The 144,179-nt window shown below is 47.0% G+C and overlaps 5 protein-coding genes and 5 pseudogenes across 7 annotated transcripts; 8 read left to right on the top strand and 2 right to left on the bottom strand.

Moving 5' to 3' along the window:
• Nucleotides 1-13,439: 13,439 nt before the first annotated feature.
• On the bottom strand, nucleotides 13,440-15,430 carry LOC125532250 (uncharacterized). 2 transcript variants are annotated; one of them, XM_087529392.1, is made up of 2 exons: nucleotides 15,160-15,430; nucleotides 13,440-14,426 (listed from the first exon to the last, which is right to left on the bottom strand). In XM_087529392.1, exon 2 carries the CDS (start codon nucleotides 14,415-14,417, stop codon nucleotides 13,632-13,634), a length of 786 nt encoding a protein of 261 aa, XP_087385518.1. In that variant the 5' UTR covers nucleotides 14,418-14,426; nucleotides 15,160-15,430; the 3' UTR covers nucleotides 13,440-13,631. The 2 variants fall into 2 exon arrangements, with proteins under 2 accessions (XP_087385518.1, XP_048552342.2); XM_048696385.2 differs by having other exon boundaries at nucleotides 13,440-14,460; nucleotides 15,160-15,292.
• A 3,391-nt stretch (nucleotides 15,431-18,821) lies between these two features.
• LOC125527279 (receptor-like protein EIX1) lies at nucleotides 18,822-23,022 on the top strand. Of its 2 annotated transcripts, none has more exons than XM_048696386.2 (2): nucleotides 18,822-19,232; nucleotides 22,318-23,022. In XM_048696386.2, exons 1-2 carry the CDS (start codon nucleotides 19,193-19,195, stop codon nucleotides 22,854-22,856), a joined length of 579 nt encoding a protein of 192 aa, XP_048552343.1. In that variant the 5' UTR covers nucleotides 18,822-19,192; the 3' UTR covers nucleotides 22,857-23,022. The 2 variants fall into 2 exon arrangements, with proteins under 2 accessions (XP_048552343.1, XP_087385520.1); XM_087529394.1 differs by having other exon boundaries at nucleotides 19,096-19,232; nucleotides 19,675-23,022.
• A 10,698-nt stretch (nucleotides 23,023-33,720) lies between these two features.
• On the bottom strand, nucleotides 33,721-35,304 carry LOC147963536 (uncharacterized; annotated as a pseudogene).
• A 3,678-nt stretch (nucleotides 35,305-38,982) lies between these two features.
• LOC125516437 (receptor-like protein EIX1) lies at nucleotides 38,983-116,594 on the top strand (annotated as a pseudogene).
• On the top strand, nucleotides 106,564-107,743 carry LOC147963537 (uncharacterized; annotated as a pseudogene).
• A 2,041-nt stretch (nucleotides 116,595-118,635) lies between the features above and the next one.
• Nucleotides 118,636-121,820, top strand: LOC125527280 (receptor-like protein EIX2). Its single transcript, XM_087529393.1, is given in 3 exon segments — nucleotides 118,636-119,231; nucleotides 119,233-119,557; nucleotides 119,559-121,820. Coding segments are annotated over 3 exon segments (2,922 nt in total). The 3' UTR covers nucleotides 121,560-121,820.
• Nucleotides 121,821-123,157: 1,337 nt separating this feature from the next.
• LOC147963538 (receptor-like protein EIX1) lies at nucleotides 123,158-126,387 on the top strand. The gene has a single exon (XM_087527569.1). It carries the CDS (start codon nucleotides 123,173-123,175, stop codon nucleotides 125,981-125,983), a length of 2,811 nt encoding a protein of 936 aa, XP_087383695.1. The 5' UTR covers nucleotides 123,158-123,172; the 3' UTR covers nucleotides 125,984-126,387.
• Nucleotides 126,388-128,435: 2,048 nt separating this feature from the next.
• On the top strand, nucleotides 128,436-131,620 carry LOC125516297 (receptor-like protein EIX2; annotated as a pseudogene).
• A 1,337-nt stretch (nucleotides 131,621-132,957) lies between these two features.
• LOC147963539 (receptor-like protein EIX1) lies at nucleotides 132,958-136,049 on the top strand. The gene has a single exon (XM_087527570.1). The coding sequence runs from the start codon at nucleotides 132,973-132,975 to the stop codon at nucleotides 135,781-135,783; it is 2,811 nt and encodes a 936-aa protein (XP_087383696.1). The 5' UTR covers nucleotides 132,958-132,972; the 3' UTR covers nucleotides 135,784-136,049.
• Nucleotides 136,050-138,220: 2,171 nt separating this feature from the next.
• On the top strand, nucleotides 138,221-141,304 carry LOC147963540 (receptor-like protein EIX2; annotated as a pseudogene).
• Nucleotides 141,305-144,179: the final 2,875 nt, after the last annotated feature.

Here is a 144,179-nt window from a genome sequence, read left to right on the forward strand (position 1 = left end):
TTCAGCCTAGAGGTAAATGAAGGGCGGATACATGCATTCAAATTAAATTATTTATTATTGAGAAAAAAATAAAAATCAATAATGTGTAGCATATTCATGTGCTTGATGATGTGGAGGGTTTGCATGTGGTGGAAAGTGAAAAATGGAAAGTTGAATGGTTGCATGGTGCTTGATGATGTGAAAGGTGTGTGTGTGTGTGTGTGTGTGTGTGTGTGTGTGTGTGTGTTGTGGCAAGTGGAAAGTTAAAGCTTTATTGGTTGCATACACTTGATGATGTGGATGACTTGCATGTATATTTAATGGAAGATGGTATATGTGGGACATATGTGATTAGATGTATAGGCTGCTTGTTAAGATAAACAAGATAGTGGGGATGAACTTCTCATGTATATAGGATTAGTTAGTAGTGATAGCCAACTGATGCGGTTGGGTAAGTGTTTTTCCAAGACTAGTCTCCCGGAGAAGCTCCTGGAAAGGAACCCAGAGGAAACTCGACAAGAACTTTTGCGGTTGACGGGAAGGTGGGAAAGAGTTGTTGAACTCAAATATATGCATGTGCGCATTACTGGGTTACCTTTTCTTCCTGGCCATCAAAAATAACTTCTCGGCAGAAGCAATATGAGGACCACGTTAAGGTAATTGATATTTCAGAATGCACCCAGTTAGACCATATGTTCCTCATTCTAATTATGTATTATGATTATTTATAATATGCAGAGATAAAGACACGGAATTTTTGAACAAGGAGATCTTCAACTTTGGATGGATGAACATCATTTGGGGCCCTATACCTAAGGGGAGAATTTTTGAACAAGGAGATCTTCAACTTTGCATGGCAAAGTTTTGCATCAGTGAGGGGTGGTGCGAGCTCGAAGAACATGCGCAAGAACGTTGATGACTTTATGCCGAGCAAATGAGCTTAAAACATATCCAAGTGTCCTGTTGCATTTGCGAAGGTGACGCTAGCTATAAGCAAGTGAAGGGCGACTATGATGACTTTATGACATAAAAAATGAGTCTAGAAGAAATTCAAGGGTTGTGCAAACTCTAAGAGCAGTAGGTCAGGTGAGAGTGATGCGTATGTCGACCACCCGAAGACATACACAAGTACATGAGTATTACGGCCATAGTTGCCAGAAAGGATCGTCGAGTAGCTGATGACACCAACAGTGACGGAATCGGAGGCTGGAGCCCAATCATCCAAGGCATGTGTTGCAATGGCTGGGGAATCTTGCGGAACACTTCACCGATCGGGCATTAAATGTCTGCCGAGGCTATCCCTCGTAGCCCGCCACAAGCCTATGAAGATAGGCCATCCGCCATCATGACGGAGACCAAGGCAAGCATCTTGAGCCATTTAGGGTAGTGTCTCATCGGTCAAACTGATGTGACCCGACCTTGGCTTGTACTTTGAACCAAAGGACGACGGTGCGACGCATCGCATCGTATATGATGGATGCATTTTATGGAGGGTTGGTGGAATTTTTCTCAATTGCGTCGGGTGAACCTCCGAACCATATTGGTCTGGCATTTATTTGCATGTGTTCTGATGTTGATTCAACTAGTGGTGTTGGCTGCATTATTTTGCCCTTTGGTAATTATGTACATGCTTGGGATATTGTTGTCCGGAGGGATTTCATTGTGGCGTTTGATTGAGCACGATTACAAGGGCAACTCAGAGATGGACACCTTGTACTACGGATTGGGACCCTCTGACGTACGGTGCCCTGCCGTTGGGCCACTGACATGTGGGCTGGGTCCACATGTCAGTGGGCTAACGGCACGTCAGAGGAGCTGTGTCCCTTGTACTAGCTTGTCGTGCTACAAGGTGTACTCATCTACTAAAAAAAAATCTGCTATAGGTAAATAAATGTATCACCCTAGAAGGTGTGCTCTTCTGCTATAGGTAGATAAACTCACGTAGCGATCTGACATAGATAAAATACGTCACACGTATAGATAAATGTATCACCCTAACGACGAGGATGGGCATGTGTTCTCCCCTCAGGACCGTAAAGTGTGAGGCGTGGACAAGGGGCTGAGATAGTACATGCATAGAGGGAAAGGGCTGAGGTCCCTTGCCTTGAGTGTATGAGCATTGTCCGGCGTACAGGATGATCTCGGGTAAACGAGTCTCCTCTAGCGTCAAGATCCCTAGTGTGGTGAGATAGGACTGAGGTCCATCACCTTGAGTGTATGAGCATTGTTCTGCATACGGGATGATCTCCGGTAAATGAGTCTCCTCAGGCATTGAACCCAAGCCAAACAACACGCCATGGTCTTGAGATACATGCCCTTGACTGAGCGCCCCCGAATAAGGGCACATAGTAGTAGAGACGAGTCATATTGTAGCAATGGTGTTGTCGTACTCGGATCCTACTGTTGTGTCCTATCTGGCTCATACGTGCCTCACTCAGTCTGGACGACCGAGCGGTACTCAGGCTGGATGACCGCGCTTCCGGCATATCGTATGCTCCAATGTTGTCTCGGCCACAACCCCATTTTTTAATACAATTCTTGCTCATGTCCAAAAGACACTTCAGGTGTAACTTTCCCTTTCGTAGCATGCTTTGCACCCAAGGCGACCTCCGCCACCTGCCCCATTTGGTTAAACTGATCAACCTAAATGAAATGTAGTTGTTATGACGCTGAATTTCAGCTAAAAAATAATAATAGAAATGTTTGTACCGTGTAGTCACGAAGGTAAGTTGTTGACCGGTCAATCTTTCCATGTAAGTGTCAACCTCGGAGCTAGAGAACAGGTTAGCAGAATATGCGTGTTGTTGCGGTATCACTGCTTGTACACATCAGTTCTAGTGTCATCGTGTGGTCTGCATAAGGAAATAAATTCATCAGCAGATTTGTGTACATAAAACAACAGAAATACAAAATTAACTAGGTTGATATACTATATTTATTGCGCTTCACTGTTCGACATGTATATCCATTGACTGTTGTGTGCATTCCGGTCGAAACCACCCGAACCTTTATTTTCCAGCCTGAAATCCATGTACCAAAGTGTGAAGTTTTAGTTAAAAAGATCCTAATAATTAGAAAACACTAGAGAAATTATTTAGGGTGGTCAGAGCTTACTTATGAATTTCATCGTCGACATATTTCGTTAAGGGTGGTGTGATATCCCGATAGAGATCGAACTACTTCATGATATGCTCTGGGTTATAGAGCTCAACAAACCACATGTACAACAGGTTACAGTGAATCATCCAGAAGCCGCTATCTCTCACGCAGTCGGTGTTGATGCATTGTGAACTGAAGATCATATTAATTTCATTCTAAGTTCATGGGTCCATGTGATTAGTAACTCATTCAAAACCTCAAACCGGTGGTGGTATTCGGGGTAACAACCGTGCACCATGTAGAAAGTTTAGGGAAAACGTCGTACCCTACCGAGGGCGACGGGTTCGTGTTTATATAGCCAGCGCTTATCTCTGGTACATGCGTACAGGTTGTTCAGATTACAAACTTGGGATACAAGGGATAGAGAAGAATATATTCGGTTACAAGAGATAGAACTAACTTAAACAACCAATGTATATCTATGAGTCCAACCTGGCTAAACCTGTCGCATGTAGCATGTTTAACACCCCCCTTAATCACAACTTACATAAGTTGAGATTACGCTTGAATTCTTCAAAGCTTTTTGTAGGCAACGCCTTTGTAAATCCATCAGCAAGTTGATCTCTAGAATGGATAAACCGAATGTCCCGTTGCTTGCTAGCAACTCTTTCTCTGACAAAATGAAAGTCTATTTCAATGTGCTTCGTTCTGGCATGAAAAACTGGGTTAGCTGATAAGTATGTAGCACCAAGGTTGTCACACCATAAGCATGGAGCTGGAATCCGTTTGATGCCAAGTTCCCTTAGCAAAGACTGAACCCAGATAATTTATGTTGTAGCATTTGCAAGAGCTCTGTATTCTGCCTCTGTACTTGACCTTGATACGGTGGCTTGTTTCTTTGCACACCATGATATGAGATTAGGCCCAAAGAACACCGCAAAACCACCTGTTGATCGTCTGTCATCTACACAGCCTGCCCAGTCAGAGTCTGAGAAAGCACTGATAAGCACAGATGATGATTTGCTGAAAGTAAGACCAGTACCCAAAGTATGTTTAACATATCTGACAATGCGCTTAGCTGCAGTCCAATAAACAGTAGTGGGTGCATGAAGAAATTGACATACTTTGTTAACAGCAAAGGATATATCTGGCCTTGTAAGGGTCAAGTACTGAAGTGCACCTACCAAACTTCTGTAGTTGGCACTGTCCTCTTGATTTAAGAGGTTTCCTTCTGTCAGAGACAATTTTTCAGAGCTTGATAAGGGAGTTGATGAGGGTTTACATCCTTGCAAACCAACCCTCTTTACCAGATCTGTTGCATACTTTTCCTGAGACAAATGAAGATCATCTCCATGTTTTTGTACTTCAATACCTAGGAAGAAGTGTAAGTCTCCTAGATCTTTTAGAGCAAACTCAACACTCAAATCCCTCAACAGTCCTGCCACTGCTTCATTAGATGAACTAGTGACAATAATATCATCAACATAGATAAGCAAAAACATGGAAGTATTTGACTTGTTGTAAATGAACAATGAGGTGTCAGCCTTGGAGGGGATAAACCCAAGTGCTTGCAGTTTGTGACTGAGACGTGAGTACCATGCTCTAGGGGCCTGCTTCAAACCATATATAGCTTTGTCAAGTTTGCACACATGTGAGGGGAACTTTTTGTTTTCAAACCCAGGAGGTTGTTTCATATAGACGTCCTCTTCCAGAACACCATGAAGAAACGCATTCTTTACATCCAGTTGTCTGAGACTCCATCCCCTGGAAACAGCAATAGACAAAACTAGGCGAATGGTTGCAGCTTTTACTACTGGACTAAAGGTATCTTCATAGTCCAAACCATACCTTTGCTTAAAACCTTTTGCAACCAACCTAGCTTTATAACGATCAATAGTTCCATCAGATTTTCTTTTGATTCTGAAAACCCACTTGCAGTCAATCAAGTTTTTACCTTGCCGTGGGGGAACTAGGTGCCAAGTCTTGTTTCTTTGCAGTGCTATGTGTTCTTCCTCCATGGCCTTTCTCCACGTCACATCACCCAGTGCCTCTTGAAGCGTAGCAGGTTCACCTGTGGAGCAAGCCAAACCAAATTTGGTAATATTTTTGTAATTAACAGGTTTGAGTACCCCTTTTTGTAGCCTTGTCCGTGGTGTAGAGGGCTCCACAGAAGATCCACGAGCACCCCCTGCAGCGGCGGATCCCGAGGCTGATATGGCTGGCTCGGATCGGCGCGCTGGAGGATCTTCTGTGGCTGAACGCAGAGGCGGAGGTGACAAGGATGGCTCAGAGGATCCTGCGCCAGGCTTAGCTGACACGCCATCATGGCGCAATGATTGGGCCGGTCGGGCTGGTGAAGGCGCGTCAGACGCGGTTGGTGCAGCACGCCGGGTCGCACCAGGCCCAACGGGTACATCATCATGGCGCGATGATTGAGTCGGTCGGGCTGATGGAGGCGCATCAGGCGCAGGTTGTGCAGCGCGCCGGGAGTAGCACTGAGTCTCATCAGTGGGCCGCCGAGCCACGGGCCGCGTGGCAGTAGCGGACTCGCCCAGCCCGGAATCAGGCGCGTCGCCAGGGTGGCCCGCACGGTCGCTTTCACGGACGGGTGGCGCGGAGCCAAAAGCCGGCGCGCTGGCCCGCTCCTACGGTGCGGATCCCGTGGAAGATGCGCCGCCAGACTGCTGCTGCAGCGATCCCGAGGGAGATCTGCTCCCTGGCGGCGGGCACATAAAATATGACCCAGGCGCCACATTATTTTCTTCATTTTCTGCAGCGATTTCTTCTGTATTTTCACCTGTAGTGCCAAAAAGCTCATGCATGCTGTTATGAGAATCAGTCAATATTGGTTCACCACAACTGTTTTCCCTTGTGACAACACCGGTGAGATGTGAGGACAATAGGAGGATTTCTTGGCGAAGAAGTGCTCTGGCATTGGGATGAAGATCGGCGAAGGGGAATTTAGTTCCATCAAAAACAACATCCCTGGAGATGTAGACACGGCCGGTGGAAACATCAAGGCATTTCACACCTTTGTGTTGAGCACTATATCCAATAAATACACATTGTGTCGAGCGGAACATGAGCTTTCTATTGTTGTAAGGTCTGAGGTTTGGCCAACAGGCACATCCAAAGACACGAAGTGACTTGTACTCAGGTTTGGTGTGAAGAAGTCGCTCAGTAGGAGTTTCGTAGTTGATGACTCGGCTAGGCAATATATTGATGAGATGCACGGCGGTGAGGAAAGCTTCATCCCAAAACTTAAGTGGCATGGATGCACGTGCAAGTAGAGAAAGCCCTACTTCTACAATGTGTCTGTGCTTGCGCTCAGCTGACCCGTTTTGCTGATGAGCATGTGGGCAAGAGACGTGGTGAGATACACCAAGTTGTTGGAAGAAGGAATTCAACTTTTCGTATTCCCCTCCCCAATCAGATTGGACAGCAAGTATTTTGCTATCAAATTTCCTTTCAACTAAAGCTTGGAAATTTTGGAATACTTGAAACACATCAGATCTTTTCTTAAGAAGATAGATCCAGGAATATTTGCTATAGTCATCAATGAAACTCACATAATAACTATGTCTACCAGCAGAGGAGGGGGCAGGACCCCAAACATCAGAAAAGATGAGTTGCAAAGGTTTGGTAGAAATACTCATAGAAATTGGATATGGTAATTGATGGCTTTTAGCCTTTTGACAAGAATCACAAATTGTTTCACGATTGTGCTCTCCAACATATGGGAGCTTATTTTTCCTAAGCAATCTTTCAACTAAAGAAAATGATGCATGCCCTAAACGATCGTGCCACCGAGAGGATGAGAGCTTGGTGACACCACATGCTTGCTTATTGAGCCTCCTAAGTTCAGGAATCAACGGATACAGCCCTCGAACGCATCTACCTCGATATAGAATTTTCTTCGTGACCTGGTCCTTGATGAAAAAGAAGAAGGGGTGAAACTCAAGAAACACATGATTATCAAGGGTGATTCGATGAACAAAAAGAAGATTCATGGAGGCTTTAGGGACATGCAAGATTTTTCTAAGATGAAGTTTTCGGTGAGGGGTTTTAATAGTTGAGTGACCAATATGACAGATTTTCATACCTTCTCCATTGGCAGCATGGATTTGGTCGGGGCCGCGGTACTTCTCCCTCATGGTCACTTTCTCCAGTTCGCCCGTGATGTGGTTGGTAGCACCACTGTCCATGTACTAGTTTGTATCGACGCCGTATGATCCTTCAGCACCGCTGGCTACTTTCTCGTCTTGGGATGAGTCGTTGTCATCCTCAAAACGGTACCAGCAGTCCTTCGCGGAGTGCCCCAGCTTACCGCAGATCTGACACTTGACAGCGTCAGGGCGAGACGTAGCAGAGTTGTTGCGGCGACCCTTGGTGTTGTTGTAGAAGGGTCGGCCGCTGCCGTTGCCGCTGCTGGTGTTGTTGTTGGCGCGAGGGTTGTTGTTGTTGCCGTTTTGCCCTTTGCGCGGAGGGCCACGGTAGCGGGAGGAGCCACCGCCTCCACGGCCACGTGAAGCACTGTTGGCCGAAGACTTGAAGCCGTTGTCGTTGCCGCGGTAGAGCGCCACCCTCTGGTCGAAGTTGCTCATCGAGCATGACCGGGATGGTGCGAGCATCCAGCGCTGAGACCAGCGGCTGGTACTCCATGTTGAGCCCCGCAAGGACGTGAGAGATCAATTGATCATCCTCCAGGGGCTTTCCCGCCGCCGCCAGCTCATCCGCCAGCGAGCGCATCTGGGCAAAGTACGTCACCACAGACTGCTGCCCCTTCTGCGCATTAGCAAGTGCTATGCGTATGTTGTTGATGCGGGAGATCGAGGTCGAGGAGAACATGTGCGCGAGCGCCGTCCAGAGATCGTGCGCATGGGCGATGGCTGTAACCTGCACAAGCACTTCCTTCGACAAGTTATTCAGCAGATACCCTAATACCTGCTGATCTTCCCTGATCCAGATTGAATGCAGGGGATTTGGCGACGACTCCTCCTTTCCATCCGCCAGCTTGGTGATGACGGTCGAGGCAGGTTCCTTCGTGGATCCATCGACGTAGCCGAAGAACCCCGCGCCTCGGAGTTGCGGCGTGATCTGGGTACGCCAGAGCACGTAGTTCGTGCGCGTGAGCTTCTCGGTGATCTGGCCGGTCAGGGTGCCCTGAGGAACGCTCGAGGAGGAGGACATGGTGGTTTGGTTGTGGAGATCGAGAACTAGATGTAATGGAAGAGAATAGCTCTGATACCATGTAGAAAGTTTAGGGAAAACGTCGTACCCTACCGAGGGCGACGGGTTCGTGTTTATATAGCCAGCGCTTATCTCTGGTACATGCATACAGGTTGTTCAGATTACAAACTTGGGATACAAGGGATAGAGAAGAATATATTCGGTTACAAGAGATAGAACTAACTTAAACAACCAATGTATATCTATGAGTCCAACCTGGCTAAACCTGTCGCATGTAGCATGTTTAACACACCACATTTGTACGCTATTTGTTTTGGGACATGTGTCCACCATCTTGCCATAGTTAAAAGGGCTTTATCCCATCTTACCATAGTTGTACGAGTGTATGGGCAATAATATTTGGGACGGGAAGGTATTCCCAAGACTCTCCCCAAGACCACAACTGGAGAAACTCATAGGAAACAAAAAGTAACATAGCTTTCTTATCACCTGGTTTTCAGGTGGCATCACAAAACCCCTATAGGTATGATAGAGCATAGCAGAACCGAAGCTGTTTATGGGGTTCTCAGGTAAAGTTTTTTCTGGCAATCTTAATGAGGCCGGGGATAACTATGTCACTGTGTGATAAAGGGACCTTCATACCGAAAAGGAGCAACAAATACACAAACAGATGCCTCTTCAACATCTCATGATCTGGGTGTGCTGGTATGTTTTTTAAATGAGTCACGAAGCAAATTGAATGGGACACCCCGTGCCCCTCCAGAACAATTTGATTCAGGCATTGTTACCCCAAGATGGAGTGAGACATCGTGTCGCCAAGATGTTGAGCATGTTGGAGGGACCAACGGCAAACCACTAATTGACAGACCCGCGATCATGGACACATCTTTCAGGGTAGGTCGTAGGCACAAGCTCTCCCTAACGAAAGTGAGAGATGTGGGTCTCAGGTCTCCACCAGTCAACGAGGGCTGCCAAAAGAGACGTGTCTAACATGAATAGGTGATCATCAGATGCGAGCTTAGCAAAAGAAAGTAATCCATGAGCCTGAAGGTGTGGAATGAAGCAAGGCTTGAGATCCATTTGTTCTTTATGGTTTGAATCTTGAAGGTCCGAGGAGGATTCTTTTCATGATGGTTGAACCAAACGTGGCAACGGTGGCCGGCATCGTGCTGCCCCTGCAAAAGGTCTGGCACTTCAATCATAACCGGTACACACATAGTCACCAGAAATAAAATTTAACCTCACGAGTAGAAATAAAACTTAACATCACTTACACAGTAAAAGTTAACAGCGTGAGTTCAAATAAAATTAAACATGAGAAGTAGAAATAAACCTTAACATCACGAGTTCAAATAAAACTTAATATCTTGAGTACAAATAAACCTAAATATCACAAGTACAAATAAAAGTTAACATCATGAGTATAAATAAAATTATATCATGCGGGATTGTTGCTTCGATATGGGTATTCCCATCGTAGGTGCTCTGCCAATGCGACACCGCCTTGGTTCTTCTGACTGCAGTAGCGGAGCTAGCAAGGAATAGTTGGGCGAGCCAGTGCCAGCCAATATAGAAGAGATTACATAAAATTTGCCCTCCTGACCCAGTTTACCCTAAGGGCATCTCCAGCCGTTGGCCCCCCAGGAGGGGCAAAAAATCGCCCCCTGGGGGCGAGCCGGCGATACAATCGGCGCTGGGGGCGGTTTTGCGCCCAGTCGTCGCCCCCAGGCGCCGAAATTGGCCCACTTTGCATCCCAATTTCGGCGAAAAAGGGCCCATATGGGCGAGAATAGGCCCATATTCGGCGTGGTTTCGCCGTGTCTCGGCGTTCAATTATCAACACAATTATTTTTTATCACATATGTCATCACAGAAAAATTAAATACTTCAACAAAATAGTACAACAACAAATAGTTCAATACAAATTATATAGTTCAACAAATAAAAACTCTTATTTCATCACACGGCGTCCCCCTTGACCTCCATAGGTGCTCAATCAGATCTTTCTGCAGTTGATGATGCACCTGTGGGTCTCGGATCTCCTGACGCATACTGAGATAGGCAGTCCAAGTTGCCGGTAGATGGTGATCAACTTCGGCTAGAGGACCCTGCCTATAGTATGGTTCAGTGTCAAACACTGGGTCTTCTTGATCGCTCTCGATGATCATGTTGTGCAAGATGACACAGCAAGTCATGATCTCCCACATTTGATCTTTCGACCAGGTCTGAGCGGGGTACCGAACAACAACGAATCGAGATTGGAGCACACCAAATGCCCGCTCGACATCCTTCCGGCAAGCCTCCTGAACTTTCGCAAACCAGGCGTTCTTGCCTCCTGGCACAGGGTTTGAGATCGTCTTCACAAATGTCGACCATCTCGGATAGATGCCATCTGCTAGGTAGTACCCCTTGTTGTATTGGTGCCCATTGATCTCGAAGTTCACCGGAGGAGAATGACCCTCAACGAGCTTGGCAAAAACAGGAGAGCATTGCAGCACGTTGATGTCATTGTGAGTTCCTGGCATACCAAAGAAGGAGTGCCAAATCCAGAGGTCCTGTGTGGCTACCGCCTCAAGCACCACACTGCAACCGCCTTTGGCGCCTTTGTACATCCCCTGCCGACCAAATGGGCAATTCTTCCATTTTCAATGCATGCAGTCGATGCTTCCAAGCATCCCAGGAAATCCTCTTGCTGCATTCTAGGCTAGGATCCGAGCAGTGTCTTCCGCATTGGGTGTTCTCAAGTATTGTGGCCCAAACACTGCCACCACTGCCCGACAGAACTTGTAGAAACACTCTATGCTGGTGGACTCGGCCATGCGCCCATAGTCGTCGAGTGAATCACTAGGAGCTCCATATGCAAGCATCCGCATCGCTGTCGTGCACTTCTGGATGGAGGTGAATCCAAGAGCGCCAGTGCAATCCATCTTGCACTTGAAGTAGTTGTCGAACTCCCGAATGGAATTCACAATCCTGAGGAAGAGCTTTCGGCTCATCCGATAACGGCGCCGAAATGTTCTCTCGCCATGAAGTGGAGCATCGGCGAAGTAGTCGGAGTAGAGCATGCAGTAGCCTTGGAGACGATGCCGGTTCTTTGCTTTCATCCGCCCCGGCGCCGAGCCACCTCGCCGCGGCTTTTCATTGCTCGCCAGCAGCTGGGCGAGGGCGGCGAGCACCATGAGATGCTCTTCTTCCTGGACGTTGGCCGCGGCTTCCTCCTCCAGCAGCGCGGCGAGCTCTTCCTCCTCATCCGAGTCCATCGCTGAGGCAGGCAAAACGCCAAACACCTTGCGCTCGGTGGGCGTGTACCCGCCGTTAAACCGTGCCTCCGCGGCCGGAAACGCCCAGCTGCTGTGGGAGGGGCTGCCGCGGCGAAGCGCTGCTATTTTCCGGCGGGGAATGGCTATCTAGCGGAGTAGGGCGGCGGCCGTCGCCGGGATATAGCTAGTGGTGGCCGAGGGCGCAGGGGGTGCGAGGCGAGTCGGGGGAAGAAAACCTTGACTTTTCCCCTGTCGGTGTGGGCCAGGCGTGCTTTTCCCTAGCGCCGGAGCCCCCAACTGCTCCCCAGCGCGCCGGGTTTGGCCTGTGACCGCCGGACGGAAAAAAGGTCCGAACCGGCGATTTTCGGCGTCCTGGGGGCGCGACTGGGCCGTTTTTTCGGCACCGGCGCCGAAAAAGTGGCCTGGGGGGCCCTGTTGGGGGCGCGGCTGGAGATGCCCTAACACTACACTATTTTCTGTTTGGATTGGGTGAGCCATAGCACACTTTTGCCCCTACGTAGCTCCGCCATTGCCTTACTGACTATGGTCCATGTCGTTGCGATGATGCCAAGACGGACATCGTCCCTTGGCGATTCACATCAACGTCTGGTCCAGAACCCATTTGTTTATTCCTAGCCACGGTTCTCTATAGTGTTGGTCAATGCCCCAGGCCCAGAACTCACCGCTTTAGGTGTTGAAACAGATTGTAAGTGTTGAACTAAAGATATATGTATGGTTCGATGTTGATGTTCTGACCAGCAGCCGCCTGGAGGGCATGACTACAGGGTAGCCCAAAAGCTTGGGCTTGTTGCAAGTGCACTCACACATTGTTTGGCCAAGGATGACAGCTTGCTTTTTTGATCCTCTGCGGTGACCTTTTACAAAGTTGGCTCGCACGTTGACTTGCCACTTATTCCTAAGTGCGTCCATTTGACTACAACCATGGCTTTGAGATACTTTGAATTCTCGTCCAAATATCTTTGCATCTTTTCAGACCATGACTTGTTCATTGCAACCTATGCCTTGTCAACCTGGACTCTGTCTGCAAAGTATGTCAGAGTCCGGTTACAAGTTTCGTTGATCATCGTTTGGTAGGGAGGGCTCCCACACCTTTAAGAACTCCATTGTACACCTTTGACATGTATACCATAGCAAGCCCCAGTGTCGTGAGCCTGCACCCACTTGTACAATTGAGGGCAATTCTCAACGATCCGTCGGATTTATGGCCGTCCTACGGCCCCTCTTGTCTTCTCTCTCCGGCAAGGCCGCGTGCTCGATCTGTCCATTGATGCCTGACCAGACCGCATTCATTTTGGCTGCACATCCTCTTAAATAGCTTGAACCAAACATTGTTTTTCCTATATATTTTTGTCTTCTCTGAACTCATGTCAGCCGAGCTCCTTCGGTATTGTTTTCCTGTAGTATTCTCTGAACTCGTACCAGGAACAGTGTTTTCCTGCCAGGTAAGTATGGAATGGTTGAAAAGGAATCATTCAGACAATAGAGAAACTGTACGCCATGGTGTTCTGTTTCCCTTGTCAGGTAAATATGGAAGGGTTGTCTTGTAGATTCAGAGACATCTTGCAAGACCTAACTGGAGAAAAGTGTTCTCTCACTTCACAAGAACACTCGGTATAGGTGACTAAATTTGCCAAACATCTTGTCTTGACCGATTTATACTGCACAGTGCAATGGTTAGTATGTACATTAATGTGTTTTCCATTGAGGATCTCCAACACCAATGAAACAACTAGCTCAAGGATCTTTCAAAAGAATTCATTAAGCCAGGCAACCACAGCTTGTACATATAGTAAGGATAACTTCTAAGACCGCCATACCAGAATTGTTTTTGAACAGATTGCAGATATACTTGTATGTATATGAAAAGAAATTAATATGATAGCGCACACATAGTAAATCTGGAATCTAGCTTTATAAGTTTAGTTTGTACAAAATACATTGAAAAGCTAGTGTCGCAAGCATACATAGACTGGAATATTTAGAGATATCTACTACTCTCTCCGCCCGGAATTAATTGAAGCTCAAACTGATGTATCTAGGAAGTACAGTACTATATTGGAACAGCAATATTGATCATTAGAATTACTGGCTTCCAGGTGGTGGCCCTCGCAGAAGCATGCTTTCTCTCTTCAGTTTTTCTGCCCTGACAGTCTCTAACTTGCGCCTATCAATACTCTTTTCTCCAGGTTCTTTTGGAGGTCTGCCTCTTTTTTTAGGTTGAATATCACCTGATGTACTTCCTTGTTTTGAAAGCTCACCTGATGTACTTCTATCCTTTCGAGGCCTGCCCCTTTTCTTAGGTTGATCGCTAGGTTTCAGACATACTAGAGCATTTTCTCCTGCTGATGCTGACGCCTGAAGCAACCCTGGGAGCGGTAGGTTGTTTGACTGTTGGCCATTTACTGCTCTAACCACCACCTGATTGCTAGCAACATTAGTTCTTGCTCTAGCCACCTTACTTCTGTAGCCGGGAACAACATTCTGATGTTTGAATTTGTCCATCACAAGTGTTTTGAGCGGAATGGTGATGTCCAACGGTAGCAGGATCTCCTCCAGTTCGTGCCACTCAAGATCTTCCTGGTCTCCATCGTCGTAGACAACGGTGTACCAATTTCTTTGACTGTCATACTTGACAACTTTCCCTACATAGTATATGTCTCCAAACCGCTTTCTCACTTTCCGCCCTTCTAGCCATTCACCAAAGCGATGATCGACTCGAGGTCGCGGAGCGTCTCTTACTGCAAGTTGTGAACCAGATGCGAATTCAGGAGGCAAGTCTGGGACACCATTGATAATGATGGCAGGCTCTCTGGGTACTTTAACAACAGGTTCAGTGTCTGACTCTTGCATGTCCTTGCTCCCCTCCATGACCTGATACTGCACCAATTCCTTGGATTTAACCACAAACAGCCTGGGGGAGAAAGAAAATAGTTTCATCCATAAAATAAATAATCATAAGCAAGAAAAATCAAAGAACCGAGTAAGAAGTAACCATAAACCGAGCACTTTCACAGCTACAATGCATAATTTGATGAGTCAGGCATGTCGAAACATAAGAGATACCAACCAACACTTGGGATTTAGGAAGCACGGCACATCGCATTCGCATCAGTGCTGCTACTTGCATTCAGTAAACACCTGGGACATTAACCAGCTACAGATGCATTTCAGTTCTTGCATCTGTACTTCACCTATGTCTATGTGCCAGATTGCTGTACTGAGGCATGATACCTGTATCACTCGTGCGATGTGTTCAGTGTACTCATATCATATCAAATCATGACCACTAGTGTGTCAATCAAAAGATAAAAGTTGCATTGCGCGCTATCGACAGACAACATAGCAATGCACACTATCTCCACACATACCAATTGGCAGGTGAAATGCACACCGTGCACACATACTTCAGTTGACAAATTGGCATAGCAATGACCAATGTGTACACATGCTTCAATTGAAAAACCGACAATGTTTTAGAACAGCAGCCACTAGCATTAGCACAACCACCCGTTCAACAGAGTGCAGTAGCACAAGCAGCAGCACAACACCAGTAGCTCAAGGCTCAAGCGGCAGCAGGTAGCACACGCACGAGAGTAGAAGAGGAGCTCACCGTCCGGTGACGAGGCAGAGGCAGGTCGGCAGCGGCCGGCGTGGAAGAGGAGGCAGAGGCGGGGCGTCGTCGAGGAGGGCGGTGAAGAGGGGGGTGTCGGCGTCTCGCCTGGATGCTCCGCACGACGAGGGAGGGGGCGGCGTCCGGCGGCAGTGGGAGGGCAACAACTTCCGGCGGCGATGGGGAGGCGAGGGAGCGGCGACCGGCGGCTGCTGGTGGGATGTGGGAACCCCTAGCACGCGCAAGCAAGAGACAAAGGAGTCGGGTGGGGGGATGCCAGCGTGTGACACCCTGTCCACATGGGCCGGCCTGGCTTTAAAAGGGCCTGCCACGACACGGCCCGTGTCCGCCCTTTTATAAAAGGACCATGCCGTGCCGGCCCGAAGGCGTGGCTTTGAGGATTGGGCGCGTGACGCGCTGGCGAACATGCCAGCGCGCACCCGTCCGCTCCCGTGCGCCCCTACTAGGCCGGCCTACGAGCAGGGCTGAACGCCCCATTTTTTAATTCGTTTTTTTTACTATTTTTTCATAAAAATAATTCGTAATCTAGAAAAGTGAATTTTGTAAAAAAATATTCGTGATTTCAAAGTAATAATTTTGTTTTGAATTTTAATGAAAATTTATTTATTTTGACGAACAAATTTATATGAGCATTTTTCTAATAGTGATGAATATTTTTTATATTCGATGAACAAAATTTGAATACGATGAACATTTTTTAAACTTGATGAACAAAATTTGTATTTAAGAATATTCTTTTGAAAAATGGATGAACAAATTTTGAATTCATTGAACAAAATTTGAAATTGACGGACAATTTTTGACTTTGGTGAACAATTTTTGAAATCGATGAACATTTTTTGAATTCGGTAAACAAATTTTGAACTTTGATGAACATTTATTCAATCCGATTAACAGAAAACGTGTTTTATGAACATTTTTACACATTGATGAACATTTTTTGAATTTGATACAAAAAATGTTCACAAATTTTGTAAGCAAAGAAAAAAAGAAAACGAACAAATTTTGAAATCGACGAAATTTTTTTAAATTTTCGGAACAATTTTGAATTTGGTTAACATTTTTTCAATTCAATGAACAAATTTTGAATTTTGATGAACATTTTTTCAATCCGATGAACAAAAAAGGAATTTTATGAACATTGTTTGACTCGTTGAGCATTTTTACACATTGCGAGCATTTTTTGAATTTGATACAAAAAAATATTCACGAATTTGGAGAGAAAAAAAAGAAAGCGAAAATGGGAAACAGAAAAGAAAAAATAAAAAGAAAAAGAAAAAAGAGAGCTAAATAAAAAACGAAAAGAAAAATAAATGGGATATGGGCCGGCCCATACGAGCACCCAGCGCGCCTGGTCGCTCGGGGGCGCCCTAATGCGCCATATAGGAACCCGCTTGAGGATTGGCCACTCTGCAGGCGTTGCTTTTCAGCCTTCAGGTATGTTTCGGCCTTTTGGGCCTGTTACTCTACAACGATGTGTGGCTGCTCGGCGAGAACCACATTTTATGGGAGGAGAACGTGTGCAAGGACTATGAGCTTGAGTAGACCGCCCGCAGGGACGCCGAGATCGATGAGATGTTTGACGAGCTCGAGTCCAACGCGGAGGAGATGTCGTGGTAGGCAGTGGCAGAGCTACACAATCAATGGTGGGCGGGCCAGTACAAAGAAATCCACTATTTTTTCTTTCACGGTTCAATCTACTCTGAATCCTTCACTGCATTTGCTATTGGCTGGGCGGGCCGTGGCCTATTTTTGATACACGTAGCTCCGCCAGTGGTGGTAGGTGTACCAGTAATGACCACACGAGTCCGGTACTTCCGACGTAGGGGTGATGGACATCTCCTCCGATGAGAACTTCGATGACTACCTCTGGCATCCCTAATTTATCACACTATATTGCTAGAGCCATAGTTTTAAATAGCGGGCTATGCCGCTATAACGAGGCTATAGTCGGCTATTTCATAACTTTACGGGACAATTTAACGACACCCTACTCAAACCGCTATAGCGGGGCTATAGCCGGCTATTTAAAACTTTGGCTAGAGCTAGTGTTTAATTTATGTTTTTTAATATTTAATGTATAACATTTCACACTAGAGTTTAAATTTATGCAATGAACTATGTGTTATTTTCATGTTTCATTTGTTTAAAAAAAATTGGTCATCAGTTTTTGGTCTGATGAAAAAGAGACAATTTTCTGGAGACCAAAAACCTTCTCTCTCTCTCTCTCTTCATCCCTAAAACTAGTTTTTGGTCATCAAAATTTTTGCTCCGTTGAAGATGCCTCAGGTTGTACTTCAAGCCTTCAAGGCTTCTTACACGAAATGTATAACAACATTTGAAAAAAGAAGTCCTGATACAAGAAGCGTCTTGATACTTCTACTAGTACACATTCGTCTAAAGAGGCAAAGTGCTTTAAACTTCAGCTTCCTTTTGCTGCGGCGAACCGCTCCACAACAATGTTTCATATATATCCCAAACATCTGAGCAACACAAAACAAAGTGGCTTGATCATAAACACATCAACTAAAAAGACAGAAGGACAGAAGTTTGGAATTTTAGTGCTAGCACAGATACCTTCTGAAGAGTCTTCTTGAGCAGGTCTTGCGCTCATCCATGGAGACTCGGATGAATCCGTCGATGCGTTCCCTCACGTCTTCAAGGAAGGTAGCACCATCAGTTTTTTTCTTCCAGCAGGACGAAATGGCAGGGTTTTCAGGAACAGGTTGTTGAGAACCTTCAGGCTCTGTAGTGCTGGGATCCGTATCATCACTACTGAAACAAACCAAGGGAGCAAAGGGTGATATATATTCCAAAGAGGAGATCAGAGTAATATATGGATCTCACAACCAACTTTTACGTCGTTGTAGCTACTCTACACATTTTGTTCATAGAGTAAAGAAACATACGCTGTCTGTAGTATTTAACTGCCACTAAGAACAAAGATTGAACAGAGTGCAATATAGAAATCACGCAAGGAACAGAGACAAATATGTAGCAGAAAACTGATATATGAAACATTAATTTGGCATTATTTATTACAACTTACTGTAAGACGTTTTTTGTTTGCATAGGGAGGAGTTAAGTATTCAACGAATACCACCGCAATATCTTGCTCTATGCAAACAAACTGACTGCATCTAAGATGAACCAAATAGCAAGTAGTGCAACAATCACTGTAAACTTGGGAAAACATTTCTTTATATGTGGCAGTGGTAGTGATGCAGTTAAGAAAAAAACTACTAGATTTCCAAGAAACACATTTTTATATACCTGCAAATTATAATTTTGATAGTGGTCTTGTAGACAAAAAGTAGAGGATGTACTTTCACTAATCCATGTTAATTGACGCACACTTAAGAATTGTTTGGTTTATAACCACATTTTACCGCAGTTTGTCACACCTCGTTATCTTAGGCAAATTTAACCAAATTAGGTGGGTGTTTGGTTCTTGCCAGATCTAAGGCAAGAAATTTTTTTATGAGCAATAAGCCTCATATGACAAAGACATGAAAAATGTGGCAAGAATTTTTTAGGAAAACGAAAGTGGAGTTAGACAAGTGTGATAAAAATAATGTGGCAAAGATAATCGTAATCCAAACAGGCCCTTAGTCTAACTTTATGCATCAATTAATATGGATTAGAGGGATTATTAAAAAGTTCCTTCGGTGGGTCACTTGTAAGAGTCACTGGGTCGCCGGCTCTGCCCACTCCTACATCGCCGGCGACCGGCGCCAGCGGGTAGTGGGGGCGGAGGACCGAAGGCGGCGGTCAAGCCCGGTAGGGGCGCGGCGGAGGAGGATGGTGGCGCTGGAGCGGGTCGGCGTCGCGCGCGGGGGGAGCTCGTCCAGCGGGTCGCCGCCAGCCCGCTCGACGGCGTCTTCCGACGACATCGCCCTCGAGGTCACAAGGCCCTCTCCGTCCTCCACCGTTCCTTTGTTGGCAAGCAGGAGCCTCACTCTCTCGCCGTGTTCCCGGTGGACGCACACGCGCACGCAAGCTGCTCGAGCAAATGGCCATAAGAAAAAACAGAGGAGCAGAGCAGCACGCAGGTTAGTTCTCCAGACAGCCAACACCCACAGTTTTTTCTCTTCAGTTCACAACGGATGCAGACTTTCATTTCGGTGTGAGTTACATAAACTTTACGCCGATGGATGGGGATTCATCATTCACTCACATATATGGATGGGATTGGCTTCGCCAGACGTCCCAAGGTTGGAACTTCTTTCTGGTCAAACTTAATTTGGACCTTTGTAGTGGGATTCATCATTCGCATCCCAAATATTACAGAAGTCAAGCACTCGTAGCTGCACCCAGCTTCACATTGCTGACCAGTGGCTTTGAATTCCAAGCACCAGAGTCCTTGTTAGTGTGCCACCAGAGCTAACATAAACATCCCAAATATTAGGATTGCTAGTAACCAAAACTTTGTGCATATTTTTCTTCATTGCGAACAAACTGCTCTGATTAATTATATGCAACTTCACTCTCCAGTTGCTTTAATCAAATCCCAAGCCCGCAAGCCCTGATTGGTGTGCACTGCTACCTCAAATCCCAAAACGGACAAGAGAGAAACTCCATGAGCATGGATACAAGCCCGCAGGCCCTTATTGGTCTGCTCCCTCGATTTCACTCTCCCACTACTTTAATTAAACAGCAACCAGCGACTTTTATCTTGGCAGGCAACACCAAGAGTTTGATTACATATATGTCATGTATGTATACCATGGGGTATCCTACACCAAGAAGAACACATACTCATGGCAAAAGCAGCCATGGACACGCTTCAACTCTCCTGCATCCAGATAGCCATAGCCCTGCTCTTGCTTACTCAAGCCAAGAGCACCACAGAGGACACATCTCCCCTGCATCCAAATGATACGAGCATCAGCTGTATTGCTGACGAGAGGTCTGCCCTTCTTGCCTTCAGGGCAGGTCTATCCGACCCTGCAAACCTCCTTTCATCATGGAAGGGTAATGACTGCTGCCGATGGAAGGGCGTCTACTGCAGCAACAGAACCAGCAATGTTGTCAGGCTAGATCTCCGAGGCCCTTATTGCAAAAATGGCGATCAGACGCAGGTGCTAGCAGGCAACATAAGCTCCTCATTGCTTGGTTTAAAATATTTACGGCATCTCGACCTCAGCTGCAACAGATTCGACAAGATACAGATACCGGAGTTCATCGGTTCTCTCCATAAGTTGAGATATCTTGACCTATCAATGTCAATGTTCATCGGAAGGATACCACCGCAGCTCGGTAATCTCTCCAACTTACAATACTTAGATCTTGAGACCTACTCATACACAAGTGTTGATTCTTCTTTCCATAGTGACACATACTCCACTGATATCACCTGGTTATCACAGTTAACTTCCGTTGAGCACCTGGATATGACTGGGGTGAACCTCAGTACAATTGTTCATTGGCTTCCGGTGATGAACATGCTTCCAACTCTGAAATTTCTTTGTCTTAGAGCTTGCCAGCTCAGGGGTAGCCCTGATTCTCTTCAGTTCTCAAACCTGACTTCTCTTGAAACACTTGACATTTCGGGCAACGACTTCCAAAAGCGTTGCACGCCCAACTGGTTTTGGGATTTAACTAGCCTCAAGCATCTAGATATCAGCAACAATGGTTTCTATGGCCCTTTTCCGGACGTGATAGGTAATATGACCTCCATTGTGGAGCTTGATTTATCACGAAATAACCTTGTGGGCATGATACCTTCCAGTATGAAGAACCTTTGTAATTTGGAGAGATTACTTTCTTTCGGAAATAACATCAATGGGAATATAACAGAATTATTCCATCGATTACCCAGTTGTTCATGGAATAAATTACAAGACTTGTTTCTACCTATCAGCAATCTGACTGGAAGCCTGCCAACTACAATGGTAAAATCCTTCAGCAACCTGAGCCGGCTGTATCTCAGTCATAACAAACTCACTGGCCATGTGCCACAGTGGATAGGAGAGCTCACAAAGCTAACAACACTGGCCCTTGACTCCAACAAACTTGATGGGGTCATTGATGAAGGCCATTTATCCCGTCTAGATATGTTAAAGGAACTGACTTTGTCAGACAACTCCATAGCCATCACAGTGAGTCCAACTTGGGTTCCTCCTTTCAGCCTAAATTGGATAGGACTTCGGTCCTGTCAGCTAGGGCCTACATTCCCAACGTGGCTTCAATGGCAAACACACGTAGTGAGTCTTGATGTATCAAACACAAGCATTAATGACATGGTACCTGATTGGTTTTGGATCGCAGCTTCCTCAGTAGTTTTTCTCAATATCCGAAATAATCAGATTACAGGAGTCCTCCCATCAACAATGGAATTTATGAGAGCAGAGGCAATGGATTTCAGTTCTAACCAGCTTGGTGGTTCAATACCTAAGCTTCCCATCAATATAACCTATCTGGATCTCAGTCGGAACAATTTAGTTGGGCCACTACCATTAGACTTTGGAGCGCCAAGGCTTAGAACACTTGTTCTATATGATAACATTATCTCTGGTGCCATTCCATCTTCTTTGTGCAAGTTGGAATCATTGCGGTTGTTAGATCTATCAAGAAATAATCTCAATGGGTCAATTACTGATTGCCTAGTCAATGAGACCGGCACAAACATGACAGGTCTGAGTATCACTAATCTAAGCCTAAGAGACAACAACCTCTCGGGTGGTTTTCCTTCGCTTCTCCAGAAATGCCCGAGACTCATCGTTCTTGATCTCGGACATAATCAGTTCTCTGGGGCTTTACCAGCATGGATTGGGGAGAAACTGTCGTCTTTGTCATTCTTACGACTGAGATCCAATATGTTTCATGGTCACATTCCAGTTGAGCTTACAATGCTTGTTAAGCTTCAATATTTGGACCTTGCCTACAACAATATATCGGGAAGCATACCGAGATTTATGCTTAATTGTACATGCATGATGCAAACAAGATTCAACACTAATGGTCTTCAGAATGCATTCGGTTCTAGAGTATTGGCTGATGAAAATGAACTAGTTGACTATACTGAGAATTTAACGGTACTCACGAAAGGCCAAGAGAGATTATATACAGGAGAAGTCATATATATGGTGAATCTTGATTTATCCTGTAATAGTCTTACTGGAGCAATACCTGCAGAAATCAGTACTCTTGTCGCATTGAAGAGCCTGAACTTATCATGGAACAACTTCAAGGGAAATATACCTGAGAATATTGGAGCCTTAATTCAAGTGGAATCACTCGACCTATCACACAATGAGCTGTCCGGCGAAATCCCTTCAAGCTTGTCGGCTCTCACATCATTGAGTCGCCTGAACCTGTCCTACAACAATCTGGGAGGAAAGATACCAACTGGAAATCAACTGCAAACACTTGAAGACCAAGCATCTATTTATGTTGGCAACCCAAGTCTCTGCGGGCCTCCTCTCTCTCGGAGATGTCCACATCCCGAGCCAATTCCAGGAGAAAACGACGGAGATGCAAGCGATGACTTGGTTTCGTTTTTCCTCGCCATGGGCTCTGGATATGTGATGGGTCTCTGGGTGGTCTTCTGTACCTTCTTATTCAAGAGGAGATGGAGAGTTTTGTGGTACTTGCTCTGTGACAGCCTGTATGATTGGGTTTATGTGCATGTGGCTGTTACCTGGAGTTCCTTTAGAGGTAAAATCAATGGGTAGAAGCTGAGATGAGATGACCATCACTGGTTCTCGTTTTGCGCTCATGTAATTCAATAAATGTTTTTGACATTTATTATGAATGTATGAATGTTCAGGTATTGTACTAGAACTAATCAGGATATGTATTCAAGGTGCATACCATCGACCGAGTGGTATGCTGTTTTTCGTATTGTACTAGAACCAGCACTGGTGGTCCTTGGTTTGCTCTAGACATGTAATATGATATACTCTGGGGATTTATCATGAATGTATCAACCCATATTCCTGTATCAATCGATATTCCAATGTATTGTAGTGGAACAAGTCGCTTACATACTTGCATGTATGAATTCTAGTTCCGTCCATCGACAGACAATTGTATATAATTATATATGATGTGTTTTGTATGCGCTTTCTGTTTTTTTTTTTCAAACAAAGGGTGATTTTATTGACTCATAACAAAGCATCAAGGAGATACAAACACGATGAGTACGCACCCGACCTCTGCATAATTAGAATCCACACAGCCAACATCAACACCCGCAAAAAAACACGCCACCAAAGAGCAAAATCATACAAGAACAAAGCTATGCCTATGAGAGGAAGAAAAAAAAAACTAGGTGATCAAAACACTGATCGAGAAACTATGGTAGCGACCATATCCGCACCAATTATTTCTTGACAGTACAAGGACAACGTGAAAGAATCACGGTCATGAAGGGGACCGATGCTAAAGAATCACCGTCATCGGATCTAACCACCAAAGGTCATATTCTAGGTTTTAACCTTGAAGAATAAGTCCGAGTATATCCGAGCTATGCTTTCATCAAGGTAATGACACAAAAACGTCATCATTGCCAATTATAACCAACATGGGCAGACCTAGATTTTCACCCCGGAACTCGAGACAAGGTACTCGAGAAGCACCACCAAATCGAAGTCAATCATGTGCCGCCACCACCACTTTCCTCAATCCCAGCAGCTACAAGCACTAGGCTAGAAATCCCACTATCGTGACTACAGAACCATACCCTCTGCGTCAAGCACCGTTCATAGATTGCATCTCATCACTGAATGTAAACTGAACAGAGTGAGAGCCGTCAAAACTCACAAAAAAGCCTTACGGCTACGTCCCACATCCTCGCTAGTACGAACCACCGGCACCGGATCTACATAATGAATTTCAAAGACCCTTCAATGACCGCTGCAATCTGCAGCTTGAAGGCTGGTTGATGCCTAAACGCTCACCAACAATGGTGTGTCTCCCGAAAGCCACCGAACGCATCAGAGGTGTAGCAGCATCGACCTCCACATCACGTGTCTCTCGAAGGTTGCCGAACAGAACAGAAGTGCATCAGCCATCGAGTGCCACATGCATCACGCACACCACTGGAGCACCTCTATCGGGCATTACCTGTACACCGCACATGCAACACCAACAGCCACCGGCCGTGCATGATGACTAGCGGCACCGAGCCATCCCAGATTGGGGCAGAGGAGACCCGTCACCAGCGGAGCCTACAGCAAGGCCTAGATCAGATCGCCATGGCGATCTGGCCGAAATTCGTTTAGAGCATCTTCACCCGTCCCTCCAAGAACATTCTCAGGAATTTTTTTAGTCTGGTGATAGAAAAACACTCCATTCGCATCCTCAAAGCCTTGTTTTTTGTCGGATTTGAAGTAAAATTGGCCCCGGCGAACCCACCCCAACCCAAGCCCCCTGCAGGCAGCTGGGGAGGCCGGCGCTATTTTTTGTGTGGTGTGGCCCACATGCACCCACATATCTCCTCCCCCCACCTTCTCTCTCTCCTTCCGCTTTCTCCTCGCAGCGCTGCTTGCCGCCGCCGCGCTCTTCCACTGGCAACGGTGAAGAAGTCGCTGCCTTAGCCGTCGGGCAGGCGCAGGTGAAGATTCATCTGCCGTGCACCCGGCCTCGTCCGGACGCCGCCGTTGGGTATGTTAGAATAAATCTGAAGCATACCGTTGATCATCCGAGGTCCAAGCAATCACACGAGCACGACACCGAGATTTGTTAACGAGGTTCACCGATATGGCTACATCTCCGGGGCCTGACTACGGGCGCTCCTCCCCGTGACACCGTCACAATACCGCACCCGGTCGCCCTGGACACCGGCACATGCCGCCGGCTTCCCCTGCGTTCCGGTGCTATTATGTTGGCATAGGTTACATCGTGTGTTTACCCTCGCTATATAAAAGAGGCCTAGGATACAAGTGTCCTACCAGGACACGACTCCACATCCTATGTAAACACAATACAACTCATAGTCCAACTATAACCTACCTTGTACACTATATTCGACACAACTCTAACAAACTCCACCTTGGCGAATATTCTCCACCACCTTGAATTCGTCAATGCATCAAACTTCCATGTACATTGAACTTGAGCTTATCCCATGAGTACCGCTGCTACTCCAAAGACTCCATATGACTTCACCTGCAACTTGTAGTCCCTTCATTTCTTGACCACAGTCAACACTAGAGCAAAATTAAGTTCCTCATTACTCTAGTTTGTGCTCTCAACTTCTGGAGTATCCGTCCATGCCATCACACACCGATCACTGACCTGCGTGAAAGTGAACAACTCACATATTGGGTGTCACACATAAGAGTTACCTGAACTCAACATCACCGCTCTTCCTTGACCGTCGGTCTGAAACTTGAAGGAATTTCACCATTGCTTGTAGTCATCCCGAGTCAAATTCGCAGTTGTCTCGCCACATGTATGACCACCAGAGCCCTGGCCTGTCTCCATGCCCCGTGCATACCGCACGCCTCGCCACCATTACCGCATCGAGCCTCCGCTGTCCTGGTCGAGTCTCAAGGGTCACGAACCCACACCACTCAACCCCCACTGCAGAGTACCACCGATCATCACCAACCGATGACGAGTTTCACGCTTCCATCAGACCACAGGACTCCCGTCCGAACTGCATGTCACTCGCTTTTTTCCCACCTGCTGAATAGGCTTCGACCCCGTCGACTTATGCCGTAGCCCCTCAATCCAGCTCCACCTTCAACATGACTCCATGGTAGATGATCAGTGCACCCCTGCGCCTCATTGACTTCAAGCTCCATGTATATACCACCTTGAATCAATCCCGCGCCATAGTCTTGTCGAAGCCGCACAAGCCTCGGGCATGTGCACCACGTGTTTCCACGCCCCAGAAGTCGGTCACCATCAGCATCACGCTCCTATGTCATCGTCGCCGATCCCACCACCGTCTTCTGTACCAACCGACTTGCGTCGATCCGTCAAACTGCCTAGTCCGACCTAGCCGAACTCGTGCGACTGTATGACACGCTCGAGGCTCCCAAATCGTCTTCCGCGAATTTCCATCCATCACATAATAATTCCATCACACCTGACATGACTTCCCGCAACGCCTTCAAGAATCCATGTTGTGTCAACAAATTTCTCACCCTTGTCTGCCATAACCCAAGGTTTTCAGTTCCGTGAACTTCTCTACCTCAAACCCGGTACCCGTTGGCGTCATAGTTCTTTGTATGGTTGACCCTGCGAAAAATTATCTGAGCTTTCCACACAACGCCCCAGACACACGGACAGAACCTCTGCGTGCTACTAAAGCAAAACCAAGAGAATTAAAATCTTTGGCCTTCACGTGATGGATCGGCTCCCTTGCACAAAACTTCAAATGCTAGCTTTGCCTTGCCATGAACTTCTGCTTTCCAACGGATTATCCCTTGTGATTCTTTCTATTCGCCACTTGATTTGCCTGCCTATCTCAGTGCCATTTGGAAACTCGGTCTCCTTCCTTTTTGTCCAAAACAAATCTCGCGTCTTCATGCTCTACCCACACACCTGAACACAGCTTGCAGCTCTCCAGATTGAACCATCCAACACCTAGGCGTCCAGCCATATGGGCCACGCTCCGTGCTTTCTGAGGCCACATCTGCCACGTGCACCAGGGCTTGGACCGCTCCGCCGCTGCTCGCAACGCGTTGATCGAACGGATCTCGCCGAGACTCCAGGCTACTGCACGTATCCCGCCGCCGCCGCTTCATGTACGCGCTGATGGGCTATACGCTTGCCCGACCGATCCATTAATCGATCGCCGCACGTCTCGCCTCCTGCTGCCATGCGCACACGCGCCTTCCACAGATCTTGCTTTTCTCCAATCTTGTCGAGAGCCACGCCGCAGCCGGCTGCATCTCAAACTCGATGTTTCCTCTAGATCAACTCCTTGTCGACCTCGTCGAAACCTTGCTCATGATACCACTTGTTAGAATAAATCTGAAGCATACCGTTGATCATCCAAGGACCAAGCAATCACACGAGCACGACACCGAGATTTGTTAACGAGGTTCACCGATATGGCTACATCGCCGGGGCCTGACTACGGGCGCTCCTCCCCGTGACACCGTCACAATACCGCACCCGGTCGCCCTGGACACCGGCACATGCCGCCGGCTTCCCCTGCGTTCCAGTGCTATTATGTTGGCATAGGTTACATCGTGTGTTTACCCTCGCTATATAAAAGAGGCCTAGGATACAAGTGTCCTACTAGGACACGACTCCACATCCTATGTAAACACAATACAACTCATAGTCCAACTGTAACCTACCTTGTACACTATATTCGACACAACTCTAACAAACTCGACCTTGGCGAATATTCTCCACCACCTTGAATTCGTCAATGCATCAAACTTCCATATACATTGAACTTGAACTTATCCCATGAGTACCGCTGCTACTCCAAAGACTCCATATGACTTCACCTGCAACTTGTAGTCCCTTCATTTCTTGACCACAGTCAACACTCGAGCAAAATTAAGTTCCTCATTACTCTAGTTTGTGCTCTCAACTTCCGGAGTATCCGTCCATGCCATCACACACCGATCACTGACCTGCGTGAAAGTGAAGAACTCACATATTGGGTGTCACACATAAGAGTTACCTGAACTCAACATCACCATTCTTCCTTGACCGCCGGTCTGAAACTTGAAGGAATTTCACCATTGCTTGTAGTCATCCTGAGTCAGATTCGCAGTTGTCTCGCCACATGTATGACCACCAGAGCCCTGGCCCGTCACCATGCCCCGTGCATACCGCACGCCTCGCCGCCATTACCGCATCGAGCCTCCACTGTCCAGGTCAAGTCTCAAGGGTCACGAACCCACACCACTCAACCCCCACTTCAGAGTACCACCGATCATCACCAACCGATGACGAGTTTCACGCTTCCATCAGACCACAGGACTCCCGTCCGAACTGCATGTCACTCGCTTTTTTCCCACCTGCTGAATAGGCTTCGACCCCGTCGACTTATGCCGTAGCCCCTCAATCCAGCTCCACCTTCAACATGACTCCATGGTAGATGATCAGTCCACCCCTGCACCTCATTGACTTCAAGCTCCATGTATATACCACCTTGAATCAATCCCGCGCCATAGTCTTGTCGAAGCCGCACAAGCCTCGGGCATGTGCACCACGTGTTTCCACGCCCCAGAAGTCGGTCACCATCAGCATCACGCTCCTATGTCGTCGTCGCCGATCCCACCACCGTCTTCTATACCAACCGACTTGCGTCGATCCGTCAAACTGAGTCCGACCTAGCCGAACTCGTGTGACTGTATGACACGCTCGAGGCTCCCAAATCGTCTCCCACGAATTTCCATCCATCACATAATAATTCCATCACACCTGACATGACTTCCTGCAATGCCTTCAAGCATCCATGTTGCGTCAACAAATTTCTCACCCTTGTCTGCCGTAACCCAAGGTTTTCAGTTCCGTGAACTTCTCTACCTCCAACCTGGTACCCGTTGGCGTCATAGTTCTTTGTATGGTTGACCCTGCGAAAAATTATCCGAGCTTTCCACACAACGCCCCAGACACACGGACAGAACCTCTGCGTGCTACTAAAGCAAAACCAAGAGAATTAAAATCTTTGGCCTTCACGTGATGGATCAGCTCCCTTGCACAAAACTTCCAATGCTAGCTTTGCCTTGCCATGAACTTCTGCTTTCCAACGGATTATCCCTTGCGATTCTTTCTATTCACCACTTGATTTGCCTGCCTATCTCTTTTTTTTTCGAATACGCACGAGAGAGTGCGTATCATTCATTAGAGAAGAAAGGGTACGAAACACATGTCCACCGTTACAGCGTTATGTACAAGCGGATTTACGCCTACCTTTGACTACCAAAGCCTACTACTCGCTGACATCCCACGCAACTTGAGCTACCTCGAACCCTATATTATCCTCCTTGAAGAGACCTGCTTTCGCCCACAAATGTCCTTCCTCGTGAATCCGTTGCATGGCGTGTTGAAATGATGGCGTTGCTCCATTAAACACCACATCATTCCTATGCTTCCATAATGTCCACATGACCAGCAGACACTTTGCTCTGTGTGCTCTCCGGTTAGCCGAGACATCCTCCTGCCGCAGACACCATTGCTCAAGCGATTCCCCATATCTGGGCCGAACCTCCACCTTGTTGGCAAGTCTGCTTACCGCCAGCCAAATCTGCCTTGCAAAGCTACATTCTAATATCAGGTGCTGCATAGATTCTTGTTGCTGATCACACATGGGGCAGGCTGCTTGGTGAGGCAGGCCGTGCCGTGCAAGCCTCACCGACATCCAACATCTATCCTTTATGGCCAGCCAACTGAAGAAACGACACCTTAGCGGTGCCTTGGATTGCCAGGTGAAGTCCGCGGTTGGTGAGACCTGCCGCCCGGAGAACCTTGCCGCACAAGCCGAGCGAGTTGAAAAACACCCGTTGCTCTCCCATGCCCAGGTCACAGAGTCTTGACTATCTTCATCGAGTGTAATGGTTGAGACACAAGTCCATAGAAGGAGGTATTGATCGAGTGCCTCCGGTGACAGTTCAGTGCCAACATGTCGTGCCCAACTTCCATCTCTCAACGCATCCGCTGCCAATTCAGATTGTCGCACCCGTTTTGGAACCCGAATGTATATGCTCGGTGCTATATCTCTGACTCGTTCACCCATGTTCGATCTATCCTCCCAAAACAGAGTCGCTTTCCCATCACCAACTGTCGTCCGGGCAGCAGCATCCACCAGCTCCTGTGATTCCGATGGTATAGTAATCTGAAAGTTGATCCAAGGTCTTTCCTTATCAGCTTTCCTCAGCCAGGCCTAGCGCACCCGAAGGGCCTTGTTAAGCCAAGGCAGATTTGGTAAACCTAATCCACCCGCCCACTTGGGCGTGCAAACTTCCTCCCAAGCAACCGAGCAGCTGCCTCCATTAGCCTCCTTCTTACCGCACCAAAGGAAATTCCTGCATATCCTAACTAGCGCCGCCAGCGTCCTTGCGGGAAGATCCAAAGCCATCATTGTGTGGATAGGTATGGCACATAGGACTAATTGTATGAGCAACAAACGGCCACTCTTAGGCAGCATTGCCGCCTTCCAAAGTGGGAGGCAATCCGCCACATGGTCCACCAGTCCCTGGAGTTGAGCTGCCGTGGCCTTCCTGATCGTGAGTGGTATGCCCAAATACTTGCAGGGAAACAGCAAGGTCGAGCATCCCAGGCTGCGGGACACCCACTGTATCTCTTCCTGGGAGCAGCAAATAGGCACTGTTGAACTCTTACTCATGTTGACCACAAGGCCCGAAGCTTGTCCAAAAAGCTGAAGAATCGCTCCACACGTGATAGTTTCCACCTCGTTTGGTTTGAAGAACACAATCACATCATCCGCAAACATGGATACCCTATGCTGCAACCTGGCCTGAGACAGCGGCGCCAACAACCCATGTTCCATGGCGTGCTTGAACAGCGCAAACAAAGGCTCCATGCAGAGAATGAAAATCATGGGTGAGACGGGGTCACCTTGCCGCAAGCCTTGACAAGCAAGGATAGGTTTGCCAGGGCATCCATTGATCATGATCCGGGTGGAGGAGGTAGCTAGCAGTCCACATATCCATGCTATCCATTTTTCACCAAAGCCAAATCGCCTTAGGACCTCGACCAGGAAGGGCCAGCTGATGGAGTCGAAAGCTTTGGTAATATCCAGCTTCAGCATAACTGTCGGTGATTTGAGAGCATGTAATCTTCTGGCCATGCACTGTACGAGCATAAAATTATCATGGAGGGATCTGCCCTTGACAAAAGCACTCTGGTGCGGCCCCACAAGCTTTGGCAAGTCCTTAGCAAGTCTAATGGCCAGTATCTTGTCAAAGATTTTTACTGGACAACTAATGAGGCTAACCGGACGGAAATCTTTGATATCCACGGCCCCGTCCTTCTTCGGCAGTAGAGATACCAGGGCTTTATTAACTGCCCCCAAACCATGCATATCCTCTCTGTGAAAATGGTCAAGTGCGTTCATGAAATCTGCCCTGATGATCTGCCAGCAAGAGACAAAGAATCTACCGGTGAAGCCGTCGGGGCCCGGAGCTTTGTCAAACGGCATGCACTTGATGGCCGAAATCACTTCCTCCTCTGTGAAAGGCGCTTCCAGATGCCTCAAGTCCCGAGAAGGAAGGTCCAACATATCGAGGTTTAACCTTGCCTCTCTGGGCCGCGACGAACCAAGCAGCTCTTGGAAGTATTTGTCGGCAACCTCCGCAACCTCCTCCTGCCCAGTGTATACAATCCCGTCACGTTGCAGTTTGTTGATGATGTTCTTCCTCTGTCTGTGTCTAGCATGCCGATGGAAAAAAGCCGTGTTTGCTTCTCCCACCTTAAGCTGCAGTAGATGAGACCGCTGCCTTGCCATCGTCCGCTCCAAAGAACACAAACCTAACAATTTCCGCTTAAGAAGCTTCCGAAGTCCAAATTCTTGCTTAGACAGAACCCTCGCCCCCGATGCCTTCTCAAGACGGCATATGATTTCCATGGCAATTGCAATTTGCAGTCGCACATTACCAATCCACTGATCATTCCAGCTCTGCAGTGCCTTGGCCGTTGCGTGCAACTTGTTATCCAGCACAATAAAGGGATTACCCATCGAGGGTAGAGATTGCCAGGCCAACTTGACAGTGTCCAAGAATCCATCCGCCTTCGACCAAAAGCTTTCAAATTTAAATCGTCGTTCCACCTCAAAATCTGCATCGAAATCAACCAAGAGCGGGCAGTGATCCGAGATCGCCGAACCGAGTGACGTGAGAAGGCTCCTAGGGTATATATCTTCCCAGGAATTAGTGACGAAAACGTGATCAATCTTCTCCATAGTTGGGTCCCTTCGCTCATTGCTCCAAGTGTAGCGCCTACCGTTTAGGTAAAGCTCCTTCAACTCAAGCCGATTGAGAAGAGCACGCATACGAGCCATCATGCGCCTGTTAATAGTGGCCTTATTCTTATCCTCCGGGTTGACCAACAAGTTGAAGTCCCCAACAATCGCCCACGGGCCCACATGTAAGTCCCGCACGTCTCTTATCTCCTCCAGAAAAGCCACTTTCTCAGCGTCCCCTTGAGGACCGTACACACCTGTAAGCCACCAGAATGGTGCCCCTTCTTGCGAAATGAGCACCATGAGGGTGTTTTGTGTAATATGACTATTCGTGACTGAAACCACCAAGTGATCCCAAGAAATGAGAATTCCACCTCTCGTGCCAGTGGCCGGAACGTAAAAGAAGTTCTCAAATTTATTTCCAAGGCATTGCCGCACAACCTCAGCCGTTATCACCTCCATCTTAGTTTCTTGGATACACACAATATCCACTCTAGTTTCCACTACCGCTTGATAGATAGTAGCTCTACAAGCAGGAGAGTTAAGCCCACGCACGTTCCACACTAGTAACTTTGGTGGATGAGTCGTCATCAAGAGTAACCCACATCCACAATGACAACCTAGGGACGTTAGCGCCCCTGCACCACCACATCTTCCTCACCTTGCAAGGGCAGAATCGACGAATCCCAGCCAAAGAGCGCCAAAATAGCCTTCACATGACAGTCGAGGAGTGGCTTGTCGAACAGATTCGCATATGCTTGGAGAGCCTCATCACTAATCGCATCCCCTTCATTCGCCAGGCACAACTTTTTGATTAGTACTGATTGTTGCTTAGACGCCTTGGAGCCCTTGCCGCCTTTGGCAAGGCGAACACTCCTTCGCGGTCTGGTAGCGAGTGGCTTCTTTTGACGGGGCTTTCTTTGCTTAGCCGGCAGTTCACGAGCAGCAGGCTGCTCCAAGATGTGCGAGACGGGGGCACGCAGCTCAGAACAGAAATGTTCAACTCGAGTGTGGAGGGGTGGCGTCGCTGCAGCCAAAGAGGGCACCACCACAGGCTCGTCTTGTTGCTCAGAAAGGCTGACCAAAAACCACTCATTCTCGCGATTGCATGGCGGTGTCACATCTCCATGCAAAACCGGACCCACCACAGGTGTCGACTCCACGGTGCAGCCTGATAATAAATCCAGATCCTGGTGGCCCCGGCTGTCCACATCCAGATCTTGGTGGCCCCGGCTGCCCAAATCCTCCTCGGCTGGCGGGCGCAGCCCCTGTTGCACCAACTCGATTTCCGGAACCACCCCATCATTGGAAAGGCACAGATCCCACTCCCCAATCCTGACATGCGGGGATTCATCTGCCAGCATGGCCCGAGCAGCTCCCGAGGGCGAAGCAGCCATCCCCATCCCTGGGCCCATCCACTGAGTCTGACCTGGTTGGTTGACAGAACCCAGCTCCACATCCCGAGGCTGTCTCGGAGGCCCACCTTGTCTCGATCCGCCAGGCGAAAAAGCACATCCACTGCCAGCTACAGGGCCGACCCTACTCTCCACCGATGCCACATGCCCCCTATACGATCCCTCTAGAGCCTCGCAAGACGCCAACGGTCGGGGCGCACCATCGTCCGCACCCACGTCACCCACGATCCTAGCATCACCAGCTGTCTCCTAGGACTCCACAACCATGCTACCACCTTTATCCTATTGACCGTCAACCTGATTTTGATTTTGAAAACCAGACTGTCGCGGCGGCGACGGAGCAGATGCCGCCGACGAGCCCGCCGCCGATGGGCCCCTAGTCGATGACGGAGCGCCCTCGCCACGACCATCATGAGGGCCTCGCGACGACCCGCTATCAGCGTCACCGGGGTAGCCAACATCCGAGGGTGGGGGAGGGGGCGGCGGTGGAGGCGAAGTGCCGGCGAGCTCACCCACACGGATGGCCTCTCCAACCTGGGAGATGGACACTGGGTACCAGAGGGCATCCTCATCCCTCCCAACCGCCACCGCCCTCCGGCAACGACTGCCCTATTCCTCCACCACCAGAATCCGCCTGGACGGAATCCTTGCCGGATCGTCAGTCCTCAACCAGACCTTGAAGTCTGCCATGTCGCTGCGGGCCACCGTGGAAGCCGCCACCTTGACCACAATGCCCAATCCATGCAGGAGAACCTCCGCAGTCCTACGCGTCCAGGTGTTCGCTGGAACCCCCCGCAGCGCCAGAGGAACCAGGAATGGCATGGCAATGCTGGTGGCCCCGGCATGCCGAGACCATGGTGAGAACACAAGATCAAACTGTGAAGTCCCGGCGCGGCCCCGCCTAAGCATCCTGTTCCTCAGATCCACCGAACTACACAGCACAAGGAAATCCTCAGGAAAGAACTCCATGATCGACAAATCACCAGGTGCAAACTGCAACTCGGCCACAATGGTTGCCGCAGCCGTGGCCAAGTCCGCAGCTTGACGCGAACCCACCACAGTCACCACGACAGCCCTCATCAGCTCCTCCTCCAAGGCGCGCAGGTCTGGGCCGGCCTCCAGGAAGACGCAGTCCACCTGATCCTCGAACGCCGGCCGCCGGCTAGCCTGCGACACCACCAGCTCGAAAGGCACCAAGAAGCCAGGGCCACGCACGCTCTCCACCGATTCAGCCTGGACAACACGACTCCACGGGATCCCCAAACGGACAGCCCCCGCCGGCACGGGACCAGGAGGAGGCGGCGGCAGGGGAGGCTGATGCTCCGCCAGCGCGACAGGTGCCGGGGAGGGAGGGCGAGGACGAAGCGCCGGAGGTGGGCGGGGCAGATCCACAGGCGAATGGCTGTGGGGGCGCCGCCGCGGGTTGGCATAGTCCCTCGAGATGTGGCCATGCACACCACAGCGAACGCACACAGGCAGGTTCTTGTAGTTGACGGGGATGTGGCGGTCACTGCCGCAGTTGTAGCAGCAGCCAATCAGCTCCGGCGGGATGCGGCCCCTGGGAGGCCTGGAGGAGGGCAAGATGTTGGGCCATCTGCCCGGAGAGGAGCGCTTGGCCAGACCAGGGGGAGAGCGCGGCCTCAGGGGCACCACCCGCCGCTCCGGCCGGGCCTGCCAGCCACCGGCAGCCACGGAACCAGCACGGGGAACGGAGGGCCCGTCCCGGACGATCGGACCCCGCGCCGTCCCAACGACGTCCGGGACCAGCACCATGGATCTCAGCAGGGGCCTGGTCGGGGCCGGCGGCGGAGAAGGGGCCGCCGAGGAGTCAGACAAACCCGCGGAGAGCGAGACGCGGGAGGCCATGGTGGACGCCGGATCCGGAGTGGAGTCCGGCATGGAGAGGTGGGTGCCGGAGCCGGAGTGGCCGCCGGCGCAGGGGCGCAGGAGAGCAGGGGAGCACAGGAGAGCCGCCGAACGGTTGCCTGCCTATCTCAGTGTCATTTGGAAACTCGGTCTCCTTCCTTTTTGTCCAAAACAAATCTCGCGTCTTCATGCTCTACCCACACACCTGAACACATCTTGCAGCTCTCCAGATTGAACCATCCAACACCTAGGCGTCCAGCCATATGGGCCACGCTCCGTGCTTTCCGAGGCCACATCTGCCACGTGCACCAGGGCTTGGACCGCTCCGCCGCTGCTCGCAACGCGTTGATCGAACGGATCTCGCCGAGACTCCTGGCTACTGCATGTATCCCGCCGCCGCCGCTTCATGTACGCGCTGATGGGCTATACACTTGCCTGACCGATCCATTAATCGATCGCCGCACGTCTCGCGTTCTGCTGCCATGCGCACACGCGCCTTCCGCTGATCTTGCTTTTCTTCAATCTTGTCGAGAGCCACGCCGCAGCCGGCTGCATCTCAAACTCGATGTTTCCTCTAGATCAACTCCTTATCGACCTCGTCGAAACCTTGCTCATGATACCACTTGTTAGAATAAATCTGAAGCATACCGTTGATCATCCGAGGACCAAGCAATCACACGAGCACGACACCGAGATTTGTTAACGAGGTTCACCGATATGGCTACATCCCCGGGGCCTGACTATGGGCGCTCCTCCCCGTGACACCGTCACAATACCGCACCCGGTCGCCCTGGACACCGGCACATGCCGCCGGCTTCCCCTGCGTTCCGGTGCTATTATGTTGGCATAGGTTACATCGTGTGTTTACCCTCGCTATATAAAAGAGGCCTAGGATACAAGTGTCCTACTAGGACACGACTCCACATCCTATGTAAACACAATACAACTCATAGTCCAACTGTAACCTACCTTGTACACTATATTCGACACAACTCTAACAGGGCAGACGCGGTCCTTGGATCAAGCACCGCTTTGCCGGCAGAGCTTCTGGTGGTGATGAGACATGGGAATGAAAGGTGGGTTGTGGCCAGCCGCACCTAAGTTTCCCCGTGCCGTCGGGGAGGGCGATGCGGGCGGCACGTGAGGAACAGAGCCTTTCTCGTGCGGCTGACCTTAAAATTTGGGAGAGATTTTTACTTCCCGACCTCTGCACCAACTAGGAATGCACACAACCTTTTTAATATGATTACCAAGATAAGCACGGTCATCAAAGATTTTTTTAAATAAGTACCAAAATATTATCTTGATGAGTGGTTTTACCACACACCAAGTTTGATCCTGAATAAATGGAAAAAATTCCATGAGCATCAACTGTCAATTTTAGGAATTGAACTTAGGTCCTTAGGCAACACAAACCGCATGCCCAATCATGAGCTAAAGCTCTATTTGTTGTGATTTCTGTAGTTTTTGCTTTTCTTTTTGTAATAATTTATGGTCCTTTTCAATGTGCTTTTAACCCATGGTAAATACTGATACCTTGGGCAAAACTCAAATGGCAAAGATAAGGAGGGTGAAACCGGTGATGGCAAGGTGATGAAGCTGATTCCGATTTTGTTCTGGCCTGGAAGATGTTCGCTTCTGCACTAGCAATAGTTGACAAAAACCCATGTCCCTATGGAAAGAAAAATAAAGTCCTTTTTGCTCTGGCTGAGGTGTCTCCATGGAAGGAGGTGATCTCTGTTTTGTTTGTTACTTCTGCATATAAACGTTGGATGGTACTAAAAAAGGCTTTCGCCCCCCACTTTATATATAAAGCAATGACCACAGATAAACATCCGGGTACAACACGCCACCAACACACACCACTCACCCAAGGCAAGATACAAGGATGCCGACACACCGCCATACTGCCCAATCAACAACCAAGCACATTACAGATGAGCAAAACAAGAACCGCTTGGAGCCAACGTTGGATGGTTTTTGTGCTCATGTCCCTGTATCCGATTTGCAGATGACATAAACTGCTCGCTTCAAAGCTTCAACCATTGTTGAATTGTCAAACTGTATCCCTCTGTTGTAATGGCCGCGTCAGTTGTCTGCCTCTGCTTTTATAGTAGTAGTATAATAAAGCAGCATATTATCCTTCTGTGCGTATGTTTGCTCTGTTTTGGGAGTACATTTTGGCAAGGTAAACTGAAGATCCAAGTGTCTAGAGGTGTCATGTTTATTTTGTAATACTTGCATGGTTTCAGTTGATTTGAGTTGACCCACATCTAGCACAGGTTCCTTCACTTGCACAAGTGCACATGTTATTGCATATGTACAGGGCAAATGTGAGTACAGATAAATCTTGTATCTTGTAGATATTTGCTTTGTTAACCTCTTTAATTCCATCGTATCAATTTGATTTGATTTCATCTAATAATCTTCATACAACTTCAAATGCACTGCAGATATATTTCAGAAAAGTGCCACAAATTTCCTACCATAAACTGAATTTGTGTATTTCAACCACAAATTTCCTACCACTAACAAATTTTGTACCACACAAATTTCAGAGAAGTTTACAATCAGATCTACCACCATTTTCTACCACAAATTTAAGAAAAGTGCCACAAATTTTCACTGGATTTCAAATAAAATTAAGATACTATTAATTTTGAGATGATTGGTAATGAAGAGTCGAGAAGGAATCATTCGGAGAGAATAGAAACAGTCAGCCACTGCAGTAGATCTCCATCTCCACCAGTAGCACGCAGGTTCCTCCCCCCTTTCCTCGTCGGCGGTTCCCTCGAGCTCTGCTTGCTCCTGCATGGACCGCGACCTGCGCCACCGTGGACACCAGCGCTGAGGGGGGGGGGGGGGGGGGGTTGAGGAGGAGGCGGAGCGGGGAGCAGGAAGGAGGCGGTGGGGTGGCTGGGCCATTTGTGGGGGAACTCTTCTCCCAGTGGATCGCCGCCAGCCCGCTTGACGGCGTCTCCGCCCGTCCTCGTCACCGGCCTCCAGATCGCAAAAATCCGCAACAACACATTTGTTGCAGAAAAGAATATGCAACAAAATCTTTGTTGCAAAAATATTTCTGCAACAAGACCTCAGCTGCAAAAAAATTGCAACATGACCCGTGTTGCAGAAATTTCTTGCAACATGACCTATGTTGCGATGGTAGAACGTGACGCTGGCCGCTCAATCCGTCAGATCCTACGGTTCACGAGGCGGCGGATCGTTTTAGATGTTCCGCCGGCCGACGCGTAGCAGTGCCCTTTCTTCATTATATTGCGAACAGCTGCTTTAATTAATTACTGTATGCAGCTCCGCTCTCCAATTGCTTTACATTAAATCGCAAGACCGACAGTCCTTGTTGGTGTGTAACCTCTGATCCCAAAACAGAGAAGACAGGAGACTTCATGAGCATGACACCAAGAGTTGGGTTACACATTTCATCACGGACAGCTGCTTTAATTAGTTATTATATGGAACTTCATTCTCCACTTGATTTAATTACACCCCATGTTGGTGTGCTACCTCAAACCTTAAAGCGGACAACAGCGAAACCCCATGAGCTTGGATACAAAAGAATGGCCGGCAGAGACTTCTATCGTCTTGGTAAGGTAACACCAAGAGTTAGATTATATATCATGCATACCATGGGGTTTCCTACACCAAAAGGAACATATATTCATGGCAAAAGCACCCATGGACACGCTTCAACTCTCCTGCATCCAGCTAGCCATAGCCTTGTCCTTGTTCACTCAAGCCAAGAGCACCACAGAGGAGGCATCTGCGGTGCATCCAAATAATACGGTCACCAGCTGTATTGCCGGTGAGAGGTCTGCCCTTCTTGCCTTCAGGGCAGCTCTACCAGACCCGGCCAACCTCCTTCCATCATGGAAGGGTGATGACTGCTGCCAATGGAAGGGCGTCTACTGCAGCAACAGAACCGGCCATGTTGTCAGGCTCGATCTCCGAGGCCCATATTGCAGAAGCGGCAATGACAGCAGCCAGGTGCTAGCAGGCAACATAAGTTCCTCGTTGCTTGGTTTACAACGGCTGGAATTTAGTCTATTTTGGACAGCCCAATAACTATTTCAGAAATAGCTAATAAATTCTAGAGGCCCACTTAGCCCATTTGTGCAAGGCAAGGGATACTACTAAAGTTTAGTCCCACATTGCTAGTTCAGTGGGAGTTGGACCTCCTTATAAGGGAGGTTCTTTCCCCACTTGTACGAACATGAGAACAAGAGGGATATCCACGCGTGCTCCTCCTCCGGCGCATGCCTCGTCACGACGCGCCGCGCCGCGGGTTGCGAGAATGAGCCGAGCCGATATCTAAATTTTTTCCACGCACGACGTCTCCCTTCGTTGCTTCACCTCCTGCCGCAGCCTCTTCGCGTCCTTCTCATGTGCCTATATCCTCTCGCCACAAAGTTCTGACCACTGCGCTGCTGCTACGTTCTTCCCCATCCCGTCTTGCGGCATGCACCGCAGGTCGGGATAGTAGGCCTCCGAAACCGCACCTTTTGAGTCCTGTACGGGAGAAGGGTGATAAGGTTTTTGGGGAGCGCTCAGCGCGACTACTGACTGCTTCATCATGGACGATCCGGTCGCCGACGACTTCTTCCCCGACGTCCACGACCTCCTCGACGACATGGCAGGCGAGGACACCGACCCCAAGTCCAGCGCTTCTGCTGCTGCTGTCCCGTACGTGTTCTTGTCTTTCCTGTTAAAGGTTCTGCCGCAGTTCCTTGTTCTAGTCCTTGTCCTACACATGATAGGTTCTACTTCATATATGCTACTTGCTATACTGTCTGCTTTAGATATGATAGGCTACGGTTCATATATGCAGAAGCTATTTACCTTCTCTTTGTCAGAACACATGACTTGTTTTATCTCTACTATATTAGTCATGCTTTATCTAGTATTTCTGTTAATAAAATCATTTGGTAAATTGCTCATATTTTCAACAATCCAAAAACCTTATTATAGGCAATTTACCCCAAGTGGTTTTGCTGCTTCCATGAGACCTCCTATGTTTGAGGGTATCCACTATAAGAGGTGGCGCGTGAGAGCAGTCTTATGGTTTCAAACCATGAGTTGCTATGACGCCACTCTCGGCAAACCTGAAGGAGAGCTTGATGCTCAACAGGCACAAGCTTTTCAGAAAATGGATACTCTGTTTAAGGCTGCTCTCTTGAGTATTCTTGGTGAGAACATAGTTGATGCTTGTGCGTCAATTGATAATGGAAAAGATATGTGGGATGCACTCGAGGCCAAGTTTGGGGTCTCGGATGCTGGCACTGCGCTGTACATCATGGAACAATTCTATGATTACAGGATGACTGAAGAGCGCTCTGTGGTTGAGCAAGCTCATGAGATACAGTCATTTGCTAGAGAACTTGAGCACTTTAGTTGTATGCTACCGGACAAGTTTGTTGCCGGAGGTATCATCACTAAGCTTCCTCCTTCATGGAGGAACTTTGCTACCTTGCTGAAGCATAAGAGGCAGGAGTTTTCCGTCCCGGATCTCATTGGCACTCTTGATGTGGAATAAAAGGCGAGAGCAAAGGACACACGTGCTCGAGGTATTGAGGGAGGATCTAGTGCCAATGTGGTACAGAAGTAGAACTTCCAGCCCCACAAGTTCAAGAACAAGGGCAAGTTTGATGGAAAAGCAAAGTTTGATGGGAAGAATAAGGCTGTGCAACACACGAACTTCAAGAAGAAGAATGGCAAGAAGAAAGGTGCTTGTCATGTGTGTGGGGATCCTGATCATTGGGCTCCTAGTTGCCCTAATCGCTATGACAAGCATCATCCTGGGAAAGGCGGCAAGACTGCTAATGTTGTCATTGGAGACACTAACATGAAGGATGTTGGGTATGGTATATTTCCCACTATTCTTTCAGTATGTCATTCTCCTGACTGGTTGATTGACACGGGTGCTAATGTGCATGTATGCGGTGATATTTCCATGTTTTCGTCTTATCAGACCGCAGGGACTTCAACCGTGCTGATGGGCAACGGTTCAAGTGCTTCTGTTCGTGGTGTTGGCACGGTCAATCTGAAGTTTACTTCGGGGAAGATCGTTCGGCAGAAGAACGTGCATTATGTCCCCTCCGCCAATAAAAATCTTGTTAGCGGATCTCTTCTGTGTAGAGATGGCTACAAGCTTGTCTTTGAGTCGAATAAATTTGTAATATCCAAGTATGGAACCTTTGTTGGTAAAGGCTATGAGTCAGGAGGCTTGTTTTGGTTATCCTTATCAGACGTTTGCAATAAAGTTGTTAATCATATTTGCAACAATAGTGAATCCAATGTGTGGCATTCACGTCTTTGTCATGTTAACTTTGGTTGCATGTCACGACTAGCGAAGTTGAACTTAATCCCTAGTTTCACCACCGTCAAGGGATCTAAGTGTCAAGTGTGTGTGCAAGCTAAGTAACCTCGTAAGTCTCACACGACTGCGGAAATAAGAAATCTTGCACCACTAGAGCTCATACATTCAGATCTATGTGAAATGAATGGTGTGTTGACAAAAGGTGGAAAGAAATATTTCATGACGTTAATTGATGACTCCACTAGATACTGCCGTGTGTATCTTCTGAAATCTAAGGATGAGGCTTTGAACTTTTTCAAGATCTATAAAGCTGAAGTGGAAAACCAACTTGATTGGAAAATCAAGAGGCTTAGGTCCGACCGTGGTGGAGAGTATTTTTCCAATGAGTTTGATGATTTTTGTGCGGAACATGGTATAATCCATGAGAGGACGCCACCCTACTCACCTCAGTCGAATGGGGTGGCCGAAAGAAAGAACCGTACTCTAACTGATTTGGTTAACGCCATGTTAGACACATCGGGTCTCTCCAAGGCATGGTGGGGGGAGGCGATATTGACAGCATGTCATGTCCTGAACTGAGTCCCCACAAAGAACAAAGAGATAACTTCATTCGAGGAATGGGAGAAGAAAAGGTTAAAACTCTCTTATCTGGGAACATGGGGTTGTTTGGCGAAAGTCAATGCTCCAATTTCAAAGAAGCGGAAGCTTGGACCAAAGACTATGGATTGTGTTTTGCTGGGATATGCTTTTCATAGCATTGGCTATAGATTCTTGGTTGTAAAATCTGAGGTACCTGACATGCATGTCGGTACGATCATGGAGTCGAATGATGCGAATTTCTTTGAAGATATCTTTCCCATGAAGGATATGGCTACCTCATCTAATCAGGAGATGCCTAGTTCATCAAATCAGGAACCAGTTACAATTACCGAACCTACAATTTCGATGGAACACTTTGAAAGTCCTGTGGAGGAGAACAATGAAGTTCCTATTAGGAGCAAGAGACAGAGGACTGCAAAGTCCTTTGGTGATGATTTTCTTATGTACCTCATAGATGACACTCCCAGTTCTATTTCAGAGGCCTATGCATCTGAAGATGCTGACTACTGGAAGGAAGCGGTTCGTAGCGAGATGGATTCCATCTTGGCAAATGAAACTTGGGAGACAACTGATCGTCCTTATGGGTGCAAACTTATAGGATGCAAATGGGTATTCAAGAAGAAGCTTAGGCCTGATGGTACTATTGAAAAGTACAAGGCTCGGCTTGTGGCTAAGGGTTATACCCAAAAGGAAGGTGAAGACTTCTTTGATACTTACTCACCTGTGGCTCGACTGACCACTATTCGAGTTCTACTTTCACTAGCTGCCTCGCATGGTCTTCTCGTTCATCAAATGGATGTTAAGACTGCTTTCCTAAATGGAGAGGTGGACGAGGAAATTTATATGGAACAACCAGATGGGTTTGTACTAGATGGTCAGGAAGGGAAACTGTGCAAGTTGCTGAAGTCTTTGTACGGACTTAAGCAAGCACCCAAACAGTGGCATGAGAAGTTTGAAAGAACTTTAACAGTTGCAGGCTTTGTTGTGAACGAAGCTGACAAATGTGTGTACTATCGCCATGGTGGGGCCGAGGGAAGTTATCCTGTGCTTGTATGTTGATGACATACTGATTTTCGGAACAAATCTGAATGTTATTAAGGAGGTCAAGGATTTCCTATCTCGTTGTTTTGAGATGAAGGATTTAGGAGTGGCTGATGTCATTCTGAACATCAAGTTGTTGAGAGACGATGATGGTGGGATTACATTGCTTCAATCTCACTATGTGGGAAAGATCTTGAGTCTCTTTGGCTATAGTGACTGCAAGCCCTCTCCAACACCATATGATGCGAGTGTGTTACTTCGAAAGAATCGAAGAATTTCTAGAGATCAATTGAAATATTATCAGATTATTGGCTCGCTTATGTACTTAGCAAGTGCTACAAGACCTAACATCTCTTTTGCTATTAGCAAACTGAGTTGGTTTGTCTCAAAACCAGGAGATGTGCATTGGAAAGCTCTAGAGAGAGTTTTGCGTTATTTGAAAGGCACTGCAAATTATGGAATTCACTACACCGGGCATCCAAAGATGCTTGAAAGGTATAGTGACTCAAACTGGATCTCAGATGCTGATGAGATAAAGGCCACGAGCGGTTATGTATTCACTCATGGAGGTGGCGCTGTTTCTTGGAAGTCTTGCAAGCAGACCATCTTAACGAGGTCAGCAATGGAAGCAGAACTCACAGCACTAGATACAGCTACGGTTGAAGCAGATTGGCTTCGCTGGCTCTTGAATGACTTGCCGGTTGTTGAGAAACCTGTACCGGGTGTCCTTATGAACTGCGACAATCAAACTGTGATCACGAAAGTGAGCAGCTCAAAGGATAACATGAATTCATCAAGACACGTTCAGAGAAGGTTAAAGTGTGTCAGGAAAATGAAAAACTCCGGAGTTATTGCGTTGGACTATATCCAAACGTCTAAAAATCTGGCAGATCCTTTTACTAAGGGTCTATCACGTAATGTGATAGATAATGCATCGAGGGAGATGGTTATGAGACCCACCATATGAGTTGTTCACAGTGGTAACCTATTCTTTGTGATCGGAGATCCCGTGAATTAGATGTGGAAGACAAGCTGTTGGTCAACTGAGAGGAGAGTATCCTTACTATTCACAATACCACTCCATGAAGATGCAATACTCTCCTAATCTGCATGGCAGGTTGATCTATATCTTAATGTGTTCTAAGTGGCTTATTTAAGCAGAGATGTTATCCTGCAGAACATCTTTTGAAGAACACACCTATATGAGTCCGATTGTCAAACATCGCAATCTATGAGAGTAGGGTTCTCTCTAGTAAACTCATGAAAGGTCACGGAGTATGACGCATAAGCTCCACCCGCGGGGAAGACCCACGGTAGCCACGTATCGGTCAAGGCTTTATGTGAAGCTAGATTCGTAGAAAACTTGCAGTTCAAGGCCCAGTCCACTATTCAAGTTGCTTACTAGTGTAGCATAGAGTTCTAGGTGGAAGTTCAACTTAACAGTCTCCATTGCAGTACCGGTATATAAAATAGTGTTTTGGAACCAACGGCAAATTTCTGTGTGCCTCTGGTATCTGGTGGGGGATTGATGGAATTTAGTCTATTTTGGACAGTCCAATAACTATTACAGAAATTCCTAATAAATCCTAGAGGCCCACTTAGCCCATTTGTGCAAGGCAAGGGATACTACTAAAGTTTAGTCCCACATTGCTAGTTTAGTGGGAGTTGGACCTCCTTATAAGGGAGGTTCTTTCCCCACTTGTACGAGCATGAGAACAAGAGGGATATCCACGCGAGCTCCTCCTCCGCCGCCCGCCTCGCCACGCCACGCCTCGTCACGATGCGCCGCGGGTTGCGGGAATGAGCTGAGCCGATATCTAAATTTTTGCCACGCACGACGGGTATACGAAAGGTCACGTGGGAGTTGAAATGTTTTCTGTAGTGGACACTGAATTCGAACGGCGCGCCTCTTCGGCCGCTGCCTGTTAGCTTCGTCTCCCTTCGTTGCTTCACCTCCTGCCGCAGCCTCTTCACGTCCTTCTCCTGTGCCTATATAAGAGAGGTCGCTCCTCTCCAGAGAGACACAACAGAAGCTCCTCTTCCTCTTGCCACAAAGTTCTGACCACTGCGCTGCTGCTACGTTCTTCCCCATCCCGTCTTGCGGCATGCACCGTAGGTCGGGACAGTGGGCCTCCGAAACCGCACCTTTTGAGTCCTATACGGGAGAAGGGTGATAAGGTTTTTGGGGAGCGCTCAGCGCGACTACTGACTGCTTCATCACGGACGATCCAGTCGCCGACGACTACTTCCCTGACGACAACTTCTTCCCCGACGTCCACGACCTCCTCGACGACATGGCAGGCGAGGACACCGACCCCAAGTCCAGCGCTTCTGTTGCTGCTGTCCCGTACGTGTTCTTGTCTTTCCTGTTAAAGGTTCTGCCGCAGTTCCTTGTTCTAGTCCTTGTCCTACACATGATAGGTTCTACTTCATATATGCTACTTGCTATACTGTCTGCTTTAGATATGATAGGCTACGGTTCATATATGCAGAAGCTATTTACCTTCTCTTTGTCAGAATGCATGACTTGTTTTATCTCTACTATATTAGTCATGCTTTATCTAGTATTTCTGTTAATAAAATCATTTGGTAAATTGCTCATATTTCCAACAACAACATCTACGCTATCTCGATCTCAGCTGCAACGGATTTGACAAGATACAAATACCAGAGTTTGTCGGATCTTTCCGCAAGTTGAGATATCTCGACCTATCATGGTCAGGGTAAGGGACATTTTATTGCGCGCAAGAAAGAGAAAATGCTCTGTTATCGATGTGGTGGTAAGGGACATTTTATTGCTGAGTGTGTGGCTGAGGTGTGTGGCACTTGTGGCAAACCAGCACACGTTTCGGGGGACTGTCCGTTTCTAAGAGATCAGGCACCATCACTCATGATTTATGGAGTGTACTGTGCTGAACTTACGTTCTTTGAATCTCCAACGGAGATGGAGGTTCCTGACGAGACTTTGAGTTTGACGACTGGGTTAGTTAAGATTGCTAGAGGTGAGGTCTCGGAGGCACAGATTGTTCAGAGGCTCAAGGAGTTAGCCCCTGGGGATTTCAGGTGGGAGCTTGCTAGTGTCGAGGACAAACTGTTTCGGGTTGAGTTCCTGTCAGTTGAGGACCTTCAGAGACTACTGAGTTTCGGGATGTGCAAGGTGCCAGGTACTGATGGCATGCTTGAGTTTCACGAGTGGAAGAGGATTGAGCCTACGGGCAAGCCTCTGACTCAGGTTTGGCTGCGATTCTCTGGGGCTCCATCCAAGCCGATGCTGGATGCACGGGTAGTGGCCAGTTTGGGTATCATGGTGGGCAGACCAGAGCGCGTGGATATGGACTTTACCAGAGCCCACGGGATTGCCCGTTTACTGGTCAGTGTGTTGAACATCGAGTACGTCCCTGAGGTGGTTAAGTGGGCATATCGAGGCCACATATATAACCTTGTCATTGAGTTCGAGGATGAGAGTCTGTTTGCTGAGGCGGCCAACGGGTCTGATACTGATATGCACGAGGATGATGATAGTTCGGCACTTAAGGAGGAACCAACAGCTGATAGTGGACGTGAGCTGTCCACTCCGCAGGGTGCTGACTCTCACACGTCTGCGGATGGGACGGCTCCTCCTTCTACAATGCCTACGACTACTCTCAGATTCGGTTCTTTCGAGCCGGCATCTGCACCCCCGAGACTGTGGAGTGATCGGCTGGAGTCTGATGAGGTGTTCGAGCACTCGCTTCCGGTTCTGGAGCTTGAGGAGCCAGTGATTCCTCTTCTTGGGGAGTCGTCGATCTCGGTCAGGGCTGAGGCGGAGGAGGTCGTTCTTGCAGGAGAGGGTCTGAAGCTGGTGACTTCAGATTCCTCCCCTCCGGTCGCGATTTCGCACGTGCAGCCGATGGTGCCGGCTGCTGATGGGGGCATGGGGCAGGTGGCCTCGGTGCCCTCATCAGGGCCTGCGGTGGGTGAGCTACCGCTGGTGCAGATTGATTCTTTGGGAGGGAGGCCGAGGCTGCTAGATCCGGCACCTTCCTCCCCTTTTATCGGGCTGGCGACGCTGGTGCCGGAGTCTCTTCTCGGAGAGGACTCGGGGCAGGTGGCCTCGGGGTCCTCTTCTCTTGTGGAGCCTAGAGGGGCTTGCTCGCCGACGCCACCGGTGCCGCCAGTTGGCCCTTGGGCCGGGGTGGATGGGGAGCTCGGGCAGGAGGCCCTGGCTCCACCTTCCCCTGGCTTGGGGCACTCCAGTAGAGCTTCTCGGGAGGAGGTGATTGCTTTCGGTGGTATTCCGGATCCGGTCTCTGAGGGGTGACAGTTGAATAGCCGTCTCCAGGACCATCCGGAAGTGGACGACATTCAGCAGCGGTGCGCTATGAGGGCGGCTGTCGGTGTCAAAACCGGCGGATCTCGGGTAGGGGGTCCCGAACTGTGCGTCTAAGGCGGATGGTAACAGGAGGCAGGGAACACGATGTTTTACCCAGGTTCGGGCCCTCTTGATGGAGGTAAAACCCTACATCCTGCTTGATTAATATTGATGATATGGGTAGTACAATAGTAGATCTACCACGAGATCAGAGAGGCTAAACCCTAGAAGCTAGCCTATGGTATGATTGTATGTTGTCCTACGGACTAAAACCCTCCGGTTTATATAGACACCGGAGGGGGCTAGGGTTACACAAGGTCGGTTACAAAGGAGGAGATATACATATCCGTATTGCGTAGCTTTCCTTCCATGCCAAGTAGAGTCCCATCCGGACACGAGACAAAGTCTTCAATCTTGTATCTTCATAGTCCAATAGTCTGGCCAAAGGATATAATACGGCTGTCCGGATACCCCCTAATCCAGGACTCCCTCAGTAGCCCCCGAACCAGGCTTCAATGAGGATGAGTCCGGCGCGCAATGTTGTCGGCATTGCAAGGTGGGTTCTTCTTCAACTTTCAAGTGTTCATAAGCAGTGTCCGGCTCCATAAATGTTGAACCTCTTGGCTTCTGTGCCCAATAAGGGCTATCTCCCACGCGTCGAATGAATACGAGGCGCCAGGGCGTTTTTACATTCGCCACCCTAGCCAGATAAATAAATTGTCTATTAAAGGGATGGGGATTCTTAGATCCAATCCATATCATCCTTCCCTAGCGAGAATTCATCAGAGCGTGCTTCGGAAAGATCCATTCTAGCATGGCCGACCTCCGCAGCTCCTCCTCCCGCCCCAGTAGCCCTAAGCCCGGTGATTGGGAGAGGTGATCAGTCCCGCACAGTCGATTAGTCGAGCTGCAGACTAAGGGATTTCTCCCTCCGGCGTACATGGTGCCCGTTCGAGCCAGGCTCGCCACCTACAATGGCGGGGAGCAAGCGGAGAACTTTCCCTGTCCCTCCATGGGGGAACGGGTTTGCCTTGTTCCTTACTTACTAAGGGGACTCGGATTTCCAATTCATCCATTCCTCCGCGGGCTCCTGGAGTTCTACGGCCTCCAACTACACAATCTCACCCCTGCCTCCATCCTACACATCGCCGGCTATGTTGCTCTCTGCGAGTTGTTCCTGGGCTGCGAGGCTCATTTCGAGCTGTGGAAAAGGCTATTTTGCCTTGTCCCTCGCACATAGAGGGAATCACTTTATCAAGTGGGAGGAGCCGAAGTATGTCGCATCGCCGATACCGGATATTTGTCCGGTACCCCGAAGAAGCCGTCCGAAGACTGGCCTTCAGAATGGTTTTATATGGAGGGCGTCCCCCTTCCGGACCCTGTTCGGCGGGGTCTACCCGAGTTCAACAATGCTCCTCTGAAGAAGCACCGAAGTTGGTGCCCACGGGGCCCCCAGGCGGAAGACAACGGAGAAGTGCTCTATTTGACGAACCGGATCAAAGCACTAGCTCGATTCGGATTGACAATAATCGAAGTAATGTCGATTTGCATAATGCGGGGAGTGCAGCCACTCCAATATTGTGGGCACCCCTTGTGGTGTTATAACGGGGCGGATGACGCCACCCGCTGCGGGCGTAAGGGTCCGGACAATGCTGCCGCTCTAGCGAAGATTCTGTCCGAACTGTTCAAGGGCGAGGAAGAGGAGTTCACCCGCATCAAGCCACGGGATGAATTCTCTATCTATAATCCTCCAAGCTGGGTAAGTTGTATTTCCCTGCTCCCATTTTTCCCGCATTCTTAGTCGTAAGTATTCACCTTGCCACCTTGCGGCAGGAACTGCGAAAAGCCATAAAGGAGGTCAGCAGCCCCTCTCCACAACCAGAGGACCCTGACCGGGCCATCGATTCCGAACTTGAAGAAGATCCGGTTATCTCCGTGGAACTGATAGACCGGCAATTCTATCAGTTAAGCTGCGACGATACCCCGGTGGCCATTACGGCCGACTATCCCGGACTGCTCCCTACATCGCAGGTAAGAAAAATCAAAAAGTCCCAACTCCAAAACTAGGATCCCCTTTTAGGCACTTCACCCACCATATACACATGGCATCTTTTATAGGGAAGGCATTCGGGACGCCCTGCCGAATCCGCGGCAACTCGCCAACAAGAGGTGCTGAGGCCGGCTAGGCCAAAAAGGAAGGCGGTCAGGACGGAGACGCCGGCGCAAAGGTATAGGAAAAACCTCGCTCCGTGGTTGTCGTCTTTCTCAAAATGTAATGACGCCCGCGTTTCTTTGCTAGAAAGAACGCTCGTCGGAATATGTCCGACGATGCTGCCAATCAAGCTTCCACCAGTCGGGCGCCAGGACCGGACATAGAGGCGGAAGGCGATATGGGGCAGGCGTCGGATAATCCCCCGACAGAGGATGCGGATAGATTGTCCGCTACAAACTCAGTAGTGGAAAGCGCCATGAATCATAGGCGCCGCTGGGCCGTACTCCGCGACGCTTGTTTCTCACCAGAGGCGTTCGACGCCTTCAATTCTTGAGAGGCGTACCTCCGCGCTGCTCAAGATGGTCTAGCCAGAGCCACAGATCAGTATGTAAAGGATGTATGGGTGAGTAAATCTGACGATTTATATGTATCAGTAGCCCCTGAGACTTGAAACAATTAGCAGAACTGATTTAAGGATCATCTATAATGTGCAAGTTCTTACAGAGAAGAATACTAGGCTGTCCCAGGAGCTGGAGGAATGCAAGACCCAACTGGGGGCCGCTCTTGCCGCATTGCAGGAACAGAAAAAGCCTCCCGCTGGTAACATTTACTTTAAAGAATGGTGGTTACCATATAGTGTGCGGCGTGTCTGCAGATCTAACAATTGATTTTGCAGATGAGTCCGGAGAAAGTCCGGGGGACCAGCATGTTATGCGACAGCTAGAAGCTGGCAAACGCGTGCTGAGTAAGGTTATGCTGGAGAAAAACAGTCTCCAAGATGCCAATGTTAAGCTGAGCGTTGAACTAAAAGACGTTCGGGGCCAGCTTGCGGACTCCGAGAAGGAGAATAAGCGGCTTCGGCGCGGCATTTTTAGTAAGTGCTTGAACGAATCCTGCTAAAGGAGTTCGGCGAAGAAGTCGACTAACATCGTTATGTCTGTAGGTATGCTGATGGGTCGTCCCGCGGAGGAAATGCCCGGGTCTGCGGGTGATCTTCTATCCAAGCTGTCACATCTGCATGAACAAGTTCGGCAGGTGATGCAGGGCGTTGCCCAGGCCTTGTGGCCAAGGTTGTCAGAATCGCGATTCTGTTATACGATTCTACGACTTTTCGATCCAAACTTACCGCTCTGATTCTACGATTTTAGTTCATGGAATCTACATTTCTACGATCCTGATAGTGAAGATTCTACGATTTGCGATCCTGCCATCAGAGCTCCGATTCGATTCAAACTCACAATTCTGACAACCTTGCTTGTGGCCGTCCGTCTCCCTGCCAGAAGGCGTTGCAGAGCTTGCGGAGAAGCTGAAGGGAGCACGGCGGCGCTTCCGTTTATGGAAGATATCAGCCTGCCGACAGGGTGCCAGAGAAGTCTGAGCCATGGTGAAGACACGGTATACCAAGGCAGACCCGAATCACATGGCTGAGGTCGGACCTATGGGGCCCGACGGAAAAGAGATCCCCGTTAGCTTAGTTTATGGGCAGGTAGAATTAGCCGCAAAGTATTCTCAACAGGATTGTAAGCTGGACCGCCTGTTGGATGGTATAGAGGAGGAATTTAGTCAGTCCACATGACTATGTAATTAAAGTGACATGTATAATGCCTTCTAGCCGGATTGTAGATCATTTGTCATTGCGAACCTTTTCGCTTCAACCTCCGGGCCCGATAGTCCGGAGTGAATCCGAATACCCGCTCAGTTATATAAAACCGGGGTATGCGTGGAGACCAGGCGTAGGGGTCATTAGTGCTTTATCAGACAAGTGCCCAACTAGTTATGTTATATTACATGGGTAGTAAGAAACATCTTCCAGGGAGAATAGTTCCGTTAAGGGTTCCTTTCCCTGGGTAAGCATGCCCTAAAGTGCATGTCCGGACTGCGATAAGAAACGCAGAAAAAAGCATCTGGGGGCAGATATGGACAATAAATAAAAATCATCTTTTGTTCACCGACCGAATATTCCCTTAAGAATGCTAGCTTTCGGCTTCACCCAGTCTGAGGTACACATCCGGCTGACCCGGCAGTAACAATCGCAGAGGTGCTCCCCTTATGCCCTAGCCGAATTAATGGGAACATAGGGCATAAATACAAGAGCCAGGCAACCCAGCTTGGCCAAAACTTAAGTCATATCGATGCATATAATGGTGAAAAAAGGTACATGCAGAAGTAGAACACATGTGTTGGGCATGAAGCCCGGATAAATAATTTAAGCTTCTGTGAAGGAAGCCCCCAGGTATGAAGAGTGCGACTAGCGCATCTGTAATGTGCAAACAGGGCACAAGGTGACCCTTGAAGTCCTAGAGAAATAAGAAAAGAAATAAAGAAAGGAAAACAAGACAGGTAATGTATTTGTGAAAAAATGGACAAAGGGAGGGGACTAACATAGAGTCCGGTGCTAGGCGTAGAATCTTCGGAGCCTGGCCGCGTTCCATGGGTTCGGCTCGAGTCGACTAGTCGATGCATCCCGTAGTCGGTACGCTCCACCGGTCAGAACTTGGTCAATAATGAAGGGACCTTCCCATTTGGGATCGAGCTTGTTCTTTTTCTTATCCGGCAGGCGTAGAACTAGTTCGCCAACGTTATAAGTTTTGGCCCGTACTTCTCTGCTTTGGTATCTGCGAGCCTGTTGCTGATAAAATGTGGAACGGGCTTTGGCTACGTCGCGCTCCTCCTCCAAGGTGTCCATACTGTCCTGCCGATCGAGCTCGGCTTCTCTTTCTTCGTACATGCACACTCTAGGTGAGTCATGAATTATGTCACAGGGCAAGACTGCCTCTGCGCCGTACACCATAAAAAACGGTGTATATCCGGTACTACGATTCGGCGTGGTCCGCAGCCCCCAGAGTATGGAGTCAAGCTCCTCTACCCAGTGCGTGTCAGACTCCATTAAGGAACACACTAATCTGGGTTTAATGCCGCTCATTATAAGACCATTTGCTTGTTCGACTTGACCGTTGGTTTGTGGGTGATAGACTGAAGCATAATCGAGCTTGATGCCCATTTTGCTGCACCAGAGTTTTACCTTGTCGGCCGTGAAGTTCGTGCCGTTATCAGTGATGATGTTGTGGGGGACGCCGTAACGGTGTACAACCCCGGATATGAAATCTATCACCGGTCCGGATTCGGCTGTTTTAACCGGTTTGGCCTCTATCCATTTGGTGAATTTATCCACCATGATCAATAACTATTTTTTCTTGTGGGTTCCCCCTTTAAGGGGTCCAACCATGTCAAGCCCCCAGACCGCAAAGGGCCATGTAATGGGGATTGTTTGGAGGGCGGTGGGTGGCATGTGGCTTTGATTTGCAAAGAGCTGGCAACCGGCGCAACGTTGGACCAAGTCCTGTGCATCTGCCCGGGCCGTTGGCCAATAGAATCCTGTACGGAAGGCCTTGCTTACAAGAGCTCGGGCTGCGGCGTGATGACCGCCGAGTCCGGCATGAATTTCTGCCAAAAGATTTCGCCCTTCCTCTTCGGAGATGCACCTTTGAAGGACTCCGATAGTGCTTTTCTTGTACAATTCTCCCTCATGGACCCTGTAGGCCTTGGATCACCGCACTATGCAGCGTGCCACATTTTGGTCCTCCAGAAGTTCCTGTCTAGTTAGGTAGGCCAGGAATGGTTCTGTCCACGGGGCAATAATGGCCATTATTTCATGGGCTGAAGGTGTTATTTCGGTGGCGGAGCCTCCGATTGTGTCAGAGAGTTCGGTATCGGGTATTTTGGCCGGGTTCGGGCTATTGTTACCGGTGTCCCCTTCCCATGCTACGGATGGCTTGAAGAGCCTTTCCAGAAATATGTTGGGGGGGACCGCGTCGCGTTTTGCGCCGATGCGGGCGAGGATATCCGCCGCCTGATTTTTTTCCCGAGCCATATGGTGAAATTCGAGTCCCTCGAACCGAGCTGACATCTTTAGGACGGCATTTCGATAGGCCGCCATTTTCGGATCCTTGGCGTCGAAATCTCCGTTTATTTGGGATATTGCGAGGTTTGAATCCCCACGCACCTCCAAGCGTTGAATGCCCATGGAGACTGCCATCCGAAGACCATGCAACAGAGCTTCGTATTCGGCTGCATTGTTGGAATCTGTATACAATATTTGCAGTATGTACCAAACGGTATCTCTGGTTGGGGACGTCAGGACAACGCCAGCCCCTAGACCGGCCAGCATTTTAGAACCGTCGAAGTGCATGATCGAATTGGAGTATGCGCCGTACTCTATAGGGAGTTCGGCCTTCGTCCATTCGACGACGAAGTCGGCCAGTACTTGCGATTTAATGGCTCGGCGAGGTTTGTATGTTATGTCGAATGGGAGGAGCTCAATGGCCCATTTGGCAATCCGGCCCGTAGCGTCGCGGTTGTTGATAATATCATTAAGTGGCACTTCGGAGGCTACTGTAATCGAACACTCTTGAAAGTAGTGTTGCAGTTTCCGCGATGCCATAAATACCGCATATGCTATTTTTTGGTAATGCGGGTACCGTGATTTGCATGGAGTGAGGACAGTGGATACATAGTACACCGACCTTTGAAGAGGGATTTTGTGTCCGTCCGCTTCCCGTTCGATAACGAGCACCGCGCTTACAACTTGATGAGTTGCCGCAATATACAACATCATTGGTTCGCCGATGTTTGGTGCTGCCAGGATTGGGTTGGTTGCCAGAATGGCCTTTATTTCTTCCAATCTGGCTGTGGGCGTGTCCGTCCAGTCGAAATGTTCGGTGCGCCGAAGGAGGCAATAAAGGGGTAAAGCCTTTTCTCTCAAGCGGGAGATAGAGCAGCTTAGAGCCGCCATGCATCCAGTTAGCTTCTGGATTTGTTTGAGGTCTGTTGGGGTAGCCAACTGTGACAATGCTCGGATTTTGGCCGGATTAGCTTCAATACCTCTACTGGAGACAATGAATCCCAGGAGCTTTCCGGCTGGTATGCCGAAAACGCATTTTTCCGGATTGAGCTTGATGTCATATGTTCGGAGGTTGTCGAATGTGAGCCTCAAGTCGTCTATCAAAGAGTCGACGTGTTTGGTTTTGACGACCACATCGTCTACGTATGCCTCTACTATTTTGCCGATTTGTTTCTCCAGACATGTCTGAATGATGCGCTGATATGTTGCACCGGCATTTTTGAGGCCAAAAGGCATTGTGTTAAAACAGAAGGGACCGTATGGTGTGATGAATGCCGTTGCGGCTTGGTCGGACTCCGCCATCTTGATTTGGTGGTAACCGGAGTATGCGTCGAGGAAACACAATGACTCGTGTCCTGCAGTAGTATCAATGATTTGATCGATGCGTGGGAGGGGGAAGGGATCCTTTGGGCAAGCTTTATTGAGGTCTTTGAAGTCGACATAAAGGCGCCAGGATTTTTCCTTCTTTGGTACCATCACCAGGTTTGCTAGCCAGTCTGGGTGTTTTATTTCTTTGATGAATCCGGCCTCCAATAATTTGGCTAGTTCCTCTCCCATGGCCTGTCTCTTAGGTTCAGAGAAACGCCGAAGAGCTTGCTTAACCGGCTTGAATCCCTTTAGGATATTGAGGCTATGCTCGGCTAGCCTGCGTGGGATTCCTGGCATGTCTGAGGGATGCCAGGCGAATATGTCCCAGTTCTCGCGCAGGAACTCTCGTAGTGCGGCGTCCACACCGGGGCTTAGCTGTGCCCCGATGGAGGCTGTTTTTGTAGAGTCCGTTGGGTGGACTTGGAATTTGACTATTTCATCCGCTGGTTTAAAAGAGGTGGACTTGGATCTCTTGTCGAGTATCACGTCGTCCCTGTCCACTGTGGAGCGTAGCGTAGTTAATTCCTCGGACGAGAGGGCTTCGGATAATGCCTCGAGGGCCAATGCGGCTGTTTTGTTTTTGGCGCGGAGTGCTGTGTACGGATCGCTGGCGAGAGTGATGATTCCGTTGGGCCCAGGCATTTTGAGCTTCATGTACCCGTAATGGGGTACGGCTTGGAAGATTGTGAATGCCTCCTGTCCTAAAAGAGCGTGATAACCACTGCTGAACGGGGCCACTTGGAATGTAATTTCTTCGGACCTGTAATTATCCAGCGTGCCAAATACCACATCTAGTGTGATTTTCCCAGCACAACGTGCTTCCCGACTGGGGATGATTCCTCTAAAGGTTGTGCTACTTTGCTCAATGCGGCTCAAGTCTATTTCCATCTTTTGAAGAGTTTCCTCATAGATGAGGTTTAATCCGCCGCCGCCGTCCATGAGTACCTTGGTGAGTCGAAAGCCGTCCACGATTGGACTGAGGACCAATGCGGCTGGTGCTCGGGCTGTTCGGAATTAGGTTCGTCACTGGCATTGAAGGTAATAGTCGTGTCACTCCATGGATTTATTGCTGCTACGTGGCAGATTTTGGCCATGCTGTGGAGTGTTCGCTTGCGTCTTTTTTCGACGCGAAGGTCTCAAAGACCGTTAACACCGTATTGTTGTCCACGGGATGGTGCTTTGTGGTATTTGGGAGAAGTAGATCCTCACCACTTTTGGCCACCTGCCGTAGTATCCAACATGCTCTAAGGCTGTGCGTTGGTATTGTATCCGCTGTACTATGAATTTTGCAGGGTCCGTTGAGCCATCCTTCCAGTACGGTCCCTTGCCCCGTAGAGGGTTTTTGCTTTTTGGTAGTTAACCCGGGTGTATTGTGATAATGCACCCTTTTATTTCAGACTGGGTTTGTGTTCAGGGCTGGATCATCCCAAAAGTTTGTTTCGGTTTTCCAGGCACTTTCCATCGCACAGTACTTTCGTACTATGGATGCCAAGCCAGCGAAGCGTGTTATCTCACGGCGATTTATGGCATTAACGATTCCCTTGTCCGTGCAATTATTGCGGAAAAATAAGATTGCGTCTTCCTTGCTACAGTCCTTAACCTTGTTCATCACAAGGAGGAATCTGGCCCAGTAGTGATGTACTGTTTCCTGGGGCTCTTGCCTGATATGGGAAAGGTCGCTTGTGTTTGGGTGGGTGGGTGGAATTGAATCCAAACCCCTACCCGATCTGGGATCCAGTATCCGAGGAGTTTCCAATATTGGAAGTTCCGGTTCCGGGATGTTACCTGCTAATCCTGGTCCGCTGCCTGACTCTAAGTTTAGGGATTGGATGTTGTCCTCCCGCGAACGGGCGTTCGGCTCGGAGAGCTCGGGAATCCGGACATATTTGGTCCTCAGGATAGAGGAAAGGTCACCGCATTGTTCCTCCACCACTGCAATATGATTGGTGACCGGTGGAGAGTTAATCTCCCTTTGATTGGGTTTAAGCCCAATCCGATCATAGTCCATAGCGACTCCCAAGGCGGCGATGCGATCCAAGAGCTTGTTTAAGGAGGAGAGCTCCATTGGATCCATCTGTTCGACGAGTGCTGATTTGACGTGGAGGCTATTTTTGATGACCCGAGAATTCATCGTTGGCGTGGCGGCCGAACAGGCGGTCATGATGAACCCGCCTAGCCGGAGAGTTTGGCTGACAGCCAAAGCTCCCCCAACAGTAGTACCTCTTTAAAGACGAGACGAGACATCCTTCATTCTGGCGACGACACAAAGGAACTCTCAATGAAAGCACCAATGTCGGTGTCAAAACCGGCGGATCTCGGGTAGGGGGTCCCGAATTGTGCGTCTAAGGCAGATGGTAACAGGAGGCAGGGAACACGATGTTTTACCCAGGTTCGGGCCCTCTTGATGGAGGTAAAACTCTACATCCTGCTTGATTAATATTGATGATATGGGTAGTGCAAGAGTAGATCTACCACGAGATCAGAGAGGCTAAACCCTAGAAGCTAGCCTATGGTATGATTGTATGTTGTCCTACGGACTAAAACCCTCCAGTTTATATAGACACCGGAGGGGGCTAGTGTTACACAAGGTCGGTTACAAAGGAGGATATATACATATCCGTATTGCCTAGCTTGCCTTCCACGCCAAGTAGAGTCCCATCCGGACACGAGACGAAGTCTTCAATCTTGTATCTTCATAGTCCAACAGTCTGGCCAAAGGATATAATCCGGCTGTCCGGATACCCCCTAATTCAGGACTCCCTCAGCGGCCAAGCTTCGTGACGTGGAGGTCACTACTGGTATGTCGATCAATACCTCTAATTCTATTTTGCATTTTTCAAATGATGAGATTATAAACAATGCATAAGATAGGAATTTCACTAGGTAGTAATGATAGTGAAATTTCAAACTCGGTTAATGATATGCTGGATTTAGAGGCAGAACGGGCGCTTGAGATGATTCGTAACTTAGCTGCGGTTAAACCAATGAATAACTCCGAGATTGATGCTTTGGGGGTCAGGGTGCTCGATAACTTTTGTGCGGATCTTGCTCATCCGTCTCCTGAACCTGAGGAGGAGGATGAGCGAGTGGACTTTGTAGAGGTGCGCGCCTCTGAGACTGGTTGTGAGGACCAGCTAGAGAGTTTCAATATTCCTAAACGCAAATGGAAGCAGAAGATCTACCCAGACTCCACAGTGCGTAGGAGCGTGCGGATAAGAACAGCTAAAAAATTCCATGACAAGATATGAAAGGAATCTTTTGGAATAGCAGAGGTCTGAAAGACTTGGCTAAAAGAAGGTTTCTTGCTAAGGCTTCTATTGAGCATAGGTTGGACTTTATCGCTTTATCGGAAACTGGTAGAGCCGACTTTTCGCCTCAATTTCTCAATACGCTTTCGGGAGGTATTGATTTTGATTGGCATTGTCTACCGCCGTGAGGAAGATCGGGTGGGATTTTACTCGGAGTTAGATGTGATTCGTTAGAAGTCCGAAGCGTGGTCATGGGGGATTTCGCTGTTATGTTTAGGGTGAGGTCGAAGACCGATGGGTTTAACTGGGCTTTGGTGGCGGTATATGGTGCCGCACAGCCCGAGTGTCGGTGTCAAAACTGGGGGATCTCGGGTAGGGGGTCCCGAACTGTGCGTCTAGGCGGATGGTAACAGGAGACAAGGGACACGATGTTTTTACCCAGGTTCGGGCCCTCTCGATGGAGGTAAAACCCTACGTCCTGCTTGATTAATATTGATGATATGGGTAGTACAAGAGTAGATCTACCACGAGATCAGAGAGGCTAAACCCTAGAAGCTAGCCTATGGTATGATTGTATGTTCGTCCTATGGACTAAAACCCTCCGGTTTATATAGACACCGGAGAGGGCTAGGGTTACATAGAGTCGGTTACAATAGTAGGAGATCTACATATCTGTATCGCCAAGATTGCCTTCCACTCCAAGGAAAGTCCCTTCCGGACACGGGACGAAGTCTTCAATCTTGTATCTTCATAGTCCAGGAGTCCGGCCGAAGGTATAGTCCGGCTATCCAGACACCCCCTAATCCAGGACTCCCTCAGTAGCCCCTGAACCAGGCTACAATGACGACGAGTCCGGCGCGCAGATTGTCTTCGGCATTGCAAGGCGGGTTCCTCCTCCAAGTACTTCATAGAAGATTTTGAACACAAAGGTAGTGTCCGGCTCTGCAAAATAAGTTTCCACATATTGCCATAGAGAGAATAATATTTAAACAAATCTAATCTGCTGACGTATTCCGTAGCGTGACATCACACCATGGCCAAGTCTTTATTCGAATCGTTTTACTGTCCCACCTCAGCACGTTTAGCGAGGCGGTTTCCTTGACACGCCTAAAAGTGACGACACAGAGGAACTCTCAATGAAAGCACCAATGTCGGTGTCAAAACCGGAGGATCTCGGGTAGGGGGTCCCGAACTGTGCGTCTAGGCGGATGGTAACAGGAGATAAGGGACACGATGTTTTTACCCAGGTTCGGGCCCTCTTGATGGAGGTAAAACCCTACGTCCTGCTTGAGTGATATTGATGATATGGGTAGTACAAGAGTAGATCTACCACGAGATCAAAGAGGCTAAACCCTAGAAGCTAGCCTATGGTATGATTGTTGTTCGTCCTATGGACTAAAACCCTCCGGTTTATATAGACATCGGAGAGGGCTAGGGTTACACAGAGTCGGTTACAATGGTAGGAGATCTACATATCCGTATCGCCAAGCTTGCCTTCCACGCCAAGGGAAGTCCCTTCCGGACATGGGACGAAGTCTTCAATCTTGTATCTTCATAGTCCAAGAGTCCGGCCGAAGGTATAGTCCGGCTATCTGGACACCCCCTAATCCAGGACTCCCTCAGTAGCCCCTGAACCAGGCTTCAATGACGACGAGTCCGGCATGCAGATTGTCTTCGGCATTGCAAGGCGGGTTCCTCCTCCAAGTACTTCATAGAAGATTTTGAACACAAAGGTAGTGTCTGACTCTGCAAAATAAGTTTCCACATATTGCCATAGAGAGAATAATATTTACACAAATCTAATCTGCTGACGTATTCCGTAGCATGACATCACACCACGGCCAAGTCTTTATTCGAATCATTTTACTGTCCCACCTCAGCGCGTTTAGCGAGGTGGTTTCCTTGGCACGTCTTGTCAAAGCAGAGATCGTGTCCCCTTATTCTGGGATTCTCATCAATACGGGCGTGGGTAACCCAACCGCGTAATTGATTACGGCGCTTGGGAGATAAGCGAGTTTTACCAGGCTGGTGGGGACGCATAGTCGCATCCGCCCATATAAGGGGATAAGGATCCACCTTTTCATCCATGCCTTCTTCCTCCTTTGCCTATCCATTTCCGTGCACTCGAGCTCCAGCACCCAAGTCCGCACACCCCACCTCAACCTTCTCCAGCCATGTCCAGAGGAGGAGGCAAGTGGATGGTCTCCTCCGTCACGGAGGGACACATCAAAAGACTGAGGAAGGCCGGATACTTGTCTAACGACATTGCGCACCGGCTTCCCGAAGAGGGGCAGCTCATCCCCACCCCTAGGCCCCATGAGAGGGTGGTGTTCCTCCCCCATTTTCCTCCGCGGACTGGGCTTCCCTCTCCACCCATTTGTCCGGGGGCTCATGTTCTACTATGGCCTGGATTTAAACGATCTGGCCCCGAACGTTGTCCTCAACATCTCGGCGTTCATCGTCGTGTGCGAGGCTTTCTTCTGCATCCGCCCCCATTTCGGCCTATGGCTCAAGACTTTCAATGTAAAGCCGAAGGTGGTGCGTGGCACCCAGGCGGAGTGCGGAGGCGCCATGGTGGGCAAGATGCCCAACGTCCTATGGCTCGAGGGCTCCTTCGTGGAGACCCTAAAGGGGTGGCAATCGGGGTGGTTTTACATCACTGAGTCGCGCGACCCTGAATGGGTCGCAGCCCCCGAGTTCCGATCCAGACCCCCTACGCGGCTCACCTCCTGGAAAGAGACGGGCCTGTCGTGGGGTAAAAAAGGAGAGCTGACTGGACTCCAAACATGCGTCCAAACCCTGGTGGACAAGAAGCTCAAACTTGTCAACGTAGTCCAGATTATGCTCATCTGCCGGATTCTCCCGTGTCAATAACGGGCTTTCAACCTGTGGGAGTTCGACCCGGCGCGACACCGAACTCTGAGCAGGCTCTTCGACACGACGTACGAAGATGCCTGGAAGGTGCTTTTCAAGGGCGCTAAGGCCCCCGCATCCGCTACCGAGGATCGCGGATTCAGCATGCAGCGTCACGCTCGTGCGGTAAGCTATTTTTACCTTTTACAGGGTATTAGTTTTTCATAGTTTGACTCCATGCGGGATCTAAGCTCCCTTACCTTTGACAAGATTGGCAGGAGACGTCCGGACAGATCAACTGTCCGGCTCCTTTTCCCGAAGGCCCAGCGGACGCTCGCTTGGCGAATCTGCTAGTTCCGGCACCCTATGTGGTGCCGGAGAAGAAGGCCAAGAAGAAGGCCACGGGGACTCAAAAGAGTGCCCGGCGCCAGGAGGTGTCGGATTCATCATCCGACGACTCCAAGGCGCACTCCTCCCATGAAGACGAGGAGGAGTAAGAAGAGACCTCTCCCCCTCCAGCGGGGGGAGGGAAGAAAAGGAAGGCCGCCCCAACTGGGGAGGCCGAAGGGTCCAAGAAGGGGAAGACCACTCCTCCGGACTACTCCACCAACGCCGACGATGGCGAAGAGGAGTGGCCGCACAGGGCCAAGCCCTGGCGAGATCGTAAGTATTCGGACACCAAAGCAATTCATAGTGTTCCTTTCTTGCACAGCTCCTCCTTACGCTGAATATGACTATGCAGTCCGCCCAAGGCCAGGCTTGACGAGTCGTCGAGCGGCTCCCTGGATTCGTCGGACGTGAATTCACTTCCGCCCGCTACCTCCCCCCACCCTACGGACGACGCGGAGGTGCTATCCCAACAGGTTCCAAGCCAGGAGGAGGTGGTCCTGGAGGCGCCGCAAAGCGACCTCCCGAACTCCAGGCGCAAAGGGGATAAAACCCCCAAGGGCCCCGAGTCCGGCCTTGAGCCGGACACCGCGCCGGAACCTTCAACGGTTCCGTACTTCGGTAGGCAGCCTCCTTCCAAGAGGAGCAAGCCTACCGAGCCGGTGACCTCCGTCCAACCGGAGGCACCGGACAATTTGCTGGAGGTGCTTAAAGGCGCCTCCATCGACGAGGAGCACCGCACTATTATGAGTGCGGTGATCCAGAAGGTTCAGTCCGCCAAGAGCAGACGGACTGAAGCCTGTGCCAGCCTTCTAACAGGCTTTGCGGTAAGTAAAGAATATGTAAAAATATTACCGCATAGACAGTAGCCCTTGACGCTCTGTTCGGCGTTCGGAAAGAAAAGCCGAATAGAGGATCTAATAACATTCGCAGGAGTCTAACATAATCAAGTCAATATGCGTATGCAGGCTTCGCTGCTGGCCTCCGCTGCACTGACTGCGGAGGTGGATACGCTGAAGCAAAACCTTGCGCGGTCCGAGAACGAGCTCGGCCATGCCAAGAGGTAACTCGAGGAGAAGGAAGGTAAGTAATACCTTGCGCAATTATATAGAGAAGATGTGGTTGCAAAAAATGACAGGATCAATGTGCTATTATAGGGGCCACGACCGAGGTGGCAACCCTTAAGAAAGCATTGTTCGAGGCCGAAAACAGGGCGGCCGCGGAGCGCACAGAGAGAGGGAAGCAGGAGGAGCGGGTGGAGGAGTTGCAGAAAGAGCTCCAGGCTCTCGTGAAAAAACACGAGAGTTTGGAGCTTGACTCAAAGACGCAAGCGTCCGAGCTTGCGGCAGTCCTCGAAAGTGCAAAGTCTGCTAAGGCCGAAGCCCAGAAAGCCCTCCAAGAAATTGAAGCGATGAAGAAGATAGCGGCGGGTAAGGCATTCATTATGCAAAGCAAGCACGTGAAAGTGAATTACTTGTTACTTACCCATGTCCGGAGCTCTCCAGGAGCATTCGCAGATTTTCCCCATAGTGCGTCTGATGCCGCCGCCTACTACCGATCCGAGGAGGGGAGCTCAACGGAGAAGGTGTTCTGGTCTCAGTATGCTGAGGCCGGACACCTGGTGCCTTTGAGCGACCAGCTGAAGCAAATGGTCGAGCTCCACAAGGTGGCCGAACAGGCCATAAAGGGCCTCGTAGTTTGGCTTTGGCCTGGAGAGGCTCTGCCTGGGAGCTACTTCGGGCTGGTGAGGCGGCTGGTGGATGCCTGTCCACGGCTTGAAGTAATCAAGCGCTCCATCTGCATCGAAGGTGCCCATAGGGCGCTTGCCCGTGCTAAAGTGCACTGGGGCAAGATGGATGTGGAGAAGCTGGTGAAGGACGGACCGCTGCCGGGCAAGGAGCATCGCGTCCTGGAAGCGTATTATGAGGGCGTCCTGAAGGGTGCCCGCCTTATAGAGGATGAATTCTCCAAAGATGTAATTTTTGATTAAACTCGCATTTGTGATCCTGTGCGCTGAAAACTTGTTCATATGCGCTAAGAAACGCTTTTGAATTTAAAATATTACCTTATGTGCGGCCGTTTATCAAATTTGAGAGATGGCGAGTCGTCGGCTTCTGCCCCCATGCCACGAGTGCTGGGGTGTTCGGGATAAACATGAGCACTCTTTTTCCCATTCTTGGGTCCTTCGAGGGAGGCGCTCAACACAACGAACAAGGCAATCGGACTATAATGCTTGAACACTCTCACTTAGCCATAGAATTCTATAATTTTAAATTTCGGCGAAGCCCCTAGTGTTCGGAAGACCGAGTTCCAGGCGCTATCCACGCCTAGGCCGGACAAAGCCGACTCCTCGCTCTAAGCGGCATAAGTCTTTAGGGACTCGAAAACCTCTCGAACAGCGACCAGCTCTCGCCTCATCATGGCGGTCAGTTTTAGCTTTCTCTACTGAGGTGCTAATCCCAGCTCAACTGGGGCACAATCGCAGTAGTTCTCCTAGTGCTACCTTAGCCGATATAACGGAACGTAAGGTACCAAAACATAGGAGCCGGGCAAACCCAACTATTGACCCAAGACATGATTAGGAGCCGATGCATATAATGCTATAAGTTCGGGGTGCCGCACTTGTGAAAGTGTTCGGACTTCTCACACCGTATTGTGGGGTACTTAAGCCCCTGGCGTATTGGCCTTACCAAAGTGTACGGGTGCAACATGTCATTAATGAACATATATTCATAAAATAGAGTAATGCAATAATAGATGGAAGCTATGCATTGTTTATTTAAAAAAGCTGCGATCAAAGCAGAACGATACAAATAGTGCAGTAAGAAAAAGATGGGACTTTTTAACATGTCCTTTCCAGGGGCGAGCTGCGGAATGTTATGTGAAACAGGTATACTGCTCGTTATAGAGACCACCTTAGAGTTCCATAGTGTGGCGTAGCTTTCTGCTTCCCTGGTTGTATCGTTTGTGCAGCAATTGTACTGCCGGACAAGCCTTCCGAAGAATGGAGTCCTGAAAATAAGAGAAAATTAAGAAATCGGCAGCCCCTAGTGCGGTTTAAGCCGCGTTTCGGGCGTGCCGTGATGGTGCCCCTCCCCCTGTGCCCATGGTATTTCCAGAGCGTAGTTATGTACGCGCAACACTGGTTTCGCAAGTTCGCGAGGGCCGGGGTTGGGGCCGCATTGCTACACTTGCTCGAAACGTGCTAGGCGGTCTTGTTGTAGGTTACTCCGGGCGCGCTTGACGGTGTCCAGACGTTTAATGGCCGGACTGGAGAATTGCCTTGAGAGGCTGCTTTGTACTTCCGCTGCGATAGCCGCTGTATGCTCCTCCGTTCGGAGAGAGTGTTCGGTGTTTCCATTGACCGTGATGACTCCTCGAGGGCCTGGCATCTTGAGCTTGAGGTATGCGTAGTGCGGCACCGCATTGAACTTGGCAAATGCAGTTTGCCCGAGCAGTGCGTGATAGCCACTGCGGAACGGGACTATGTCGAAGATTAACTCCTCGCTTCAGAAATTATCCGGAGATCCGAAGACCACTTCAAGTGCAACCGAGCTTGTACAGTTGGCCTCTACACCTGGTATGACGCCTTTAAAGGTCGTTTTAGTGGGTTTAATCCTCGAGGGATCGATGCCCATTTTCCGCACTGTATCCTGGTAAAGCAGGTTCAGGCTGCCGCCGCCGTCCATAAGGACTCTAGTGAGGTGAAATCCGTCAATAATTGGGTCTAGAACCCATGCGGCGAATCCGCCATGACGGATTCTAGTGGGGTGGTCCCTTCGATCAAAAGTGATTGGGCAGGAAGACCATGGGTTGAACTTTGGGGTGACTGGCTCCATCGTGTATACGTCCCTTAGCGCACGCTTCCGCTCCCTCTTGGGGACGTGGGTTGCGTATATCATGTTCACCGTCCGCACTTGTGGGGGAAAACCTTTCTGTCCACTGTTGTTCGGCGGGTGGGGCTCCTCCTCGTCATCGCTATGCAGCCCCTTGTCTCTGCTTTCGGCATTTAACTTGCCTGCCTGCTTGAACACCCAACAATCCCTGTTGGTGTGATTGGCTGGCTTTTCGGGGGTGCCATGTATCTGGCATGAGCGGTCGAGTATTCGGTCCAAACTGGACGGGCCCGGAGTATTTCTTTTGAATGGCTTTTTCCGCTGACCGGGTTTAGAGCCTCTGAATCTGGAATTAACTGTCGTATCTTCAGCATTGTCGTCGTTAATGCGGCGCTTTTGCTTGTTGCGACGCGACCTGCCACTGCCGTCCTTGGTACCGAATTACCAGGGCTCTTGGTCATGTTATTGCTGCGAGCTAGCCAGCTGTCTTCTCCCGCGCAAAAGCGGGTCATAAGTGTCGTGAGGGCTGCCATAGATTTCGGCTTTTCCTGTCTTAGGTGCCGTGTAAGCCACTCGTCGCGGATGTTATGCTTGAAGGCTGCTAGGGCCTCTGCGTCCGGACAGTCGTCGATTTGATTTTTCTTGGTTAGGAACCATGTCCAGAATTGTCTGGCCGATTCCTCTGGCTGCTGAATTATGTGGCTAAGGTCATCGGCGTCTGGTGGTCGCACATAAGTGCCCTTCAAATTGTCGAGGAATGCGGTTTCCAGGTCCTCCCAACAACCAATTGATTCTGCTGGCAAGCTGTTAAGCCAATGCCGAGCTGGTCCTTTAAGCTTGAGTGGGAGGTATTTGATGGCGTGTAGGTCATCACCGCGGGCCATGTGGGTATGAAGGAGATAGTCCTCGATCCATACCGCGGGATCTGTTGTGCCATCGTATGATTCGATGTTCACGGGTTTGAATCCCTCAGGGATTTGATGATCCATTACTTCATCTGTGAAGCATAGTGGGTGTGCTGCGCCTCTGTATTGGGCTATATCACGACGCAGCTCAAACGAGCTTTGTCTACTGTATTCGGCCCGGCCGGATTTACTGTATCCGGAGTGACGATTACCGTCTCATGCCATGGGGCGCCCACGCGATCCGTAGATCGATCTTGTTTGCCTTGCCTTGTCCTCCAATATATCTTGCAGGTCTGGCGCATTTTCCCGTGCCTTGGTATATTTTGAGCGGCGCCGGGGTGCAGCTTGAGTGGAGGGCCAGGAGGCCTCTTTGTCGCGGCCACGGGGTGGCCGGTCGGTCGCATGATGCGCTGGTGATGTAGGTTTAGATGCTTCCTCCTCTAATCGGGGTAGCAACCTGCGCTTTGTGTAGCTCTATCGGCTAGCAAATCTTGATCAGCTCTAAGTTGTTGCTGTTTTTTCTTGAGGCTACTCGCCGTGGCCATAAGTGTGCATTTGAAACGCTCTTGTTCGACAGGATCCTCCGGCACGACAAATTCGTCGTCGTCGAGGCTTGCTTCGTCTTCGGAGGGAGGCATATAATTATCGTCCTCGACCTCTCTGTCTGCCGCTCTCTCATGAGGGATGGCTTCTCCATCCTCCTGTGCTGAATCTTGCTGGAGGTGGTTGTCTTCGGCACTGTCCGGGGTGTTATTATCTCCCGTGCCGGAATCTCCATTTTTGCTTTGGCGGGATTTAGAGCGGCGCCGCTGACGCCGGCGCTTAGGCTGCTTCTTGGAGGGGTCATCCTCCGCTATTCCATCGCCATTGCCTTATTTTGGGGTGTCCACCATGTATATATCATATGACGAGGTGGCTTTCCAGTGCCCTATAGGCGCTGGTTCTTGATCGTCTCCTGCATCGGCGTCCATACCGTCGATGTCTTCGGAGTCGAAGTCGAGCATGTCGGTTAAATCATCGACAGTGGCTACGAAGTGGGTGGTGGGTGGGCTTTGAATTTCTTCATCATCCGCATCCCAACCTTGCTGACCATAGTCCGGCCAGGGCTCTCCTGATAAAGAGAGAGACTTTAGTGAATTCAGAATATCGCCGAAGGGCGAGTGCTGAAAGATGTCCGCGGCGATGAACTCCATGATCGGCGCCCAATCGGGTTCGATCGGTAGGGGCGCGGAGGGCTCGGAGTTTGGAGAGGAGTCCGGCTCCTTGGAGTCACGGGTTTCGCAGAGAATAGGGCTGGTGTTCGGCTCGGTCACCGTAGAGATTGCAGCCCCTGAGGCAGTATCCAACCACCCATCCTCGATTGGCGCAGTTGGTTCCGAATTAAGGGTCGGAGCTGATGCGGGTGCGGCCTCCAGGGCACTGTTCGGCGGCAGAGCTAGATCATGCCCATCGTGATAGTGCGGCGGGCTCGGCTGCGGCTCAAACCCGTCGAAGATCAAGTCTCCGCGGAGGTCGGCCGTGTAGTTCAAACTTCCAAATCTGACCTGATGGCCAGGGGCGTAGCTTTCGATCTGCTCCAGATGGCCAAGCGAATTGGCCTGCAGTGCAAAGCCGCCAAATATGAAGATCTGTCCGGGGAGAAAAGTCTCACCCTGGATCGCATCGTCGTTGATGATCGGAGGAGCCATCGGGCCTAAAAGTGACGACACAGAGGAACTCTCAATGAAAGCACCAATGTCGGTGTCAAAACCAGCGGATCTCGGGTAGGGGGTCCCGAACTGTGCGTCTAGGCGAATGGTAACAGGAGGCAGGGGACACGATGTTTATACCCAGGTTCGGGCCCTCTCTATGGAGGTAAAACCTTACATCCTGCTTGATTAATATTGATGATATGGGTAGTACAAGAGTAGATCTACCACGAGATCAGATAGGCTAAACCCTAGAAGCTAGCCTATGGTATGATTGTATGTCCGTCCTACGGACTAAAACCCTCCGGTTTATATAGACACCGGAGAGGGCTAGGGTTACACAGAGTCGGTTACAATGGTAGGAGATCTATGTATCCGTATCGCCAAGCTTGCCTTCCACGCCAAGGAATGTCCCTTCCGGACACGGGACGAAGTCTTCAATCTTGTATCTTCATAGTCCAGGAGTCCGGCCGAAGGTATAGTCCGGCTATCCGGACACCCCCTAATCCAGGACTCGCTCACCGAGCTTAAACCAGATTTTTTGGTTGATCTGGTTAGGATTTGCGGTTCTGAACAACTTCCTATCCTGGTGGGGGTGATTTTAATATCATTAGAAGGCGTGATGAGAAGAATAATGATAATTTTGATGGCAGATGGTCATTCATGTTTAACACAATCATTGAAATCCTAGATCTGCGTGCGATAGAGCTTTCGGGCAGGAAGTTTACCTGTGCTAACGCCTTGCCAAATCAGATGTTTGAAAAGATGGATCGGGTTCTGGCTAGCGTCGAATGGGAACAGAAATTCCCATGTGTAACAGTCCAGGCACTTTCTCGTGGTATTTCTGATCACACGCCTGAAAGTGCGTTATATCGACTAGAGGGGGGGTGATAGGCGATTTTTATGAAATTCTTCACTGAGGAATTTGCCGGTGAGGAAATTCCTTAGCGAAGAACTACTAGCAGCGGAATAAGTACTCAAAAGTAAACATAACAGAATACAAGCATAGTCATCATGATGAAATGAAGACAGACACAGAGTACAGGAAGCGTAATCACAGGATAACACAGGATGAAGACAAACAGACTGAAGAAATTGAACTGAGGAAATTGAGAAAGTCTTCAGGCAAAGTCTTCAAACACAGATATGAACAAACACACAACACAGTTATGAGGAAATGAAAGAGTTGAGGGAATAGAACCAGTAAGCTTGGTGAAGACAATGATTTGGTAGACCAGTTCCAACTGCTGTCTCAGTTGTACGTCTGGTTGGAGCGGCTGAGTATTTAAACTCGAGGACACACAGTCCCGGACACCCAGTCCTGAACACGTAGCTCAGGACACCCAGTCCTCACCGTATTCTGCTTGAACTAAGGTCACACAGACCTTGTCCAATCACTCGTGGTAAGTCTTCAGGCGACTTCCAAACCTTCACAAACTTGGTCACTCGGCAATCCACAATTCCTCTTGGATGCTCTAGACCATGACGCCTAACCGTCTGGAAGAAGCACAATCTTCAAAGGTAACAAGCGTCGGATCCACGTAGGATCAATCTGTTCAGTGATGCTCAATCACTTGGAGTTTGTAGGTGTTTGGGTTTTGGGTTTTTGGTTTTTCCTCACTTGATGATTTTCGCTCAAAGTCCTCAAAGGATGGGTTGCTCTCAAATGACAAGTGTCAGTTTCTCTCGGAACAGCCAACCAGCTAGTGGTTGTAGGGAGCGGCTATTTATAGCCTAGGGAGCATCCCGACATGATAAGACATAAATGCCCTTCAATGATATGAACGTTAGGTGGATAGATATTTTGGGACAGCTGGCGCATAGCACAGCAACGGTCGGAATTTTGAGTAGCAAAATCCTCAGGGCTATCATGTTCCTCACAGTGTAGGCAATCCGCACTGGCGAATTCCTAACTCCTCAGTCAGGACAAATTACTCAGAGACCAGAAGAACTTCGTCTCTGTCACTGAAGAAATTGACTGAACTGTATGAGATTTCCAATGGCTTCACTCGAAGGGATTGGTAGGTGTAGGATTTTGAGTTGAGCATCACATGGAAATTTTTCCTTAGTATTTCCTCGACCCCCTTTAACAGTACGGTGTTTCCTATGACTCAAGAAAGAGAAAAACAAAACTATGAAAACGAAAGTCTTCAAGCTTCATATTCCTCGCATGAATATCAAGTCTTCATGGACACACCAATTTCTTCACTTTCAAAGTCTTCATGAAAGTCTTCAGAAATATCAAAATCTTCAGTCGAAGATATTTATTTTTAGGGGTCGACTTTTCCTGTAAATATCAAACTCCTCATAGACTTAGAGACCTGTGTACACTCACAAACGCATTAGTCCCTTAACCTATAAGTCTTCAATACACCAAAATCACTAAGGGGCACTAGATGCACTTACAATCTCCCCCTTTTTGGTGATTGATGACAATATAGGTTAAGTTTTCAACGGGGATAAATATATGAAGTGTAACTACTGATATTGAGGAATTTGATTGCAAGATATAGAGGAACTCCCCCTGAAGATGTGCATAGTGAGGAATTTGCTTTTGAAGCAATGCACACTTGAAGAGTTGAATCATGGAGATCTCCCCCTATATCTTGTAATTCATACACGCATTTAACATATAATATGAAGAATTTGAAATGCATGATGAAATATGGTGCCTGATGAAATTCAGCATGCATGCAATAATATTAACGAGGAATAAGCATGCAGAATAGTGCATCAAAAGTATCAGAGCACAGTGCATCAAAAGTATCAGAGCACCATCAGGTTTAAGAGTACAACTCGATCCAATAAAGTTCAGAAGAACGAGAGTTGTAACTTAGCAACAAAAAACGCCCATATAGTAGACCCGCTTGAAGACTAACTCATATTTCTCCCCCTTTGTCATTGAATGACCAAAATGATCGAAAATGAGGACTAACACCCCTAAAAATAATCATGTTGATGAAGGAGCGCCAGCGTTGTTGGGGTCGTTTGTTGATGTAGGGCCTGCCGTAGTGTCGTCCAAATCTTCATGTTCATAAGTGTCGCGCGAAGAAGAATATGAGCTGGCCACCAGAGAAGGAACCTTGACCTTCTTGAATTTCTTCGGTGGAGGTGCAGACCAGTCAAAATCTTCTTTGAGACCCATGTTCTTCAGATCTTCTTCACCATACAGATGTGACAGGATTGCCCAGGTGCGACAGAAGACTTGATGGAGGTAGTAGTGGTTTTTCTTCACTGCATTGTGTGTGGTAGTCATGTTGTGAAGAAGTGAACCAAACTGACGCTTAACCCATTTGTGATTTCGATCCACCTTCTGGTGAAGACTAAGAAGAAGTTCATGGTCAGTCATCACGCGCGGAGCAGTGGCTTGAGGAGTGGACTTGGGTGCATTGGCAGAGTCATGTGTGGCAGAGTCATCATTGGTGGAATAAGATGCAGCTTTGCGAAACTGACCATCCAATGGACGAATGCCTTCATCTATTACAGCTGGTGCCTTGCCCTTTCCATCAACTGAGGAATATGTCTACTTGAGGACTTCAATTGGGGGCAAGTAGCTGAGGTGATTCTGGAAATCAGCTTTGTAGTTGAGTGAAGACCTTGTCCCGAGGAATCTCATAATCCAAGGTGCATAAGGCTTCAGCTCAAACGGAGACAGTGCAACATTGTCCATAGTCCTCATGAAGAAATCGTGATAATTGACAGGAATGCCATGAACGATGTTGAATACCAGATTCTTCATGATGCCAACAATTTCCTCATAAGATGAGTCGTGGCCTTTGATGGGACTGATTGTCCTCGTAAGAATACGATAGACAGTCATGGCCTTTGATGCTGTAAGTGCATCTAGTGCCCCTTAGTGATTTTGGTGTATTGAAGACTTATAGGTTAAGGGACTAATGCGTGTGTGAGTGTACACAGGTCTATAAGTCTATGAGGAGTTTGATATTTACAGGAAAAGTCGACCCCTAAAAATGAATATCTTCGACTGAAGATTTTGGTATTTCTGAAGACTTTCATGAAGACTTTGAAAGTGAAGAAATTGGTGTGTCCGTGAAGACTTGATATTCATGCGAGGAATATGAAGCTTGAAGACTTTCATTTTCATAGTTTTGTTTTCCTCTTTCTTGAGTCATAGGAAACACCGTACTGTTAAAGGGGGTCGAGGAAATACTAAGGAAAAATTTTCATGTGATGCTCAACTCAAAATCCTACACCTACCAATCCCTTCGAGTGAAGCCATTGGAAATCTCATACAGTTCAGTCAATTTCTTCAGTGACAGAGACGAAGTTCTTCTGGTCTCTGAGAAATTTGTCCTGACTGAGGAGTTAGGAATTCGCTAGTGCAGATTGCCTACACAATGAGGAACATGATAGACCTGAGGATTTTGCTACTCAAAATTCCGACCGTTGCTGTGCTATGCGCCAGCTGTTCCAAAATATCTATCCACCTAATGGTCATATCATTGAAGGGCATTTCTGTCTTATCATGTCGGGCTGCTCCCTAGGCTATAAATAGCCGCCCCCTACAACCACTAGCTGGTTGGCTGCTCCAAGAGAAACTGACACCTGTCATTTGAGAGCAACCCATCCTCCGAGGACTTTGAGCGAAAATCATCAAGTGAGGAAAAACCAAAAACCCAAAACCCAAACACCTACAAACCCCAAGTGATTGAGCATCACTGAAGAGATTGATCCTGAGTGGATCCGGTGCTTGTTACCTTTGAAGACTGTGCTTCTTCCAAACGGTTAGGCGTCATGGTCTAGAGCATCCAAGAGGAATTGTGGATCGCCGGGTGACCAAGTTTGTGAAGGTTTGGAAGTTGCCTGAAGACTTACCACGAGTGATTGGACGAGGTCTCTGTGACCTTAGTTGAAGGAGAATACGGTGAGGACTGGGTGTCTTGGAGTAAGTGTCCTTGACTGGGTGTCCGGGACTGTGTGTCCTCGAGTTTAAATACTCAGCCGCTCCAACCAGACGTACAACTGAGACAGCAGTTGGAACTGGTCTACCAAATCATTGTCTTCACCGAGCTTACTGGTTCTATTTCCTCAACTCTTTCATTTCCTCATAACTGTGTTGTATGTTTGTTCATATCTGTGTTTGAAGACTTTGACTGATGACTTTCTCAATTTCCTCAGATTCAATTTCTTCAGTCTATTTGTCTTCTTCCTGTGTTATCCTGTGATTACGCTTCCTGTACTCTGTGCCTGTCTTCATTTCATCATGATGACTATGCTTGTATTCTGTTGTGTTTACTTTTGAGTACTTATTCCGCTGCTAGTAGTTCTTCACTAAGGAATTTCCTCACCGGCAAATTCCTCAGTGAAGAATTTCATAAAAATCGCCTATTCACACCCCCTCTAGTCGATATAACACACTTTCAGATGAGTCGTGGCCTTTGATGGGACTGATTGTCCTTGTAAGAATACGATAGACAGTTCTGGGCACGTACAGCAATTCCTTCATGAGGAATTTGGTTCTTGGTGCTTGACCTGGCTTCAAAGGTTTCATCAGCACCTGCATGTAATGATGTGTGAGCTCAGGTTCACTGTAGATGCAGCGAGCTTCTTCAAGGGGAGGACAGAGTGGTAGAGCACGAAGCAATTTAGAGGGTGGTGTAGTGTAGTAAGTGTTTTCAGACATCCAGTCCAGCACCCATGAATTCACATCTTCAGCATCTCCGGTGATGTGCAGCGTTGCATAGAATTGAAGAATCAGTTCTTCATTCCAATCGCAGATGTCAGAGCAAAAGTTTAGCAGTCCAGCATCGTGAAGAACACTAAGGACTGGTGCGAAGCACGACATAGATTCCATATCCACATGAGGAATATGCTCATGGTAGAAGATCTTCTCCTTGTTGAACAGCACTAAGGAATATAAATTGGCTTGACTAGCAGTCCAGAAACGCCTCTTCCTAATGCGAGCAGAGTCATATGGGTTGTAATCTTCGAAGAATACATGCTCACCGAAGAAATCATCAGCCTTGAACTTTTGCTTGCGTGAGAATGGATCCTTTGGCTTCGGCAGAGGAGTGTTAGTGAGTTGCATCACGACCTCAGGAATCTCAATCGCAGGTTCTTCAAGCTGAGGAATTTCTGGTTCCTCCTCAGTGGCAGTCTGCGTCGTTGGTTATTCAGTAGCAGCAGTTTCTTCAGCGCTAGTGGCTGGAATTTCCTCATGGACAGATGCAGTGGGATGAGTTTCTTCAGAGCCCATGTGAACAGTTTGTGTGGGGGACTGAGGAATTTGCTGTAGAGGGGTGAACATTGGAGAGTTTAGATGCTGACTTTCCCAGAATTCATCACTGATTACGGGTGTGGAGCAGCCAATGTCCACATCTTCATCTTCCATTTCTTCAACGCCAGCCTCTTCAGCTATGAACTGAGGCATAGGCGAGGAGATGATAGGTGTTGAAGGGATCGCATCCACTTCAATTTCTTCATCCAACGGTTCAGACGAAGTAGCAGAAGGAGTTTTTCATCAGATCCGCTGGGGATCACATATTCTTCATCAAAAGGAATAAGGTCCTTTGATGGCCCGGTTGAGATGGGAACAACATCAATCGGATTTTCAAATGAACTTGTCATAGGCTTCATTTTCTTCAGAGCTGAAGAATCTGAAGCAACTGATTCTTTCCTTTTCTTCACTGCAGCATGCTCTGCAGCCTTTGTCTTCTTCACATCTGATGCAGATGGAAGGATTGGAGTTGAAGTTGGTGCAGGAGCAGCTGAGGAATCTGGTTAATTTTCTTCTGGCACAACTGATGCAGTTGCCCTGAGTTCTTCAGTTTCTTCAGGCACACCACTAGTGGGTGCCCTGGCAATTTCTTTAGCGGCTGGAATGCAGTCATCAGCCTTCAAACTCACATTATCTTCAGCAGCCTGATTTTCATCAGCGGTGCTGGCATTTTCTTCAGTAGGCTGAGCAGCTTCAGCCTGAGGAATTTCCTGTTGCGTTGGGGCTGCAACATTGGAAGTGAAGTTATCCGCAAGTGTCACAAAACGAACCTTGGCTCCAAGCCAATCAGCGCGATATGCGTCAAAGTCATCACTGAGTTTCTTAATCTCAGTCTGAATAGTGACAAGTTCTTCAGTTGTCATAGAGACAACGTTTTTCTTCAGATAGCGCTCTTTCTTGTACTGCGCTTTCTTGATCTGCCTGGCCTTCTCAAATTTCCACTTTTCTTCTTGAATGAAGTGGGTCAGCATGTGACTCTGGCCAGGAGTCAGCTTGAAGTCAGGCAAGGGAGTGTTGGGGTCCTTGTGCCAATCATCAATGTAGTTGAGGATCAGCCTGGGATCCAAAAGCAGTGGCACCTCTGATCCTTTGGCTCTAGCGGCCCTGACTTGCCTGTCTTTGATGATTTCTTCAAGTTCATCATCATCAGCTTCGTCTTCATCGGACGACACTTGGAAAGCGACTTGCTTCTTTTGAGGACTTGGGCGAGGACCTTGTCCAGTAGTGGCCTTTGTCTTCAACAGTGAGGGGCCAGCTGAGGAACTTGGTGCAGCTGAGGAACTAGCTGAGACACCTGAGGCAATGGAGATGCCGGCAGTCCTTTGGCACGAGGCGAGATGCACAGGTGCTGAGGATTTAGTCGGAATAGCTGAAGGCTTTGGCGGAGGAGCTGAGGACTTTGGAGGAACAGGAGCAGCATGAGGAATTTGCCGTGAGGGCTTTGAGGATTCTGGCTGTGAGGGCATTGCTGAGGAACTTGGCCTTGAGGGCATTGTTGGTGAAGCACTTGGCTTGCACGCAGGCTTCTTTGACATAGCCTTCTTTGGCTTGACAGCAAAGGCCTCAGCAGAGGCAGCAGCAGCAGCAGAGTCTTCATTAAATTTCCTCACTGCTTCTCTGGCTTGCTTAGCCAGCTTGGCTTGGCGCTTGGCCCATTCATTAGGATAGTCCTCACCGCGCTTGAGGCTGGTGGGATCAGCGATTTGGGCAGGTGCCAATGGAGCTCTTGGGCATGGAGGATTGAGTGCGAATTTCTTCATGTACTTAGGAGTGACATATCTGTACTCCCTCTATTCTCTTGCCCATCTCCTCTCTATCTTCTGAATGCGCACTTTGTGCTCATTCTTGGTTTCCTCAGTAGGTGTGCAGTACCCAACATATATGTCATCAGGGATCTCAAACGTTGTATTTACCTCGGGCCTCTTTCCTCCCTTTTGTGGCTTCTTACCGTCAGCCTTTTTCTTTAGTTGAGGAATTTGAACAATTGAATTCTCTGAAGAAGTACGCAACTTTTCTTCGAGGAACGCTGCAAATGAGTTAAGTTGATGAGAACCTAGTGATTCAGCAGCTGACATGTGTACCTGTGAACAGAGTATAGTTGCGAGGAATTTGGAGAGGTCATATGCATTCTCAGAAGGTTTTGAAAAAAGAACAAGTTTGAGGAATTTGACCAGATGAGTCTTGAAAATTTCACTAAGCGTTCTTTGTCTTAGGTTCCAGAGATGTGTAGATTAAAAAATCCACACATTTGAGGAATCTTGAAGAAAAAACATGGCTTAGAGAAACGAGTCAACAACAGATGACTTGTGAGGTGTTTAGTGTGTGAATCTATGAAGAAAAACACCTTTGAAGATTTTGAGGATAATCATTCAAATCAACGAGGGTAGTAAAAGTAACTTTTAATTACCCTGGACGAAGAACATGACGAACTGGAGTGAGGAGATGTGAAGTTTGTCTGTGCAGATCTTCCACACCCTAACTTGGCAGAGGAAGACAACTACGGCAACGACGGAGTGAATATTTCCGCGGTCGGCGTGAGTACGTCGGCGACGAGGTCGAGGCAGTGAAGCTCTTCCTCACCGGCGGCGATGAAGTAGCGGCAGCGCTAGGGTTTGAGAAGCTCGAGCTGGAGAGAGAGGTCGAGCGGAGTAAAAGAAGTGAGGAAGGGAAGGAAGGGTATTTATAACCATGGTGAAAAACTGTTCGCCCGAAGAAATTGGACGAACGTGCCCCTAACCCTTCTCATTCGCATGACATGTGTCATCCATGTAGTGAGAGGTGGAGATCGTGTTAGATCGTGGGTGAGTGGATAAGTGTATTGTGGGATGCGGGACGGTTTGAGAGGCAAAGCCGAAAATTTCGATAAGATAGGTTTTAAAGTTCCATTCGCAATTTCTTCAGCTGACAAGGACACAGTGAAGATTTTGAACGAGTTTCAAATAGAACGCACATGAAGAATTTGTGAACAGATTGGGTTGAGTATAGCATAGAGGGGAAGGGTCCGATCACATTCACTTAGCAGAGAACCAACTTGAAGAAATAGCAATAAGTGAATGCTGTAGAGGACATAAACTCATATATATAGCCAAAGAAGAAAAACGACGGAACCAATGAAGACTATGCAAAGTTGAAGAATATGAATAATTTGAGGAATTTCAACTTTTGGTGGTGGCGTGCCCCACCGTATAAGAATGATAATTTCAGACACCGTGTACAATTATCGTAGGGTTCTGAGAATCAAATTCTTCATTAATTTCTTCACACTAAGAGTGTTATTCTTCATTGATTGAAGAAAAACGTTTCTTCATGTGTTGCACATCTAAGTCATCAATTTTGCATAAGTGTTAGGATGAGTGTCGGTGTCAAAACCGGCGGATCTCGGGTAGGGGGTCCAGAACTGTGCGTCTATGCGGATGGTAACAGGAGACAAGGGACACGATGTTTTTACCCAGGTTCGGGCCCTCTTGATGGAGGTAAAACCCTACGTCCTGCTTGATTGATATTGATGATATGGGTAGTACAAGAGTAGATCTACCACGAGATCAGAGAGGCTAAACCCTAGAAGCTAGCCTATGGTATGATTGTTGTTCGTCCTATGGACTAAAACCCTCCGGTTTATGTAGACACCGGAGAGGGCTAGGGTTACACAGAGTCGGTTACAATGGTAGGAGATCTACATATCCGTATCGCCAAGCTTGCCTTCCACGCCAAGGGAAGTCCCTTCCGGACACGGGACGAAGTCTTCAATCTTGTATCTTCATAGTCCAAGAGTCCGGTCGAAGGTATAGTCCGGCTATCTGGACACCCCCTAATCCAGGACTCCCTCAGTAGCCCCTGAACCAGGCTTCAATGACGACGAGTCCGGCACGCAGATTATCTTCGGCATTGCAAGGCGGGTTCCTCCTCCAAGTACTTCATAGAAGATTTTGAACACAAAGGTAGTGTCCGACTCTGCAAAATAAGTTTCCACATATTGCCATAGAGAGAATAATATTTACACAAATCTAATCTGCTGACGTATTCCGTAGCGTGACATCACACCACGGCCAAGTCTTTATTCGAATCATTTTACTGTCCCACCTCAGGGCGTTTAGCGAGGTGGTTTCCTTGGCACGTCTTGTCAAAGCAGAGATCGTGTCCCCTTATTCCGGGATTCTCATAAATACGGGCGTGGGTAACCCAACCATGCCCATTGGTATGTTTTCTCGATCAAAGGCGAGTCCCAAACGGTCACGGGGAGGGCCCTTGGTATTCAACCTCTTATAAAGAGACCAAGGCCTTACTCCTTTCTTTCAATCTCAAACGAGTTCGCCCTTCGCCTCGAGTTCCAACACCCAAGGCTCCAGATTTCAGCGCTTCGGACCTTCGACATGTTGGAAATATGCCCTAGAGGCAATAATAAAAGCATTATTATTATATTTCCTTGTTCATGATAATTGTCTTTTATTCATGCTATAATTGTGTTACTCGGAAATCGTAATACATGTGTGAATAAATAGACACCAACATGTCCCTAGTAAGCCTCTAGTTGACTGGCTCGTTGATCAACAGATAGTCATGGTTTGCTGACTATGGACATTGGATGTCATTGATAACGAGATCACATCATTAGGAGAATGATGTGATGGACAAGACCCAATCCTAAACATAGCACAAGATCGTATAGTTCGTTTGCTAGAGTTTTTCCAATGTCAAGTATCTTTTCCTTAGACCATGAGATCGTGTAACTCCCGGATACCGTAGGAGTGCTTTGGGTGTACCAAACGTCACAATGTAACTGGGTGACTATAAAGGTATACTACGGGTATCTCCGAAAGTGTCTGTTGGGTTGACATGGATCAACACTGGGATTTGTCACTCTGTATGATGGAGATGTATCTCTGGGCCCACTCGGTAATGTATCATCACAATGAGCTCAAAGTGACCAAGTGTCTGCTCACGGGATCATGCATTACGGTACGAGTAAAGTGACTTGCCGGTAACGAGATTGAACGAGGTATTGGGATATCGACGATCGAATCTCGGGCAAGTAACGTACCGATTGACAAAGGGAATTGTATACGGGGTTGCTTGAATCGTCGACATCGTGGTTCATCCGATGAGATCATCGAGGAGCATGTGGGAGCCAATATGGGTATACAGATCCCGCTGTTGGTTATTGACCGGAGAGCAATCTCGGTCATGTCTACATGTCTCCCGAACCCGTAGGGTCTACACACTTAAGGTTCGGTGACGCTAGGGTTGTAGGGATATGAATATGCAGTAACCCGAAAGTTGTTCGGAGTCCCGGATGAGATCCCGGACGTCACGAGGAGTTCCAGAATGGTCCGGAGGTGAAGAATTATATATAGGAAGTGCAGTTTCGGCCATCGGGAGAATTTCGGGGGTCACCGGTATTGTACCGGGACCACCGGAAGGGTCCCGGGGGTCCACCGGGTGGGGCCACCCATCCCGGAGGGCCCCATGGGCTGAAGTGGGAAGGGGAACCAGCCCATAGTGGGCTGGTGCGCCCCCTTGGCCCACCCCCTTGCGTCTAGGGTTGAAACCCTAGGGTGGGGGGGCGCCCCACTTGCCTTGGGGGGTACTCCACCCCCTGGCCGCCGCCCCTTGGGAGATGGGATCTCCAGGGCCGCCCCCCTGGGGGCCTATATAAAGGGAGGGGAGGGAGGGGCAGCCGCACCCGGAACCCCTGGTGCCTCCCTCTCCCCTGCTACACCTCTCTCTCTCTCTCTCTCCGTAGAGCTCGGCGAAGCCCTGTCGGAGTACTGCTTCTCCACCACCACCATGCCGTCGTGCTGCTGCTGGAGCCATCTTCGTCAACCTCTCCTTCCCCCTTGCTGGATCAAGAAGGAGGAGACGTCACGCTGACCATACGTGTGTTGAACGCGGAGGTGCCGTATGTTCGGCGCTAGGATCTCCGGTGATTTGGATCACGTCGAGTACGACTCCCTCATCCCCGTTCTTTGAACGCTTCCGCTTGCGATCTACAAGGTATGTAGATGCATCCGAGCACTCGTCGCTAGATGAACTCATAGATGGATCTTGGTGAAACCGTAGGAAATTTTTTGTTTTCTGCAACGTTCCCCAACAGTGGCATCATGAGCTAGGTCTATGCGTAGTTCACTTTGCACGAGTAGAACACAATTTGTTGTGGGCGTAGATGTTGTCAACTTTCTTGTTGCTGCTAGTCTTATTTTGCTTCAGCGGTATTGTGGGATGAAGCGGCCCGGACCAACCTTACACGTACGCTTACGTGAGACCGGTTCCACCGACTAACATGCACTAGTTGCATAAGGTGGCTGGCGGGTGTCTGTCTCTCCCACTTTAGTTGGAGCGGATTCGATGAAAAGGGTCCTTATGAAGGGTAAATAGAAGTTGACAAATCACGTTGTGGCTTTCAAGTAGGTAAGAAAACGTTCTTGCTAGAACCCTATTGCAGCCACGTAAAACTTGCAACAACAATTAGAGGACGTCTAACTTGTTTTTGCAGCAAGTGTTTTGTGATGTGATATGGCCAAAGTTGTGATGAATGATGAATGATATATATGTGATGTATGAGATGTTCATGTCATTGTAATAGGAATCATGACTTGCATGTCGATGAGTATGACAACCGACAGGAGCCATAGGAGTTGTCTTTATTTTTTGTATGACCTGCGTGTCATTGAGAAACGCCATGTAAATTACTTTACTTTATTGCTAAATGTGTTAGCCATAGTAGTAGAAGTAATAGTTGGCGAGCAACTTCATGGAGACACGATGATGGAGATCATGGTGTCATGCTGGTGACAAGATGATCATGGAGCCCCAAGATGGAGATCACAGGAGCTATATGATATTGGCCATATCATGTCACTATTATTATTTGATTGCATGAGATGTTTATCATGTTTTTGCATCTTGTTTACTTAGAACGACGGTAGTAAATAAGATGATCCCTCATAATAATTTCAAGAAAGTGTTCCCCCTAACTGTGCACCGTTGCGACAGTTCGTTGTTTCGAAGCACCACGTGATGATCGGGTGTGATAGATTCCAACGTTCACATACAACGGGTGTAAGACAGATTTACACATGCAAACACTTAGGTTGACTTGATGAGCCTAGCATGTACAGACATGGCCTCGGAACACAGAAGACCGAAAGGTCGAGCATGAGTCATATAGAAGATACGATCAACATGAAGATGTTCACCGATGTTGACTAGTCCGTCTCACGTGATGATCCGACACGGCCTAGTTAACTCGGATCATGTTATACTTAGATGACTGGAGGGATGTCTATCTAAGTGGGAGTTCATTGAATAATTTGATTAGATGAACTTAATTATCATGAACTTAGTCTAAAATATTTACAATATGTCTTGTAGATCAAATGGCCAACGTTGTCCTCAACTTCAACGCGTTCCTAGAGAAAACCAAGCTGAAAGACGATGGCAGCAACTATACGGACTGGGTCCGGAACCTGAGGATCATCCTCATAGCTGCCAAGAAAGATTATGTCCTACAAGCACCGCTAGGTGAAGCACCTGTTCTCCCTGCAGAACAAGACGTTATGAACGCTTGGCAGACACATTCCGATGATTACTCCCTCGTTCAGTGCGGCATGCTTTACAGCTTAGAGCCGGGGCTCCAAAATCGTTTTGAGAGACACGGAGCATATGAGATGTTCGAAGAGCTGAAAATGGTTTTTCAAGCTCATGCCCGGGTCGAGAGATATGAAGTCTCCGACAAGTTCTTCAGCTGTAAGATGGAGGAAAATAGTTCTGTCAGTGAGCACATACTCACTATGTCTGGGTTACATAACCGCTTGACTCAGCTGGGAGTTAATCTCCCGGATGACGCAGTCATTGACAGAATCATCCAGTCGCTTCCACCGAGCTACAAGAGCTTTGTGATGAACTTCAATATGCAGGGGATGGAAAAGACCATTCCTGAAGTATTTGCAATGCTGAAATCAGCAGAGGTAGAACTCAAAAAGGAACATCAAGTGTTGATGGTGAATAAAATCACTAAGTTTAAGAAAGGCAAGGGTAAGAAAAACTTCAAGAAGGACGGCAAGGGAGTTGCCGCGCCCGGCAAGGAAGCTGCTGGGAAGAAGCCAAAGAATGGACCCAAGCCCGAGACTGAGTGTTTTTATTGCAAGGGAAGTGGTCACTGGAAGCGGAATTGCCCCAAATACTTAGCGGACAAGAAGGCCGGCATCACGAAAGGTATATGTGATATACATGTAATTGATGTGTACCTTACCAGTACTCGTAGTAGCTCTTGGGTATTTGATACCGGTGCGGTTGCTCACATTTGTAACTCAAAGCAGGAGCTGCGGAATAAGCGGAGACTGGCGAAGGACGAGGTGACGATGCACGTCAGGAATGGTTCCAAGGTCGATGTGATCGCCGTCGGCACGCTGCCTCTACATTTACCTACGGGATTAGTTTTGAACCTCAATAATTGTTATTTAGTGCCAAGTTTGAGCATGAACATTGTATCAGGATCTCGTTTAATACGAGATGGCTACTCATTTAAATACGAGAATAATGGTTGTTCTATTTATATGAGAGATATGTTTTATGGTCATGCTCCAATGGTGAATGGTTTATTCTTAATGAATCTCGAGCGTAATGCTACACATATTCATAGTGTGAATACCAAAAGATGTAAGATTGATAACGATAGTCCCACATACTTGTGGCACTGCCGCCTTGGTCACATAGGTGTCAAACGCATGAAGAAGCTCCATACGGATGGACTTTTAGAGTCTCTTGATTACGAATCATTTGACACGTGCGAACCATGCCTCATGGGTAAAATGACCAAGACTCCGTTCTCAGGAACAATGGAGCGAGCAACCAACTTATTGGAAATCATACATACTGATGTGTGTGGTCCAATGAGTGTTGAGGCTCGCGGTGGCTATCGTTATGTTCTCACCCTCACTGATGACTTGAGTAGATATGGGTATGTCTATTTAATGAAACACAAGTCTGAGACCTTTGAAAAGTTCAAGGAATTTCAGAGTGAGGTTGAGAATCAACGTGACAGGAAAATCAAGTTCTTGCGATCAGATCGTGGGGGAGAATACTTGAGTCACGAATTTGGCACACACTTAAGAAAATGTGGAATAGTTTCACAACTGACGCCGCCTGGAACACCTCAGCGTAATGGTGTGTCCGAACATCGTAATCGCACTCTATTAGATATGGTGCGATCTATGATGTCTCTTACCAATTTACCGCTATCATTTTGGGGCTATGCTTTAGAGACTGCCGCATTCACTTTAAATAGGGCTCCGTCGAAATCCATTGAGACGACACCGTTTGAATTGTGGTTTGGGAAGAAACCTAAGTTGTCATTTCTAAAAGTTTGGGGATGTGATGCTTATGTCAAGAAACTTCAACCTGAAAAGCTCGAACCCAAATCGGAAAAATGCGTCTTCATAGGATACCCTAAGGAAACTATTGGGTATACCTTCTACCTCAGATCCGAAGGCAAGATCTTTGTTGCCAAGAATGGATCCTTTCTAGAGAAAGAGTTTCTCTCGAAAGAACTAAGTGGGAGGAAAGTAGAACTTGATGAAGTATTACCTCTTGAACCGGAAAATGGCGCAACTCAAGAAAATGTTCCTGAGGTGCCTGCACCGACTAGAGAGGAAATTAATGATGATGATCATGAAACTTCAGATCAAGTTGCTACTGAACTTCGTAGGTCCACAAGGACACGTTCCGCACCAGAGTGGTACGGCAACCCTGTCTTGGAAATCATGTTGTTAGACAACGGTGAACCTTCGAACTATGAAGAAACGATGGCGGGCCCGGATTCCGACAAATGGCTAGAAGCCATGAAATCCGAGATAGGATCCATGTATGAAAACGAAGTATGGACTTTGACTGACTTGCCCGTTGAGCGGTGAGCCATAGAAAATAAATGGATATTTAAGAAGAAGACAGACGCGGATGGTAATGTGACCATCTATAAAGCTTGGCTTGTCGCTAAGGGTTATCGACAAGTTCAAGGGGTTGACTACGATGAGACTTTGTCACCGATAGCGAAGCTAAAGTCCGTCCGAATCATGTTAGCAATTGCCGCATTCTATGATTATGAGATATGGCAAATGGACGTCAAAACGGCATTCCTTAATGGTTTCCTTAAGGAAGAATTGTATATGATGCAGCCGGAAGGTTTTGTCGATCCTAAGAATGCTGACAAGGTGTGCAAGCTCCAACGCTCGATTTATGGGCTGGTGCAAGCATCTCGGAGTTGGAACATTCGCTTTGATGAGATGATCAAAGCGTTTGGGTTTACGCAGACTTATGGAGAAGCATGCGCTTACAAGAAAGTGAGTGGGAGCTCTGTAGCATTTCTCATATTGTATGTAGATGACATACTTTTGATGGGAAATGATATAGAACTCTTGGACAACATTAAGGCCTACTTGAATAAGAGTTTTTCAATGAAGGACCTTGGAGAAGCTGCATATATATTAGGCATCAAGATCTATAGAGATAGATCAAGACGCCTCATAGGTCTTGCACAAAGCACATACCTTGATAAGATATTGAAGAAGTTCAATATGGATCAGTCTAAGAAGGGGTTCTGGCCTGTGTTGCAAGGTGTGAAATTGAGCTCAGCTCAATGTCCGACCACGGCAGAAGATATAGAAGAGATGAGTGTCATCCCCTATGCCTCAGCCATAGGTTCTATTATGTATGCCATGCTGTGTACCAGACCTGATGTAAACCTTGCCGTAAGTTTGGTAGGTAGGTACCAAAGTAATCCCGGCAAGGAACACAGGACAGCGGTCAAGAATATCCTGAAGTACCTGAAAAGGACTAAGGAAATGTTTCTCGTTTATGGAGGTGACGGAGAGCTCGTCGTAAAGGGTTACGTCGACGCTAGCTTCGACACAAATCTGGATGACTCTAAGTCACAAACCGGATACGTGTATATTTTGAATGGTGGGGCAGTAAGCTGGTGCAGTTGCAAGCAGAGCGTCGTGGCGGGATCTACATGTGAAGCGGAGTACATGGCAGCCTCGGAGGCAGCACATGAAGCAATTTGGGTGAAGGAGTTCATCACCGACCTAGGAGTCATACCCAATGCGTCGGGGCCAATCAAACTCTTCTGTGACAACAATGGAGCTATTGCACTTGCCAAGGAGCCCAGGTTTCACAAGAAGACCAGGCACATCAAGCGTCGCTTCAACTCCATTCGTGAAAATGTTCAAGATGGAGACATAGATATTTGTAAAGTACATACGGACCTGAATGTAGCAGATCCGTTGACTAAACCTCTCCCTAGAGCAAAACATGATCAACACCAGATTTCCATGGGTGTTCGATTCATCACAATGTAACTAGATTATTGACTCTAGTGCAAGTGGGAGACTGTTGGAAATATGCCCTAGAGGCAATAATAAAAGCATTATTATTATATTTCCTTATTCATGATAATTGTCTTTTATTCATGCTATAATTGTGTTATCCGGATATCGTAATACATGTGTGAATAAATAGACACCAACATGTCCCTAGTAAGCCTCTAGTTGACTGGCTCGTTGATCAACAGATAGTCATGGTTTCCTGACTATGGACATTGGATGTCATTGATAATGAGATCACATCATTAGGAGAATGATGTGATGGACAAGACCCAATCCTAAACATAGCACAAGATCGTATAGTTCGTTTGCTAGAGTTTTTCCAATGTCAAGTATCTTTTCCTTAGACCATGAGATCGTGTAACTCCCGGATACCGTAGGAGTGCTTTGGGTGTACCAAACGTCAAAACGTAACTGGGTGACTATAAAGGTATACTACGGGTATCTCCGAAAGTGTCTGTTGGGTTGACACGGATCAAGACCGGGATTTGTCACTCCGTATGACGGAGAGGTATCTCTGGGCCCACTCGGTAATGCATCATCACAATGAGCTCAAAGTGCCCAAGTGTCTGGTCACGGGATCATGCATTATGGTACGAGTAAAGTGACTTCCCGCTAACGATATTGAACGAGGTATTGGGATACCACGATCGAATCTCGGGCAAGTAACGTACCGATTGACAAAGGGAATTGTATACGGGGTTGCTTGAATCGTCGACATCGTGGTTCATCCGATGAGATCATCGAGGAGCATGTGGGAGCCAATATGGGTATCCAGATTCCGCTGTTGGTTATTGACCGGAGAGCAATCTCGGTCATGTCTACATGTCTCCCGAACCCGTAGGGTCTACACACTTAAGGTTCGGTGACGCTAGGGTTGTAGGGATATGAATATGCAGTAACCCGAAAGTTGTTCGGAGTCCCAGATGAGATCCCGGACGTCACGAGGAGTTCCGGAATGGTCCGGAGGTGAAGAATTATATATAGGAAGTGTAGTTTCGGCCATCGGGAGAATTTCGGGGGTCACCGGTATTGTACCGGGACCACCGGAAGGGTCCTGGGGGTCCACCGGGTGGGGCCACCCATCCCGGAGGGCCCCATGGGCTGAAGTGGGAAGGGGAACCAGCCCATAGTGGGCTGGTGCACCCCCTTGGCCCACCCCCTTGCGCCTAGGGTTGAAACCCTAGGGTGGGGGGCGCCCCACTTGCCTTGGGGGGTACTCCACCCCCCTGGCCGCCGCCCCTTGGGAGATGGGATCTCCAGGGCCGGCGCCCTCCCCCCTGGGTGCCTATATAAAGGGAGGGGAGGGAGGGGCAGCCGCAGCCGGAACCCCTGGCGCCTCCCTCTCCCCTGCTACACCTCTCTCTCTCTCTCCGTAGAGCTTGGCGAAGCCCTGTCGGAGTACTGCTTCTCCACCACCACCACGCCGTCGTGCTGCTGCTGGAGCCATCCTCAACCTCTCCTTCCCCCTTGCTGGATCAAGAAGGAGGAGACGTCACGCTGACCGTACGTGTGTTGAACGCGGAGGTGCCGTCTGTTCGACGCTAGGATCTCCGGTGATTTGGATCACGTCGAGTACGACTCCCTCATCCCCGTTCTTTGAACGCTTCCGCTCGCGATCTACAAGGTATGTAGATGCATCCGATCACTCGTCTCTAGATGAACTCATAGATGGATCTTGGTGAAACCGTAGGAAAATTTTTGTTTTCTGCAACGTTCCCCAACATGACAATGTCCGGTTCCGACCTTCGAGGCCGATGGATGCCCTCCTCCGTCACGGAGGAGGACGTGCTGAAGTTGAGAGAGGCCAGGTTCTTGACTGGAAAAATCTCGCATAGGCTGCCTGCTCAAGGGCAGGTCATTCCCACTCCCAAGCCTGGTGAGAGTGTGGTGTTCATGTCTCACTTCCTTCGGGGGCTAGGCTTCCCAACGGATCCCTTCGTGAGGGGGCTCATGTTTTATTATGGGCTGGAATTTCACGACTTAGCTCCGGAGTCCATCCTCCATATTTCCTCATTCATCGTCGTGGGTGAAGCCTTCCTCCGTATTACTCCTCACTTCAGACTATGGCTCAAGACCTTCAAAGTAGAGCCGAAGATGATCGAGGGACGGCATGCGGAGTGCGGAGGTGCTTTTATAAGCAAGAATGCTGGTGCTCCATGGCCCAAGGGCTCTTTTCAAGGGGAGTCCAGCTTATGGCAACAAGAGTGGTTTTATATCATAGCTCCCAGGAGCACCAAGTGGGTGGCGCTGCCTGCTTTCCGCTCGGGTCCCCCGCCACGACTGGCATCATGGGTCAATAAGGGGCTGGACTGGGGTCGGCAAAGGACGTGCCCCTGTTGCAGGGCCGCATCTGAGATCTCCTAGAAAGAGAAATCAGTCTGGTCATGGTGACGCAGGTTATGTTAATTTGCCGAGTTCTGCCCTACAAACGTCGCCCCCTCCGCCTGTGGGAGCTCAACCCGGAGGGACCATGAGTTCCCCAACATTTTCTTGGCATGACGCCCGTGGAGATGTACAAATTGTTCTTTGGACCACAAGTAGTGTGTCCGGATTTGACCGAGGACGCAGGTCTGAGCTGCAACCGCCCGGATACTCAAGTAAGTAGCCCTGTGCCCGGACTCGCAATCCGCATATTTATCATAAAATTGCCCTTAAAAGAGATGTCCTTTAAACAGGAGTGGATAGCGAAAGCAAAGATAATCAGGTGTCCGGCCCCCCTCCCCGAGACCACGCCGGGTCCCGTGCTAGTCAGGATGTTGGAGGTTGTGCCTTCGGAGGAAAGCGAGGGAGGGGACAAGGAAGCTACAGCCTCCTCGAAGAAGGTTGTCCGGAAGGGAGGAATCGAAAATTCCTCTCCTCAGGGGAAGAAGAGGACCACCTCTGACGACCCGAAGACCATGGCCTCAAAGCGGGGGAAGAAATCTTCATTAGAGGGTCCTGCGCCAGGGGATACTTCGGCCGAATTATGCCCTCAAGGGGATCAGCCCTCCACCGAGCCGTAAGTAGAGAGGAGTTTTTCTTTTTAAGAAATGAGAGAAATCCTTGCGTTATATCTGAGAAGAGTAATCGAAAATTTACCTTGTAGCTCGGACCTTAGCCCTTCTCAGCAGAGCTCGTCTTCGGGGGATCTTCTTCCGGAGATGATGGAGAGCGGAACGCCTCCCCCTGCCGTACCGCCTTGTGAGGCGGGCGATCTTGAGGTATCGTCGCGGAGGGTTTCTTCGAATCCGGCAGGGCCGGAAGGTAGTCATATGGCCCCCCAAATCCCTCCGCGTCCGGCCTTCGAAAAGGGCCATCGGACAAGTCCGGCACCGTCTGGTGCGTGGTCGGAGGAGCTGAAGGATCTGCTAGGGCGAGCATCTATCTCAGAGGAGCACCATGCATTGATGGGTACGGTGATTGAGAGGATTTCATCCGCGAAGAGCGGATTGCACGAGGCCGTCAGGAGTTTACTGACAGGTTTTGAGGTACGCGAAATAATGTACCCTTTTTGGACAGTTGCACATAAATAAGATGCGCACTGTGTAGATAGTAGCCCCTGAGACTCTGTGCGTTGTCAAAAGTGACAGCGCGCAGAGGATCATATTCCCAGGTCTAATATGTCGCCTTCATACGTAGGTGGCGAAGTGTCCGGTGGTAAGCCAGACTGATGAATTTGCCGAGCTAAAGCGGCAACTAGACGTGGCAGATGCTGACATCACGCTTGTCAACAAGTGGCTTGACGAGGCATAAGGTATGTAATTCCTCTGGCGGCACCTAGTAAGAGGAGCTTTATGCCAGTATCTTACAATGTGTGCACTTGATGCAGATGGTGCTGCTGCCATGGAGAATCTTCAGGCGGAACTTGCCTGAGCCAAGGAGCAAGCCAGGAAAAGTGATGCGGCTGCCTTAAAGGCAATTGAAGAGCTGAAAGCCGAACAGGCTGCTCACTGCTGAAGCAAGAAGGAAATGGTCGAGATGGCCGTGAAGCTGAAGAACGCTGCTGACCGTTGCAAGCTTCTTGAAAAAGAAGATTGGGCGGAACAGACGGACCTGGAGAAGGCCGTTGCCGATGCCAAGGATGCTCGCTCTGTGATGAGAGCTATGAAGGAGGAGCTGCGTCAGGCCGGAGAGATCGCGGCTAGAAAGCCGTTTATGCTACGGAGGATGTTCTGTGATCCTAAACATGCTCCGTTAGACCGGATGTGGAGTACGGCAGACACCTATCTGGATTTGGCAGCGAGTGCCGCAGCCGCGGCCGAACACTTCCAAGATCAAGAAGATCGCGAAGTGGAAAAGCTCTTTTGGTCGCAGTTCCACAATCCGGAGCGTCCGCTATCATTAGCCGATCGTTTGGCCAAATGGGCCGAGCTAAATAGGTTGTCCGGACTCGCCATGAAGTATGTCATGAGTCAACTGTGGCCAGAGAGGCCAGAGCCAAAAAGTTATTTCAACTTGGTGCAACAATTCCTTGGTGCGGCGCCGCATATCGATGCGATGAAGAGGTCAGCGTGCATAGAGGGTGCGCGGATGGCTCTTGCCCGTGTCAAGACATACTGGGCGGAAATGGAGGCCACCGCTGTTGCATCCCCAGACTCGGATGGAAGCCGAGTACCTGCCGAGCACTATTTTCAGGAAGTTCTGCAAGGCGCTCGTTTAATAGAGACGCAGTGCTCGAAGGATACTATATTCGAATACCATATATGATTGTAAAACAATATTTTGATAAATTGTAGAAGCTTTTTATACTTGTGCCTGCAAGTATTATAATACCTCCTGTGCGGCTGTTTAACATATATGTATATATAATCTGAAAGATGGCAGTCGTCGGCTTCAGCCCCCACACACATAATGCGGGGGTGTTCGCAGAAGGCGCATTTTCACACTTGATCCAATGTCTTGGTCCTACAAAGGAGGTGATAGCACAGCGAACTAGGCAATCGGACTATGATGCTTTATCACTTTCACTTAGCCAAGTTTGACAGTGAGGCTACTTATATAGCCCCTGGTGGCGCATGCGCTCGCCCGAACTCGGGGCGCGTATGTGCCTGGCCGGGAAGCGGCCCTTCATTAATGTGGAGGAATCCTAAAGATTCCGGTAAGTCATCGAGTGGTTGACCAGTCTCACGCTATATCATGACAGTCAGTTTTCGGCTTTCTCTACTGAGGTGCTTGCCTGGCCGAACCGGGGCACAATCGCAGTAGTTCTCCTGGTGCCGCCTTAGCCGATAGAGCGAAACGTAAGGTAGCAAAACACAGGAGCCAGGCAAACCCAACATTTGACCAAAGACATGATTCGAAGCTGATGCATATAAGGCCAAACTCGCGACGCCGAACACTCCCTAAGGTATTCGGTCTTTATGAGGGCGGGCGAGATAACGCCCTTAGTAATAAGCCCCTAGTGTCCAGGTACGCGCAAAATTCTGACGTGGCCACATGCCAAAACGCCAGCCTCCTCCTTGGTTATACCAAGAAACCAGGGGATGTGTATCAACAAAAGACAGTAAAAAAGGTTTACGCAGGATCTTAATCTGAAAAGAATCCTTGGAACGGGTCCCTGCTGCACGTCTGCGCCTGTGTCTCTGTTGTGCCGTATCCTGGAAGGGCGTAGCACGGTGTTCATCTATAAAAGAGAGGAACTTAGTTAAAGAAAGATCGTGTCGAACATGAGTTATACTAAATAAACAAAGTATAAATCGGAATGGGTAAAACTGAGCTTTATTGTCTCTTGTTTTATATGCGCGGAGCCCCTAGTACAGGGGTATATGGCTATTAAGCCGGAGAGAACCCATACAATGGGCATTCGGGCCTGGCATTACCCCTTGAAAGGAGGTTTTGCTATGGCGAATTTTTGTTGGGTCTATCCCCATCTTGCGGATTGTGTCCTGGTATAACAGGTTTAGACCACTGCCGCCGTCCATCAGGACATTTGTAAAGTGGAGTCCACCGATTATTGGATCTAATACCAAGGCAGTCCAGACTGCGTTCCGGATACTTCTAGAGTAATCCTGATGGTCGAAGGTGATCGGTTTTAACAACCATTGGCGAGACTCCTTTGGGATAGGCCATATGGCGCGTATCTCTGTTGGCGCCATTCTGTTCGTCACGTGAAGTAAGTTTACTGTTTTGACTTCTTGTGGGAAATCCTTTTGTTTCCTGGTGCTCTGCTTGTGGGGTTCGTCGTCGTCCTCACTTGGTGTGTCGAGCCCCTTGTGTTCGGCGTTGAGTTTGCTGGATTGCTTGAAAACCCAACAATCTCTGTGGGTATGGTTCACAGGCTTCCCGGGAGTACTGTGTATTTGACATATCTTGTCCAAGATTTTGTTTAAGTTGGATAGCTCGTCCCTGTTATCCTTGAGGGGCGGCTTTCCCTGATTCTACCGCGAGCTTTTGAATCCGGCATTGACCGCCGTGCTCTTTGGGCTATTTCTCTTATTCCGGCGCTGGTCCTTGCTGCGTCGGGGTTTTCCGTTTCCATCCCTAACTTCGGATGTACTTGGGTCGCTGGTGCTACATCTTGCCAACCAGCTGTCCTCTCCTGCGCAAAAGCGGGTCATGAGGCTTGTTAATGCGGCCATTGTTCTTGGCTTTTCTTGGCCGAGGTGTCTGGCGAGCCATTCGTCTCGAACGTTATGCTTAAAAGCTGCTAGGGCTTCAGCGTCCGGACATTCGACTATCTGATTCTTTTTAGTAAGAAATCTGTTCCAGAATTTCCGGGCTGACTCTCCGGGCTGTTGAGTTATGTGACTGAGATCGTCTACATCCGGAGGGCGGACATAGGTCCCTTGAAAATTTGCCCGGAAAGCATCCTCAAGCTCTTCCCAACTTCCAATGGTGTTTTCGAGAAGGCCTTTGAGCCAATGTCGGGCTGGCCCTTTAAGCTTGAGGGGTAATTATTTTATGGCGCGGAGGTCATCTCCTCTGGCCATGTGTATGTGGAGGATATAATTCTCGATCCAGACCCCAGGGTCTGTTGTTCCGTCATACGCCTCTATGTTTACGGGCTTGAATCCCGCTAGAAATTCATGGTCCAGCACCTCATCGGTGAAACATAGGGGGTGTGCGGCACCCCTGTATTTGGGTGTGCCGTGATGTTCCGATATTTGTTGTGTTGCATTGCTTACTAGAGCTTGCTTTCTTGGCCCGTCGACGGATCTGGCTGGGCCATCTTTTTGATGCGGATCCTTTGGTGGATCGCGTGCCGGCTTGTGTGCGGCGCCGCTTGCCGCTCCATGCTGGCCATGCGGTCGTCTATCCGACCGGGTGGCTTTCCTATTTTTTGACGACAAGGGCTCTAAGGCCTCCTTGTCAAATTCAGGCAGTAGCTTCCACTTTGGATAGCTTTTTGTGCGGCGACTGCCGCCATATTTGTCCGCGGTGTTGAGTACTTTGCTCCATCTGATTCTGAGTGCATCTTCCGCAGTTTTGAGCTTCCGCTTCTGCTTTTTCAGGCTACGCGCAGTGGCGACGAGCCTTTTATGGAGGTTTTTCTGCTCCATGAGCCTATCCGGCGTAAGGTCGTCCGGACTGATGTTTTCGCCGGGGACGGGGTGTTCGGTTTGTTTATCCAAGTTGCCCTGTTCGAACGGTTGCTCGAAGGCATGTTCGCCGTCCGCCGGCTCGTCCTGCTCTATGGCTGGGTCTGTATGGCTGCTGTCTCTGTCGAGGCGGGGCTTGGAGCGGCGCTTACGTCGCCGCTTTGATTGCTTTTCGAGTGAACGATCCCTCGTTGCATCCCTGTGTTCCTCGTCGTCGCTTCCTTTGGTTGTGTCCACCATGTATACATCATGAGATGAGGTGGTTGTCCAGTGCCTTATAGGCGTTGGTTCATGTTCATCTCCTACATCGTCGTCCATACCGTCGATGTCTTCGGAGTCGAAGTTGAGCACGTCGTTTAAATTATCGACAGTGGGTATGAAGTGGGTGGTGGGTGGGCTTTGAATTTCTTCATCATCCGCATCCCAGCCTTGCTGACCATAGTCCGGCCAGGGCTCTCCTGATAAAGAGAGAGACTTTAGTGAATTCAGAATATCGCCGAAGGGCGAGTGCTGAAAGATGTCCGCGGCGGTGAACTCCATGATCGGCGCCCAATCGGGTTCGATCGGTAGGGGCGCGGAGGGCTCGGAGTCTGGAGAGGAGTCCGGCTCCTTGGAGTCACGGGCTTCGCATAGAATAGGGCTGGTGTTCGGCTCGATCGCCGTAGAGATTGCACCCCCCGAGGCGGTGTCCAACCACCCATCCTCGATTGGCGCAGTTGGCTCCGAATTAAGGGTCGGAGCTAATGCGGGTGCGGCCTTCAGGGCACTGTTCGGCGGCAGAGCTAGATCATGCCCATCGTGACAGTGCGGCGCGCTCGGCTGCGGCTCGAATCCGTCGAAGATCGAGTCTCCGCGGAGGTCAGCTGTGTAGTTTAAACTTCCAAATCTGACCTGACGGCCAGGGGCGTAGCTTTCGATCTGCTCCAGATGGCCAAGCGAATTGGCCCGCAGTGCAAAGCCACCAAATACAAAGATCTTTCCGGGGAGAAAAGTCTCACCCTGGATCGCATCGTCGTTGCTGATCAGAGGAGCCATCGGGTCTAAAAGTGACGACACAGAGGAACTCTCAATGAAAGCACCAATGTCGGTGTCAAAACCGGCGGATCTCGGGTAGGGGGTCCCGAACTGTGCGTCTAGGCGGATGGTAACAGGAGACAAGGGACACGATGTTTTTACCCAGGTTCGGGCCCTCTTGATGGAGGTAAAACCCTACGTCCTGCTTGATTGATATTGATGATATGGGTAGTACAAGAGTAGATCTACCACGAGATCAGAGAGGCTAAACCCTAGAAGCTAGCCTATGGTATGATTGTTGTTCGTCCTATGGACTAAAACCCTCTGGTTTATATAGACACCGGAGAGGGCTAGGGTTACACAGAGTCGGTTACAATGGTAGGAGATCTACATATCCATATCGCCAAGCTTGCCTTCCACGCCAAAGGAAAGTCCCTTCCGGACACGGGACGAAGTCTTCAATCTTGTATCTTCATAGTCCAGTAGTCCGGCCGAAGGTATAGTCCGGCTATCCGGACACCCCCTAATCCAGGACTCCCTCAATGAGTGTCCTTTTCAAAGAATATTCGAAGATTCTAGGATATTTAGCTCACACCACAATTTGCTAAATCTCTTCTCATCCAAGGGCTTTGTGAAGATATCGGCTAGCTGTTCTTCAGTCTTCACATGCTCAATAGAAATGTCGCCCTTCAGCACATGATCACTAAGAAAATGATGACGTATCTGAATGTGCTTTGTCTTCGAGTGCTGAACTGGCTTGTGAGCAATCTTGATGGCACTCTCATTGTCTCAGAAGAGAGGCACATTCTTCATGTTGACGCCGTAGTCCTTGAGAGTTTGCTTCATCCATAGCAATTGGGCACAGCAAGAACTAGCGGCAATGTACTCAGCTTCAGGAGTAGATAGTGATACACAGTTCTGTTTCTTCGAGGACCAACAAACCAAAGATCGTCCGAGGAAATGACATGTACCAGATGTTGACTTGCGGTCCACACGATCACCAGCATAGTCAGAGTCAGAATATCCAATGAGATCAAAAGCCGAGCCCTTGGGGTACCATAATCCAAGTGTTGGTGTGTGAGCTAGATATCGAAGAATATGCTTCACAGCCTTATGGTGTGATTCCTTCGGTGTAGCTTGAAATCGGGCACACATGCAAACACTAAGCATTATATCTGGCCTAGATGCACATAAGTACAATAAGGAACCTATCATGGAGCGGTATACCTTATGATCGAAGTCAATACCATTTTCATCAGTGCACAGATGCCCATTTGTGGGCATAGGAATTTTGATGCCTTTGCAATCTTGCATGCTGAATTTCCTTAGTACATCCTTGAGGTATTTCTCCTGAGATATGAATATGCCATTGCGTTGTTGACGAATTTGAAGACCTAAGAAGAATTTCAACTCTCCCATCCTAGACATTTGATATTCTTCACTCATCATATAGGCAAATTCATCACTATAACATTGGTCAGTACAGCCAAAGATAATATCATCAACATATATTTGGCACACAAACAATTCACCATCATAAGATTTAGTGAAAAGAGTAGGGTCAAGTGAACCGGGTTTGAAGCCTTTCTTCATGAAGAGTTCCTTCAAGGTATCATACCAAGCCCGTGGGGCCTGCTTGAGGCCATAGAGGGCCTTGTTGAGTCTGAAGACTTTGTCAGGATTCTTTGGATCTTCAAAACCTGGGGGTTGAGCAACATATACTTCTTCCTCAAGCTTACCATTGAGGAATGCACTTTTCACATCCAGTTGATATAAAGTGATATCATGATGGTTAGCATAAGCAAGTAATATGCGAATAGCCTCAAGTCTAGCAACAGGTGCAAAAGTTTCATCGAAACCAATTCCTTCAACCTGTGTGTAGCCTTGAGCTACAAGCCGTGCCTTATTCCTCACCACAAGGCCATTTTCATTTTGCTTGTTGCGGTAGATCCACTTTGTGCCGATGATATTGTGCTTGCGAGGATCTGGTCGTTTGACCAGTTCCCAGACATTGTTCAGCTCGAACTGATGTAATTCTTCTTGCATGGCCTGAATCCACTCAGGCTCCAGAAATGCTTCATCTACCATAGTGGGCTCTGTAATAGAGACAAAAGCATAGTGCCCACAAAAGTTAGACAAATGTGAAGCTTTTGAGCATGTGAGAGGACCTGACGCTTTGATGTCATTGATGATCTTTTCAACATGCACTTCTTTTGCAATGCGAGGATGAGCTGGTTGTCATTGAAGAATTTGATCAGCGTTTTCTTCAGCATTTTCTTCAGGTGCATTAGCCCAATGTTCTTCATGTTCTGGAATGAATTATTCAGCAAATTCTTCAGTAGGAATGACATCCTCAGTAGCCTTGAACTTGATAGTTTCCTCAGGTGCTGGTTCATCTATCACAGTAGGTCGGTGCTCTCTTTGTGAGCCATTAGTTTCATCGAACCGCACATCTACAGTTTCAACAACTTTGTGAAGAACGTTATTGAAGACTCTGTAGGTGTGCGAGTCCTTTCCGTAACCAAGCATAAAACCTTCATGTGCTTTCGATGCAAATTTTGAGTTGTGATGAGGATCTCTAATCCAACATTTAGCACCGAAGACTTTGAAATAACTTACATTGGGTTTCTTATCAGTGAGGAGTTCATAGGTAGTCTTTTTGAAGAATTTGTGAAGATATACTCTATTGATGATGTGGCATGCAGTATCAATTGCCTCAGTCCAGAAACGATGAGGCGTTTTGTATTCATCAAGCATAGTGTGAGCCATCTCAGCAAGAGTCCTGTTCTTGCGCTCCATGACGCCATTCTGCTGAGGAGTGTAAGGAGCAGATAACTCATGAGTAATACCAAGTTCATCAAGATAGTCATCGAGACCAGAATTCTTGAACTCAGTGCCATTGTCACTTCTGATGTGCTTGATCTTCACACCAAAGTTGGTTGAAGCCCTCGAGGAAAATCGTTTGAAGACTTCCTACACTTCATGTTTGTAAGTAACAAGGTGTACCCATGTGTAGCGAGAATAATCATCAACAATAACAAAGCCATATTGAGATGCTTCATTTGAAATAGCAGAATAATGATTAGGACCAAAGAGATCCATGTGAAGCAATTCAAACGGGCGAGTGGTGGTCATGATAGTCTTTGCTGGATGCTTGGCCTTCGTCATCTTCCCAGCTTCACAGGCTCCGCATAGGTGATCCTTGAGGAATTTGACATTCTCGATGCCAATGACATGTTTCTTCTTCGCAAGCGTGTGCAAATTCCTCATGCCTGCATGACCAAGTCATCGATGCCAGAGCTAGCCTTCTGAAGCTTTTGCAAGTAAGCACACGGCTGGTTGTGGTCCTGTAGAGAAATCAACAATATACAGGTCTCCTCTCCTAAAGCCTTCGAAGACTTTGGAATTGTCAGCTTCCATAACCACAACACAACGGTACTTGCCAAAGACAACAACCATATCAAGATCACAAAGCATTGAGGCAGACATAAGGTTGTATCCTAAGGACTCAACAAGCATGACTTTGTCCATGTGTCGATCCTTTGTAATCGCAACCTTACCTAGACCCAATACCCGACTTTTGCCTTTGTCAGCAAAGATGATATGCTTCAGATGCGACGGAGATAATGGAGCATCCATCAATAGATTCTTGTCACTGGTCATGTGGTTTGTACATCCACTATATAGGACCCACTCAGTGGCTTTGGGTTGATCATCCTGTAGACGAATTAGTGCAGCTTACAAACTCATATACTTCATCAGTGAAGAATATGACATCAATTCATCAGATCAATTTCATCAAGTAAAAGAACTGATAAAGCAATATGAGGACGTGAGAAATGAAAGTTCATTTCTTCATGATTAGCATGCGTCCTATCAGGCATGCTTAGGTCTCTAGCAAATTCTTCAGACGATTACGTGCGTCTGGAGACCTGACCCTGCAGAAGAGATTAGTTCTTTTTCTTCACCACCCACATCTGAAGGGGTGGCAAAGAGTTCATCATTCTGCGAGCTCCATATGAGAAGGATGGCATAGAAGCCAGTCCATTTCGTTTCACATAAGCGGGGTTAGAGTAAGCATAAGAGTATGCAGAGAAATTCTTCGAGGACTTATGGACATAATGATTTGAAGAATAATGCACATATCCATAATCCTTAGATCTTCCCTGTGAAACAGACGGGTTAGCATGATGATGTTCATATGAGGACTTTGATCCATATGAGGAATTTGGTCCGTATGAGGACTTGAATCCATATGAAGAATTTGGTCCATATGAAGAATTTGATCTGTGGTTCCTTTTCTTCACAGGTGGCGTCATGATGACATTCACCTGAAGATTTTCAAGGCATCTTTTGGGAACCCAGATTTTCTTCATAGGGGAGCCGTTCCTGCAGTTAGTGCCAACATATCTAGCAAATACTTCACCATTCTGATTTTTGAAAAGTTTATAGTTGGAGTCAATTGACTCATCATCAGAATGAGGAGATTCACATGCAAATCCAGATAAGTTAGATGGATCAACTGGAGGTTCCTTTGCAGCAACCCATGTAGTTTTGGGGTACTGCTCAAGCTTCCAATATGTACCATCAGCATTGAGTTTCCTCTCAAAGGCGATACCCTCTTTCCTAGGGTTCCTGTTGAGTATCTGCTTTTTAAGCACATCACAAAGAGCCTGATGCCCTTTGAGGCTTTTGTACATGCCTGTCGTGTACAATTCCTTCAGCCCTGCATCGTCAGTGATACTAGCAATGTCCTCAGATGAGGAATTAGTGATAGCAGAGGCATGTGAATAATTTGAAACATTAGTAGCATTTGAACATTCAGGTGAAGAATTAGCAGATTCACATTCAATGCACTTCAAGCATGGAGGAACAAATTCTTCCTGAGAAGCGCTGATTTGTTGAGCAAGTAATGAATCACGCTCCTTCCGAAGATCTTCATAACTCACTCTTAGGTTCTCAAGGTCTTGCTTTCTTTGAAGAAATTCATAAGAAAGCTTCTCATGCTCGGATAAGAGAGTGTTATGATGACTTTGAAGATTGTCAAACCTAGTCTGAAATCTCTAAAGATTTTCAGTCAGGGCTTTAGTGCGATCCATTTTTTCACCGAACATATCATCACTTTTGTCTAGCATGTTTTGAACCTTTTCTAAAGCCCTTTGTTGTTCTACAGCAATCTTAGCAAGTTTAGAATAGCCGGGCTTAAGATTTTCATCAGATTCATTCTCACTTGATTCAGATGAGGTATATTTGAGTACCTTGGCACCCTTTGCCATGAAGCAGTAGGTGGGAGCGTAGTCATCATCCCCTTCATCAGCTTTGTTGGTGAGGTTATTTTCTTCAGTGTTGAAGATAGACTTGCTGACGAATGCAGTAGCGAGAGCTAGGCTCGCCACTCCGGATTCGGACTCCTCAGATGACTCCTCTTCCTCATTTTCTTCAGATTCAGCCTCAGAGTCCATTTCCTTGCCAATGAATGCCTTGGCCTTCTTGGAGCTGCTCTTCTTGTGATATGAAGGCTTTGAGGATTTTGATGATGAGGATTTTGAGGATTTCTTCTTTTTCTTCGCATCATCAGAACTATAATCCTTATATTTCTTCTTCTTTGATTCCTTTTCCCATTGAGGACAGTCTTGAATGTAATGTCCAGGCTTCTTGCATTTGTGGCAGAGCCTCCTCTTGTAGTCACTTGATGAGGAATCATTGCTCCTTGAGGGTCTTCCAAGGCGACCACGCCTTGAGAACTTTTGGAACTTCTTCACGAGCAGAGCCAGATCATGGCTTAGTTCTTCAGGATCACCAAGGCTGCTATCAGAGTCTTCATCTTCGGACTCAGATACTGCCTTGGCCTTTAGTGCACGTGATCTGCCATAGCTTGAACCATAGAGATCTCTCTTTTCAGCAAGTTGGAACTCATGATTATTTAGCCTCTCGAGAATATCAGCGGGATCAAGTGACTTGTAATCAGCACGTTCTCGTATCATCAATGCCAGAGTGTCAAATGAGGAATCAAGCGATCTCGATAATTTCTTCACCACCTCATGGTCGGTGATGTCAGTGGCACCAAGTGCTTGAAGCTCATTTGAGATGTCAGTGAGGTGATCAAAGGTTTGTTGAAAATTTTCATTGTCGAGTCTTTTGAAGTGGTTGAAGAGATTGTGAAGAACATCAACTCGAGAGTCACGCTGAGTTGGGACCCCTTCATTCACTTTGGACAACCTGTCCCAGATAAGCTTCGCTGTCTCCAAAGCACTCACTCTGCCATACTGTCCTTTGCTCAGATGGCCACATATGATATTCTTCGCTTGAGAGTCGAGTTGCTTGAATCTCTTCACATCAGCAGCATTCAGAGAAGGTGTGACTGAGGGAACACCATTTTCCACAACATACCAGAGATCATTATCAATTGCTTCAAGATGCATTTGCATCTTATTCTTCCAGTAGGGGTAGTCCGTCCCATCGAAGGTAGGACACCCAGCAGAGACCTTGATCATACCTGCAGTCGACATAACTAAAACTCCAGGTGGTTAAACCAAAATCACACAGAACAAGGGAGTACCTTGCTCTGATACCAATTGAAAGTGTGTTACATCGACTAGAGGGGGGTGAATAGGCGATTTTTATGAAATTCTTAACTGAGGAATTTGCCGGTGAGGAAATTCCTTAGTGAAGAACTACTAGCAGCGGAATAAGTACTCAAAAGTAAACATAACAGAATACAAGCATAGTCATCATGATGAAATGAAGACAGGCACAGACTACAGGAAGCGTAATCACAGGATAACACAGGATCAAGACAAACAGACTGAAGAAATTGAACTGAGGAAATTGAGGAAGTCTTCAGTCAAAGTCTTCAAACACAGATATGAACAAACACACAACACAGTTATGAGGAAATGAAAGAGTTGAGGGAATTGAACCAGTAAGCTTGGTGAAGACAATGATTTGGTAGACCAGTTCCAACTGTTGTCTCAGTTGTACGTCTGGTTGGAGTGGCTGAGTATTTAAACTCGAGGACACACAGTCCCGGACACCCAGTCCTGAACACGCAGCTCAGGACACCCAGTCCTCACCGTATTCTCCTTGAACTAAGGTCACACATACCTCGTCCAATCACTCGTGGTAAGTCTTCAGGCGACTTCCAAACCTTCACAAACTTGGTCACTCGGCGATCCACAATTCCTCTTGGATGCTCTAGACCATGACGCCTAACCGTCTGGAAGAAGCACAGTCTTCAAAGGTAAAAAAGCGTCGGATCCACGCAGGATCAATCACTTGGTTTTTGTAGGTGTTTGGGTTTTGGGTTTTTGGTTTTTCCTCACTTGATGATTTTCGCTCAAAGTCCTCAGAGGATGGGTTGCTCTCAAATGACAAGTGTCAATTTCTCTCGGAGCAGCCAACCAGCTAGTGGTTGTAGGGGGCGGCTATTTATAGCCTAGGGAGCAGCCCGACATGATAAGACATAAATGCCCTTCAATGATATGACAGTTAGGTGGATAGATATTTTGGGACAGCTGGCACATAGCACAGCAACGGTCGGAATTTTGAGTAGCAAAATCCTCAGGGCTATCATGTTCCTCACTGTGTAGGCAATCCGCACTGGCGAATTCCTAACTCCTCAGTCAGGACAAATTCCTCATAGACCAGAAGAACTTCGTCTCTGTCACTGAAGAAATTGACTGAACTGTATGAGATTTCCAATGGCTTCACTCGAAGGGATTGGTAGGTGTAGGATTTTGAGTTGAGCATCACATGGAAATTTTTCCTTAGTATTTCCTCGACCCCCTTTAACAGTACGGTGTATCCTATGACTCAAGAAAGAGAAAAACAAAACTATGAAAACAAAAGCCTTCAAGCTTCATATTCCTCGCATGAATATCAAGTCTTCACGGACACACCAATTTCTTCACTTTCAAAGTCTTCATGAAAGTCTTCAGAAATATCAAAATCTTCAGTCGAAGATATTTATTTTTAGGGGTCAACTTTTCCTGTAAATATCAAACTCCTCATAGACTTATAGACCTGTGTACACTCACAAATGCATTAGTCCCTTAACTTATAAGTCTTCAATACACCAAAATCACTAAGGGGCACTAGATGCACTTACAACACCGTTATTCCTTGACTCTGGGGAGGCCACCCATGTGGGAAATAAGAATGTTTTCTCTTTCGAGCTTGCGTGGTTTGAGAGAGAAGGTTTCTTAGATCTCGTAGCCAGAGAATGGGCTAAGGATGCAGGAGGTAGAACTACACTTGAGCGCTAGCAGAATAAAATTAGGCACTTGAGAAGTTTCCTACGTGGGTGGGCTAAGCATCTTAGTGGGGTCTATAAGATTGAGAAGGAACATCTCCTTACGCTTATTCAGTCCCTTGATGTAAAAGCCGAGACCATGATCCTGCCAGCCTCGGAGCTTCATGCCAAGATCGACTCAGAAATGAGGCTGAAAGATCTCCTTCGTGAGGAAGAATTAAAGTCGGCGCTTCGGGCTAAGGTCTGAAGGGTCGGCCAGTGGGATGCGAACACACAATTTTTTCACATGATCACCAATGGTAAGTATAGAAAGAAGAGGATCTTTCAGCTTGAACAAGATGAGGGAACGATTCTTGGTCAGGAAAACTTAAAGCTTTATGTTACTGAGTATTACAAGTAGTTGTTTCGGCCTCCAGAGGATAACTATGTGTCGTTGGATGAGTCTAGGATTGAGGATGTGCCTCAACTGACGGCTGTTGAGAATGATATTTTAGTTGCTCCTTTTTCTGAGAAAGAGGTGTATGACACGATTTCCCAGATGAAGAATAATAAGGCTCCTGGCCCGGATGGTTTCCCGGCAGAGTTCTACAAGAAGTGTTGGCACATTATTAAAGGAGATCTATTGCCTTTGTTCAATGATCTATTCTCTGGCCAGCTTCACCTTTTTCAGCTGAATTTTGGAACGATAACACTTCTTCCCAAGAAGACAGAGGCAGTGCGGATTGACCAATTGCAGCCAATCTGTCTTCTTAATGTTAGTTTCAAAAAATTTACCAAGGTTGGGACGAATAGGCTCACACAGATTGCGCATACTGTGGTGCAGCCTACTCAAACTGCTTTCATGCCGGACAGGAACATTCTTGAAGGGGTGGTGGTACTGCATGAAACACTCCATGAGATTCACACGAAAAAACTGGATGGAGTGGTTTTTAAGGTGGATTTCGAGAAAGCGTATGATAAAGTCAAATGGACTTTCCTTCAACAGGCATTACACATGAAGGGTTTTGATGAAGCTTGGCGACGCCAAGTAGAATCCTTCACGCAAAAAGGGAGTGTTGGAATTAAAGTGATTGACGATATAGGTCATTATTTCCAGACACACAAGGGCCTCAGACAAGGTTATCCAATGTCTCCTATTCTATTCAACATTGTCGTTGATATGTTGGCAATCTTGATAGGTCGGGCAAAGGAGGCCGGACAAGTAGGTGGCTTGGTGCCTCATCTAGTTGATGGTGGTGTGTCCATCCTACAGTACGCCGATGATACAATCATCTTTATGGAGCACGACTTGGCTAAGGCGAGAAATATGAAGCTGGTACTGTGCCTTTTCGAGCAAATGACCGGTCTGAAGATTAACTTCGATAAAAGCGAGTTGTTCTATTTTGGTAGAGCCAAAGAGGAACAAGATGCATACAAGCAACTGTTTGGTTGCGAATTGGGGGATCTACCGTTCACTTATCTAGGTATCCCCATTCACCATCGTAAGTTGACTAACAGCGAATGGAAGTGTATCGAGGATCGGTTTGAGAAGAAACTGAGCTGCTGGAAGGGCAAACTCATGTTGTATGGAGGCCGATTGATTCTCATTAATTTGGTGCTCACGAGTATGCCTGTGTTTCTTTTATCCTTTTTTGAAGTACCAGTTGGAGTTAGGAAAAGGCTGGACTTCTATCGGTCACGTTTCTTCTGGCAGAGTGATGAACTTAAGAGAAAGTATCGTTTAGCCAAATGGGATGTCATCTGCCGACCAAAAGACCAAGGGGGTCTTGGGGTTGAGAAACTTGAAGTCAAGAATAGATGCCTTCTCAGTAAGTGGCTATATAAGTTATCTGCCGAGACTGAGGCAACTTGGGCGCAGATTCTTCGTAACAAGTATCTGTACTCTAAGACCTTGTCGCAGGTGACAGTTAGACCAACTGATTCGCCTTTCTGGAAGGGGCTAATGAGGGTCAAAGCTACTTTCTTTAATAGAACAAAGTTTATTGTCGGTGATGGCAATAACACTCGATTCTGGGAGGATACTTGGCTCGGTGATATGCCGCTGGCTCTTCAGTATCCGTCGCTATATCGTATTGTGCAGCGACGTGATGCTCTGGTTGCAATGAGTTTGCAATCCGCTCCCCTTAATATTCACTTTAGGAGGGTGCTTGCTGGGGACCGGTGGGAGGCTTGGATTCATCTGGTGAGTAGACTGATGGAGGTTCAGCTTACTCATCAGCCCGATCAGTTGTGTTGGAAGCTTACTAGATCTGGGGAATTCACAGTCAAGTCGATGTACATTGATGTCATCAACTCTAGTGTTATTCCTAGTTCAAAACATGTTTGGAAAGTTAAAGTTCCTCTGAAAATCAAAGTGTTTATGTGGTTTGTACATAAATAAGTCGTTCTAACAAGAGATAATTTGATTAAGCGCAACTGGATAGGTTCTACTAGGTGTAGTTTCTGTGGTCGGGATGAAACTATCCAGCATCTTTTCTTTGATTGCCCGTTGGCGACAGTGTTGTGGCGCTCGGTGCAAATTGCCTTTAACATTACTCCTCCAAATTCGGTCAGGTCGTTATTTGGAACGTGGCTTGTTGGTATAGAGGCCGAAACAGCTAGACAAATTCGAGTAGGAGCATGTGCGTTGTTATGGGCAATTTGGAACTGCAGAAATGATTTGGCTTTTAACAGAACAACAACTATTCATTTTTTGCAGGTTTTATTCTGGACTACTGCGCTAATCCATATGTGGTCCTTACTCACTCCGACGGAGGCCAGGGAGCGTTTAGTTACTGGATCTGTCCGGTGGGAGACGATGGTAGCGCGGGATATCTTCAACCGGTTTGGATGGCGGTCATGTAATAGGATAGGCAATTAGTTTACCTATCTATCTATCTTATGCCAGCCGGTTGTGCCTTTTGGGCCTTTTTTGTTTTTCTAGCTCTTTGTGAGCCAGCCTACTTTTTTGCAGCAGATTGCAAGACCTTGTTGAACTACTTTATTTATTTATAATTGTGGCCATATGCATTGCTCTGATGCAGAGGCCGAGGAGTCCCCCCTTTTCGAAAAAAAATGGTCAGGGTTGATTCGAAGGATACCACCGCAGCTGGGTAATCTCTCCAACTTACAATACTCAAATCTTGGGTTCCTCTCAATGGGCACATACTCCACAGATATCACGTGGTTGTCACGGTTAACTTCCCTTGAGCACCTGGCTATGACCTCTGTGGACCTCAGTGCAATTGTTCAGTGGCTTCCGGCGATAACATGCTTGTAACTATGAAATTTCTTCGTCTTTCCTTTTGTCAGCTTAGAAATAACCCTGATTCTCTTGAGCTCTCAAACCTGACATCTCTTGAAACACTCGACCTTTCATACAAGGGTTAATTATCCTTTTGCCCTCAGAGGTGTCCATGTGCTCAGTTTTGCCCTCAGATGCGAATTGTCCTCAGTTTTGCCCCTAGTCCGAGCACAGCAACTATGACGAGGCCAAACGGCCATATTTGAGTCCATTCCGTCCGCCGGTGTTAGTGGTTGTGGGTCCGGAGCTTACACGTGGGACCGCGTGGACGTGGGTCCGGAGCTGACATGTAGGCCCGTGCAACTAAATCCCCAAATCATTGGCAACCCATCCGCCCGGTCGGCTGTCCTGCGCCGCCGCCGCCACCTGCGCCGTGGCCAGCACCTTCCCCGCCACCAGCTGCATGGCCTGCTCTGCCGCTACCTCCCTGCGCCTATGCTCCACGGCTACCTGCGACGCCCACCACCTTCCTGCGACACCACGGGTGGGGCGCCCGCCACCTGCTCGATCCGCGGCGCGGCCTCCTTCCGTGTGCCCGGCCGGAGCGCTCAAAGGTGGGGGGCTGCTGGAGCTATTTAAACTAGGAGGAAGAACCCTAGGGCGAAATGGTGAGCAGCGGCGACCCCGGAGTATTTGGCGAGGCAGGCATCGGGCCGGAGATCCGCCGCGTCCACGACTGGGTTCCCGAGGGGTAAGTATCGCCTCTTGTTTAGATTGAGCTTAGTTGTGCATTTGAACACTCGATTCGAGTAGGTTTGCCCAATTAGTGTGCTGATTGCGTCTCTGTTTTTCGCCGGTTAGGATGGAGTTGCGGTTTGCTTTCATGGTGCACATTAGAAGGGACCGTACATGTTCGATGCAAAGGATAAGAAGAAATACCAAGGAGGTTTTGATTATCGGTTGCCAATGGCTAGTAATTGGAGTTTCAGACAATTTGGGGAGGTAATTTGTAGCCAATATCCTTGGGGTTTGCTTGATGAAGTGGTATACAAATACTATGATGGGGAAAAGAATTGGGTGACAGTTAGTAATGATGAAGAGCTAGCTACCATGTTTGTTAGGCATAAAGAGAAAGATAATTTTCATGTGAGGCTGCAAGTTGATGTGCTTGAGCAGGCATTTGGACCTAGGATGGCGGGTGCAACATCTCGGGGAGAACCAAGTCGTCGTAATGGCATCTCTAGCCAGAACAGTTCAGTTGGTGCACGGCGACGTGGTGGCTCGACAAGTGTGGGAAACAGCAGTAGGGTCCCCCTTGAAGTGGAGCCTAATGGCTACAATTCTGGGGTTGATGAAGAGAAGCTATATTCTGATGTTATTCGGAATTTACGACGGGCACCTCGGACTGAAAATCAAGATGAGGCTCACAATGCAGTCCGTGTGGATGATGACGCGATGGGTGAGGACGAAGACCTTGTAGCTGTTGAATGGGACCCTTTGAACCCTCATATGGAAGAAGGTACAGTTTTTGCATCCATGAATGAGTGTAGAAATGCACTTGTGACATACTGCATCAAGGTAGAACGTACTTTCAAAGTTGACAAGAGTGATCAAGTACGTTACAGAGTGCACTGTCCGACTGAAGGTTGTCCATGGAGGCTGCTTGCATCTAAAATGCGGAATAGCACTAATGTTCAGGTCAAAGTGAACCCTTTTAAGCACACATGCCAGGAATCAACCCTTAGGAAGGATACAATCAGTAGAGCCAAGTCAAGATGGGTGGCAGAAGAAGTAAAGAAGTCGGTGAAAGAAAACCAGCAAGTGGGTCCAAAGGAATTGCAGAAGAACATCAAAGATAAGTTCAAGATAGATTTACCATACATGGGGTTGTTCAATGGTAAACAACATGCTATGGATTCTATTTATGGTAACTGGCAGGAAAGTTTTCAATTGTTGTATTCATTCAAAGGTGAAGTGGAGAGGACAAGCCCAGGTAGTATTGTAGATATTGATCACCACACCGTGGAGTACACATTCAGGGGAGTGACAAAGACCAAGGAATGCTTTAGGAGGGTTTTTGTCTGCTTTGAGGCTTGTCGCCGGGGTTTTTTGGCAGGCTGCAGGCCTTATTTGGCTATTGATGCCACTTTTCTCACAGGGAGGTTTAAAGGACAGTTAGTAGCAGCTTGTGCAGTTGATGCACATAGTTTTGTATTTCCAGTTGCCTATGGTGTGCTAGAGACAGAGTCTGAGGAGAGCTGGACTTGGTTTTTGCATAATCTCCCCCGGGCTATTGCACATCCCAATGGGTTGGTCATTCATACAGATGCCTGCAAAGGTTTAGAAGTGGTCGTGGATAATGTGTTCCCTGGAGTAGAGCATAGGGAATGCATGCGTCACCTTGCTGCAAATTTCATGAAGAAATTCAAAGGAAAGGTGTATACCGACAATTTATGGCCAGCATCTTTGACATGCAGTGTGAAGAAGCACAACTACCACTTGAGGCAGTTATACATGAATCCCAAAGTGAAAGAATACTTGGAAACACACCACTCCAAGTTATGGGCCAGAAGCCAATTCAGTGAAGTGAGCAAAGTTGACTATGTGCACAATAATCTAGCAGAGTCTTTCAACTCAACGATCCGGAAACTAAAGGGTCATTATGTGGTGGATTTGCTTGACATGATAAGGATAGAATACATGCAGAAATTTCATTATCGTGCAGGAATAGCCGAGGCAAAATTCATGGGCCACATTATCATCCCTGCCGTGATGAATGAACTGAAGCAGAAGACAACAGGCTTGGAAATGAACATGACTCTTTGCTCGGGTACCACAACGGAGATACCATATTTGGATAAAGAGAAGAGGGAATGGAGATATCCAGTGGATTTAGAAGCTAGAACTTGCAGTTGTAGGCAATGGCAGATAATTGGGTTGCCATGCATTCATGCCTTGTTTTTCATCACTTCTCTCCCAGGTCCAGCAGGGAACATACAGCAGTATGTGCATGATTACTACTCTGTTGCAAGGTTCAAAGCCACATATGCTTATGCCTTGCCTGCTATGGAGGGAAAACAACAATGGGACATGGTGGACCCTGGATTCAAGCTTTGCACTCCAATTCTGAAGAGAACAGCAGGTAGACCAAGGAATAGTCGAATCAGACCTCGCAGCGAAGGAGCTGGACTTGGAGCGAGGAAGCGTAAGTGCACAAGGTGTGGTGGGTCTGGTCATTTTGCTAAGTATTGTGATAACACAGTAGATCCAGCGTTCGGAGAGAGTTTCGATGAAGGCTTCGATGAAAATGTTGGTCAGCAGTCGGTTGCCTCAATAGATGATGAAAATGATGGTCAACAGCCGGTTGCATCAGATGAGGATTTTGACAAGGATCCAAATGATGATGGTCAACAACCGCATGATTTTGACGATGATCCAAAATATCCTCCAAATAATGATTCAAGTGAGGCTCCAAATGGTGATCCAAGTGAGGCTCTAAATGGTGATCATGGTGATCCAAGTGAGGCTCCAAATGGTGACCAACCTTCTGTTGTTGTGAGTTCTGCTAGGTATGTAAATCTTGCAAGGGTCAAATACTACTGTACATCTATCACTTGACATGATCTCATTACCGTTTATGTTTTGCACAGCTCTATGATAGGTTTGAAGAAGACGCGCAACATACCGACAACCAAGAGAAGAAGAGAAGAAACAATGAGAGCAAGGTGCACGAGGAGCAAAGTGATGGCAAGAAGCTCAAGGAACAGACAGAAGCCCCAACGCTATCTATGAATAATTATGAAACATTATGAATAAGGGATGATGTTGTATTATGAAACATTTATCACTTGACATGTTGTATTTCTGTTGGATGATGTTGGACCTATGTTAGAAGTATGTTTGACATGATGTTTGAATGAGCACATGGTTTTTCCTTTTTTGATTTTTTTGAATTTTGTTTTGCTCATTTAAATTCTGGTCAAACCTAACTTTGACCAAGATTTAAACAAGTCTAAAACATCAAAATGAAAAACTCAGTCTGGATACTTCTTAGTCAATCCAAAATGAAGTTGTGGTGAGCTTTTTGAAATTTTCATGAAAAATGTGCTAAAAAGAGGGGTCCAAAGGTAGGGTAAACAGCCTCATTTCTAAGCAAAAAAAAATTTGACCTTGTCTAAATCAGCCAAATAACTTTCCTACACATATATTCTATATGTACAGACTATGTGCGCTGGTTTTTCCATTTTTTTATTTTTTTTAAATTTGTTTTGCTCATTTGAATTCTGGTCAAACTTAACTTTGACCAAGATTTAAACAAGTGTAAAACATCAAAATGAAAAACTAAGCCTGGATCCTTCTTAGTCACTCCAAAATGAAGCTGTGGTTAGTTTTTTGAAATTTTCATGTTCATTTCCCCAAAACACTTCTCTTCACTTCATACAAGAGAGTTTGAGATACTCGAGATATCATACAATACACATGAACTTATCATTTAAATGTATGTAAAGCTTGTTTATCAACTTAAATCGTTAGTATATGACATAAGAAGACTATGTGCGCAGGTTTTTTATTTTTCTGATTTTTATTTAATTTATTATGCTCATTTGAAATCTGGTCAAACATAGCTTTGACTGCTCCAAACCCCGCTAACCCTAGCGCTGAACAAGGACCGTTCATCTAACCCTAGCAGCGATCAAGGGCCGTCGATCTAACCCTTCTAGAAGGAATCTGCGGGGAGGAGGGGGGCGATCCGCGAGATGCAATCTGATTGGCTGGGAGACCCATTGTTTTTTTAACAAATACCGGGCGCGCTGGATGGACCGTTGGGCCGTCTCGTGCTCTGGGCCTGAGACCACAGTAAATAGCCCGTCTCAGCCTTTCCAGGCCTTGCATGCATGGAGGCGGCGACGTGGGTTTGCATGCACGGGAGGCGGCGACGTGCATGCATGCGAGCGAGGCGAGCGAGGCGCGCTAGGTGAGCTAGGCTAGCGAGGCGAGCTAGGTGGTTCAATGCAGTGGTTCAGGGCAGCGATTCACATGCACCACCCGGTCAAAGAGCTATGCAGTGATTCAGATGCACGCACGCGTCCCATGCATCGTTTTGTGCAAAAAATTAAGTGTGCAAAACGTAACGGATACACACACGCGTCCGAATTCACACACGCACCGTTCTCATCCTTTCTCTCTTCCTCTCCCACGCACAGGCCTATAAATGGGGTGCCTCTCTTCCTCTCCCACCCACAAGCCAGATCCGATCCTCTCCAACTTCAAACACCCAAGCGACCGAGCCCTCCCCAATCGAGACCAAGTGAAAATGCAATTCAACGGGCCGACCTTCAACCGTCCGCCTGTCGTGCCGGAGCTGCGCTACCCACCGGGCGTGCTCGTGGAGAGGGAGCTCCGTGTGTGGGCTATTTCAAGGTGGAGGGGTTCCGTCAAACTCACTCGCGCCTTCCTCAGAGCCGGCTATGCCCACCTCCCACGGGGCTCGCCGAGGATGTTCACCCTCAACGAGGTTCATGACCGCGGCGGCATCCTCCTACTGCTCACGGTCACCTTCACCAACCCGTTTGACGCGTGCGAGCTCCTCGGCCAAGTCTTTTGGTGCGGCTGCGAGGCCATCTTCTTCACCGTCTACAACATCTACACCAACTACGAACGCATCTTCCCTGCTCCAGGCCAGATGCACTCTCTTCCCTACGACGAGGAGGAGGAGGTGTGAATATGAAGACGGTGTTCAAGGGGCGCGCGCGGCCAAGGTGGAAGAAGAAGGTCAAGATGAAGATGTTCAAGCCCGGAGTCAGGCTCGTCATGTTTCGTTTTTTATTTTGTTGCTTTTCTATGTCGTGTCGTGTCGTGTCATGTTTCGTCATGTGTCTGTGAACTGTGAACTTATCTAAGTTATTGCAATGGTACGGTGTGTTCCATCTTATCTAAGTTATTAGGGTTTATTATGTGTGTTAAAAAATGTTCGTGCCCAAACATATCATTTCTTCCCTAAACAAGTCATGAAGTTCGAGAACTTGTGGTTTTCATTGATGAAAATCGGAGGGGGTGAGAAGCCTTCTGTTTCATTCAAACAAAAAGTCATGAGCTAACATGCAAATTTATTCCCTTTAAATCCTAAACCAAGTGCCACTCTATCCCTAGACCAAGTGCCACTCTGACCAAAATCATGTGGTAGTGCAACATACATTTTCAACCTTCCAACCCTCCAAAATTTAAGTGCAAAACAATGGAAAAACACTCTCACGCGTGTCCAAACATTCACGGTCTCACTATTTTTTTTAAAAAAAATTCAAAATCTCACTATGTATACCTTCCTTCCCTATCCATGTCAAAGTCTTGCCATTTGTCCTAGCGGTTACCAGCGCAGCCCTAAACACCACAAACCCACGCGGTCCTGGGTTCGAGTCCCCAGCTGCACCAATTTTTTGTGCATTTTCCACCCTTCATTTTTTAGACAAATTATGTTTTTCTCAATGTAATGCCCTTAAAAATTGTTCATTTATTTTGGCACCTGGCGTAAACCTCTACCAGAGCTGAGGCACATTTTCCATGACATTTTGGTTTTTGATTTAAATCATGGTGTATTTGAATTGGATTAATTAACAGCTCCAAAAAATTTCTAACCTTAATTGTTTGGCTCCGGAATAATTCAATTAGCTTCCACAAAAAGTTTCAGCATTATGATTTACTACCTAAATTAAATCAGAATAGAAAACAGAAAAATACGCAAGAGAACCCCCGAATGGGCCTAATTGGATGCAGTTGGCCCATTAGTCTAGCCTGCACTTGGCTCTACGCTCTGAATTTGGCCCAAGAGCAACCTTTTTTTTGGACAGAAAGGCAGAGCAGAGAGCTGCATTTCATTGATCAAAAGTTTCTGAATTCCTAATTTCTTCTCTTTTTTCCAACATATTTAAATGTTGGCCACTTCTTCTCTTTTTGTTTCAACATTTAAACAACCTTTAAACAACTTTAACCAACATTTAAACTAGGTGGATTTTCAAACAATTTCAAGATTACAAATTCCTCCATAATTCATGCCTTTCCATATATTTTCAACATTACAACCAGTGCGATTACCATACCTACAAATGCCCAAAAGTATTTGCAAATGGGTATTGGTAGTGCTTGATCTTCAAGCTTCCTAACCTTCTTCTTCAACATCCTAAGCTCAACAGCTAGCTCTCTGTCAGTGCGTGCTTCGCCCTCCATCCCTTCTTTCGGAGCTCGTGGTGCGGCCACTGCCGTTCGTGGCAGCATGCGCAACCATTCTTCATACTCTTCTTGCAGTTCATTCATCAGAGTCTTGGCCAGAGCATCGACCCAACGAAAGAAGCATGTCACCTGCATGAACACCAAACAGATCAACCCATTGCTCAAAGATCCCGACCACGAAAATGGTGCAATTGCCCTGATTCTTACCCCATTCTCGCTGCACACGTAGAACGGACGATTCTGGTTCCTCGGTGTCTGAGAAACCCTCCGATCAACGCCCGCCCGGCACCGCGGACAGACGAAGACAGGAATGTCCACACGCGCCCGGCTCTGCATCCGCGAGGTGGCGCGAGAGCTTGAGGAAGACATGGAGCTCGGAGCCCTCCACAGCTAGCTTCCCGCCGCCGTGCTCTCTCTCTCTCTCTCGCCGTGGTCACTGCCGTGCTCTCTGTCGCCGTGGTCACCGCCGCTGTCGCCCGCTTATATAGCACACCCGCCAACGGCTCTCTGCTCAACGGCTCTTTGCTGGGTCCCACAAGCCACGCGTGCAACGGTCTGAATAAAATTGGCCGTTTCTGTCGCCTGGTCCCACCTGTAAGGGCCGAGTCAAAAGGTTGACCTGACGGAGACGACAGAGTTCACGGAACGAGTCGGTGCGCACGGACTAGGGGCAAAACTGAGCACAATTCGCATCTGAGGGCAAAACTGAGCACATGGACACCATTGAGGGCAAAAGGATAATTAACCCTTCATACAATGACTTCCATAAGCATAGCACGCCCAACTTTTTTTTCGAAAAGGGGGTCTCCCCGGCCTCTGCATCAGAGTGATGCATACGGCAATCTTAATAACCAAATATAAAGGTTCCAACAAGGTTTCAAAGTCTCCAACTGGAAAAACTAAAAAGAAAGCTCACACAGAGCCAAAATGGGCAAGAAACACAAACTAACCAATAGAAGACGCCACAACCGGCTGGCTGAAGAGAGATGGGTAAACTAATTGCCTATCCTATTACATAACCGTCATCCAAACCGGTTGAAGATATCCCGAGCTACCATCTCCCAGCGGATAGATCCAGTAACCAAATGCTCCCTGGCCTCCATCAGAGTGAGTAGCGACCACGAACGGATCACTGTCGTGGCTCAGAATATAACCTGCAAAAAGTGAATACACGATGTTCTGTTAAAAACCAAATCATTTCTGCAATTCCAGATAGCACGCCCAACTGGTTTTGGAATTTAACTAGCCTCAAGAATTTAGATATCTCGTCCAGTGGTTTCTATGGCCCAGTTCCAGATGAGATAGGTAATATGACCTCCATGGTAGAACTTGATTTATCAGGTAATAACATTGTGGGGATGATACCTTCCAATATGAAGAACCTATGTAATTTGGAAATATTATCTTCTTCCGCGAACAATATCAATGGGAGTATAACAGAATTATTCCATCGATTACCCAGTTGTTCACGGAATAAATTGCAGAAGTTGTCTCTGCAAAACAGCAATCTGACTGGAAGCATGCCAACTACACTAGTAGAGCCCTTGAGAAACCTGAGCTGGCTGAATCTCGCAGATAACAAACTTACTGGTGATGTGCCACAGTGGATAGGAGAGCTCACAAAGCTAACAACACTGATCCTTGCCTTCAACAAACTTCATGGGATCATTAATGAAGGCCATTTATCACATCTAGATATGTTAGAGGAACTGTTTTTGTCAGACAACACCATAGCCATCACACTGAGTCCAACTTGGATTCCTCTTCCCAGTCTAAGAATAATTCACCTTAGGTCCTGCCAGCTAGGGCCTAAATTTCCGATGTGGCTTCGATGGCAAACACATGTAGTGAGTCTTGATGTATCAAACACAAGCATTAGTGACATGGTACCTGATTGGTTTTGGAGAGCAGCTTCCTCAGTAGTGTATCTCAATATCAGAAATAATCAGATTACAGGAATCCTCCTGTCAACAATGGAATTTATGAGAGCAGAAGTAATGGATTTCAGTTCTAACCAGCTTGGTGGTTCAATACCTAAGCTTCCCATCAATATAACCTATCTGGATCTCAGTCGGAACAATGTAGTTGGGCCACTACCATTAGACTTTGGAGCGCCAAGGCTTAGAACACTTGTTCTATATGATAACATTATCTCTGGTGCCATTCCATCTTCTTTGTGCAAGTTGGAATCATTGCGGTTGTTAGATCTATCAAGAAATAATCTCAATGGGTCAATTACTGATTGCCTAGTCAATGAGACCGGCACAAACATGACAGGTCTGAGTATCACTAATCTAAGCCTAAGAGACAACAACCTCTCGGGTGGTTTTCCTTCGCTTCTCCAGAAATGCCCGAGACTCATCGTTCTTGATCTCGGACATAATCAGTTCTCTGGGACTTTACCAGCATGGATGGGGGAGAAGCTATCATCTTTGTCATTCTTAAGACTAGGATCCAATATGTTTTATGGTGACATTCCATTTGAGTTTACGAAGCTTGTTAATCTTCAATACTTGGACCTTGCCTACAACAATATATCAGGGACCATACCGAGATCTATTGTTAACTGGACAGGCATGACACAAACAAGAGATAATACTGATGATCTTCAGGATGCATTCACTTCTTGGGTTTTATATGATGACAATGAACTAATTGACTACAGTGCGAATTTGACTGTACTCACGAAAGGTCAAGAGCGATTATATACAGGAGAAATCATATATATGGTGAATCTTGATTTATCTTGTAATAGTCTTACCGGAGAGGTTCCTGAACAAATAGTCACTCTTATAGAATTGAAGAACCTGAACTTATCATGGAACAACTTCAATGGAAAAATCCCTGAGAATGTCGGTGCCTTAATCCAAGTGGAGTCACTCGACCTATCACGCAACAGTTTTTCTGGTGAAATCCCATCAAGCTTATCGGCCCTCATGTCATTGAGTCGCCTGAACCTTTCTTACAACAATCTGAGAGGAAAGATACCAACTGGATATCAACTGCAAACACTCGAAGATCCAGCATCTATTTATATTGGCAACCCCGGCCTCTGCGGTCCTCCTCTCTCTGTAAATTGTTCGTCACAGCCCGAGCCAATTCCTGGAGAAAACCACGGAGATGCAAGCGACGACTTGGTTTCATTTTTCCTAGCCATGGGCTCTGGATATGTGATGGGTCTCTGGGTGGTCTTCTGTACCTTCTTGTTCAAGAGGAGATGGAGAGTTTGGTGGTACTCGCTCTGTGACAGCCTGTATGATTGGGTTTATGTGCAAGTGGCTGTTACCTGGAGTTCCTTGAGAGGTAAAATCAATGGCTAGAAGCTGAGATGAGATGACCATCACTGGTTCTTGGTTTGTGCTCATGTAATTCAATAAATGCTTTTGAGATTTATAATGAATGTATCAATATCGATGTTCAGGTATCGTACTAGAACTAGTCAGGATATGTATTCAAGGTGCATTCCGTCGACTGAGATTGTTATGCTGTTTTTCGTATTGTACTAGAACCAGCACTGGTGGTTCTTGATTTGCTCTAGACATGTATTTTGATATAATCTGGAGATTTATCATGAATGTATCAATTGATATTCCAGTGTATTGTACTGGAACAAGTCACGCAAATGTATGTATTCTGGGTATACATTGTATTGGAACTAGTCATGCACATGTATGAATTATAGGTGCATACCATCGACTGAGTATATATGATGCGTTTTGTTGTTGGTGCTTTTCTTTTTTATAATAATTTATGGTTCTTTTCAATGTGCTTTTACCCCATGGTAAATATTAATTCCTCGGGCAAAACTCAAATGGCAAAGGTAAGGAGGATGAAACCGGTGATGGCAAGGATGATGATAACATGGCCGGTGATGAGGCTGATTCTGATTTTGTTCTGGCCTGGAAGATGTTCGATTCTGCAAGAGCAATGGAGAGAAAATCGAAGTCCTTGCTCTAGCTGAGGTCTCCATGTAGGAGGTGGTCTCTGTTTTGTCCTGCATGTAACCGTTGGATGGTTTTTATACTCATGTCCCCGTATCGGATTTACAGATGACATAGACTGCTCGCTAGATTACCACTTCAAAGGTTCAGCTCTCTTGGATTATTTGATTGAGCCTGACCATTGTCGAATTGTCGAACTCGAACTGTATCCTCCCTGTGGTAATGATCGTGTCAGTTGTCTGCCTCTGCTTTATAGTAGTATAAAGCAGCATATTTGCCACCCAAGTGTTTGTTGGGTTTTGGGACTAAATTTTGTCCAGGTAGTCTGAAGATCTAAGTGTCTATTTTGTGATACTTGTATGGTTTCAGTTAATTTGGGTTGACCAAACATCTAGCACCTGTTATTGCATATGTATATGCAAAATGTGAGTTCAGATAATGCTTGTATCTTGTAGATAATCGATTTGTTAATTTCTTTAATTCAGTCCCAGAAATAGTTCCTTCAATTCAGTCCTAGAAACTTGTGCATATTGTGCGAGTTGGGGTCCACGCTTGGAGGTGCGATCCAGTATTGTGCTGCTGCTATCTTACTATGCATCTGCTTCTGAAGAAGCAAGGGGGTTCAGGAAATCTGCTCTAGAACAGAGAAGTTATCAAGTACGTACACTGCTGGCCTCTCCCGGTTCGAACCCGAGCGAACTTTTCTAGTTTTCGTGTCTGCTTGGCCGAACTTACATCTTCTCTGGTTATGCAGTTACCAAATTTCTTTCTGAAGTTTAATCCTCCTTGTGTTCCCTCGAAGAAAGGCATATGTGTTCGTGCACCATCAGTCTACCGGCTTCGTGCAGTCTCCACCTTTTACTCTCCAGCATTTCAGCTCGTTAATGGCGCTAACTGGAAAAGGGGGAAATAGTACATCATGGTGTTCTGTTGGTCTTTGTGAGCTAACCATGGATTACAGATCTTCATCCCCGCTGACGCAGCTTCTCTTCTCCTTCCTCTCTCTCTCTCTGTTCTACCAAGCAAAAAACTCACCTGCTCTGGCGACCTGCGCCAGGCCAAGCCTGGTCCGTCGTCCAGAGGCAGCCGCGGGGGAGCAGGAAGGAGGCGCGTCGCGGGGAGTTCTTCCAGCCAATCCGATCCGCTGGACGGCGTCTCCGTCCTCGTCACCGTCCCAAATATTGGAATATTGGGACTTCTTTCAGATCAATCTTTAATTTGGGCCCTAGATGGGATGGTGGGATCTCTTTAGCAACGGAATTCCCAACTTTTCTAAGAATTCTTAGACTTGCATTTATGATTAATACTTTTAGTAACCACAGTAAAACACTATACATATATATATATATATATATATTCTATTTTCATTCCCAACAAATTCATTGTCCTTGGATAGTAGTACCTGGACCCTCAAGCCAAGTAGTAATTGTGAAAAACTGCGCTCAGCTCCACTCTCCAGGGCCTTTCATTCATTAAATTCATAGCCCGAAAGTCCTTGCTGGTCTGCTATCTCAAATCTCAGAGCATATAACAGAGAAAACATCGTGAAGTGGACATAATATAATGGCCACCAGCGACCCTCATGCAAATCTATGGTGTTGAAGTTCACACGTAACGCTGGTCTCGCTACCTGCATATGAATGACAATCAACCAGAAAAATTGTGGCCCACAATCTCACTGTAAGCAGTTAAACATTGCAGAAAATTCAACAGTCAGGACGCCAACTGTTGTATTACATATACTATATCATTTTGCATGCTAATGGACCAAGTAGAACAGACCCCCAACTCCCCCCCCCCGTGAACATTTCAAAAAAATTGTCCATGGTAAAATTTCCAGTGGACACACTTCAGTTCTCCTGCATCCAAATAGCCATAGCCTTGCTCTTGTTCACTCAAGCCAAGAGCACCACAGAGGACACGCATGCGGTGCATCCAAATGATGTGATCCCCAGCTGTGTTGCTAGTGAGAGGTCAGCCCTTCTTTCCTTCAGGGCAGGTCTATCAGACCCTGCCAACCTCCTTTCATCATGGAAGGGTGACGACTGCTGCCGATGGAAGGGCGTGTATTGCCACAGCAGAAACGGACATGTTGTCATGCTGGATCTGCAAGGCACTTATTGCAAAAACGGCGATAGGACGCAGGTGCTAGCAGACAATATAAGTTCCTCATTGCTTGGTTTACAGCATCTACGGTATCTCGATCTCAGTTGCAACAGCTTCGACAAGATACAAATACCGGAGTTCATGGGTTCTCTCCATAAGTTGAGATATCTCGACCTATCATGGTCACAGTTCACTGCGAGGGTACCGCCGCAGCTCGGTAATCTCTCCAACTTAAGATACTTAAATCTTAGAACCGTATATTATGAGAGTTATGATTATTCTTTCCATCATGGAACATACTCCACTGATATCACGGTTAACTTCCCTTGAGCACCTAGATATGACTGAAGTGAACCTCAGTACAATTGCTCACTGGCTTCCCGTGGTGAACATGCTTCCAACTCTGAAAGTTCTTCGCCTTCCCCTTTGCCAGCTTAGAAGTAGCCCTGATTCTCTTCTGTTCTCAAATTTGTCATCTCTTGAAACACTAGATATTTCAGGCAACCACTTTCATAAATGTAGCGCACCCAACTGGTTTTGGGATTTAACTGGCCTCAAGAATCTAGATATCTCGTTCAATGGTTTCTATGGACCGTTTCCGGACGAGATAGGTAATATGACCTTGATTGTGGAGCTTGATTTTATCAGCAAACAACATTGTGGGCATGATACCATCGAACTTAAAGAACCTATGTATTCTGGAGGGATTGGTTTCTTTCATGAACAATATCAACGGGAGTATAACAGAGTTATTCCATCGATTACCCAGCTGTTCACAGAATAAACTATAAAAGTTGTTTCTACCGGACAGCAACCTGACTGGAAGCCTGCCGACTACACTAGTAGAGCCCTTGAGAAACCTGAGCTGGATGGATCTCAGTGATAACAAACTCACTGGTCATGTGCCGGTGTGGATAGGAGAGCTCACACAGCTAACCAAGTTGGTCCTTTACTCTAATAACCTGGACGGGGTCATGCATGAAGGCCATTTATCACGTCTAGCTATGTTAGAGGAATTGACATTGTCCGACAACTCCATTGCCATCACACCGAGTCCAACTTGGGTTCCTCCTTTCAGCCTAAATTGGATAGGACTTCGGTCCAGTCAGCTAGGGCCTAGATTCCCAATGTGGCTTAAATGGCAAACACACGTAGTGAGTCTTGATATATCAAACGCAAGAATAAATGACATGCTACCAGGTTGGTTTTGGATAGCAACTTCCTCAGTAGACTATCTGAATATACAAAATAATCAGATTACAGGAGTGCTCCCATCAACAATGGAATTTATGAGAGCAGAGGTAATGGATTTCAGTTCTAACCAGCTTGGTGGTCCAATACCTAAACTTCCCATCAACTTAACTGACCTGGATCTCAGTCGGAACAATCTAGCTGGGCCACTACCATTAGACTTTGGAGCTCCAGGGCTTGAAACACTTTTTCTATATAACAACATGATCTCTGGGGCCATTCCATCTTCTTTGTGCAAATTACAATTTTTGCAGTCGTTGGATCTATCAAGAAATAACCTCAATGGATCAATTACCGATTGCCTAGTCAACAAGTCCAGCACAAACATGACAGACCTGACTCTGAGCATCGTTAATCTAAGCTTGAGAAACAACAACCTCTCTGGTGAATTTCCTTCACTTCTCCAGAAATGTCCACAACTCATCTTTCTTGATCTCGGACATAATCAATTCTTTGGGACTTTACCAGCATGGATTGGGGAGAAGCTATCATCTTTGTCATTCTTACGACTGAGATCCAATATGTTTCATGGTCAAATTCCAGTCGAGCTTACGAAGCTTGTTGATCTTCAATATCTGGACCTTGCATACAATAATTTATCAGGGAGCATACCGAGATCTATTGTTAATTGTACAGGCGTGACACAAACAAGAGACAACTTTGATGATCTTCATAATGCGTTAACTTCTGGAAGAGAGTATGGTGAAAATCAAGCAGTTGACTATGCCGAGAATTTCACGATACTCACGAAAGGTCAAGAGAGACTATATACAGGAGAAATCATATATATGGTGAATCTTGATTTATCTTGTAACAGTATTACCGAAGAGATCCCTGCAGAAATTGGCGCTCTTGTAGCATTGAAAAACCTGAACTTATCATGGAACAACTTCAGCAGAAAAATCCCTGAGAATATTGGCTCCTTAATTCAAGTGGAGTCACTTGACCTATCACACAATGATTTGTCTGGTGAAATCCCTTCAAGCTTATCGGCTCTCACGTCACTGAGTCGCTTGAACCTGTCCTACAACAATCTGAGAGGAAAGATACCAACAGGAAATCAACTGCAAACACTCGAAGACCCAGAATCTATTTATATCGGCAACCCGGGCCTTTGTGGCCCACCACTATCGTGGAATTGTTCAGAGCCTGAGCCAGTTCCATCTACTCGAGACCGAGAGCACCAGAAAGATGGAAGCAGCGACATGGTTTTGCTTTTGTTCGTCATAGGTTCTGGATATGTGATGGGTCTATGGGTGGTCTTCTGCACCTTCTTGTTCAAGAGGAGATGGAGTGCTGCTTGGTACTTGCTCTGTGATAGCCTGTATGACTGGGTTTATCTGCAAGTGGCTGTTATCTGGGCTTCCTTGAGAGGTAAAATTAATGGATAGAAGCTGAGATGAGATGACCATCAACTGGTTATTGGTTTGCTCTCATTTAATGCTTTTGAGATTTATCATGAATGTATCAATCAATGTTTAGGTATTGTACTGGAACTAGTCAGTATATGTATTCAAGGCGCATTCCATCGACTGAGATTGGTATGCTGTTTTTCGTATTCTACTAGAACCAGCATTGGTTCTTGGTTTGATCTAGACATGTAATTTGATATACTCTGGAGATTTATCATGAATGTATCAATCGATATTCCAGTGTATTGTACTGGAACAAGTCATGCGCATGTATGTATTCTAGGTGCACTGTATTGGAACTAGCCATGCACATGTATGAATTCTAGCCATGCACATGTTCTTCAGCTCTCTTTGATTATTTGGTTTTGGCCTGACCATTTTCGAATTGTCGAACTGTATCCCCATCCTGTGGTAATGACCGTGTTAGTTGTCTGCCTCTGCTTTATAGTAGTATAAATCAGCATATTTGCTCCGCAAGTGCTGTTGTGCATCCTTGCATGTGTTTATTGGGTTTGGGGGTACATTTTAGCCATGTAAGCTGAAGATCAAAGTGTCATGTTTAATTTGTTATACATGTATGGTTTCAGTTAATTTGAGCACAGGTTCCTTCACTTGCATTATCGCATAAGTGCACATGTTATTCCATATGTGCAGGGAAAATGTGAGTTAAGATAATGCTTGTATCTTGTAGATATTCGCTCTGTTAGTTTCTTTAATTCAGTCCTAGAAATAATTTATTTCATTCAGTCCTAGAAACTTCTGCATATTGTGCAAGTTGGGGTCCATGATTAGAGGTGGGATCCAATATTGTGCTACGGCTATCTTACCATATTACGGGTACCAAGGTAGAAACTAATGGCCACTTAAGCCAATGTTGCAAACTAGTCTTTCTCCTCGCTTGACGTGTTAATTAATACTCCCTTCGTCCCAAAATTCTTGTCTTAGATTTGTCTACACACGAATGTATCTATTCACATTTCAGTATTAGATACATCCAGATACTTCGATATTTCTTCACGCCGGGAATTACAGATAATGATAGAAAGAGAGTGGAGGGGGAGGGGGTCTTGTAGGTGAAAATACACCCACCATGAATCTTGTAGAGTAACATTCTTGGACCATCGAGTACGTCAAAAATAGTTGTAGAAGAACGGCATTCAGCTTCAGGTTGCTCTCAATTCCTGGCTCCACTCCACTCTCCAGTGGCTGTAATTAAATTCCAAGTCATGAAGACCTGGTCCAGGTCTGCTACCTCTTATCCCAAAACGTATAACAGAGGGAGCTCCATGAACAAGGACAAAACGGAATACTGACCTTTATCATGCAAATGACTGGTGTTGAAGTTCACACGTAGCACAAGGTATGTGCCCTGTCTATAAACGACAATAAGTAGCAACAAATTTCGCCTCCGATGTCATTGTAAGCAGTCAACCATCACAGGAAATTCAGCAGTCAGGAGACCAAGAATTGTTCTTTTTTCTGGGCCAGGTGACACCTTGAGTTGGATCTACATATACATCACACATGCATGGGGTGTCCTGCACCAAGAAAAACATATAGCCAACCCTCAAAAGGAAGAAGATCGTGCATCCATGGCTAAAGCACCCATGGACACGCTTCAACTCTCCTGCATCCAAATAGCCATAGCCTTGCTCTTGTTCATTCAAGCCAGGAGCACCACAGAGGACACATCTGCCCTGCATCCAAACGATGCGATTCCCAGCTGTGTTGCCGGTGAGAGGACTGCCCTTCTTGCATTCAGGGCAGGTCTATCAGACCCTGCCAACCTCCTTTCGTCATGGAAGGGTGACGACTGCTGCCGATGGAATGGCGTCCATTGCAGCAATACAACCGGCCATGTTGTCAAGCTGGATCTCCAAGGCCCTGAAGACGGAAGCGGGCAGGCGCTAGCAGGCAACATTAGCTCCTCGTTGCTTGGTTTAAAACATCTGTGGTATCTCGATCTCAGCCTCAACAGATTTGACATGGTACAGATACCGGAGTTCATTGGTTCTCTTCATAAGTTGAGATATCTCGACCTATCAGTGTCAATGTTCACTGGAAGGATACCACCGCAGCTGGGTAATCTCTCCAACTTACAGTACTTAAATCTTAAGAATTATTACCGGTGTAGTGTTTGCACATACTCCAATGATATCACATGGTTATCACGGTTAACTTCCCTTCAGTACTTGGATATGTCCTACGCGAACCTCAGTACAATTGTTCACTGGCTTCCAGTGGTGAACATGCTTCCAACTCTGAAAGTTCTTGGTCTTTCCGGTTGCCAGCTTAGAAGTAGCCCTGGCTCTCTTCAGCTCTCAAACCTTACATATCTTGAAACACTCGACCTTCAATACAATGAGTTCCATAAGCCTAGCACGCCCAACTGGTTTTGGGATTTAACTAGCCTCGAGTATCTATACATCTCGGGCAATGGTTTCTATGGCCCATTTCCAGATGCAATAGGTAATATGACCTCCATTGTGGCGCTTGGTTTATCAGATAATAACTTTGTGGGCATGATACCTAGTATGAAGAACCTTTGTAATTTGGAGCAGTTAAATTGTGACGGGAATAATATCAATGGCAGTATAACAGAATTATTCCACCAATTACCCAGTTGTTCATGGAATAAACTACAACGGTTGACTCTGGCTGATAGCGGACTCGCTGGTCATGTGCCCTTGTTGTTAGGGGAGCTCACACAGCTAATACTGTTGTTCCTTAATGCTAACAACCTAGAGGGGGTCATACATGAGGGCCATTTATCACCTCTACATATGTTAGAGGAATTGGAATTGTCAGACAACTCCATAGCCATCACAGTTAGTCCAACTTGGGTTCCTCCTTCCAGTTTAATGGCAATTCACCTTAGGTCCTGTCAGCTAGGGCCTAAATTTCCAGCGTGGCTTCGGCAAACACAATTAAGCAGTCTTGATATGTCAAACACAGGCATCAATGATATTATACCGGATTGGTTTTGGATAACAGCTTCCTCAGCTGGGTTTATCAATATCCAAAATAATCAGATTAAAGGAGTCCTCCCGTCAACACTGGAATTTATGAGTGCGGAAGAACTGGATTTCAGTTCTAACCAGCTTGGTGGTCCAATACCTAAGCTTCCCATCGATCTAATCGGCCTGGATCTCAGTCAGAACAATATAGTTGGACCACTACCATCAGACTTCGGAGCGCCACGGCTTCAAACACTTCTTCTATACGACAACATGATCTCTGGTGCAATTCCATCTTCTTTGTGCAAGTTGCGATCATTGCAGCTGTTAGACCTATCAAGAAATAATCTCAATGGGTCAATTACTGATTGCATAGTCAATGAATCCAGCACGGACATGACAGACCTGAGTATAATTAATCTAAATTTAAGAAACAACAGCCTCTCGGGTGAATTTCCTTCACTTCTGCGGAAATGCCCACGACTCATCTTTCTTGATCTCGGACTTAATCAATTCTCTGGTGCTTTACCAGCATGGATTGCGGAGACTCTACTGTCTTTGTCATTCTTACGATTGAGATCCAATATGTTTTATGGCCACATTCCAGTCGAGCTTACAAAGCATGTTAATCTGCAATATTTGGACCTTGCCTACAACAATATATCAGGGAACATACCGAAATCTATTGGTAATTGCACCGGTATGACACAAGCAAGAGGCAACTTTGATAATCTTTGGTATGCCTTCCATACTTTGGTCCAGTTTGGTGACAATAAACTAGTTGACTATACTGAGAATGCGACAGTACTCACGAAAGGTCAAGAGAGATTATATACAGGAGAAATCATATATATGGTGAATCTTGATTTATCTTGTAATAGTCTTACCGGAGAGATTCCTGAACAAATAGTCACTCTTATAGAATTGAAGAACCTGAACTTATCATGGAACAACTTCAATGGAAAAATCCCTGAGAATGTTGGTGCCTTAATGAAAGTGGAGTCACTCGATCTATCACACAATGATTTGTCTGGTGAAATCCCTTCAAGCTTATCGGCTCTCACGTCACTGAGTCGCCTGAACCTTTCTTACAACAATCTGAGAGGAAAGATACCAACTGGAAATCAACTTCAAACACTTGAAGACCCGGCCTATATTTATATTGGCAACCCCGGCCTCTGTGGTCCTCCTCTCTCTGTAAATTGTTCGACACAGCCCGAGCCAATTCCAGGAGAAAACCACGGAGATGCAAGCGACGACTTGGTTTCGTTTTTCCTAGCCATGAGCTCTGGATATGTGATGGGTCTCTGGGTGGTCTTCTGTATCTTCTTGTTCAAGAGGAGATGGAGAGTTTCGTGGTACTCGCTCTGTGACAGCCTGTATGATTGGGTTTATGTGCATGTGGCTGTTACCTGGAGTTCCTTGAGAGGTAAAATCAATGGCTAGAAGCTGAGATGAGATGACCATCACTGGTTCTTGGTTTGTGCTCATGTAATTCAATAAATGCTTTTGAGATTTATAATGAATGTATCAATATCGATGTTCAGGTATCGTACTAGAACTAGTCAGGATATGTATTCAAGGTGCATTCCGTCGACTGAGATTGTTATGCTGTTTTTCGTATTGTACTAGAACCAGCACTGGTGGTTCTTGATTTGCTCTAGACATGTATTTTGATATAATCTGGAGATTTATCATGAATGTATCAATTGATATTCCAGTGTATTGTACTGGAACAAGTCACGCAAATGTATGTATTCTGGGTATACATTGTATTGGAACTAGTCATGCACATGTATGAATTATAGGTGCATACCATCGACTGAGTATATATGATGCGTTTTGTTGTTGGTGCTTTTCTTTTTTATAATAATTTATGGTTCTTTTCAATGTGCTTTTACCCCATGGTAAATATTAATTCCTCGGGCAAAACTCAAATGGCAAAGGTAAGGAGGATGAAACCGGTGATGGCAAGGATGATGATAACATGGCCGGTGATGAGGCTGATTCTGATTTTGTTCTGGCCTGGAAGATGTTCGATTCTGCAAGAGCAATGGAGAGAAAATCGAAGTCCTTGCTCTAGCTGAGGTCTCCATGTAGGAGGTGGTCTCTGTTTTGTCCTGCATGTAACCGTTGGATGGTTTTTATACTCATGTCCCCGTATCGGATTTACAGATGACATAGACTGCTCGCTAGATTACCACTTCAAAGGTTCAGCTCTCTTGGATTATTTGATTGAGCCTGACCATTGTCGAATTGTCGAACTCGAACTGTATCCTCCCTGTGGTAATGATCGTGTCAGTTGTCTGCCTCTGCTTTATAGTAGTATAAAGCAGCATATTTGCCACCCAAGTGTTTGTTGGGTTTTGGGACTAAATTTTGTCCAGGTAGTCTGAAGATCTAAGTGTCTATTTTGTGATACTTGTATGGTTTCAGTTAATTTGGGTTGACCAAACATCTAGCACCTGTTATTGCATATGTATATGCAAAATGTGAGTTCAGATAATGCTTGTATCTTGTAGATAATCGATTTGTTAATTTCTTTAATTCAGTCCCAGAAATAGTTCCTTCAATTCAGTCCTAGAAACTTGTGCATATTGTGCGAGTTGGGGTCCACGCTTGGAGGTGCGATCCAGTATTGTGCTGCTGCTATCTTACTATGCATCTGCTTCTGAAGAAGCAAGGGGGTTCAGGAAATCTGCTCTAGAACAGAGAAGTTATCAAGTACGTACACTGCTGGCCTCTCCCGGTTCGAACCCGAGCGAACTTTTCTAGTTTTCGTGTCTGCTTGGCCGAACTTACATCTTCTCTGGTTATGCAGTTACCAAATTTCTTTCTGAAGTTTAATCCTCCTTGTGTTCCCTCGAAGAAAGGCATATGTGTTCGTGCACCATCAGTCTACCGGCTTCGTGCAGTCTCCACCTTTTACTCTCCAGCATTTCAGCTCGTTAATGGCGCTAACTGGAAAAGGGGGAAATAGTACATCATGGTGTTCTGTTGGTCTTTGTGAGCTAACCATGGATTACAGATCTTCATCCCCGCTGACGCAGCTTCTCTTCTCCTTCCTCTCTCTCTCTCTGTTCTACCAAGCCAAGAACTCACCTGTTCTGGCGACCTGCGCCAGGCCAAGCCTGGTCCGTCGTCCAGAGGCAGCCGCGGGGGAGCAGGAAGGAGGCGCGTCGCGAGGAGTTCTTCCAGCCAATCCGATCCGCTGGACGGCGTCTCCGTCCTCGTCACCGTCCCAAATATTGGAATATTGGGACTTCTTTCAGATCAATCTTTAATTTGGGCCCTAGATGGGATGGTGGGATCTCTTTAGCAACGGAATTCCCAACTTTTCTAAGAATTCTTAGACTTGCATTTATGATTAATACTTTTAGTAACCACAGTAAAACACTATACATATATATATATATATATATATTCTATTTTCATTCCCAACAAATTCATTGTCCTTGGATAGTAGTACCTGGACCCTCAAGCCAAGTAGTAATTGTGAAAAACTGCGCTCAGCTCCACTCTCCAGGGCCTTTCATTCATTAAATTCATAGCCCGAAAGTCCTTGCTGGTCTGCTATCTCAAATCTCAGAGCATATAACAGAGAAAACATCGTGAAGTGGACATAATATAATGGCCACCAGCGACCCTCATGCAAATCTATGGTGTTGAAGTTCACACGTAACGCTGGTCTCGCTACCTGCATATGAATGACAATCAACCAGAAAAATTGTGGCCCACAATCTCACTGTAAGCAGTTAAACATTGCAGAAAATTCAACAGTCAGGACGCCAACTGTTGTATTACATATACTATATCATTTTGCATGCTAATGGACCAAGTAGAACAGACCCCCAACTCCCCCCCCCCCCCCCCCGTGAACATTTCAAAAAAATTGTCCATGGTAAAATTTCCAGTGGACACACTTCAGTTCTCCTGCATCCAAATAGCCATAGCCTTGCTCTTGTTCACTCAAGCCAAGAGCACCACAGAGGACACGCATGCGGTGCATCCAAATGATGTGATCCCCAGCTGTGTTGCTAGTGAGAGGTCAGCCCTTCTTTCCTTCAGGGCAGGTCTATCAGACCCTGCCAACCTCCTTTCATCATGGAAGGGTGACGACTGCTGCCGATGGAAGGGCGTGTATTGCCACAGCAGAAACGGACATGTTGTCATGCTGGATCTGCAAGGCACTTATTGCAAAAACGGCGATAGGACGCAGGTGCTAGCAGACAATATAAGTTCCTCATTGCTTGGTTTACAGCATCTACGGTATCTCGATCTCAGTTGCAACAGCTTCGACAAGATACAAATACCGGAGTTCATGGGTTCTCTCCATAAGTTGAGATATCTCGACCTATCATGGTCACAGTTCACTGCGAGGGTACCGCCGCAGCTCGGTAATCTCTCCAACTTAAGATACTTAAATCTTAGAACCGTATATTATGAGAGTTATGATTATTCTTTCCATCATGGAACATACTCCACTGATATCACGGTTAACTTCCCTTGAGCACCTAGATATGACTGAAGTGAACCTCAGTACAATTGCTCACTGGCTTCCCGTGGTGAACATGCTTCCAACTCTGAAAGTTCTTCGCCTTCCCCTTTGCCAGCTTAGAAGTAGCCCTGATTCTCTTTTGTTCTCAAATTTGTCATCTCTTGAAACACTAGATATTTCAGGCAACCACTTTCATAAATGTAGCGCACCCAACTGGTTTTGGGATTTAACTGGCCTCAAGAATCTAGATATCTCGTTCAATGGTTTCTATGGACCGTTTCCGGACGAGATAGGTAATATGACCTTGATTGTGGAGCTTGATTTTATCAGCAAACAACATTGTGGGCATGATACCATCGAACTTAAAGAACCTATGTATTCTGGAGGGATTGGTTTCTTTCATGAACAATATCAACGGGAGTATAACAGAGTTATTCCATCGATTACCCAGCTGTTCACAGAATAAACTATAAAAGTTGTTTCTACCGGACAGCAACCTGACTGGAAGCCTGCCGACTACACTAGTAGAGCCCTTGAGAAACCTGAGCTGGATGGATCTCAGTGATAACAAACTCACTGGTCATGTGCCGGTGTGGATAGGAGAGCTCACACAGCTAACCAAGTTGGTCCTTTACTCTAATAACCTGGACGGGGTCATGCATGAAGGCCATTTATCACGTCTAGCTATGTTAGAGGAATTGACATTGTCCGACAACTCCATTGCCATCACACCGAGTCCAACTTGGGTTCCTCCTTTCAGCCTAAATTGGATAGGACTTCGGTCCAGTCAGCTAGGGCCTAGATTCCCAATGTGGCTTAAATGGCAAACACACGTAGTGAGTCTTGATATATCAAACGCAAGAATAAATGACATGCTACCAGGTTGGTTTTGGATAGCAACTTCCTCAGTAGACTATCTGAATATACAAAATAATCAGATTACAGGAGTGCTCCCATCAACAATGGAATTTATGAGAGCAGAGGTAATGGATTTCAGTTCTAACCAGCTTGGTGGTCCAATACCTAAACTTCCCATCAACTTAACTGACCTGGATCTCAGTCGGAACAATCTAGCTGGGCCACTACCATTAGACTTTGGAGCTCCAGGGCTTGAAACACTTTTTCTATATAACAACATGATCTCTGGGGCCATTCCATCTTCTTTGTGCAAATTACAATTTTTGCAGTCGTTGGATCTATCAAGAAATAACCTCAATGGATCAATTACCGATTGCCTAGTCAACAAGTCCAGCACAAACATGACAGACCTGACTCTGAGCATCGTTAATCTAAGCTTGAGAAACAACAACCTCTCTGGTGAATTTCCTTCACTTCTCCAGAAATGTCCACAACTCATCTTTCTTGATCTCGGACATAATCAATTCTTTGGGACTTTACCAGCATGGATTGGGGAGAAGCTATCATCTTTGTCATTCTTACGACTGAGATCCAATATGTTTCATGGTCAAATTCCAGTCGAGCTTACGAAGCTTGTTGATCTTCAATATCTGGACCTTGCATACAATAATTTATCAGGGAGCATACCGAGATCTATTGTTAATTGTACAGGCGTGACACAAACAAGAGACAACTTTGATGATCTTCATAATGCGTTAACTTCTGGAAGAGAGTATGGTGAAAATCAAGCAGTTGACTATGCCGAGAATTTCACGATACTCACGAAAGGTCAAGAGAGACTATATACAGGAGAAATCATATATATGGTGAATCTTGATTTATCTTGTAACAGTATTACCGAAGAGATCCCTGCAGAAATTGGCGCTCTTGTAGCATTGAAAAACCTGAACTTATCATGGAACAACTTCAGCAGAAAAATCCCTGAGAATATTGGCTCCTTAATTCAAGTGGAGTCACTTGACCTATCACACAATGATTTGTCTGGTGAAATCCCTTCAAGCTTATCGGCTCTCACGTCACTGAGTCGCTTGAACCTGTCCTACAACAATCTGAGAGGAAAGATACCAACAGGAAATCAACTGCAAACACTCGAAGACCCAGAATCTATTTATATCGGCAACCCGGGCCTTTGTGGCCCACCACTATCGTGGAATTGTTCAGAGCCTGAGCCAGTTCCATCTACTCGAGACCGAGAGCACCAGAAAGATGGAAGCAGCGACATGGTTTTGCTTTTGTTCGTCATAGGTTCTGGATATGTGATGGGTCTATGGGTGGTCTTCTGCACCTTCTTGTTCAAGAGGAGATGGAGTGCTGCTTGGTACTTGCTCTGTGATAGCCTGTATGACTGGGTTTATCTGCAAGTGGCTGTTATCTGGGCTTCCTTGAGAGGTAAAATTAATGGATAGAAGCTGAGATGAGATGACCATCAACTGGTTATTGGTTTGCTCTCATTTAATGCTTTTGAGATTTATCATGAATGTATCAATCAATGTTTAGGTATTGTACTGGAACTAGTCAGTATATGTATTCAAGGCGCATTCCATCGACTGAGATTGGTATGCTGTTTTTCGTATTCTACTAGAACCAGCATTGGTTCTTGGTTTGATCTAGACATGTAATTTGATATACTCTGGAGATTTATCATGAATGTATCAATCGATATTCCAGTGTATTGTACTGGAACAAGTCATGCGCATGTATGTATTCTAGGTGCACTGTATTGGAACTAGCCATGCACATGTATGAATTCTAGCCATGCACATGTTCTTCAGCTCTCTTTGATTATTTGGTTTTGGCCTGACCATTTTCGAATTGTCGAACTGTATCCCCATCCTGTGGTAATGACCGTGTTAGTTGTCTGCCTCTGCTTTATAGTAGTATAAATCAGCATATTTGCTCCGCAAGTGCTGTTGTGCATCCTTGCATGTGTTTATTGGGTTTGGGGGTACATTTTAGCCATGTAAGCTGAAGATCAAAGTGTCATGTTTAATTTGTTATACATGTATGGTTTCAGTTAATTTGAGCACAGGTTCCTTCACTTGCATTATCGCATAAGTGCACATGTTATTCCATATGTGCAGGGAAAATGTGAGTTAAGATAATGCTTGTATCTTGTAGATATTCGCTCTGTTAGTTTCTTTAATTCAGTCCTAGAAATAATTTATTTCATTCAGTCCTAGAAACTTCTGCATATTGTGCAAGTTGGGGTCCATGATTAGAGGTGGGATCCAATATTGTGCTACGGCTATCTTACCATATTACGGGTACCAAGGTAGAAACTAATGGCCACTTAAGCCAATGTTGCAAACTAGTCTTTCTCCTCGCTTGACGTGTTAATTAATACTCCCTTCGTCCCAAAATTCTTGTCTTAGATTTGTCTACACACGAATGTATCTATTCACATTTCAGTATTAGATACATCCAGATACTTCGATATTTCTTCACGCCGGGAATTACAGATAATGATAGAAAGAGAGTGGAGGGGGAGGGGGTCTTGTAGGTGAAAATACACCCACCATGAATCTTGTAGAGTAACATTCTTGGACCATCGAGTACGTCAAAAATAGTTGTAGAAGAACGGCATTCAGCTTCAGGTTGCTCTCAATTCCTGGCTCCACTCCACTCTCCAGTGGCTGTAATTAAATTCCAAGTCATGAAGACCTGGTCCAGGTCTGCTACCTCTTATCCCAAAACGTATAACAGAGGGAGCTCCATGAACAAGGACAAAACGGAATACTGACCTTTATCATGCAAATGACTGGTGTTGAAGTTCACACGTAGCACAAGGTATGTGCCCTGTCTATAAACGACAATAAGTAGCAACAAATTTCGCCTCCGATGTCATTGTAAGCAGTCAACCATCACAGGAAATTCAGCAGTCAGGAGACCAAGAATTGTTCTTTTTTCTGGGCCAGGTGACACCTTGAGTTGGATCTACATATACATCACACATGCATGGGGTGTCCTGCACCAAGAAAAACATATAGCCAACCCTCAAAAGGAAGAAGATCGTGCATCCATGGCTAAAGCACCCATGGACACGCTTCAACTCTCCTGCATCCAAATAGCCATAGCCTTGCTCTTGTTCATTCAAGCCAGGAGCACCACAGAGGACACATCTGCCCTGCATCCAAACGATGCGATTCCCAGCTGTGTTGCCGGTGAGAGGACTGCCCTTCTTGCATTCAGGGCAGGTCTATCAGACCCTGCCAACCTCCTTTCGTCATGGAAGGGTGACGACTGCTGCCGATGGAATGGCGTCCATTGCAGCAATACAACCGGCCATGTTGTCAAGCTGGATCTCCAAGGCCCTGAAGACGGAAGCGGGCAGGCGCTAGCAGGCAACATTAGCTCCTCGTTGCTTGGTTTAAAACATCTGTGGTATCTCGATCTCAGCCTCAACAGATTTGACATGGTACAGATACCGGAGTTCATTGGTTCTCTTCATAAGTTGAGATATCTCGACCTATCAGTGTCAATGTTCACTGGAAGGATACCACCGCAGCTGGGTAATCTCTCCAACTTACAGTACTTAAATCTTAAGAATTATTACCGGTGTAGTGTTTGCACATACTCCAATGATATCACATGGTTATCACGGTTAACTTCCCTTCAGTACTTGGATATGTCCTACGCGAACCTCAGTACAATTGTTCACTGGCTTCCAGTGGTGAACATGCTTCCAACTCTGAAAGTTCTTGGTCTTTCCGGTTGCCAGCTTAGAAGTAGCCCTGGCTCTCTTCAGCTCTCAAACCTTACATATCTTGAAACACTCGACCTTCAATACAATGAGTTCCATAAGCCTAGCACGCCCAACTGGTTTTGGGATTTAACTAGCCTCGAGTATCTATACATCTCGGGCAATGGTTTCTATGGCCCATTTCCAGATGCAATAGGTAATATGACCTCCATTGTGGCGCTTGGTTTATCAGATAATAACTTTGTGGGCATGATACCTAGTATGAAGAACCTTTGTAATTTGGAGCAGTTAAATTGTGACGGGAATAATATCAATGGCAGTATAACAGAATTATTCCACCAATTACCCAGTTGTTCATGGAATAAACTACAACGGTTGACTCTGGCTGATAGCGGACTCGCTGGTCATGTGCCCTTGTTGTTAGGGGAGCTCACACAGCTAATACTGTTGTTCCTTAATGCTAACAACCTAGAGGGGGTCATACATGAGGGCCATTTATCACCTCTACATATGTTAGAGGAATTGGAATTGTCAGACAACTCCATAGCCATCACAGTTAGTCCAACTTGGGTTCCTCCTTCCAGTTTAATGGCAATTCACCTTAGGTCCTGTCAGCTAGGGCCTAAATTTCCAGCGTGGCTTCGGCAAACACAATTAAGCAGTCTTGATATGTCAAACACAGGCATCAATGATATTATACCGGATTGGTTTTGGATAACAGCTTCCTCAGCTGGGTTTATCAATATCCAAAATAATCAGATTAAAGGAGTCCTCCCGTCAACACTGGAATTTATGAGTGCGGAAGAACTGGATTTCAGTTCTAACCAGCTTGGTGGTCCAATACCTAAGCTTCCCATCGATCTAATCGGCCTGGATCTCAGTCAGAACAATATAGTTGGACCACTACCATCAGACTTCGGAGCGCCACGGCTTCAAACACTTCTTCTATACGACAACATGATCTCTGGTGCAATTCCATCTTCTTTGTGCAAGTTGCGATCATTGCAGCTGTTAGACCTATCAAGAAATAATCTCAATGGGTCAATTACTGATTGCATAGTCAATGAATCCAGCACGGACATGACAGACCTGAGTATAATTAATCTAAATTTAAGAAACAACAGCCTCTCGGGTGAATTTCCTTCACTTCTGCGGAAATGCCCACGACTCATCTTTCTTGATCTCGGACTTAATCAATTCTCTGGTGCTTTACCAGCATGGATTGCGGAGACTCTACTGTCTTTGTCATTCTTACGATTGAGATCCAATATGTTTTATGGCCACATTCCAGTCGAGCTTACAAAGCATGTTAATCTGCAATATTTGGACCTTGCCTACAACAATATATCAGGGAACATACCGAAATCTATTGGTAATTGCACCGGTATGACACAAGCAAGAGGCAACTTTGATAATCTTTGGTATGCCTTCCATACTTTGGTCCAGTTTGGTGACAATAAACTAGTTGACTATACTGAGAATGCGACAGTACTCACGAAAGGTCAAGAGAGATTATATACAGGAGAAATCATATATATGGTGAATCTTGATTTATCTTGTAATAGTCTTACCGGAGAGATTCCTGAACAAATAGTCACTCTTATAGAATTGAAGAACCTGAACTTATCATGGAACAACTTCAATGGAAAAATCCCTGAGAATGTTGGTGCCTTAATGAAAGTGGAGTCACTCGATCTATCACACAATGATTTGTCTGGTGAAATCCCTTCAAGCTTATCGGCTCTCACGTCACTGAGTCGCCTGAACCTTTCTTACAACAATCTGAGAGGAAAGATACCAACTGGAAATCAACTTCAAACACTTGAAGACCCGGCCTATATTTATATTGGCAACCCCGGCCTCTGTGGTCCTCCTCTCTCTGTAAATTGTTCGACACAGCCCGAGCCAATTCCAGGAGAAAACCACGGAGATGCAAGCGACGACTTGGTTTCGTTTTTCCTAGCCATGAGCTCTGGATATGTGATGGGTCTCTGGGTGGTCTTCTGTATCTTCTTGTTCAAGAGGAGATGGAGAGTTTCGTGGTACTCGCTCTGTGACAGCCTGTATGATTGGGTTTATGTGCATGTGGCTGTTACCTGGAGTTCCTTGAGAGGTAAAATCAATGGCTAGAAGCTGAGATGAGATGACCATCACTGGTTCTTGGTTTGTGCTCATGTAATTCAATAAATGCTTTTGAGATTTATAATGAATGTATCAATATCGATGTTCAGGTATCGTACTAGAACTAGTCAGGATATGTATTCAAGGTGCATTCCGTCGACTGAGATTGTTATGCTGTTTTTCGTATTGTACTAGAACCAGCACTGGTGGTTCTTGATTTGCTCTAGACATGTATTTTGATATAATCTGGAGATTTATCATGAATGTATCAATTGATATTCCAGTGTATTGTACTGGAACAAGTCATGCGCATGTATGTATTCTAGGTGCACTGTATTGGAACTAGTCATGCACATGTATGAATTATAGGTGCATACCATCGACTGAGTATATATGATGCGTTTTGTTGTTGGTGCTTTTCTTTTTTATAATAATTTATGGTTCTTTTCAATGTGCTTTTACCCCATGGTAAATATTAATTCCTCGGGCAAAACTCAAATGGCAAAGGTAAGGAGGATGAAACTGGTGATGGCAAGGATGATGATAACATGGCCGGTGATGAGGCTGATTCTGATTTTGTTCTGGCCTGGAAGATGTTCGATTCTGCAAGAGCAATGGAGAGAAAATCGAAGTCCTTGCTCTAGCTGAGGTCTCCATGTAGGAGGTGGTCTCTGTTTTGTCCTGCATGTAAACGTTGGATGGTTTTTATACTCATGTCCCCGTATCAGATTTACAGATGACATAGACTGCTCGCTAGATTACCACTTCAAAGGTTCAGCTCTCTTGGATTATTTGATTGAGCCTGACCATTGTCGAATTGTCGAACTCGAACTGTATCCTCCCTGTGGTAATGATCGTGTCAGTTGTCTGCCTCTGCTTTATAGTAGTATAAAGCAGCATATTTGCCACCCAAGTGTTTGTTGGGTTTTGGGACTAAATTTTGTCCAGGTAGTCTGAAGATCTAAGTGTCTATTTTGTGATACTTGTATGGTTTCAGTTAATTTGGGTTGACCAAACATCTAGCACCTGTTATTGCATATGTATATGCAAAATGTGAGTTCAGATAATGCTTGTATCTTGTAGATAATCGATTTGTTAATTTCTTTAATTCAGTCCCAGAAATAGTTCCTTCAATTCAGTCCTAGAAACTTGTGCATATTGTGCGAGTTGGGGTCCACGCTTGGAGGTGCGATCCAGTATTGTGCTGCTGCTATCTTACTATGCATCTGCTTCTGAAGAAGCAAGGGGGTTCAGGAAATCTGCTCTAGAACAGAGAAGTTATCAAGTACGTACACTGCTGGCCTCTCCCGGTTCGAACCCGAGCGAACTTTTCTAGTTTTCGTGTCTGCTTGGCCGAACTTACATCTTCTCTGGTTATGCAGTTACCAAATTTCTTTCTGAAGTTTAATCCTCCTTGTGTTCCCTCGAAGAAAGGCATATGTGTTCGTGCACCATCAGTCTACCGGCTTCGTGCAGTCTCCACCTTTTACTCTCCAGCATTTCAGCTCGTTAATGGCGCTAACTGGAAAAGGGGGAAATAGTACATCATGGTGTTCTGTTGGTCTTTGTGAGCTAACCATGGATTACAGATCTTCATCCCCGCTGACGCAGCTTCTCTTCTCCTTCCTCTCTCTCTCTCTGTTCTACCAAGCCAAAAACTCACCTGTTCTGGCGACCTGCGCCAGGCCAAGCCTGGTCCGAGGCAGCCGCGGGGGAGCAGGAAGGAGGTGCGTCGCGGGGAGTTCTTCCAGCCAATCCGATCCGCTGGACGGCGTCTCCGTCCTCGTCACCGTCCCAAATATTGGAATATTGGGACTTCTTTCAGATCAATCTTTAATTTGGGCCCTAGATGGGATGGTGGGATCTCTTTAGCAACGGAATTCCCAACTTTTCTAAGAATTCTTAGACTTGCATTTATGATATACTTTTAGTAACCACAGTAAAACACTATACATATATATATATATATATATATTCTATTTTCATTCCCAACAAATTCATTGTCCTTGGATAGTAGTACCTGGACCCTCAAGCCAAGTAGTAATTGTGAAAAACTGCGCTCAGCTCCACTCTCCAGGGCCTTTCATTCATTAAATTCATAGCCCGAAAGTCCTTGCTGGTCTGCTATCTCAAATCTCAGAGCATATAACAGAGAAAACATCGTGAAGTGGACATAATATAATGGCCACCAGCGACCCTCATGCAAATCTATGGTGTTGAAGTTCACACGTAACGCTGGTCTCGCTACCTGCATATGAATGACAATCAACCAGAAAAATTGTGGCCCACAATCTCACTGTAAGCAGTTAAACATTGCAGAAAATTCAACAGTCAGGACGCCAACTGTTGTATTACATATACTATATCATTTTGCATGCTAATGGACCAAGTAGAACAGACCCCCAACTCCCCCCCCCCCCCCGTGAACATTTCAAAAAAATTGTCCATGGTAAAATCTCCAGTGGACACACTTCAGTTCTCCTGCATCCAAATAGCCATAGCCTTGCTCTTGTTCACTCAAGCCAAGAGCACCACAGAGGACACGCATGCGGTGCATCCAAATGATGTGATCCCCGGCTGTGTTGCTAGTGAGAGGTCAGCCCTTCTTTCCTTCAGGGCAGGTCTATCAGACCCTGCCAACCTCCTTTCATCATGGAAGGGTGACGACTGCTGCCGATGGAAGGGCGTGTATTGCCACAGCAGAAACGGACATGTTGTCATGCTGGATCTGCAAGGCACTTATTGCAAAAACGGCGATAGGACGCAGGTGCTAGCAGACAATATAAGTTCCTCATTGCTTGGTTTACAGCATCTACGGTATCTCGATCTCAGTTGCAACAGCTTCGACAAGATACAAATACCGGAGTTCATGGGTTCTCTCCATAAGTTGAGATATCTCGACCTATCATGGTCACAGTTCACTGGAAGGGTACCGCCGCAGCTCGGTAATCTCTCCAACTTAAGATACTTAAATCTTAGAACCGTATATTATGAGAGTTATGATTATTCTTTCCATCATGGAACATACTCCACTGATATCACGGTTAACTTCCCTTGAGCACCTAGATATGACTGAAGTGAACCTCAGTACAATTGCTCACTGGCTTCCCGTTTTGAACATGCTTCCAACTCTGAAAGTTCTTCGCCTTCCCCTTTTCCAGCTTAGAAGTAGCCCTGATTCTCTTCTGTTCTCAAATTTGTCATCTCTTGAAACACTAGACATTTCAGGCAACCACCTTCATAAACGTAGCGCACCCAACTGGTTTTGGGATTTAACTGGCCTCAAGAATCTAGATATCTCGGGCAATGGTTTCTATGGCCCATTTCCAGAGGAGATAGGTAATATGACCTCGATTGTGGAGCTTGATTTAGCAGTAAACAACCTTGTGGGCATGATATCATCCAATTTGAAGAACCTATGTATTCTGGAGGGATTGGTTTCTTTCATGAACAATATCAACGGGAGTATAACAGAGTTATTCCATCGATTACCCAGCTGTTCACAGAATAAACTACAAGGCTTGTTTGTACCAGACAGCAATCTGACTGGAAGCCTGCCAAGTACACCAGTAGAAGCATTAAGCAACCTGAGCTGGCTGGATCTCGGTGGTAACAGACTCACTGGTCATGTGCCGGTGTGGTTTGGAGAGCTCACAAACCTAAAATCGTTGGTCCTTAGCTACAACAACCTGGAAGGGGTCATACATGAAGGTCATTTATCATGTCTACATATGTTAGAGGATTTGAAATTGTCAGACAACCCCATAGCCATCACAGTGGGTCCAACTTGGGTTCCTCCTTTCAGTCTAACAATATGATTAACCTTCGGTCCTGCCAGCTAGGGCCCAAATTTCCAATGTGGCTTAGATGGCAAAGGCAACTAGTGAGTGTTGATCTATCAAACACAAGCATAAATGACATGGTACCGGATTGGTTTTGGATAGCAGCTTCCTCAATACTGTATCTAAATATCCGAAATAATCAGATAACGGGAGTTCTCCCATCAACAATGGAATTTATGAGAGGAAAAGAAATGGATTTCAGTTCTAACCGCTTTGGTGGTCCAATACCTAAGCTTCCCATCAACCTAACTGCGTTGGATCTCAGTCGGAACAATTTAGTTGGACCACTCCCATTAGACTTTGGAGCCACGGGCCTTAGAACACTTCTTCATAAAAACATGATCTCTGGTGCCATTCCATCTTCTCTGTGCAAGTTGCGAGCATTGCAGTTTTTAGATCTATCAAAAAATAATCTCAATGGGTCAATTACCAATTGCCTAGGAAATGAATCCAGCACAAACATGGCAGGCCTAAGCATTGTTAATCTAAGCTTAAGAGATAACAACCTCTCTGGTGAATTTCCTTCACTTCTGCAGAAATGCACACGACTTATCTTTCTAGATCTTTGCCATAATCAGTTCTCTGGGACTTTACCACCATGGATTGGGGAGAAGCTATTGTCTTTGTCATTCTTACGACTGAGATCCAATAGGTTTTATGGTCACATTCCAGTCAAGCTTGCAAAGCTTGTTAATCTTCAATACTTGGACCTTGCCTACAACAATATATCAGGGAGCATACCGAGGTCTATTGTTAATTGCACAGGCATGACACAAACAAGAGACAACTCTGATAATCTTCACGCTGCCTTCACTTTCAAATTCACATTTATTGGAAATGTAGTATTTGACTACACTGAGAATTTTACGGTACTCACGAAAGGTCAAGAGAGACTATATACAGGAGAAATTGTGTATATGCTGAATCTTGATTTATCATGTAATAATCTGAACGGAGAGATTCCTGTAGAAATCAGCACTCTTGTAGCATTGAAGAACTTGAACTTATCATAGTCCGGACGTCGTAATCGAACCCTATGAGATATGGTACGATCTATGATGTCTCTTACCAATCTACCGTTTTCATTTTGAGGTTATGCATTAGAGACAGCTGCATTCACTTTAGATAGGACACTATCTAAGTCCGTTGAGACGACGTCGTATGAACATTGGTTTGGCAAGAAACCAAAGTTGTCGTTCCTTAATGTTTGGGGCTGCGATGCTTAAGGCTTCAGCCGGAGAAGCTCGAACCCAAAGCGGACAAACACATCTTCATAGGATACCCAAAGGTGACAGTAGGGTATACCTTCTATCTCAGATCCAAGGGCAAATTGTTTGTCGCTAAGAACGGGTCCTTTCTCGAGAAGGAGTTTCTCTCGAAAGAATTGAGTGGGAGGAAGATAGAACTTGACGAGGTTGTCGAACCTTTACTTCAACCAGAGACTGATGCAACACAGAAAGATGTTTTCTGTGGCGCCTACGTCTGTTGAATAGGAAGTTAATGATAGTGATCATGAAGCTTCAGATCAAGTTGCTATCGAACCTCGTAGGTCGACAAGGATATGTACTACTCCTAAGTGGTACGGTAATCCTGTCTTAGATATCATGTTGTTAGACAACAATGAACCTACGAGCTATGGAGAAGCGATGGTGGGCCCGTATTCCGACAAATGGTTAGAAGCCATGAAATCCGAGATAGGATCCATATATCAGAACAAAGTATGGACTTTGGTGGACTTGCCCGATGATCGGTAAGCCATTGAGATAAATGGATCTTTAAGAAGAAGACGGACATGGGAGGTAATGTTACCATCTATGAAGCTCAACTTGTGGACTTGCCCGATGATCGGTAAGCCATTGAGATAAATGGATCTTTAAGAAGAAGACGGACATGGGAGGTAATGTTACCATCTATGAAGCTCAACTTGTGGGAAAGGTTTTGTCGATTCTAAGGATGCTAAAAGGTATGCTGGCTCCAGCAATCCTTCTATGGACTAGATCAAGCATCTCGGAATCGGAATATATGTTTTGATGGAGTGATCAAAGCTTTTAGGTTTATACAATGTTTGCTAAAAACGTGTATTTACAAGAAAGTGAGTGGGAGCACTACAACATTTCTGATAAGTATATGTGGATGACATATTGTTGATCCGAAATAATGTAGAATTTCTGGAAAGCATAAACGGTTGTTTGAAGAGTGTTTTTCAAAGGAAGACCTAGATAAAGCTGCTTACATATTGGGCATCAAGACCTATAGAGATAGATCAAAACGCCTGATGATACTTTCAAAGAACGCACACCTTGACATGTTTTTGAAGGAGTTCAAAATAGATCAGTCAAAGAAGGGGTTCTTACCTGAGTTGTAAGGTGTGAAGTTGAGAAAAACTCAAAGCATGACCATGGCAGAAGAAAGAGGAAGGACGAAGGTCGTCCCCTATGCTTTTGTCATAGGCTCTATACGGTATGCCATGCTGAAGTACCGCACCTGATGTGTGCCTTGCCACATGTCTGGCAAGAGGGTACAAAGGTGATCTAGGAGTAGATCACCAGATAGCGGTCAAAATTATCCTTAGAGGAATAAGGAAATGTTTCTCGGTTATGGAGGTGATAAAGAGTTCAACGTAAAGAGTTATGTCGATGCATGTTTTGAAGGAAATATGCCCTAGAGGCAATAATAAAGTTATTATTTATTTCCTTATATCATGATAAATGTTTATTATTCATGCTAGAATTGTATTAACCGGAAACATAATACATGTGTGAATACATAGACAAACAGAGTGTCACTAGTATGCCTCTACTTGACTAGCTCGTTAATCAAAGATGGTTATGTTTCCTAACCATGAACAAAGAGTTGTTATTTTATTAACAGGATCACATCATTAGGTGAATGATCTGATTGACATGACCCATTCCATTATCTTAGCACCCAATCGTTTAGTATGTTGCTATTGCTTTCTTCATGACTTATATATGTTCCTATGACTATGAGATTATGCAACTCCCGTTTGCCGGAGGAACACTTTGTGTGCTACCAAATGTCACAACGTAAATGGGTGATTATAAAGGTGCTCTACAGGTGTCTCCAAAGGTACATGTTGGGTTGGCGTATTTCGAGATTAGGATTTGTCACTCCGATTGTCGGAGAGGTATCTCTGGGCCCTCTCGGTAATGCACATCACATAAGCCTTGCAAGCATTGCAACTAATGAGTTAGTTGTGAGATGATGTATTACGGAACGAGTAAAGAGACTTGCCGGTAACGAGATTGAACTAGGTATTGAGATACCGACGATCGAATCTCGGGCAAGTAACATACCGATGACAAAGGGAACAACGTATGTTGTTATGCGGTCTGACCGATAAAGATCTTCGTAGAATATGTAGGAGCCAATATGAGCATCCAGGTTCCGCTATTGGTTATTGACCGGAGACGTGTCTCGGTCATGTTGACATTGTTCTCGAACCCGTAGGGTCCGCACGCTTAAGGTTTCGATGACAGTTATATTATGAGTTTTGATGTACCGAAGTTAGTTCGGAGTCCCGGATGTGATCACGGACATGACGAGGAGTCTCGAAATGGTCGAGACATAAAGATTGATATATTGGACGGCTATATTCGGACACTGGAAGTGTTCCGGGAGATTTCGGAGAAAACCAGAGAGCCGGAGGGTTACCGGAACCCCCCCCCCCCCGGGGAGAAGTAATGGGCCATATGGGCCTTAGTGGAGAGAGAGAGGGGCTGCCAGAGGTGGGCCGCGCGCCTCCTCCCCCCTGGTCCGAATTGGACTAGGAGAGGGGGGGCGGCGCCCCCCTTTCCCTCTACCTCCCCACTTCTTTCCCCCTCCTAGTAGGAGTCCTACTCCTACTAGGAGGAGGACTCCTCCTGGCGCGCCTATAGGGGCCGGCCGGCCTCCTCCCCTTGCTCCTTTATATACGGGGGCAGGGGGCACCCCTAGACACACAAGTTGATCTTCATGATCGTTCCGTAGCCGTGTGCGGTGCCCCCCTCCACCATATTCCACCTCGGTCATATTGTAGCGGTGCTTAGGCGAAGCCCTGTGATGGTAGAACATCAAGATCGTCACCACGCCGTCGTGCTGACGGAACTCCTCCCCGACGCTTTGCTGGATCGGAGCCCGGGGATCGTCATCGAGCTGAACGTGTGCTAGAACTCGGAGGTGCCGTAGTTTCGGTGCTTGATCGGTCGGGCCGTGAAGACGTACGGCTACATCAACCAAACGCTTCCGTTGTCGATCTACAAGGGTACGTAGATCACACTCTCCCCTCTCGTTGCTATGCATCACCATGATCTTGCGTGTGCGTAGGAATTTTTTTGAAATTACTACGTTCCCCAACAGTGGAATCCGAGCCTAGGTTTTATATGTTGATGTTATATGCACGAGTAGAACACAAATGAGTTGTGGGCGATATAAGTCATACTGCTTACCAGCATGTCATACTTTGGTTCGGCGGTATTGTTGGACGAAGCGGCCCGGACCGACATTACGCGTACGCTTACGCGAGACCGGTTCTCCCGACGTGCTTTGCACATAGGTGGCTTG

The sequence above is a fragment of the Triticum urartu genome, chromosome 6A (assembly GCF_056163025.1).
Source record: "Triticum urartu cultivar PI428250 chromosome 6A, HENAU_Tu73, whole genome shotgun sequence".
NCBI classification, from domain to species: domain Eukaryota; kingdom Viridiplantae; phylum Streptophyta; class Magnoliopsida; order Poales; family Poaceae; genus Triticum; species Triticum urartu.

Excerpts from the sequence above, each read along its gene's own strand:
- LOC125532250 (XM_087529392.1), bottom strand. The coding sequence starts at position 14,417 with ATGGAGGGGAGCAAGGACATGCAAGAGTCAGACACTGAACCTGTTGTT.
- LOC125527279 (XM_087529394.1), top strand. The coding sequence starts at position 19,941 with ATGGCAAAAGCAGCCATGGACACGCTTCAACTCTCCTGCATCCAGATA.
- LOC147963538 (XM_087527569.1), top strand. The coding sequence starts at position 123,173 with ATGGCTAAAGCACCCATGGACACGCTTCAACTCTCCTGCATCCAAATA.
- LOC147963539 (XM_087527570.1), top strand. The coding sequence starts at position 132,973 with ATGGCTAAAGCACCCATGGACACGCTTCAACTCTCCTGCATCCAAATA.